General features: G+C 41.6%; 2 protein-coding genes across 4 annotated transcripts; one reads left to right on the top strand and one right to left on the bottom strand.

Moving 5' to 3' along the window:
• Positions 1-6,571: 6,571 nt before the first annotated feature.
• CNDP2 (carnosine dipeptidase 2) lies at positions 6,572-40,870 on the bottom strand. Of its 2 annotated transcripts, none has more exons than XM_060774980.2 (12): positions 40,738-40,870; positions 32,944-33,036; positions 30,557-30,700; positions 24,074-24,236; positions 19,777-19,865; positions 17,485-17,685; positions 17,108-17,192; positions 13,508-13,668; positions 12,317-12,481; positions 9,606-9,747; positions 8,993-9,140; positions 6,572-7,419 (listed from the first exon to the last, which is right to left on the bottom strand). In XM_060774980.2, exons 2-12 carry the CDS (start codon positions 33,004-33,006, stop codon positions 7,350-7,352), a joined length of 1,431 nt encoding a protein of 476 aa, XP_060630963.2. In that variant the 5' UTR covers positions 33,007-33,036; positions 40,738-40,870; the 3' UTR covers positions 6,572-7,349. The 2 variants fall into 2 exon arrangements, with proteins under 2 accessions (XP_060630963.2, XP_060630962.2); XM_060774979.2 differs by lacking the exon at positions 40,738-40,870 and adding an exon at positions 40,379-40,486.
• Positions 40,871-55,575: 14,705 nt separating this feature from the next.
• Positions 55,576-91,704, top strand: DIPK1C (divergent protein kinase domain 1C). 2 transcript variants are annotated; one of them, XM_060774982.2, is made up of 5 exons: positions 56,046-56,134; positions 77,465-77,565; positions 80,170-80,847; positions 87,236-87,400; positions 89,929-91,704. In XM_060774982.2, exons 2-5 carry the CDS (start codon positions 77,527-77,529, stop codon positions 90,193-90,195), a joined length of 1,149 nt encoding a protein of 382 aa, XP_060630965.2. In that variant the 5' UTR covers positions 56,046-56,134; positions 77,465-77,526; the 3' UTR covers positions 90,196-91,704. The 2 variants fall into 2 exon arrangements, with proteins under 2 accessions (XP_060630964.2, XP_060630965.2); XM_060774981.2 differs by lacking the exon at positions 77,465-77,565 and having other exon boundaries at positions 55,576-56,134.
• Positions 91,705-124,612: the final 32,908 nt, after the last annotated feature.

Here is a 124,612-nt window from a genome sequence, read left to right as displayed (position 1 = left end):
TTCAACCATCCACAGTTTGAAAATAGATTAATTTTTTTTAAAGCAAACTGATTTTGCCATTGTATGTAAAGGACACCATTTTACTATGCCATTGTATAAAAAAGGACTTGAGTATCCATGGATTCTGGCATCCACAAAGGATACTGGAACATTTAGCATGACAGATGTTACTACCATGGCAACACATAACACTGTTATCAAAGTAGCTACTGAGTAGTTGCAATTCCTCTTTAACTTCGCCTATTGTACATAGTCTGAGAACTGATTTAAAGCCTTCTAGAACATGGCCACATAGTCCAAAAAACCTACAACAACCCAGTGATTCCAGCCATGAAAGCCTTTGACAATACATAGATTTAAAGTCTATAATTTTATTAATTGGCAAGAGGTGACTTAAGAGGTAATTGCTCTTAAAACATCAGCAGTTTTACATTAAGTAATTTATTGCATTTTAATTGAAAGCATTCCATTAATAGAATTAAAGAAACTTGGAAGACATTACATGTGTATAGTCAAATAGCTGACAATCTGGTAGATGTTGTTATTGTCTTTCTTTTTCTTCGTCGTCTTCTTCTTCCTTCTCCTTCACCCAAAGGAACTTTTAGTAAGTCATTAGAGAAGGTTTAATCTAAATTATATACTAAAGTACCATATACAGTATACTTTGAACATTGTAGCCGGTGGGTACATACAATTGCATCCTTCAACAGCATTTCCAGAACTCCCAAATAGATTCTCTGTCCCAAGCATCTTAAACACTACCTCTGAAATCCTTACTAGACAAATGCAATTTGATCACTGTCATGTTTCATAACATCTTGTCTAGACTAATGTACTCTGTTCTGGGTCAGCCCTTCAATAATTTCTGGAAACTTCATAAGATGTATTAGTAACATCACTAACAAGGCCCAATAAAACGGAATACATATCACCAGTGGCTTGACCTTGAAGGAGCTGGGAATGGTGACGGCTGGAGGGAGCTCCAGTGTGGGCTGTTCCATGAGGTCACGAAGAGTCTGAAGCGACGGAATGAATAAACAACAACAACATATCACCAGTCTCAAAACAACTAAATCCAGTTACTAGCAAAGAGCTTGTCTTGATGTTCCAAGCATCATAGAATTCTGAAATCTGAAGGACCGTGCTATTCCAGATAAATCTGCCCATGATCAGTATCTTCAGCAGATACCATTGGTGATGGGTACTCAGGAAATTGTATTTACTTTTGTGCCTGCACTATTTTGGAACACTTTACTTCAAGATCTTTGTCTACTATCACCCTTATTATCCCAACAGCACTTTCTGAAATCTTATGTACAACAACATTTTATTATAGTCCAAAGTCCCTTATTGCTCCTTCAGTGTACAAAATATGCAAGGTTAATAAGATTAACAACAGCTGACCGATTTAACACACATTGGGATGAAATTAGCAACAGTTTAAACTGGTTAAAATACGGGATTAAAACTGATTGAAGCCATACAAGATGGTTATGAGCATAGGTAAAAGACTACAAAAGGTACCAGACATGTTTCAGCCTGTGTCTAAAATAGAGATCCTGGTTGCCTCGGAAAGAAACTTAGCAACAGCCAGGGTCACATGGGCATGATCATCACGAAGTAAAAACTTCACATAAAATTTCACTGGACTGGCCAGTATGTTTCTCAATAGGGGATTAATTATGTGTGCTCAAGCTTGTTCATAGAAATTGCATGACAGTAGAATATGATAGATGCATTCTACTTCCTGTTTGTTACATGGGCCGAATCTTTCATTATATGGGATTTCCTCAAATCTTCCACGCAGCAGTTCAGGCAGGAACAGCTTGCCTTGGAAAATAAGCAACAGTATTTGGCCACAATCAAGTTCTTTAGATAATTTGCTGCATGGAAAGGCCCAACATAATGTATGGACAGGGCACTTGGGGGGCAAGATACATATGAATTAGAGCACAGCTCACAAAAAGCAATATCCCAGTGTCTCTGTTTGGAAATCTTATTTAATGATTTGAAGTCTATATGTTTTATATTGAAGGGATGTTTGTGTGTCCCCTTTTTCAGAAACTGTGCTGTTGCTGTCCAACTCCATCCAGTCTTACCTATTCTATCCAAGAGGTATCAGACCATATTATATAATCTATGTGGGGGAATATCTTGAGTCATGGGAGGTATTTTCTTTGGATTCGTTGCTCCTAAACCCCAATGCCAACTCTGATGGTGAGAAGTTGCAGGGGTTCCTTTCGAAGGAGTCTTGTGACTTATTTGTGTTGGATATGTGCTTCATAGCTCAGTGGCAAAACACATACTAAAGTATCAAAATTAAATCTCCAAGTAAGACTGGAAAATAGAGTTTGAGACCCTGGAGAGCTGCTGGCAGCCAATGTTAAGATATTACTGAGCTAGGGAAAACCATGGTCTGACTCAACAAAATGTGGCTCTCATTCTTGTCTATTATAAAGTCTCAGGAATTGAAGTGAGTCTTTGTATAGTAAGAAGAAACATCTTTGAATGTTACATCTCTGCAAGTTAACTTTCTGAAATGTTGAACCATGACAGAAATCTTATTTGACTCATGGCAAAGGTCCCATCCAGCCTACAAGCTCCTGCCCTTGTCCAAGACAGAAATAGATTACTCTGCATAGAACTTAGTAGAGCATTTTAAGAAAGTCACTGCCTGGCATTCAGGTGGACTTTACTCTGCAGGCTTATTGCAGCGGGACTTAATTCTGAGTAATTCCACAGAAAACTAAACTGTGCTTCTTATGCGTTGTGGCGAAATAGATTTGCCACCACTGATTTCTCTCTCCTATTTTCTTCTTGGCTCCATTCTGTGCCCACAACCCTACCCGTCCCTTGAATGAATCACAAATTGAAATTCAAGTCTCATGGCCCAAACATCATCTCAAAGTCTATCTTGAGATTACATTCATAAGAATCTGTCCTACATTTTCCTAGCATTAGTAATAGCATAAAAAGAAAACAAATCTCCATTGCAGATGTCAGAAAGCAGGATTAAGAGGAAACATATACTTAGACGGCGTTGGTCTACAGTTCCTATTAACCTTCAGCATTGGCTATAGTGAGCCAGCAAGATATAGCGTTTTGAGTTTTGGATAAGGATTCTGAAGGGACCAGGGTTCGAATCTCCTTTCAGTCATGGAAAATGATTGTGAGACCTTGGGAAGTTACTTTCTCAGCTCAAAAATAATGCAGTTTTGAATAAATTTTGCCAGGAAAATGTCATGATACATTTGCTCTAGTGTCATCTTAGGTCAGAAATGACTTGAAAACGCACAACAACACCTTTGACAATACTGGTTAAAGCTTATGGAAGTTGCAGTCCTACAAGAACTGGTGGGCATAGCTTATCCAACCTTGGACTTCTTTTTCACAGCTCTTTTGCACTGCTAGCAGAGATAGAGTTGTAACTATAGAGGTGAACAAAAATATTTTTATTGAATCGTGTGGAGAGCAGATCAAGAATAGGGTGAAAATAGAAAGCAAAGAGAAGAAAGATTCAGGTACAAAAAGACCAGAAATGTTGTAAATGTAAACACACAAATATATTTAATTCTTTTTACTAGTAAAATATCAGCTATAACCCTTTCCCTCTAAATAATTAACATTCAGCTGTGATCATAAATGTCTTGGACATCAATTCCCATCAGCCTCAGAATAACCAATTTTCAGAGATAATGTTCAACAGAATTTGAGATCACCAGACCATTTTAAATACACTAACAGAGTCTCATTTCATTTCAAAAAAGGCAAAGACTGTTCAGGAGCTGTATGGGAGTTTTCTGAATATAAATAGGACAGGAATATGCTTGGAACTCAAGAGAATCACTGCCAGCCAGAATTGACAGTTCTGAGCCATGTGAACCAATAGTTTAATTTAGCAACAGGCTGCTTCCCATGAGTTTACACTGACCATTCAATGCAATTTCAAACTGGTATTGAAGAAAGTGATTTCGCTGTTCAGATCATAACGTAAGAAATCCTGGGACCAGTTTTGAGACCTGGATGGTGATAACACAAACCACACAACACTGATGCATATTAAGGGTTTTCTTTTGCAAACTTTTGTGGGAGTTTGTTGTCTGGCTGCAACAGTTTGAAGCTAGCTTCGAACTGCATTAAATGGCTAGTGTAGATGGGAACCTATGTACCAGTTTACATAAAGCTGGAATAAAACCTGATCAACAACAGTTTCTTTCCTTTTCTTCCTCCAGGACCAGGGGCAGATCAAAAGCTTTAGTTGACATGTTTAAGATAGCATGTTGTTTTGTCTAAATCAATAAGCTGTGGTGAAACTCAATTCTAGCTGGTCTGAAAAAAGCCAGCTTCAAATCCTGGGCTATGAAACTAGTTTGTCTGAATAAAGCATAGTTACGTTAATCAGAGCAAGGGCTCAAGTGCAATAGGTAAAGGTTTCCCCTTCACATTAAGTCTAGTTGAGTCCGACTCTCGGGGGGGTGGTGCTCATCTCCATTTCTAAGACGAAGAACCGGCATTGTTCATAGATACCTCTGAGGTCATGTGGCCAGCATGACTGCATGGAGTGCCGTTGACCTCCCACTGGAGTGATACCTATTGATCTATTCAAATTTTCATGTTTTCGAATTGCTAGGTTGGCAGAAGCTGGGGCTAATAGCGGAAGCTCATGCCGCTCCCAGATTCAAACCACCAACCTTTCGGTCTGCAAGTTCGGCAGCTTGGCAGTTTAACCAGCGGTGCCACTGGGGGTATCTAAGAAACCAGTAATTTAATTTGAAAAGTTATACCTTTCAAACTTCTTAAAATGTATTGGAAAAGAGGAGAGGATGCAATGCACAAATTCAAGATTTTTAGTTTCTTCTGGTCAAATTAAAACATGTCTAAACATAGACACCATCTCTCTTCCCTCAAACTTTGACCTTCTAAGTGCTTTGGACCAAATTGTACAAGTACCAACCAATGTGGCCTATAATCAGGTATACTGGGAGTCAAAAGTCTTAAACAGAAGGAAAACCAAAGGTTGAAAACTATTGCTTTAGAGTGGGGGTCCCCAAACTAAGGTCTGCAGGCCAGTTACAACCCTCCAAGATAATTTACCCATCATCCGCCCTAAGCTTTAGACTTAGGATTGCTCTGAGATTGAAACAACATGAAGGCACACAACAATAGTCCTAATTAACTTGACTCTCTCAGCCAAAAGCAGGCCCACGTTTCCCATTGAGACACTGGTAAGTTTTTGTTGGTAAAAATTGTACTTCATTTTAAATATTGCATTGTTCTTCCATGGTTTGTGGCACTACAAATAAGGTATGTGCAGTGTGCATAGGAATTCATTCATGTTTTTTTTTCAAACTATAGTCTGAGGAACTGTGAACTCACCCTTCTGTTTAAAATGGATAGATACCTACATAAAAACTCCAACCATTACCCAAGCCAAAAAAGAAGCAAAATAAAAGTCCTGGCAGACTGTGCAAAAAGAATCTGTGAACCCCACCTCCTCCAAGGTGAACTGAACCACCTAAACTGGGCTCTACAGGCCAATTGATACTCCACCACAGACATAAGAAGAGCTGCAAGACCAAGAATAATCCATGAGAGTCAAGACAAAGATTCACCCAGACAAAAAATGTTCTTACCATAAATCAAGGGAACCACTGAGTACATAGGTAAGCTGATGAAGAGACACAAACAATAAAATATCTACAGACGCACTAAGAAAATCCAACAAATGCTACATTCAGCAAAGGCTAAGAGAGATCCTTTTACCTCTGCAGGAGTCTACCGTATACCATGCAGCTGTGGATAAGTCTATATAGGGACCACCAAACACAGCGCCCAAACACGAATCAAGGAACATGAAAGGCACTGCAGACTACTTCAACCAGGGAAGTCAGACATAGCAGAGAATCCGAAGAACCAACCTGGACACAGCATATTATTTGAGAACACAGAAATGCTGGACAACTCTTAACAACCACCATGTCAGACTACACAGAGAAGCCACTGAAATCCACAAGCATTTGGACCATTTCTACAGAAAGGAGAAAACCATGAAATAAACAAAATTTGGCTACCAGTATTAAAACACTCTAAAATCAGGACAGCAACTAAGGAGCAACACTGAAAAAACAGGGGAATTCCAGACAGCAAACAATCAGAGCCAGCTAACACCTCCTAACAAAGGATTCCCTGGGCAGTAATCACCCAAGCTTCGAAGCTGCAAGGCCATTCAATGCTAATTGAGGTGGCCAATTGCAACTTTCGCACTTGCCTCAAACAGACAGGAGTTCTCTCTCCCACCCTGGACATTCCAGATATATAAACCTCACTTGCCTAGTTTCCAACAGACTTTACACCCTCTGAGGATGTCTGCCATAGTTGTGGGCAAGACGTCAGGAGAGAATGCTACTGGAACACGGCCATACAGCCCAGAACACACACAGCAACTCAGTTTGAGGACCCTTGCTGGAGAGCCATTGCTTCCTGAAGGATTTTGCAATGTTCTATATCTAACTGCGATGTACCAACCATCTACCCAAACCCCCTCCCTTAGTGATAGTTACCACCAGATCGATTGAGCCAGAGTTATATTTATTTAGCAGCTTTCCACATGAAATACAAAGAGCAGTTAGAAAAAAAAATCAGTTTGTTTTTTAAGAAACAAAGATATGCAATATCGAGCATGGTCTCTGGAGGTTGCTCAACAGATGAGAGAAGCCTGAAGTCAGAAAACAAATTGTCAAGGTGAAAATGGAAGGAGAAAATGGAAGGCATAGGCTACCATAACGACTAGTTACTTCCAGTTCATTTTAAACTTTTGAAGAGGATTGTGTTGCTTTATCCAAATGTGTGACAAGAATGCACTTTTCCCCACAAGCAAAAGATTTGGATGCTGGCCTCCGATTCTGTCTTGGTGCAGCTTAATGTGAGAAATTGAAGATGGCTAAACAAAAAACAGGAGCATAAGAAGGAGACTCGCGTTGACATTTGCTACCATGTACATGAGATTATGAAGAAAAAAAATATTAGACTTCTGTCCCGTCTCTCACTCCCTTCTAACCAGAATAACTGGCAATGAATTAAAGATTAGGGAGTTAACAGTACTGTAGCAGTGCTTGCAAGTGAGCACACTAGTTCCTTTTATTTTATTTTCAAAATATAAAAAATCAGGGATCTGTTCACATAAAGTGCTCATTAGAGAGTTCAAAAGTATTTTGCCAAGCATTTCAGTGTAAATTTGTCTGACAGAAGAGGGAGCGAGAATAGTGCACTTCTAAAAAGGTGCAAGGAAGGACTCCAAGGAACTTCCACGTCCCCAAAGCAACTTCATTTGCAAAAGGGAAGGTTCGGATTCAGTGCTTCAACAAAGCAACTTCGTGGAGGTATGCGCCCAACAGTTTGACACCTTGAATGTAGTTGTACCTGGAAAAGAAAAATGTGGGATTAATGTGGGCAAACAAAGTTAACCATTAGATTAAATGAGGATTGCAAACTCAGTGGGTATACATTGCTGTTATCCCTAAACTGGTCCTGGGTAACCACACTATACTTGAGCGTAAAGGTGGAAGATTCAGCATTATTTACTTAGTACTATAGGTGAACATCCCTTGTACAAAATGCTGGGAACCCAAAGTGTTTTGATGTGTTGTTGAAGGCTTTCATAGCCGGAATCACTAGGTTGCTGTGAGTTTTCTGGGCTTTATGGCCATGCTCCAGAAGCATTCTCTCCTGACATTTCACCCATATCTATGGCAGACATCCTCAGAGGTTGTGAGCTCTGTTGGAAACTAGGCAAGTGAGGTTTATCTATGTGTGGAATGTCCAGGGTGGGAGAAAGAACTCTTGTCTGTTTGAGGCAGGTGTGAATGTTGCAATTGGCGACCGTGATTCTTATCTGTAATTCCCTTGTTTTCTTAGTGTTTTTCTCCATTTACTGCCCTGATTTTAGAGGTTTTTTTTTAAAAAAAAATACTGGTAGCCAGATTTTGTTCATTTTCATGGTTTCACATCAGGAAAAAATGCTTCTGGAACATGGCAGTACAGCCTGGAAAAATGTTTTGTATTTTTGCATTTTCTGACTTGCATAAAGAGATATCTTGGAGATGTCCCCAAGCCTGAACATGAAAGTTGCTGAGGTTTCACATATATCCTATACACTGAAGGTAAATTTATGCAAAACGTTTTAAATAATATTGCTCATGAAAACATAGGTTGGGTACTTTGAACTATCAGAAAGCAAAGGTGTTATTATCTCAGCCACCCATGCAGACAATTTTGGATTTAGAAGTATTTCATATTTTGGAATTCTGGATAAGGGATCCTCAACCTGTAATAACAGGTGTTGCTACGGCTCCCTTTCACACTACATAATTAAAGCACTTTGACAACACTTTAATTGCCATGTCTGCATCCCGTAAAACTGTTGGGACATGTAGTTTAGTAAGACACTAGAGCTGTTTGGTAAAAAATTCTTTTAAAACTGCAAACGCCAGAAGCTTTCACAAACCAAAACACTATAATCGTGTAAGATGAGTCAGGTTTAAGTAGGAGTTCAAGGTGAATGTGAAAGGATAAAAAATGAATGATGATTTACATGTGAAAGAGGTTAGCTGGGGCATAAAAGAAAAAAGAGTTGAATAATAGCTGAAAATAACTTGCTATGAAACAAATGAGAGATAGAATTAGGGAATTGTGCTGGAGAGTCAGAATTAGAGAGTGGCAAAAAGGGAACAAAAGGTGAAAGTAACTAATGAATAAGGGCATATATGTCTGTGCAACCGTCAGGGCTTGGAAAGGTTGCCCTTTTGGGATGATAGCTTTCAGAATGCCAGCTGGACAATGCTGTGAGTCATCATCCAAAAACTAACTTTTTCAAACTTTGAGGACATGAGGACAGAGACAGGATTATTCCACACATCCTCCCTTAGGAATGGAAAGATGCATTTACAGATTCCCAGCAGTTCATGCTTCTTTCTCTCTATGCAATGTGCCTTACCTGTTGAGTTTCTCATTCTGGGAATGGGCTCCATCATCTGCAGAGCCAACAGGCAGAAGCATCACATTTTTGCCAGTTGCTTCCTGGAAGGTCAGGGTGACTGGGATGCTCCCTCCTTCTCTTGTCAAGTCTGGCTCCACACCAAATACTTCAGGGGAAGAACATAAACACTATTTTCACCTTCTGTAACTTATACTTCTATAACACAGTAAAATAAAGGTAAAGGTTTGCCCTGACATTAAGTTTAGTTGTGTCTGACTCGGGGGGGGGGGGCGTGGAGCTCATCTCCATTTCTAAGCCGAAGAGCTGGCATTGTCTGTAGACATCTCCTAGGTCATATGGCCAGCATGGCTACATGGAACGCCGTTACCTTCTTGCAGATACGGTACCTATTGATCTACTCACATTTGCATGTTTTCAATGCTAGGTTGGCAGAAGCTGGGGCTAACAGCAGGAGTTCACCCTGCTCCCCAGATTCGAACCGCCCACTGTTCAGTCAGCAAGTTCAGCAGCTAGCAATTTAACCCACTGTGCCACTGAATTTTAACAACTGAAGCACCTTCCTTTAGGGCATTTCTATCAAGGGATTGAGATCTCAAGAAAGACAACTGACCTGTTTTCATGGCTCTTCTGCCGGCCATATAGTGAGGATGATTGAAATCTGACACCCAAGGCTTCCCACCATGGCCGAGGTACACTTTGAATTTATTGGGGCTCTGCAGTTCAGCAAACTTTTTGGACAAGTAATCTTGAACCTGTAACAAAAAAATAAGTAAATGGAAGATGAAGATGATAATCACCACAGACTCCATAATGTCTGTCCCCACTGTACTTCCCCCTGCCTGTTTGAAGGTCTGTCTCCATTACTCCGTTTTCCAATGAGTTTTTCCTTCACAAATATTTTCGTTTTATTTCTATCTCATCCTGAGTTTTTATCATTTTACCGTGTACATGTGGCCCGCTCACTGTGATTGCGATTTATCTATTACTGTATTTTGCATTATTTTATTGTATTCTTATGTTTTGTTTATTTTATTGCAATGTTTCTTTTGTGTTTTGGTTTTATTTTGTTGTAATGTATTTCCGGGCTTGGCCTCATGTAAGCCACCCCTAGTCCCCTTTGGGGAGATGGTGGCAGGATATAAATAAAGATAATTATTATTATTACCACCACCACCATCATTATTATTAATAGACATTGGCCTGGTAACCGTTTCAGCTGTTTAATTTGTGTTTTCATACAATTTGCTTCATTCAGATGGCACGCAATGGTACCCATCCCCCGCCCCCCCTCCGGTACAGAAATATCAGTGAAACAAAAGGAAATTGGGAACAGTAACCGTTTGGTTGTTTGGTTTTTGGCACTTGGCTGCAGGCCCTGGCAGGCATGGACACTTTGGGCCTGCAAACCACACACACACACTCTTTGGACAGAGGGTGCATGTGCGGTGTGCAGGCCCAGGAAGCACCCACAACTGCCAGTGTCTAAAACTAAGAGGAAGGTGAGCATGGGGAGTCTGCCCATTGCTGCCAATGGGACAGAAATATTCATTTTTTTGGACCTGGGCTGAAAAAGCTTATTCAGAAAGGCGCCCTTTTTGGGAGAGGCACTTGAAAACGAAAACGGGGCCTTATGAATGAAACAAACAGAAACGGATAGTGATTCTATACAAATGCACAAGACTACCAGTTAAGGCTTTCAGGAAGAGGCAAACCTTGAACGGAATGAGAGTTGCCCCCCCCCCACCTCCAATAATTCAACTCTAAATAGCAAACTCTAAACTGTCCATCAGTTGTGAAGCTCACCTCTTTTTCAGAGCATAGGCAAACCTAGAATTATGCATACACAAATATTTTATTTGCCAATTACATTAATCACGTAGTTTGAAGGAACAGCTTCGCCCATAATGGCCTGTCTCTACAGCAATGGCAGCAACCCCCACTTTGCAAGTCAGTATCCATGTAGGATATTCAGGGTTGATCTACAGCTCTGTCACTGGACTGCTCTCTTATATGTCAAGAAAAGATAATAAGATCAGTTAAAACTAGAGTGGGCCACATTTAATCAAGCTTGTAGTCTTCTCTTTGCCCCATACATATTTTCACAGTCCTGAGATTCCCCCAAATCTTCTACCTCACGAACAAAAAAAGTTTTCATGCATCTTAGAAACCTCTAAGACAGGCTAAACAGGGTTGCTGTCTGTCTACCATCTCTTCACAATTCCTTTAAAAATACTTCTCATGCCCTGTAAGGATGTGTGGAGAACAGCCTCTAGAGAATCCTCCTTCTTGCCAAATTATTTTATATGCAAGAGAGAATCTTTTTCCAGATCCGAAGTAGCTTATGGTCACTTGCAGTTTTGAAAAAAAAGAACCACATCTCCCATGGAAGAACAGCTTGGGAGTGAATAAGTGAGAACAGAAACTGGCACAAGAGCCCTTTCTCAGTTAAAGAAAACCCTGCCAAAATTAGCAAGGAGGAGCTGCGTGTGAGTGTGTGTTGTCTCTGTGTGTCTGTTTGGGGGGGTGGGGGGGGGTGGAGGGAGTTAAAGTCCAATGGAGTCTTCTGGCAACACAATCAAGAAAAGATTACAGAAAACAGATCAATCTTCTAGGCTATCTTGCAATTTACAACAATGGAGTTTACTCTGCAACATATTCTAGAAGTATGAGGCAAGTGTGACATATTCATTCTACAGCTCTCCAGGTGACCCATGGTTCCTTGTGCACCACTGTTCCAGGAAGTAACGTGTACTTCAATTTATGCTCTAACACTTCCTTTGCACCCTGTTCTTTATAAAGCGCATATTAAATAAAACCCGGAAGAAAACAGAAATAATAAAACGTTCATACACTTCACATTGTGTACAGAGTAGGCACTGCAGCTCCATTGTACAAAATGTGAAGTGGTTCTAAGATTGCACTCCCCACGCAGCTGCTCTGTAGTTTCCCAAAAGTTAGAAGGTTAGACTACCAATGATTTTGGAGGCCTTTACCTATGAGTCCAAGGTTGTTGACAATCAGAGTGGATAGTACTGCACTAGATGCAGGACCCAATGTATGGCCATTTTAGAGCCAACTAGTATATCTGCTATATAAAACCCATTTTCATTTTAGAAGACTATACAAATTCTCCTTCCTTTTCTCCTCCTTCCCATTTTTGTCTTTCGCTTATATTTAAAAATGTGTTTTTAAAAATAGTTGTGCCCCTGGTTTGATTAATCCTAGACCAGCCTAAAACTTAGGTTCTGTCTCTGCAGGAGATTACCAACTTTTTGAATCCTGCTGAGCTGAATGAGCTTTTTCACCATCTGTGACACATACCTGCTGGGTTACAGTTTCTGGAGTCATGTCTGGCACCAATCTGATAGAAAATTTTCCAATCACTTTCCGAGGAATCACGGTTTTTGCACCCGATCCGGAGAAAGCGCCTTCTATCCCATGGAGCGATAGGGAGGGGTATCGCCACCTATGCATTAGGATATCTTTCTATAAAGTAAATTAAAATAAGATATGTAAATTCCTTCTCATAGCCAGAATGAATGTATATCAAATTGTACATATATTGGAATGTGTCCAATGGTTTCATCCCATCAGGAGGGATGGAAAGGCTTCGTGGAGTCCATCCTACTACAAAAATCTTATTTCAAAAATCTCTTGGGTTAACTCAACACAAGTTCATCGGGTTTCATATTGTTTGTTCTGAGTGGATTTTTTGTTATTACAGGTTGAACATCACTTACCCAGAACTACAAAATACTCAAAATTGTCCACATGTGTGGTTAAGGTACTGACACCTATGTCTTCTGATAGTTCAATGTACAAAGACATTGCTTTTTTTTAGAAAAGGGAGGATGGCACTGGTTTCAGAAATTATTCAAATTATTGGAAATACAATATCACTGACCAAATTAATGTTGTTGTCCAATTCAATCCCCTGAACAACACAAATATCACAATACTTGACAGAAGGTAACCAGAATGCCAAAACAAATATAAGTTAAGTATTTCTTATCCAAAACACTTGGGATTTGAAGTCTTCCATATTTTGGAACATTTGCATGTACATAATGAGATATCTTGGAGATGGGACCAAGGACAAAACATGAAATTAATTTATGTTCCATATACATCATTCATACACAGGCAAAAGGTTACACACAATATTTTTGTGCATGAACAAAGTTTGTTTTTATATCAAACCACGAGGAAGCAAAGGTGTCAGTATTTCAGTCACCCATGTGGAAAATTTTGGATTTTGAAATTCCAGATAAGGGGTATCCAACCTGTATTGTTTTACTTCTGTGTCCATATAGAGCACTGGTTCCCAAACTTTGGTGCTCCAGGTGTTTTAGACTACAACTTCTAGAAGCTCCAGCCAATTTGACTCACAACCAAGAATTCTGGGATTCGAACCCCAAAGCATCTCAACATTTGGGAATCATTGGTACAGAAGAAGTGCACTTCTAAAGGACCAAGTCCAAGTCTCCCAAGACAGAAGAAGAGGCATCACACCTTTGTCTCATGCAGAAGCCGTGTTGCTCCAACATCCTTTGCATACTCTGCCAAATCGAAGTCAATTTTGTCATAAAGTTCATGCTCGTCGTCTGTGACAGCAGTCACTGCATTGTAAATACCAGGAATGAGGATCTTTCCTTTCTTATCCACTAAGGATGCTGCATGAAGAAGTAAGGCATTATTAAGAGGCAGACAGAATAGCCAGAAACATTCAAATGCATGTTGCTGGTACTCCTACACATCTCAGTTTTGTGAAACACTCCATGTATTTCAATGGTAACTCAAGTGGTAATGGTGGGAAGGTGATGATGAATTTAGAAAAAGTGGTGCACTACCATCTGCATATCAACTGGACACGGATCAAGAGCCAACGTTCTTTTTTTCAGGCTGTTTTAATACCTTAAGCAAATTTAAAATAAACAGTCACTGAACACTCTTCTGTCAATAGCAAGCACTGTAGGACCTTTATGTTGCAAGGAACATTTGCATGTACGTAATGTACACCTTTTACTTTAACTGCTTGCTTAAGAGATTATTCTGTCTACATTACTTCCAAGGAAGTTGGACCAACCACATTTTGACCAAAAAAGATGAATGATTACCTCTCCTGCAAGCTTTCAGATGTGGCAATTCACCTTTTAAATACACAGCAGCTTTCAACACGATTTGCCATTTTAAACAACACATACCTGGGCCCTTTCATAAAATAAAGTTATATCACGTTAACTGCACAGGTTCTACTCTATGAAATCCTGGAACTTATAGTTTGGGGGAGATGCAAGAATGGTTGAAAATTCAAAATGTCCCTTTGCAAACTTTCAAGCCCAGGACTCCACAGGATGGAATCATGGCTGTTAAAGTGGAATCATTGGATGCATCTACACTGTAGAATTAATGCAGTTTCACACCACTTAAATTGTCACGGCTCAATTCTACAGAATTTTGAGAGTTGTAGTTTTACAAGGTTTTCAGCTTTCTCTGCCAAAGAATGCTGGTGACTCGCTAAATCACAGATCCCATTCTTCCATAGCTTTGAGCCATGGTAGTTAAAGTAAAATCAAACTGCATGAATTCTACAGTGTAGATACATCCATAATGTAGTGTAATAGTGTAGTGTGAGAGAGCTCCTGGTTTCAAAACTAAATTGGACTTCTGGTCATTTTTTTCAAATGTATTTTTAAGCATTTTGTCAGCCCTTTTGGTCCCTGGAAGATCCCCAGGGCAGAAAATTGGCAAGCAAGCAGAGTTGCCTACTTTGTTCTATTTGTACCTTGTATGCTGCACACTCATCTATGGTATCAGTGGGAGAATAACAACCCTGACTCTCCTTCCCCAATTTAAAAAACTCTTTCACACCACAACTTGCCCCAGGTTCAAAGGTAATGATCACCCACACACCTTTTACTTTAACTGCTTGCTCAAGAGATTAATCTGTCTACATTACTTCCAAGGAATTGCTTGGTGTTGCTCAACCACATGTTTCTAGTTATTAATTTCTAGAAGATGATGATTTACTGCTGCTAGAATAGTCTAAAGTTTCCTTCTCACACACAATTGTCTGGGTGTACATGATTTTAGAGATTTAAGTAACAGTGACCTTTCTTTTTTCTTTTTCAGAGCCAAGAAAGATTTGGTGAAACTGTAAACCACATCGTTTTTCTTACAGGCAAGATTAAGGAGTGATCCAAATGGCTAAAAGGATGACATAGTGACTCCCCAATGTACAAGGTCCATGGAAGGGTGCTTCCTTAATGCTATTGCTGAAACCAAGGCTCCCCTTGAACTTAATAAAGGAAAGGGGTCCCAGGAATGGAAAGGGGAACCTTGTCAGTTCCCCATTGCTGCCAATGGGTCAGATCTAGCCGTATTTTTCAACTACAGGCCGAAAATGGCTATCAGGCTATGCACCCACTTTTGGGTGGCACACGAAAACGATTGTGAGGGTCTATTGGAATCTAGCCAACAGAAACAGATCAAGGTTCAGCCGAAATACACAAGGCTACTTCATATATACCTTTTAGGCATAGTCTGTAGAAAGGCTTTGAACAGATAAATAAACTTAAAGAAATTATAACATAGTCTAGACCACTGCTTTTTAAACTGTGGGTCTTGATCCCTCAGCTCAATGTTGGGGGTCACAAAAATGGGCAGTAATAAAAGATTTCTGAATGACACCCATTTGCAAAAATCTGTTAGCAATGACATGCCATGTTTACAGTGCCATGTTAACAGTGGATTTGACAGAAAATGCACAAACTGTACTCCACAAAAAGTTTAGCAAGCCTTGCAAATAGGTAGAAAAAGTTCAAGAAGTCAGGACCAACTCAGCAGGTGAAATGAAAAAGAGGACAAAAGCCCACAACCCAAGAACTCAGATTCAAGTTATGGCTCCTGGGCTTCAAAAGCTCAGCTGAAGAAATGTCAAAGGGAGACGTGAGTCCAAGGGGAGGCATGCTTTTAGTATCACTACAGAGTAGTGTAAGGAAGATATAACTACAGTGATAAACTGAGACAAAAGAAGCTTACCAGGCCAAGTTAAGGATGTAAGTGCACCATCCCTTTTTACATGTGCAAGCCTGACTTCTTTTCTGAACACTTGTTTACTGTTGTTTTTGTTTATTGTTTATATTGTTTTCTGTATTTATGAATTGTTGTAAGCCGCTCCAAGTTCCTTCGGGGAGAGGGGGTGGGATATTATTATTATTATTATTATTATTATTATTATTATTAATAGTGCAGTTTTCTGGCATTGTATATTTCAGATGCTTCTGTGATTGTTCATTTGTATTTTGATCCTGTAGCCCACTTGTTGATGGATATCCAGAATCAGCAGCATCCACCGCGGTCCTTTTTACCCTGGGCATCGACCGAGCCAGTATAGACTTTGATTTGGTTTGTTTCTCCATAGTGCTAATGGGTTAGGTGCTCTTGGTTCCACTCCTCAGTTGAGATCTTGGTTGGACCTGCTGGTATTTACACTACCGCCAGCACAGCTCTCAGCATCCTCGGAGCAGTTAAGCCCCCCATCACGACAAGGTGGCACCCATGATAAACACTGACAAAATCACAATCTGTCAACTGCAAAAGGCCACCTTACTTGGATCTGCATGCATCATTCAAAAATACATCACAAATCCAAGACACTTGGGAAGTGTTCGACTTGTGATTTTGTGATACGAAATCCAGCATATAGGTCTCGTTTGCTGTGACATACTGTGTTTTTGTGTCAGTAAAATAATAATAATAATGCAGCTAGTGAGATCTGAGGAGCAACCTGGGGGCCACACAGTGAGTGCAAACCGAGCCAACATTCAGCATAAACCTAAGCAGAATTAGATGAAACCTTTTCACTGTGCCTTGTGCATGTCGTCTAGATGCAGAAGAGATTCGATAAACTCTGCCCAACACACAGATCTTTGCCCTCTCATTAAGATTCTAGCTGGTCTGTCAATTGTTAACCTTGTTATTATCCTAGGTTTTCAGCTTGAGTGTGGGAACTCAACACCTTTGAACTAAGTATATATTACTGCTTCTGTCCCAGGATCTTGAAGATTCCCATTCCCATTTGAAACCAGAACTAGAAAACATAGGCCTTACCCATCAAAGAAATGAGATCTGTCATAGCCTCATGCACGGAGCCACCATACACTCCAGAATGAAGGTCTTTGTCACTGCATTCCACCTTTAAGCAAACAAAAACACATTTCATGAATAGTCAGAAACCATGCCTTCTACTGACTTATTCTTTCAGAACACTTTCAGTGTCAAAGTTAAGTAGTTGGTACAAATCTCTGTAGATGGATCTGTTTTTTTTTTTTTTGTTTCAGAAAATCTACTTATTATTTCCTATTTTCCCTTGCTCAAAAATGACCTGACCTTTTATGGAAAAGAGATTCTTATGTAAAGTTGCAAGTACTGTCCCAGTTCTTGTCCTGGCTTCTCCAACAGTAGTGCTTTGTTTTTTGGTGAGTTACCTCTATGAAGTAATAGCAGATGCCCCTGAGACCGTAGGTGATGCAGGGTTTCTTCTTCCCTAGCCAGTAATTATCAGAGATGCAAATGTAGTCCACATCTTTGAAGAAAGCATCCTTTTGTGCAAAGATCAAGTCATCCAGGCCTTCAGAGCCAGACTCCTCCATACCTTCTAGGCAAAACTTGACATTAACTGGAATTTCCTGCAGGAACAGAAAACAATTATCACAGGAGTATAAGTGTTTTTCCCGTTCATAAGGTATGTCATGTCTCAAATCTGAACCTTTCAGTGACTATTCCCCTTGTCAAGATACATTCAGGTAGACTGGTACCTATATTTGCTTGTTTTATTCATCGCTCCCCTTATTCTTCTACTTCTGTGTCTTGAATTTTAGGATGGAAACATGTTAAGTAGAATACATCATGCTCTTTGTAAACTGTTGTACTATGATGACAAAATTTTAGATACTTCTGATAAATAGTAAAAGATAACATAGGTGCCCACCTGAAACTTGACATTCGTGCTAAGGCATCCTTAGGAATGTATTATTTATTTATTTAAAACATTTATATTCCACTTTTCTCGCTCCATAGAGGACTCAGGGCGGAGCACAACATATATACGGCAAACATTCAATGCCGAGACATAAAACCATAAATAATAATAATAAGAATAATAAGAATAATAACAATAATAACAATAACAACAACACTTTATTTATATTCCACCCTTCTCACCCCAAAGGCGACTCAGGGTGAATCACAGTACACATACATGGCAAACATTCAATGCCGCTTTGAATAGACAATACACAGACAGAACAGAAGGAGGTGGTTTGTTTCAACTCAGTGTCCAGCTGTTTTTGGTGCCATGGAAGGTTGGGCTCGAGTCCAGGGGTGCTGTTGCTCTATCATCTATGATGAAGAGCTGTCAGGACTTCCTCCTTCCTTTTGGTCACCCAGCATTTTCTGATCTTCTTTCTTTATGGCATCGTAAAACACCCCTCGCCCCTACTTTTAGTGGTACCTAATTTCTCTAATCACAACTAAAGCTCTTTTTGAATTGCTTAGGTAAACAATGAGCTAGGCTGACAGTCAGCAGCTCATGCACACCCAGGGCTTCGAACTTGTAACCTTCTGGTTGATACATCTTATAATTGCTGATGATTTACCAGCTGTGGTAAACACAAAAATATGCAGCATTATTTGGCTTTAGTTAATAGGCTTGTGGATTTTGGCTGAACATTGATCCATTTCTGCTGGCCAGATTCCAGTAGAACCCTGTATCTGTTTTTGCGCACCTCCCGAAAATGGGCAGGTAGCCGGATAACCGTTTTTGGTCTGCAGCCAAAAAAATGCAGCTAGATCCGGCCTATTGGTGGCAATGTGGAATTTACAAGATTCCCCTTTCCATTTATGGGACCCTTTCCTTTTTTCCCTTCAAGGGAGCCTGGGTTTCAGCAATGCGGTTAAGGAAGCAGACATAGCTTGTGTAAGTCATGCCACAAAGTTCTTCAGTTGCGACTGGCCCAACAGGCAGAGCTCACAGGGAAACCCAGTGCAAGAAGTATGCGGCAGCCTTTTTTCATGTCTTGTGATGTCAAATAGGGGAGGAGGAGCCACGATTGGCTGCCACATGGTCCCATTATGGATGGGAAAACGTGATGGATGGGTCCTTGCCATTACGACCATCCGACCAAGCCGGATTGGCCAAAAGGAACTGACCACCCCAAATCCATGCACAAGTCTATTAGTTAATATAACTCTGTAGACTGCAATATCATTTGATGCCACTAGGTTGCAGATTTCCCTAACCAAAGAAAATTGGATCTTTTCTTTGCATGAAAACCTTTAAAAAACTAAATGAGAAAAAGCCCTTCCATCAGCATGTAAAAAGGGACTAAATGAATGAACATTGTGACAGAAGGAATAGAATAGAAAGAGGAAAATAGAAGAAACAACACAGGATGGTGTAGAAAGTGCACAGTTTCTAAAAAAATAATTAATAATGCCAAACAATTAATATAAGAACAGAGAGACGTGCATTCAGGTTATTTGTTTTAATAGTGTACTCTTGAATCCATAGAGTATAAAAGATAAAAGCAAATCATGATTAAAAAACCACAAAACCTGACCTTCAGCATGCAAGCAAACTATATCAGCTCTCTTTGGTCTTATTTCGAATTCAGCAGGTTTAATTTTTATCTTTACCGATAACCATAGTAGCTTGATACAAAGGCCAAGAGTTTAATTTTTTACCAGCAAAGCAAGTTTAATGGAATGCACTACGATACCTGATTAGTTTTTTGATAAGCTTCAATGGCGTTCAGCCAAGCAAGTACTGGGCCTTTGTCATCTGTAGACCCCCGGCCATAGAGCTTACCTAAAAGAACAAATAACCGAGTAAGAGAAGCATGATACCTCTATCCTGCGATCCAAAGCTATTGTTCTTTCATGATTGTTGCATCTTAACAGATTTACCATAGTTTTATTTTAAAGACAGATAATTCTCTGAAATCCCAATAAGAACAATGCCCCAAATCATGTGTGAAAGAGTGACTGCAGACGAGAGTTTTTATATCCCTCTCAAACACAATATCTGCCAATGAAGTTATCTCACATATCCAGCTGTCACTCACAAAACATCCATGCAATCCGGTTATGAATACACCTTACAAAGCTACCCCTTGAACAACTCAAATGTAGCATCTAATATGGCAGAGCTAGCAAAGTAGCAGGCCTCGGGGACCCTCTTTCATCCTACAGAATTACAGCACTATGTTTCCACTATAACTGTTCTGGCTCCATCCTACAGAATCCTTGAATTTGCAGTTTAAGAGGGGATATTTTAATTCATTGCTGGAGGAAAATTTAGCTCTGACCAAACTAAAGACCCAGGTGTTCACAAGATGTAGTCAAGGCAGATGAGTGGAATCATAGTGCTATAGTTGGGTTGCTTAGAGTTTTCCAGACGGTATGGCGATATTCCAGAAGCATTCTCTCCTGATGTTTCACCTACATCTATGACATCCATCCTCAGAGGTTGCGAGTTTTGTTGAAAACAAGGCAAGTGAGGTTTATCTATCTGTGGAATGTCCAGGGTGGGAGAAAGAATTGTTGTCTGTTTGAGGCAAGTGTGAATGTTGCAATTGATCACGTTGATTAACTGAATAGCCTTACAGCTTCAAGGCTTGGCTGCGTCCTGCATGGGGGAATCCTTTGTTGGGAGGTGATTAGCTGGCCCTGATTGTTTCTTGTCTGGAATTCCCTCTTTATTTACTTTCCTGATTTTAGAGTTAAAATTATGTGGTGTTGTTGGGTCCCATCACCCACCTGCCATAACCAGAACTGCTAATAATGAGGTCTGATGGGAGTAGTAGTTCCTCAACAACAGAAGGGCCAAAGGAAGACCTTTTAAGGATTCTGATACTTTGCTTAAATTCTATACAGTCTCTACCATATCTTCTTAGTGTTTTCTCAACATTAATTTATACAGTTTGCAGGGCAGCCACAGACTACTTATAAGCCACATGACTGACCTCTGGCTGCATTCCCAAGCCCACTGTAGAGGAAAGGCTGTTCACATCCTGTGGTTGAGATGTGTATTACATTTGATTTGCCTTTAAAGAGCAGCTATGAAAGACTCCAGAGCCCTCAGTGCTGTAGTGGGTTAAAGCACTGAGCTGCTGAAGTTGTTGACTGAACGGTCACAGGTTCGAATCCAGGGAGCGGCATGAGCTCCCGCTGTTAGCCCCAGCTTCTGCCAACCTAGCAGTTTGAAAACATGCAAATGTGAGTAGATCAATAGGTACCGCTCCAGCGGGAAGGTAATGGTGCTCCATGCAGTCATGCCGGCCACATGACCTTAGAGATGTCTACGGACAACGCCTTAGAAATGGAGATAAGCACCAACCCACGAGTCGGACATGACTGGACTTAATGTCAGGGGAAACCTTTACCTTTACCACTCCCACCCCATAAAAGAAAGGATCCCTGTGCTGCAACTCCAAAAAACAAAACACGGTTATTTGTCCCAGAGGGCATACTGCTATTGATACCAGAGTCCAACAGCCAAGGTTAGAAGAACTGCATCTTACACCACCACTGCTCAGACAGTAGTGAAGAAAAAGAAGTTAAATTCAAATTCTCCTTCCTCCTTGCATTCTCCATCCTGATTTGTTCACTCACAACTGCTGTTCTTAACAAGAAAACACTTGCATGTTGAATGCAATTTCACATTAGGCACAAAATACATCCCCTGTTGGATCACTCTACTATTGCTCTTGCTTTGGAGCATGACTAGCTGGTGTCTGGACATGTCCCAAACCAGAAGCATTTTTTGATCTCAAGGCCAGTTTAAACATGATGTGCAGCACGCACTGAGAACTTATTCCTGTAGTATGGCACAAGCCAAGCGGAATAAGTTATCTCTGCTGCACATTCTGGTATAACAGGATAATGGTACACAGCCTCATGTTGAAATATTTCACAAGTTACAAATCAAGGCTCAGTTTAGCATTTTCCCAGTGGCATTTTAACAGGCCTGGGCTCTTGATCCCCATCCTCCCAACTCAGTTTGCACAGGTGAGCACACCCAAGTTACACTGGCAGTCCAATGTCATGTTTAGAATGAGCAACAGATCAGCATCTACCTTTGAAATTAGACAAGGATAAAGGTTCTGAATTTGTTAGGGAAGGAATTTGTAGCTCAAAGGCTTCACGGCTCACTTTTAATCCTCAACGCCTTGTCTGAATCTTCTCACCGGCAAACTGTTTTCATTGTGTAAAGAACTTTGGCTTGCAAGCCATAGGATACTACAGTAGCCACAATGACTGTTTACATTAGTTTAGTCATCAGTTTCTGAATCAAAATCACAAGCTTATCTATTACTATAATGGATAAAGTACAAAGTAATTTCCATTGTGGGACTGGCTGAGGCAGCATAAAAATGCAAGGGTATTTTCAGCACTTTGCCTTTGCCGAAGGATGCACTGTCATTAAAAAAATGACCATAAAACAGATTGTGGCCCTGCACCTTTCCTTTGTGAAGTGCAGCCACCATGAGTAGTGAGCAGTATAAGTGAGAAACATTGGTGTCATATCCTATTCTTCCTAAACCCATGCTCATATATCTCTAAAACAAATACAGACACACATCAATTTTTACATTGGCCCTAGAGCTGATATTAGATTTTCCTCCCCATGATCTTCCAAGGGTATGGAAGATAGCAGTAAAACAGTTCTAACATGAACGGCTTCAACCATGTTGTTACACAGTACATTGTTTCACTCTGTCAGAAATATTAAAAAAATAACTACGTATTTTTAATTACAAAAATGTGAGTCAAGCACTGAAAGGGTTAAATGGATACAATGGCTCAGCAAAAGCTGCAGTTCAATATACGTAGGTGTGCCCGTAGCTTAGTATGCCTCAGTGTTAGTTTGCCTCAGAATGAGAACTCCTCAATATTAGTTGAGGTGTTCTCATACTGTCAGTATGAAGAGGCCTCAGTATAAGGTAAACCTCAGTGTGAGATAGGCCTCAGAGATAGTAGGCCTTAGTGTGTGAGACACCTGGTGTGAGAAGGCTTCAGTGAGAGAAGCCCCAGGTTGAAGGTCTCGTGTGTACAGCTCGTGTGTACAGTGTGAAGGCTGCTGTGTGTAAAAGGCTACTGTGTAAAGCTCCAGTGTAAGTTTAGTGTGAGAAGAGTCTCCGTGAGAACGGAGCTTTTATCTGCACAAGAAAGAAGTCCAGTGTGGAAGCAAAGAAGGAAGTGGAAAGAACTTTATTTGTGTTATGGAAACCTTGTTCTTGTAAATAGTGCAAACATATTATTTTGCTATAAAGAAAAGTCTCCTAAGGAAGAGATAACATCTGTCTGTGTCTTTTTGTTCTAATTACCACTTTTGGCTACTTGTACTGGGTTACGCTTCTGCTGCTAAGTTACTCTACTATACATTTATGAGGAGGGACTTTTGTTAATAAGCCCACTCGCCCAACACCCTCAACACTTAATCACAACACATTGCCACCATTAGATAAACTGAATGTAGCCAGAGTGACATGATCACATGTAACCCTCAACTCACTTTTGAATCCTCCGTGGGGTTTAAAAGAAAATCCCTAAAAATGCCCTTCACCCCATTGGGCATGATGTTGGATATTGATTTCTCGATCTCTTGGGAGATAGAGGAGTATGAATAGAAGACACACATTGCTTGATACAATTATTTTGGATGTGTAAATTCCTAAAGCATATTTGCAAAGGACTGAGCCCCGACTGAGCGCACTGTGAGACTTATATCCAAATGAACACATGTTGGACTGTACCATTGCTTTGCTTACATTCAAGTATTCTGGCATCATCAATTTGTTCACCACAAATACTGTTTACCATTGTGGGTTGTGGTGCAAACCAAAGCAGAAGCAGTTATTTTACTCTCACAGAGAATAAACTATAAACTTAAAACAGTCCCAAGAGTTGTTGATTAATTAAAAGAGAAGCAACGTCTCTTAGACAGCCGTGAATAGTTTAGGCATTCTGTCTCTCATACTGGAAATTTCAAAGCCAAGAATCTAAATAACTTACCATCTCTTTCAACCAAAGTGAAAGGTTCGCTGTCCCAGCCATCTTCTAGCGCTGCAGGTTGGACATCCAAGTGCCCATAGACACAAACTGTTTTCTTGCGAGGATCTGATCCAAGTTTGCCCAGAATTATTGGAGGCAGAGGAATCTTGGAACCATCAGGCAACTGGAATTTAACATAGTAAACATCAATGGCGGATACAATCAATTTTATTACAAAATCTAATCCAAAGATCTACAAGATGAAGGAAAAGACAAACCATCCTGGACTACACAAAAAATCTGTTTAGTGCAGTTTTGTTCACATTATGGCCAACCAGATGCCTATGAAAAATCTCCAGCAGGAAAGCCAGCAACACACTCCTGCTCATGTTCCCCGGCAACTGGAATATAATTGCATATTGCTTCTCAAAAATATCAATACTGACAGTTTTTATCCTCCAGGGGAAGAGAAACTTTAAAAAAACAAACACGATGGATGTCTTCAAATATCTGAACATCTGCCATACAGGAAATGGGGCAGACAAATCCTCTGCAGTTCCAAAGGACAGGACTAAAACAGGGGAAAATTACAGAAAAACAGATTTCAGTTTAACATTTTGGAAAATATCTTATAGGTAACCATAAGACTGATTTGAGAAAGGACCATTCTACCCAAGGAAGCAAGTAGGGTCTTCCCTAGGGGCCTTTAAAGCAAAGGATAGACAGCCTACAGGTGGCAATACTGTCATTGCATCATGCATTAGACATCTTTAATCCTAAATATATTTGCTTCCTTTTCTTTGGATGTGCCTTCAATTTCACAATCCTACATGTTTTCCTGCTAGAAGTTGTTTAACTTGTTTGGTTCTTGGACTGAGGAGCTCCTTTCCTAGGCTGACACAATATAAATGCTTTCTGGCAAAATCCTATTTTGCGGTCAAAGGAAGCATGGTAAGTGCAAATACACACCGAACACAACATATAGACTGGCCCTGAATACTAACTTCAGACTTTGGACATTGCTACTACAGCTCAACCTGGAGAAATCAAAATAAAGTAAAACGTATTTTGACAAATGAGAACAGACCCTTCTTTCATCAAGGTCAAATATTTCATTTTTTTCAGATTTATTATCCTTCATTAGCATCAGATATTTTATGCAACACATGATTCAATAGTTTTCAATAATCCATAACCAGATTAAGTTCATGACTTTGTAAAATTACTTCTTTACTGGTTGAAGGATTCTGAGAGTTAAAAATAAGTTGTAAGAACCTAGGTAGTCAAAAATATTGCTCTATCTAGACTAGGTTTGTCCAACCTGCACCTCCCTCATGGGCCACATGTGGCCCAGAATATCTGTGAATGTATCCCAACACAAAATCATAAACTTATTTAAAACATTATAAGGTTTTTATGTAACTCAGACTGCATGGTTTTCAAGTGCAAAAACAAACATCGAACTGGAATAATCTGAGTATGTTACGTCTACAAATATTGGAGTATTATCTATAATCTGTGTTGTTATAATTGCCAATAGTTCAGCCAGAAGACCTGTTCAATAATTTTAAAAAGTCTTTAAAATATGGTAGCACATAATTAGGATTATTATGCAAGGACCTTTTTGCTTATCTGTGGTGGTGGATATAATGGGAAAAATGTTCATTGGTTAATTATAGTCTTCATACATTTTATGTGTGGCACAAGACAATTATTCTTCTTCTAAAAGTCTGACATCCCAATCTAGATTAATACTGAAAGGGGGGGGGGGGGTGTTAACCCTTTAAGTCTAATAAAAGGAGTGCAAAGTCCATTCCACACAGCCATATAACCCAGAATATCAAGGCAGATAATCCACAATATCTGCTTTGAACTGCGTTATCTGAGTCCACACTGCCATATAATCCAGTGCAATGTGGATTTTATACAGCTGTTTGGAAAGAGCCTAAATTTATCAAAAAAGCAGTTTAGATCAATGTAACATCAAGCAGAGTCTGGGAGGCATGATTAAAACTGACTTGCTATCAGGCAGTTAGATCAATCTACTAACAAACTGAATAAACCTTCAAGAGTTATTTTTTACCTATATAATTGTCAACTTTATCTACCAGCAACTCTTAATAGTTGTAGGCAGGATTCTTTCCTAGTCCTAGTTAGAAACTGTTGACCTTTTCCCACCCAAGTACTATCCAGGTTAATTTCGTTCACAAAATCACGTAAGATTTGTCAGAAATATTAAAAATTAACTAGGTATTTTTAATTACAAAAATGTGAGTCAAGCACTGAAAAGGTTAAATGAATACAACGACTCAGCAAAAGCTGCAGTTTAATATAAGCAGGTGTGCCTATAGCCCTCAGTGTGAGAGGTTTCTTTGGGAGAAGGGCCTCAGTGTGTTAGTAGGCCTCAGTATAAGAAGGCCTCAGTGTAAGTTCACCTCAGTGTGAGATAGGCCTCAGTGTGAGGTAGGCCTCAGTGTGAGTAGGTCTCGGTGTGTGAGAAACTTTGGTGAGAGAAGCCATGGTGTGTGAAGGCTGCTGTGTATAAAGCTGCTGTGTGAAGCTCCCCTGTAACTTTGGTGTAAGAAGAAGCTCTGTGAGACTGAAGATGTTTACCTGCATGGGAAAGAAGCCCAGCGTGGAAGTAAAGTAGTGTAAAGAACTTTGTGTTATGGAAATCTTGTTCTTTAAATAGTGCAACCATATTATTTTGCTATAAAGAAAAGCCTCCTATGGAAAAGATAGCATTGCTCTGTGTCTTTTTGTTCCTTTTATCACTTTGGGGTACTGGGTCATGCTGCTGCTGCTAAGTTACTCTGCTATACATTTATGAGGAGGGTCTTTTGTTAATAAGCCCACTCACTCAACAAGATTTTGTGTTCAATACGGCATAATGCCTCACTCCAAACTGAGTGACTGTGGTAAAGGCAAATCTCGGTTGGCTGCAAGGAAACAAAGACTAAGCCTACCCTTGCAGCATAAACACACAACCCACAAAGCAGAAGAGGCTTTACTTGATACCAATTACTTAGAAGATGGGGATAGGAAGACAAAGGATGAATTTTAAAAGACAGAATGCCTAGAAAGCAAATTCTCACAAAGTAGAATGATTTTAATTCTTAGATGCATTGACAGCAGCAACAACTAGAGCAGTGCTATTCAAAGGGCCTTTGATAGTCTGCAAGCCATTGGCTGCCAGCCATGGCAAGTTTCCAGAAAAGCCAGAAACAGTCATAGGCAATGGGCACAAATATAATGCTAGTCTCTGGCACATTGAAGGGAAAATCCTACTGGTCCCCAACACCAAACACACAGAAGTACTCACTTAGGCAACATTGTGCAATATGTGACGAGACAAACTTTTTGCCATCAAAGCCACATATCAATGAGTGACAAACTGATAATCATATGATGGTAGTGAGTGTGAACAAAACTGGTATTCCTCCTTGCACCTTATCCACCTATCCCCACTTATAGTTTCCTTATTTCTCCACTCTCTACACACAGTTACACAGCTTCCCTTCTTTCTCCTCACAAGGAAAGAAAGGAGCACCTCCCGCCCTATTCAAACAGTGGCACACAACCCAGGTCAGGAGGGGAGAAGAACAAGGCTATTAATTTCCATCTCTCTCCTCTGTATGCTGTAATCCTATTTGCATTCTTGTTCCCCACTGCCCACAGGAAAAGCATTTTACCAGAGCTCAATGAGCTGGGAAAGCATATTTAAATGAAAATAATGATGCATAACTTCTCCATTGAACCCCACATATACCTGACGAAACAAGTGTTTAGCAGACTAAGGACACATGACTTGCAAGAAGATGCAAATGATTATTTCTATAGGCCTCCTCCTTTTGACATTTCCATGCCCTGCCCAGTAAATAGCTGAATTGCTGGCTCGTGGAATTTGGGGGCTTGGGCACCCATAGCAAGCTACAATCAAGGTGTCCAGGGGCCAAATGTGTCCTGGAGGCAAAGAGTTGCTGCTGTGTGCTAAACAATGGTATAATCCAAAACCTTCTGGATAGCGGTTGTACACAGGAGTGTTACATTTGAGGATAATGTTCTTGTGACTTGTTCCATTGAGAACCCTACCAAAATGCACCCTGGTGTCCATCTACTGCCTGTGTAACAGTGCACATTTATGTAGCAAAAATCATAATAAATCTGGATCCTGATTATACATGGTGGGATTCTTAAGGTCACACACATTCAGTCTCTTCAATATCTCCTGTCTTTTATTTAAATGCCACATTTCTAGATGACAGTTCCCCAAACTCCCTAAGTGATGTGGTCATGTTGTCTGGGGGATCTTGAAAGTTATACTCCTAACAGCGCTGTTTGTAAATTCTACATATTATACAGAGGAAATGTAGAATGGATCTCCAGGACGATGTGTTGTCGAAGGCTTTGAGGTCTGTTGGAAACTAGGCAAGTAGAGTTTATATATCTGTCGAAGGTCCAGGGTGGAAGAAAGAACTCTTATCTGTTGGAGGCAAGTGTGAATTTTGCAATTGGCCAGCTTGATTAGCACTGAATAGCCTTACAGTTTCAAAGCCTAGCTGCTTCCTGCCTGGGGGAATCCTTCCTTAGGAGGTGTTGTGGATTTCAGTGGCTTCTCTGTGTAGTCTGACATGGCTGCTGCAAGATCAAGAACAAGCCATGAGAGTGAAGACCCACTCAGATAAACACCACTTGCCTACTTTCCCACAGACCTCACAAGCTCTGAGGATGCCTGCCATAGATGTAGGCAAAACATCAGGAGAGAATGCTTTTGGAGCATGGCCATACAGTCTAGAAAACTCACAGCAACTCAGATCTCCAGGACCATTTCACAATGTCTTTAATATAGTATGGTTTGCTGGGTACCCCTGAGTACAGGACATCTAACCTTCTCCTACAAGAAAGTCCAAATATGTGTCAAAAATGAAACATTTGAGAAACATCAATTGGGTTAGAAGACACCAATCCATCAAGTAGTAGCTCACTTTGAGCTGGAAGAAAGATGAAAGCACATCCACCCGATCCTGAATATGGTCTCCAGTTCCCTTTGCTCAATCAATGGCAGAAGCACATCTCAATGAAAATTGTGTCCAAGCAGGAACAAATGAAAAGAAACAAGAAAGCTTCCTTGTTGGCTTGCCAGTAATCAAAGGCAGCTAAATCCTGACTGTTGTAAAATGTTGCAAGAATGTTAAGAGAATAATATGGGAGTGTTCAGGGGCATTCCTAAGAAAAAACTTAAAGGCTTGATTAAAATATAGTGCACTTCCTTCTATTCTCCTACAAGTGATATCTTTTCTTTTCTTTCTTTTTGGAACCTGAGGAGAACATCCAGTAACAATAGTTACTTGCTTAAAATCAAAGGGATAGTGGCCCTATGTTCAAGAAGGCACAGAAGTAAGCTTGAAATTTCTACAAAGGAGGATGAGAGAAAGCTATTTATGTATCCACCAGCTACTGGGAGACCTGGGAGAAGTCTGTAGTCCAAAATTTTTGGTAAGGCCACAGTCACCAGACCAGAAATTGTCCCTGCACTTTAGATAGGTAGGTAGATAAAGACAGATGAATGGATTGATGGAAAGAAGAAAGGAATGAGTTATTTTAACTTGGAACATCAGGTCTCTTTGATCTTACACCCAGTTTATTTATTTATTTAGGACATTTATATCCTGCCCTTCTCATCCCCGAAGGGGGACTTAGAGCGACTTACCATTGGCACTCATTAGATGCTACACAATCAATACTAATAAAATCACAATTAAAACATTAACGAAACAATAAATTAAAAAATTCAAATTAAAAACCTAACAAATCCAAATCCATATCCAAAGTCATAATCCAAGGTCTGTCCATTTTCAATCAGGAAATAGTATACATTATTATGCTGTGCCTGCTGCTCAAATGGCTGGTCCCATAGCAATGATTTAAGGGTTTTTTTTCTAAAGCACAACCTGATTTCTGCAAGGAGTGTGTTCCACAGATGGGGGCCACCACAGAGAAGGCCCTGTCTCTCGTCCCCACCAGTTGCGCTTCCAAGGGTGGTGGGATCAAGAGCAGGGCCTCTCTCAATGATCTTAAGCTCCGAGGTGGATCATAGAGGGACATACGTTCAGACAAGTAAACTGGGCTGGAATTGTATAGGGCTTTATAGGCCAAAGCCAGCACTTTGAATTGTTCCCGGTAGCAGACTGGCAGCCAGTGGAGCTGACGTAACGGGGAGGGGGGGGGGGGTGATAACATCTTTAACCAGTAATGAGTAATATCATTCTTCAAAAGTTATTTGACTGAAATTGCCATAATCCACACTATTTGTGTTATGGGCATAGCTAATGGTTGGTAGCTGCAATCTGATAGCTGGACTGCCTTTAACAGTGACTGTACTGGGATTGTTGTTCATCTTCCCATCGTTTTGTTGCCATTTAAAAAGTTTGAATTCCCAAATTTACACAAGAAGAGCAACTGTTTTGGCCAAATGAGTGCAACTGAAAATGCACGTTTCCCTACCGTCTGTTGTCCAATGTCCATCAGCTCCGTTGTACCACCCAGCCGTGCAATGTCCTTGGCAGCCACTTCCATCATTCGTCTGATTTCTCCTCTCTTCTCTGGCCATGCTGAGACACTCTGGATTGCCACCCAGTCTGAAAGCCGCTATACATTTAAGGAGGAAAGGCAAAGGTAGGAGTGAGGAAGTGAAACAATACAACATATACTCGGATGCTTCAAAGCAATCGTTATAATTTTATGTTCTGTACAAGCTGGAATTTTCATCTCTTCAGAGACTTTTCACTATATTTAGGCCCGCTTCATTCAACATGGTTTGGAAGTTGCATTAAAAGTTACTCCTATACTGTTTTATTGTTGACAAACTTAGTTACTTTCAAAAAACTAGAAGTTACAAAGAATGTAGTGCTCACTATTTAAATTGTGCCCTAAGGCTACGTCCTAGATATATAAAGGTAAAGGTTTCCTCTTGTCATTAAGTCTAGTCGTGTCCAATTCTGGGGGGTGGCACTCATCTCCATTTCTAAGCCAAAGAGCCAGTGTTGTCCATAGACGCCTCCAAGGTCATGTGGCCGGCATGACTACATGAAGCACTATTGCCTTCCTGCCGGAGCGGTATCTATTCATCTACTCACATTTGCATTATTTCAAACTGCTTGGCTGGCTAAAGCTGGGACTAACAGCAGGAGCTCAGCCCGCTCCCTGGATCCGAACCGCAGCACAATGGATCAGCAGCACAATGGTTTCACCCACTGCACCATCTGGGGCTCCCCCTAGATATATAGAGCGTTTCAAAAAGATGGAGCCAATTTGACATTATATGGGCTATATCAATGCACCCAAAAACCACCCATGAATGAAACCCTTACAACTTGAAAGGCTGAAGCATAGAGCTTCAAATGATTACCATGAGATGCTTCACCCAGCACACAACAGACCCTACCCCCAGTCATTTGCAAGATGGCAACCCCACAACGTAAGGCCTAATGAGATATTCTCCATTTGTGGAGCTATTTTTGAGATTTGTTCCTGGTTCAAAACGGTTAGTAAAAGTGGATAACTCATTATACCATCTGTAACTTTTTGTGTAATTATATCTTGTTGCTATTGTGAAATATACTGCTTTGAAATTGGGTTCATTGTTACAAAGCACACTGTAGCTAGTTTCTGTTCCTCCTGGACAAGAGATTTCCTAACTAAGGAAATACCACTTTCAAATACATTTCTTTTCAGGGATGAAACTACAAAACGAAAACCAAGGATTACAAATGCGACCTGTCTCCTTTGCCAACAGCGATGAGAAATGTGGAAGGTGATTAGCGACACAGGACAACCCTTTTCTCCAGTGTATTCTCAATCTTCATCTTTTCCCAGCTTCAAAATGCCATGTAAATACCTAATACAAAACCACCAATACAAACTGGCCTTTTCTATACAACGGGCAGATGTTAAATTTTAGCCAAGATGTAAACAAGGCCTCTAAAATTGATCTACCCGGTGTCAGAGAACCAACTCACCACAATCGCAAAGAGGTGGAAATTGTACAACCTGCTCCTGGTTCTTTTACCTAGAAACTGGACTGTTACAGGCAGTCCCTGAGTTACAAACACCCATCTTACAAATACCTCATAGTTAAGTATGGTGGTGAGAGAACAGGAAGTGTGAGAAATCTACCCCTCAGAAGGAAAATTCACTCCTAAAAGAGTTATCATGGGGAAGTTTTATCACCAATCCTTGTTTCCACAACAAACAGAATTTTTCAAAATCCAATTATTAAAGGGACAAAAAATGAGGTTAAATCTTCTGACCAGGAGCACAGAGAGCAAAACAAACACCACAGGGATGTTAACCCTTCCCTATGCTATATATGAGTTACTCTTAAAAATGTACCTGTTACAACTTACATACAAATCCAACTTAAGAACAAACTTACAGAACCCATCTTTTTTGTATCTTGGAGACTGCCTGTATATACCAGGCCTGTGATTCAGAGAACTAGAGCTTAGTGAAAATGTGATTCTCCAAATAAAGGGCTGGCAAGAATATTATCTGTCTCTTCTATGGGGTTAGAACAGGGAAAACAAGACCCCTTAACAACCAAATAACCATTCAACAGAGGAATATACTGCCTTGGAGGTTGTGAACCTCCTTTTCTTTGAAAGTCTTTAAACCGAAGTTGGATGGTCATCTCTCAGGAGTGCTGTAGTTGTGTGTTCCTATATGGCAGGAGGCTGGATAGGTTGGCCCTTGTGACATCTTCCAATTCTGATTTTATGATTCTACAAACTGCTTTCTAACAGTTGGTTTTGCAACAGTGCATACATATCTAGGCTTTGCTGTCATTAAATGAGGTGCTGGCTTTTTAATCCTCTTCAGAAGAGTTTGCTTACCTTAACATATAGGTCCTGGTGTTTATCAACATACTCAAAAAGGGTTTCAAGCACAGATGACATTTTCTGGTTTGAACAGTGTGGCTGAAAAACCTGAAATGTAAAAAAGGAAATAGTTAGGCTTCAGAGCTTTCAAAGATCACAGTCTCAGCTAACAAGGCTATTCAATTATGCAAAAAGGACAAAATGATCCGGACAGATTCTGAATCTGGAAGTGAATCTGTCTGATTCAAAGAAGGGCTCCTCCAAAAGAAGAACCAATTTGGGTCCTGCATCTGATGATTTTTTAGCAATGTGAATTTGAGGAGCTGCAGATGTTTGACTAGAAAAAATGGCCCATTTCCCTCATTATAGTACATTCCACATAAGGAAAACATTACAAGGGGGAAGAGACAAAATGAAAGATGATGTATTTTTGTGACTGATAGCTCTGTATTGTAGCCACTGCAAGATTTTAGCAGAGCTCTCTGAGTACAGTGCTGCATGGAAAAATACTGAAAAATAATATACAGTAGAACTCAGTTCTTGTGGGTTTTTTCGGGCTATATGGCCATGTTCTAGAGGCATTTCTCCTGACGTTTCGCCTGCATCTATGGCAAGCATCCTCAGAGGGTGAGGTCTGCTGGAGCTGGGAAAAGAGGGGTTTATATATCTGTGGAATGACCAGGGTGAGACAAAAGGCTTTTGTAAGTGGGCTAGGTGTGAATCTTTTCAATTAACCACCTAGATTAGCATACAATGGGCTGACTGTGCCTGGAGCAAACTCTTCTTGAAAGTTGATTAGATGTCCCTGCCTGTTTTTCTCTCTGCTGTTTTAATTTTAGAATTTTTTAATACTGGCAGCCAGACTTTGTTCATTTTCATGGTTTCTTCCTTTCTGTTGAAATTGTCCACATGTTTGTGGATTTCAATGGCTTCTCTGTGTAGTCTGACATGGTGGTTGTGAGAGTGGTCCAGCATTTTTGTGTTCTCAAATAAAATGCTGTGTCCAGGTTGGTTCAGCATTTTATTTGAGAACACAAAAATGCTGGACCACTCTCACAACCACCATGTCAGACTACACAGAGAAGCCATTGAAATCCACAAACATGTGGACAATTTCAACAGAAAGGAAGAAACCATGAAAATGAACAAAGTCTGGCTGCCAGTATTAAAAAATTCTAAAATTAAAACAGCAGAGAGAAAAACAGGCAGGGACATCTAATCACCTTTCAAGAAGAGTTTGCTCCAGGCACAGTCAGCCCATTGTATGCTAATCTAGGTGGTTAATTGAAAAGATTCACACCTAGCCCACTTACAAAACCCTTTTGTCTCACCCTGGTCATTCCACAGATATATAAACCCCTCTTTTCCCAGCTCCAGCAGACCTCACCCTCTGAGGATGCTTGCCATAGATGCAGGCGAAACGTCAGGAGAAATGCCTCTAGAACATGGCCATATAGCCCGAAAAAACCCACAAGAACTGAGTGATTCCAGCCATGAAAGCCTTCGACAATATACAGTAGAACTGTTTTATTGCTAAGCAATCTTTGCTTTCTCTCCTAATAGCAGAAATATTTCTGCATATATTAAAAATATGTTTTGTTGAGATCTGCAGAACCTCGGAAAACACGTAAAAACTGGGGGATAATAGCATCTTTTGGGAGGAGTGTGCTGGTACGGCTGTACCAGGAGCTCCAACTTCATTTTCTTTCTATTAAATATCTGCATGCATTCCATGGTTTCAGGCATTCTGCAAAGGTGACTTCCCTTGGTTTGCAATTATAGGGCCAATGACCCATCAATCATTGTTAAGTTTTGGTTCTGCCCTTTTCCCCAGGGCCCTGGGAGGAGAGGGAGCCATTTTTAGTTCAGTCTTACAGAAGGAAATTAAGCTACAGGACGTGGACCAGCTCCACCTGCAGAAAAGCTTCATTTCCTACAGCTTCCGGGGAGAAATAGTCCCAAAGCTCTGGCTGGGAACTTACAGCCTCTCAGCCTTACAGCATCCAGGGGAAAATAGTTTTACAGACCCAAAGAACTCCAGCTGGAGAATCTACAAAGCCTTGACTGGTAGATCTACTCGGGACCCAAGACGTAGTTTGGAACCAGTAGTAGGACCCACATCAGCAAAGCCTAGATAGTAGATTGCCTGGGAGAGGTTAAAAAAGGGTTTTCCTTTTCCTTTCAAAAGAAAAGAAACAGTTCTCAAAGCCAGTTGCCTGTCCCTTGTAGACAGGATAAAGAAAGCCACCAGTCATTTGTATGATTGTCGTTGAAGATTGAAGAAGTATTTGTTTAATTTGTTCAATAATAAAGGAATTTGTTAAACCTTTTCAAGCCTCTAAAGACTCTTCCAGGGGAAAATCCTTAGGGCCTCTCTATCAAGGCACCCTGGCTTCCCGCTGGGCACAAAGTGTACATCCTGTTCAAAAGACAATTATTACAGGCCCAGCACGTGACAGCACAAGGAGGATAGTACCCTCAGTCTTCTAGAAGGTCTTGGTCTACAACAGTGGTTCTCAACCTGTGGGTCCCCAGTTGTTTTGGCCTTCAACTCCCAGAAATCCTAACAGCTGGTAAACTGGCTGGGATTTCTGAGAGTTGTAGACCAAAACAACTGGGGACCCACAGGTTGAGAATCTACAAGATTATTTATTTTCAACTGTTCTAGCTAGGGATATACTCCAGGAAATAATGGCCGACTGCTCACTGGAGGGAAGGATATTAGAAGCCACATGAGAAGACAGGAAAGCTTGGAGAAGATAATGATGCTGGGGGGGAAAGAAGGAAAAAGGAAGAGGGGCCAGCCAAGGGCAAGATGGATGGATGGTATCTTTGAAGTGACTGGCTTGACCTTGAAGGAGTTGGGGGTGGCAATGGACCCCAGGGATCTCTGGTGTGGGCTGCTCCACGAAGTCACGAAGAGTCAGAAGCAACTGAATGAATAAACGACAACAAAGCTAGGGATGCTGGGAGTTGCAGTATTACAGCACCTGGAGGGATGTCATTTGCCCACCACTGATATAAAGACTGCTCCTACATCTCTCCGTTATTTGGTAGGGACAACCATCACTGAAGTTTTCATCAAGAGATGAAAACTTTACAGCAAGAAATATGCAGAATCAGAAGGGGGGAAACTGTCTGAAATTTGGCAAGATAATCTCATCACAAATTAGGTACTATCCGAACAGATTCCCAAAGTCAGTCTTGTGATGCACACTTCCACTTTTAATTCATTCTGTTTCCTCTACTAAAAACTGTAGAGAAGCAGCTTAAAGTCATGAGGGCTTGTTAAGTCGGACGCTTCCATATGATGCATTTCACAGATCACATGATAAGAGTAAGCAGAATATGGAAGGCTGTGTCAGCTGTTCCAACATTTAAATGCTTACTGCTCTGTAGTTTAACGGAAGTTATGCTTGTGACAGGCACTAAAGGATACAGAATTCAAATATAGGGCATTTTACTTTCCCAGACTGCAGATATGATTGATGTCACAATTTTCCTCTTGTGCTTGAAGTAAGTTATACAAAGACCCTGACAAGAAAATCCAAAGCCTATATGCACACCACAGCAAATGGTGTCATTTAACAAAAATCAGAAGCAGATTTCACCACAGGTATTGTGTATGCAAAAAAAGACCACTCAACACACACTTAACAGTTGCATGAACTAGGATGGCCAGTGAACACTGGAGCTGACTCCATTATTCTTGAGCAGTGATGCAGAACAAGAAATCACAGGAGGTGCTGTTTATTTCCTGTCTCTGTTACAAGTGAAATCGCTTGACATTTCCTCTTCTACACAAACATTAAAGGTACAGGAATGAATTCAAGTTTTCAGTCTATCAACTCTTGTATAAACCGACTTGAGACATTCTTAATTGCTTTGGAACATGTGGACTCCAGGGCAGCACAAAAAGATTTAATTTTGTCCTAAAATGCTTCCAAACATCCCATAGGAGGGCATGTTTTCCCACTATCGCCACAACTGTAGCCCGGGAGACACCTTTTTTAAAAATGAAGCAAATAGAAAAATCGCTCATGGGTCACTTCTTTTTGAGCTCAAAGGCATCTCCTGGACCGAAACTTTCCCCAGGATATAGTCAAAATGCCACCTTCTTCATAGACAGTGTATGGGGGGACATTTGGGGGCATCATTTTTGTATATGCAGGGAATGCAACTCCCCAAAGATTCCAGGGAGGCACCAGTGTGCTCATGTACTCCCAACACAGTTATCCCCCCAAGATATTTTCCACTACTACTACTATTACTACTACTACTACAATAATAATAATAATAATAATAATAATAATAATAATAATTTTTCATATCAGGAGCGACTTGAGAATCTGCAAGTCACTTCTGGTGTGAAAGAATTGGCTGTCTGCAAGGACGTTATCCAGGGGACGTCCATCCTGTAGGAGGCTTATCTCATGTCCCTGAATGAGAAGCTGGAACTGACAGATAGGAGCTCACCCTGCTCCCCAACTCTTTAAGTAGCTCCTCATAAGGCTTCTTCTCCAGACCCTTGATCATTTTAGTCACCCTCCTCTGAACACATTCCAGCTTGTCAACATCTCCCTTCAATTGCGGTGCCCAGAATTCAAGAAAAGCCTATCTGGGGCCCAAAATGTAGCAAATCTGACCAGCCTCCAGGGATGTTTTGAATCAGAAAAAAAATGGTGGGCAAAATTGGGGGATTACATGTAGGCCACAAGCTCACCGCCATGTTGTATTCATACTTCTTGGGGGGTTTTTTCCACAAAATTCAGAGGCTCTCATGAGTTTACAGAGAATTTTACAGTCCCAGTAAAATTTTACATTCCAGTTATTCAGGAATCCTGAAAACAAATCTCACATTTCAGGTTTAAACTACTAGTTACTCCAGCCCAAAATTTCCATCAGTAGCACTCGGCAGAGTTTTAAACAGAGATGATATCATTATTACAATGCCAAGACTTCCTGACCATGGGTCCTGCTGGCTGGGACTTCTGGAAATTGAGGTCCGGAACATATGGAAGACCAAAATGTGAAGAGCAGCAAGCGAGGGAACAAACTTTTATACAAGAAAACTATTATCTGACCACATGCCACCAGCACTGGCAATGCCAGCCAAACACTAAACATCTGTTCTATTCAAGGAGGAAAGAAATCAAATGGGGAAGGGGGTGGGATCGCAACACAAGAAAGAAAGAGAACCAGAGCTGGAAACAGGCAGAAGGAATGGAAAGTTACAAGAAAAAAGGTTGGCATAGGAATCTCAAGTACTTACTGCTGTGAATCCCCAAATGCAAAAGGTCAGTGCCCAAATACAAAGGACAGCAACAGTCCAGATAAAAAAAAAAATGAACTGACCAGGGATAAGTGCTCCTGAAGCAGTGGGTTTCTGCCTTTAGTAAATACCCATTTTCTTTCCCCTTTAACTTATTTATTGCATGTACATCCTGCCTCTCCTCCAAAGCACTCAAGGTAACATGCACTACCTGCCCTTCTCAGAGACATAGACCAAACTGAGAGAGAGAAAGCAAAAGTGATAGAGAAAAACAACAACACAGGTCTCCTAAATTACTGAACTGAAACCAAAACCTTCTTGTATGCTCTACAGTAGAGTCTCGCTTATCCAACCTTCGCTCAGCCAATGTTCTGTATTATCCAATGCAACCTGACTCCTGCCCAGATCCTCAGGTGTTTCAATACATTAGGAAACCAGAGTCCTCTCCTTGGATGCCAGGACCTTTTCTTGTGAGATTAGAATCCTCTCTTTGGACAAAGTGGGTACTCTCCTTGGATAGCAGATTTTTTTCTTCGGATACCAGAGTCCTCTCCTTGGATGCCAGGATCTTCTCTCTAGATGACCATGACTTTCTCCTTGGAGATCTGCCTGACTTCTTTGGACAAAGAAGGTCCTCCCATTGGTAACCAGGATCTTCTCTCGGGAAATCAGGGTCCTCTCTTTAGACAATAAGGGTGCTCTTCTTGGAGACCCTCTCATTGGACACTGGGTCCTTCTCCTTGAATGACCAGAATCTTCTCTTGGGAGACCTGGATCATCTCATTGGATGCTAGTATCTTCTCTCTGGACAACCAGGATCTTCTCTTGGGAGACCAGGGCCCTATCATTGGACACTGGGCCCCTCTCCTTGGATGCTAGGATTTTCTCTTGGGAGACCAGGACCCTATTATTGAACACTGGGCCCCTCTCCTTGGATGCTAGGATTTTCTCTTGGGAGACCAGGATCCTCTCATTAGACACTGGGCCTCTCTCCTTGGATAACCAGGATGTTCTCTTGGGAGACCAGGACCCTATCATTGGACACTGGGCCCCTCTCCTTGGATGCTAGGATTTTCTCTTGGGAGACCAGGATCTTCTCTTGGGAGACCAGGACCCTATCATTGAACACTGGGCCCCTCTCCTTGGGTGCTAGGATTTTCTCTTGGGAGACCAGGATCTTCTCTTGGGAGACCAGGACCTTATCATTGAACACTGGGCCCCTCTCCTTGGGTGCTAGGATTTTCTCTTGGGAGACCAGGATCTTCTCTTGGGAGTCCAGGACCCTATCATTGAACACTGGGCCCCTCTCCTTGGATGCTAGGATTTTCTCTTGGGAGTCCCTCTTCTTGGATGACCAGGATCTTCTTTTGGGAGACCCATGACTCTGTCATTGGCCACTGGGTCCCTCTTCTTGGATGACCAGGATCTTTTCTCGGGAGGCCAGTACCCTCTCATTGGACACTGTATCCCTCTCCTTGGATGACCAGGATCTTCTCTTGGGAGACCCAGGTCTCTCTCATTAAACCCCAGGTCCCTCTCCTTGGATGACCAGGATCTTCTCTCGGGAGGCCAGGACCCTCTCATTGGACACTGAGCCCCTCCCCTTGGATGACTAGGATCTTCTCTCGGGAGACCAGGACCCTCTCATTAGACACTGGGCCCCTCTCCTTGGATGACCAGGATCTTTTCTTGGAAGACCAGGACCCCCTCATTGGACATTGGGCCCTTCTCCTTGGATGACCAGAATCTTCTCTTGGGAGACCAGGCCTCCCTCATTAGACACTGTGTCCTCCTTGGATGACCAGGATCTTCTCTTGGGAGACTTAGTACTCTCTCCTTAGACACTGGGCCCCTCTCCTTGAATAACCAGGATCTTCTGCAGAATTCTGGGGTTTGTAGTTTAGTGAGGCTGTTAAAGGCTCCTCCCTAAACTACAAACCCCAAAATTCTGCAGGAGGCAGCAACCGGATTTGAAGTGGATTCATTCTAGAGTGATGAGGTCCTTATTGGACACTGGGGCCTTCTCCTTGGATGACCAAGATCTTCTCTTTAGGTCTCCAGTTCACCTCTCTTGTGAAATCTGGGTCTTCCCTCCCACCCGCTCCTCCGGAGACCTCCAACCCTCTCCCACCCCATTGGTGGCCCTTCTCCAGGTCGGCCCCGCCTTGCCCTGCTCACCGTGCGGACGGGGGCGGCTCTCCATCTCCGTCCGCGGAGGCTGTGCCGCAGGAAAGCCCGGCAGCCCCGGGAGAGGATGAGCGCCGCGGCCATGGCCGGAGAGGGAAGGAGGGAGGGCGAGAGAGAGAGAGAGGGCGCGTGGGCAGACCCACCGGGGGGGAAAGGGAGGGAAGAGACGCGCAAATCCCCCGCGGCTCCTCCTCGCCATCTGTCCACGGGAGAAGAGAGCCACGAGGGGACTGCCCGGGCAAACTTTGCCAAGTTGGCCAAAGGGAGGAGGGAACCTCATCCTAAGAAGGGAAACCTCCCTGTCTCTACAAAATCTCGCTTTGGCAAAGGGAAGCTGCTGCTCTACTCACCCAAGGCAAAGCAAGGCAAGGCTAAGGCTTCCTCCCACCCGAGAGCAATTCCTGCAAACGCCAACTGAGCGCCGCTGCTGCTGCCAGCCTTGCTTTGGGCCTCTCCTCTTTCTTGCTCTTCCTCCTCCTCCTCCTCTTTTCGGAGGCCAATCCGGGACGACTGGGCTCGATCTCATTGGTCGCCAGGCAGGAAGGGCCGCAAGCCAGAAGGGAAGGGGCTGGGAGAACGGGAAGGGCGTGTGTGATGCACGCTCTCCAGGCGTAAGGAGCGTCTACACTAGGAGAAGGAATGCGCTCTGACACCGCTTCTCCTGGCATGGGACTCAACGCTAGGGAATCCTGGGATGTATGTGTGTGTACACACACACTAGCTGTACCCGCCACGCGTTGCTGTGACCAACCTTCCCTCTTTCTCTCCTCCTTTCACTCCTTCCTTCACTCCCTCTTTCCTTCCTTCCTTCCTTCCTTCCTTCCTTCCTTCCTTCCTTCCTTCCTTCCTTCCTTCCTTCCTTCCTTCCTTCCTTCCTTCCTTCCTTCCTTCCTTCTCTTCTTCCTTCCTTCTCTATCTCTTTCCTTCTTTCCCCCTTTTCTTTCTCTTCTGCTGTCTCTCTTTTCTTCCTTCTCTTTCCTTCCCTCCCTCTTTCTCTACATCTTCCCCCCTTCCTTCACTCTCCCTCTTTCCTTTCCTTCTTTCTCTTTTTTCTTTCCTTCTCTCCTTCCTTCCCTTTTCTTTCCCTCCCTCTTTCTCTCTTCCTTCTCTACCTCTTTCCTTCCTTCTCTCTTTGCTTCCATGCTTCCTTTTCCCCTTCCTTCTTTCTTTCCCTCCCTCCCTCTTTCTTTTCTTTCTTTCTTTCCTTTTTTTCTCCCCTTCCCTCCCCCTTTCTTCCTTTTTTCTGTATTGTCATTTAGCTTTTCATCTTTTAGTCCCTTCTGCTGTGTTTTTCAGTGTTTTAAATGAGTGAAGGACATGCATTGGGTTGTTAGGTGTATTGTGTCCAAATTTGGTGTCAATTCCCCCAGTGGTTTTTGAGTTCCGTTAATCCCACAAACGAACATTACATTTTTATTTATATAGATACACACACACACACCCCTCTATCTATCTATGGATATATCTATCTGTGGAATAATATCCAGGTTGGGAGAAAGAATTCTTATCTGCTTGAGGCAGGTGTGACTGCTGCAGTTGGCCACCTTCATTAGCATTTAATGGCCTTGCAGCTTCAAAGCCTGACTGGTTGCTCCTGGGGGAAATCCTTTGTTGGGAAGTGTTAGCTGACTCAGATTAATTCTTGTCTGGAATTCCCCTTGACAAGATTGACAAGAATAAATTGCAATTCCAATTGCAACATTTACACTTGCCTCCAGCAGACAAGTGTTCTTGCTCCCACCCTGGACATTATTCCACAGATATATAAACCTCACTTGTCTAGTTTCCAACAGACCTCACAACCTGTGAGGATGCAAAAAAGAGCAATGGGATTTTGGCCTGCATGAATAGGAGCATAGTGTCTAGATCCAGGGAAGTCATGCTACCCCTCTCTACTGCCTTGGTTAGAGCACACATGGGATATTGTGTCTAGTCCTGGGCACCATAATTGAAGAGAGATGTTGACAAGCTGGAATGTGTCCAGAGGAGGGCGACTAAAATCATCAAGGGTCTGGAGAACAAGCCCTATGAGGAGCGGCTGAAAGAGCTGGGCATGTTTAGCCTGAAGAAGAGAAGGCTGAGAGGAGATATGATAGCCATGTATAAATATGTGAGGGGAAGTCACAGGGATGAGGGAGCAAGCTTGTTTTCTGCTTCTCTGGAGACTAGGACACGGAACAATGGCTTCAAACTACAAGAAAGGAGATTCCATCTGAATATTAAGAAGAACTTCCTGACTGTGAGAGCCGTTCAGCAGTAGAACTCTCTGCCCCAGAGTGTGGTGGAGGCTCCTCCTTTGGAAGTTTTTAAAAAGGCTGGATGGCTATCTGTTGGTGTGCTTTGAATGCAATATTCCTGCTTCTTGGCAGGGGATTAGACTGGATGGCCCATGAGGTCTCTTCCAACTCTATGATTCTATTATGCCTGCCATAGATGTGAGTGAAATGTTAGGAGAGAATGCTTCTAGAACATGGCCAGACAGCCTGGAAAACTCACAGTAATCCAGTCATTCCAGCCATGAAAGCCTTCGACAACTCTTGAGAATGGCTAGGGCAGATTCAATAGACATTTTTAGGCTTGGAAGGTGGAGAAGGTTTGGGTAGTCTTTTATCAAAACAGAACAGTCATAATATAAGAGGATTGGGTTGTTGTGAGTTTTTCCTGTCTGTATGGCCATGTTCCAGAAGCATTCTCTCCTGACGTTTTGCCCACATCTATGGCAGGCATCCTCAAAAGTAGTAAGGTCTGTTGGAAACTAGGCAAGTGGGGTTTATATATCTGTGGAATAATGTCCAGAATGGGAGAAAGAACTCTTGCCTGCTTGAGGGAAGTGTGAATGTTGCAATTAGTCACCTTGATTGGCATTGAATGGCCTTGCAGTTTCAAAGCCTGGCTGGTTGCTGCCTGGGGGAAATTTTTGCTTGGGAGGTGTTAGCTGGCCCACATTGATTCTATTCAAGAGTTGAAGGAATGAGAACATTGTGTTAGTTCTCTTGAGGAATTGTAAAGAGTTGTATATATACATACTTTGTATATATACATAGATATCTGTGCATTATTTGCATATTGGCCACATTGATTCTTCTCTTGAATTCCCCTTGACAAGATTGACAAGAATCAATCAGGGCTAGCTAGCACCCCCCCCCCCCAACAAAGCAACCAGCCAGGCTTTGAAGCTGCAAGGTCATTCAGTACTAATCGAGCTGGCCAATTGCAACATTCACACTTGCTTCAATTAGACAGGAGTTCTTTCTTCCACCCTTGACATTCCACAGATCACAGGTCACAGGTTCGAATCTGGGTAGCAGCGTGAGCTCCCGCTCTTAGCCCCAGCTTCTGCCAACTTAGCAGTTTGAAAACATGCAAATGTGAGTAGATCAATAGGTACCGCTCCGGTGGGAAGGTAACGGCACTCCATGCAGTCATGCCGGCTACATGACCTTGGAGATGTCTACGGACAATGTCAGCTCTTCAGCTTAGAAATGGAGATGAGCACCAACCCCTAGAATCGGACACGACTGGACTTAATGTCAGGGGAAACCTTTACCTTTGCCTACACCCTGCTTTTTCTTTTCACAAAACACTCTCAAACCTAAAACACACAGAGACCTAAAAACCACAGCACCTGTGGTAGATGAGGCCATCTGTCAACTGACCTGCCCTGGAAATTAAGGGAGAAGGTATTCCCCAAACTGAAGCAGTGGTTAAGAATGGATGATATTAGATTACATCTTTACAAATCTTGGTAGCTAATTGTCAAGCTGAAAGCAGCAATCAATTGCAATATTTACAAAGCAGACCTCTATATAAGCATCTTGTCAAGTATTTGCTTTTAAAAAAAATCTGCATCTTGTAGTAATAAGAACTATCCACAAGGTGACGTCTCTTGCCTGCAATGAAAATTGAACCCAAACTCATTCTGATTTACAATCTCCTCTTTGAGTTAAGAGGCAGAAATTCACTCACTATGTAGATAAGCCTTTAAAAAAGAAAATATATAGGTATAGACTTCTAATAGAAAGGCGAGATGTGTGCATATTCTAGTCTACATGATTTTATAATAAGTTATTAACATTTTAAGTTTCATCTTGAACTCTGTTGGCAAGCTATTGCTGCTGATAAAATCAAACTGTTGTTGAAGGCTTTCATGGCCGGAATCCACAAGCATGTGGACAATTTCAACAAAAAGGAGGAAACCATGAAAATGAACAAAATCTGGCTACCAGTATTTTTTAAAAACTCTAAAATTAGGACAGTAAAGAAAGAACAACACTCAGAAAACAGAGGAATTACAGACAGGAAACAATCGGGGCCAGATAACACCTCCCAACAAAGGATTCCCCCAGGCAGGAAACAGCCAAGCCTTGAATCGGCAAGGCTATTCCACAGATATATAAATCCCACTTGCCTTGTTTCCAACAGACCTTACAACCTCTGAGGATACCTGCCATAGGTGTGGGCAAAATGTCAGGAGAGAATGCTTCTGGAAGATGGCCATACAGCCCGGAAAACTCACAGTAACCCAAAATCAAATTGGTTTACAGAAGTATAAAGGCCTTATTTTTGAATCAGTCCTACCACACTAGTTTTTCCTCCCTCCAAGAGTCCAATCCTGGAATTTTGGGTTATAAACTGATAAAAAAAATCAATGATGTAATGGATTACTGGAATGGATGAAAGAATTGATGGATTGCAATTATTTATAACAGTGCCTTTTCTGATATTGCATTCTGATGAGGAAAAATATAGAAGCTACTTTTTTGGACTACCTCTGCCAGAATACTATTAATCCTGCCACATTTTTCCTAAGCTCTGATTCTGACATGTGTCAATCAATCCAGAACATATGAATGAATTTGATGGATGAAATCGATAACATTAGCATATTTTATCTACAAGCTGACAGAATAGTGTAATACACACTCAAGTGACACAGATTATTTATTTGGGAGTCTAGAATCTAGTCTCCAAATAATAAAAGAGACCTACAAGGATGGATATTTGGAAAACCCGAATGCTTAGAAGGCCACATCTGTTGCCTGGAGTAACGCCCTTCACCGTTCACTACTCAGCATTCAACCCATTATTTACTCTCTCCTTACTCTTTTGCATATTTCTTCTTTAGCTTGTCCATGTCGTTCTAATCTTCTACATGAACTTGTTTGCCATCAGCTTGTATATCACTACCTACTTGTCCATTGTTCAAAAGCCATAGGAGATGTGAGTGATTATATTACTCATTGTCTGTCTGTTTATCTATCTACTTTCAGCTGTTTTGTTTCTTCAGTGTCCAGAAATGTGTGTGTTTTGCTTCATACAGTATAGTTAAAAATGCATTGGGTTAGTATATAGTTCACTGAATCCAAGAATTGGGAGGGGTATTTATTTATTTACGAGATTTATATGCCACCCCTCTCATCCCGAAGGGAACTCAGAGCGGCTTACTAATAATATAATATATTCATACAATATATTATGTTATTAGCATAGCACAATATCAGCCTTAAATATTGCTATATTGTACTATACCAATTATATTGTAATATTATTAGTAATATTACATGTAATTTCGGGACACAGACGCCTTAAAGGGCCAGACTCAGAATTAGTTCCAAAGGAAAGCTTATTAAGTAAAGAAAAAGGGCTTAGAGACACTTAATTCAGTGTCTCTAGCCAAACTCAAAAGCAGAAACCAGTCCTGGTTCAAAAGAGTTAACTGAAGCAATAATCCGGATTATCCGGAGAAAAGAACCGGATTAAAACAAAGTGCTCCGCAAGTCCCCCAAAATAGCACAGCAGGTAATGAAACAATCTGTTCAGTTAACAAACACAAGAGCCACAGGGAAGAAAGCGTAGTCAAATGAAGTCCGAAGGTCGAAGCAAGCCGAATTCAAAGTAGCGAAGTCCCAAAGTTCACGTAGTCAGCGTCGTAGTCAAACCGGTCTGAAGTCAAGGAAGGGAGAAGTCAGCACTCATGGGAATCCAAGCCGAGTCGAAAACACGAACAGAAGCAGTAACCTGTAGATCCAGGACCCAATGCCAACATGAAATAGGCAGCGACAAGAAACCAATTGCTCGAACCAACACCTTGCCTTCTGCAAAGATTCCCCATTACAGAGCCTACTTTTATCTTACACCTCATCATCAGAAGATGAGCTGACCTCCGCCCTGACATTATCTCTTGCAGCTGTTCCTGATTCCACACGCAAATTCCTACTGCCATCCCTCCAACTTCTCCATCTTCTGTCAAAACTTAGGTCCCCCCAAGACTCAGCCATATTCCCCGATTGCCAATCCTCATTATCAGAGAACCCCACAAATGTATCACTGGATGTTGGCTCCGCACATACAGCTTGTACCTCTTTTACCTTAGTCCAGTCCAATGTGTCATCTTCATCACTCTCGAACCCAGCACTCCCAGAGAAACCCAAGAATGACTCCTCATCTGTAGGCCCATTAAGTATATCCCGGATCCTCTTCCTTTGTTGCTCCTCATCAGACTCCTGCTCCCGAGTAGTCCTTTTCCTTCCCTTAGACCAATCCATGATGTTTCCTTCCGCCTCCTCACTTGTTGACCCATCGTCCCCAGAGAAGCCCAAGAATTATTCCTCATCTGTGAGAGCATTAAATATATCCCGGATCCTCTTCCTTTGCTGCTCCTCATCAGACTCCTGCTCCCAAACAACCCATTTTCCTCTTTCTAGTGTCCAAATTACTGCTAGCATCATTAATTGCAGGCTCTACTACAACATATAATATAAATATATAATTATAATATCAAATTATTATTATATTGCGTTACATTATAATATTATAAATATTATATTATATTATTAGAATAGCATAGGAGACAAGGTGGAATACTTACATATGTTTCTGTTGAATGAAACTTTATGGGTTAATTGCCAACAGACATTATTTTTAAAACATGGACCTGACATAATGAGAAAGAAGTTAGAACCTTTGATATGGGACTGAGGATGTGATGCATAATTTTAATTCATTTCACCTTCTTATTCAGGCAGTTACTGAATGAAAGCAGACTAGTTTTTTCTTCTCTCCAGAAATGCATTTTTGTTTTGCACATTATTTATTTGCCTCTCTCCCTCTGCTTTCTTAATGAAACAATCTGTTCATTAAAATGCAGCACAGCTTTCCTAACAGCTCACAAAAATGTTATTTCTCAATAGGGGCTTTAATGAGGAAGATACATTTGGTCTTTTAATGGTTCGTTCATATTTTTAAAAAAAGGATTTCGCTGCTCAACCGACACGTTCAAACATCTGCCGAACCTTGTGATGTTTCCACTTGGCTTCTAGATATCAGAAAGAAATATTTATATGCTAAATCATGTTTTTGAAAACTGCCTCCCAGTTGGTTTTTGAAATTTTTATGTACTTTCTACATAAACAAGCGACCCATTTGTTCCGAATGCAAATACGAGGGGAGAGAGACCACAGTTTCAAAGACCATCTCTGTAGCTTTATGACTAATGAGACTTAAAGCAGAGTAAGTGACAAGATCAATAGACCAATGCAGTTGCTCATAGTAGGTTGAGAGAACATATCCCTTAGTTCCTAAGCTCATGCTGTTGCTTTATCCTTAGCTTGAAAAGACCTTTAGAGCCCGGAAACCCAATGAGACTGCATAATACTGAAAATTTCATGGGATGAGTCAAAAGAACATCTTAACAACTCAGCTGACCTAGAACAAAGCAACCTCGCACTTGAAAACAGAGTGGGACAGGATGAAAAGGTATTCTTCAGTATTACATTTTTGAAAGGAGTCAGATGAATATATATCACATATATTACCACTCCACTTTCATTTATTGTTTTAGTTATTGTTGGATGGTCCTTTGACTGTGTCCATCTAAATCACAAAAAGAGGACCAAGTTCTTTAATCAAATTACAGACTTCAGACACTTTAGATGAAGTATTGGTGGAACACTAGACATTTGCATGGAAGAGTGGGAAAGACGATCTCTTCATTGCTAGATGAAAGAAGTTGGTGTATTGAGCAGCTGTGGAATATCTGTAAAGTGGGGTAGATACTATTTGACTGTGGCTCCCGTTAGGTTTAGCCCGCAAAGCCAATACTGAAAGACCAGAGTAGTTATCCTACAACATTAGGAAGTTCCTGCTTCCCACCTCTATCTCATAGAACAGTCTCCTCTGACCTGTTAGATCAGTGGTTCCCAACCTGGGGTCCCCAGATGTTTTTGCCCTTCAACTCCCAGAAATCCTAACAGCTGCTAAACTGGCAGGGATTTCTGGGAATTGTAGGCAAAAAAAAAACATCTGGGGACCCCAGGTTGAGAACCACTGTGTTAGATGTTCTGATGCAGTGGTTCTCAACCTCTGGATCCCTAAGTGTTTTGGCCTACAACTCCCAGAAATCCCAGCTGTTAGGATTTCTGGGAGTTGAAGGTCAAAATACCTGGGGACCCACAGGTTGATAACCACTGTTCTAATGAGATGGTAGTTCATTCCAATTTCCCTCAAGTTCTTTCTTCAGAGCAATGACAGATAGGATGAATCACTGGTTAACATTTCCAGATATGAGAGTCCAACTATGGAGATTCAGAGAAGAGGGGAAGGTGCTTGTTTCCTCCAGGCAGCCTGCTCTTTGAGCTTTCTTCGACCTCTGATTTATTAATGCAAGTCTGTTGAAGCAGTAGTCTATGTTTGCCTAGTTTTGTGAAAATGTATCTGTCACAGTTGGTGTCCAAATGGCATAGTGATTTGAAAGCTATATTAGAACTTTGGACAGCAAAGGTTGATTCCTCACTCATCTATGGATGTCCACTGGGTAGGTAAACTTGGGCAGTCCCACTTTCTCAGCATCCAAGGATAACAAAGGTCGTCTCCATCTGAAAAAAAATCATAGAATCATAGAGTTGGAAGAGACCTCATGAGCTATCTCCTTTTCCTGTAGTTTGAAGCAATTGTTCCGCATCCTAGTCTCCAGGGCAGCAGAAAACAAGCCTACTCCCTCCTCCCTATGACTCCCTTTCACATATTTATACATGGCCATCATGTCTCCTCTCAGCCTTCTCTTCTTCAGCCTAAACATACCCAGCTCTTTAAGCCGCTCCTCATAGGGCTTGCTCTTCATATCCTTGATTATTTTAGTCACCCTCCTCTGGACACATTCCACCTTGTCAACATCTCCCTTCAATTGTGGTGCCCAGAATTGGACACAATATTCCAGGTGTGGTCTGACAAAAGCAGAATAGAGGAGTAGCATGACTTCCCTGGCTCGAGACACTATACTTCTATTTATGCAGGCCAAAATCCCATTGGCTTTTTTAGCTGCCACATCACATTGTTGGCTCATGTTTAGCTTATTGTTCACGAGGACTCCCAAGATCGTATTCTCCCCTACGTACCATCAAGATTACTAAGATCATCTGGAGAGGCCCTGCTCTCGGTCCCACCGGCCTCACAAGCACGCCTGGTGGGGATGAGGGACAGGGCCTTCTCGGTGGTGGCCCCGTGACTCTGGAACTCTCTCCCACCGGAGGTCAGAACCGCCCCGTCTATCCTGACATTCAGGAAACGGGTGAAGACGTGGTTGTGGAGACAGGCTTTCGATGAATGAGACAGCACCCTAGGATTGTGGATGGAAGATGAGGTATACTTGTTTTTAATATGACGACTGGCCACCGTAGTTTTAAATATAGTTGTTATTTTAAATGTGTTATTGTAATTATGAACTATGATATTTTACTGATTGTATGTTTTTATGGTTGTAAACCGGGCTGAGTCCCTCTAAGAGAAGCTCGGTACAGAAAACTTTGAAATAAATAAATAAAATAATTTTTTCACACGTACAGTTGTTGAGTCAGTCATCCCCTATTCTGTATTTTTGCATTTCATTTTTTCTGCCTAAGTGGAGTATTTTGCATTTGTCAATATATCTAACCAATAAAACTCCATGACTAGAAATAACTTGAGGACACACAACAACAATGTGTCACAAAGAGAGAAGAGTTTGTGAGTCTCTTTTCTCCAGTTCTGAGAGTCCTTGCAGTTTTGAACTATTATAATAGAAGGCATGGATTAAGTAGAGAGAACCCATGAATGTCCATAGCCAGAAGCATCTGTTTTGTTTGCCTGTGAATAATAACACCAGCTGAAAGGAAGCAAAAGAGTCCCGGGATAATTTGGGGCTTGGAACTGACATCTTACTAGTTTCTTCAAAACAGATGAATCTCTATTGTGCAGGGGATTGGAATGAAGCGTGAGTGTAGGCCTAAGGGTTGTTGAGACAGTGAGCAAAAGTGTGTTCAAGGTATGGGATGGTGACTTTATGTCCTCCAAGAATAGTTTTTGCCCTTTCAAAGTATGATGAGGCATATCATTACTAAATATTTGCTGCCATTACGACATGCCCATCAGCTTTCCCAATTTGGCAAGGACAGTGCTGCTCAATCTTGTGCTGTCCCACTTTTCCAGCTGCATTTCCAGATGTTTTAAGTCCTATGCACTACTTACAGGATTCTTTTTTGATCTTCTAAAATTAACTACCAATACTTTCCATGCTTTCTCATTTCAGTGGTCTTACCATCCTTACAAGGAGAAACATAGCAAGAATATGCAGTACAACTCCTGCATTCACTTACCATGGAAACAGGAAACCATGGATGATACTGAATACTATCAAATGAATGGCCTCTGCTCAGGCCCGTAGCCAGGATTTCGATTCGGGGGGGGGGGGGCTGAGTTTTTTTCAGGGGGGGTTTCAGGGGGGCTGAGTTTCGGGGAGGGGGGGGCTGAGTCTGAGTGAAAGAGGGTCTACCCTAGCAAACCTTTTGTATCATTACCCCAATACTCCCATACATATGGGATATATTGAGTATGGTGATCAGATCATGATATGAATAAACATAACAGTTTAAATAATGCACCAGTAAGGCCTTTTCGTGAAGGAAAGAAATGCAGAAGTTCAGCAACATTGATCCATAGAATCATAGAGTTGGAAGAGACCACAAGGGCCAACCGGTCCAAACCTCTGCCAAGCAGGAATACAAAAAGCACTCCTGGCATATGAGCACTCAGCCTCTGTTTAAACACCCCCAGAGAAGGAGAAACCACCACACTCTAGGCTAACATATTCATAGAATCACAGAATCATAGAATTAGAAGAGACCACATGGGTCATCTAGTCCAGTCCTCTGCCATGCAGGAAAAGTACAATCCAAGTATCCCTGACAGATGGCCATCCAGTCTCTGTTTAACAATTTCCAAGGAAGGAGCTTCCACCAGACTCGGAGGCAGAGAGTTCCACTGTTGAACAGCTCATATGGTCAGGAAGTTCTTCCTAATGTTCAGGTGGAATCTCCTTTCCTGTAATTTGAACCACTGCTCCTAGTCCTAGTTTCAAGCGTAGCAGAAAACAAGTCTGCTCCCTCTTCCTTATGACACCTTTTCATAGATTTATACTTGATTATCCTGTCGCCTCTCAATGTTTTCTTCTGCAGACTAAACATCCCCAGCTCTTTAAGATGCTCTTAATAGGGATTCATGGTCTCCAGGCCTTTGATCATTTTACTTGCCCTCCTGTGGACACCTTCCAGCTTGTCAATATCTCTTTTGAACTGTGGGGTCCAGAACTGGACACAGTATTCCAGGTGATGTCTAATCAGAGTAGAATACGAAGGCACCATGACTTTCCTTGATCTAGATCAGCAGTTCCCAACCTTTTTTGGCCAGGGACCACTTTGGCCAAGGACTAATTGACCAGGGACCACTTTGACCAGGGACTGCTTTCCAACATTAGTACCAAAAGGATTACGAATCCATTTTTGGTCAACTGTAGATTTGGTTTGGGGTGTTGATTCAAAAAATTGAATTGAATAGACCACATCAGCTCTAGTTTCTGATAGAGCACATATGCCATGGTCAGCGATAGGTTAAGAGGGGCAAGAGGCATGAAAGGAGCAGAAATAAATAAAAATAACATAAAATAAAGAAGAAGGAGGCTCATGGACCAGATTTTCATCCTCATGGCCCACACATTCAGAACTACTGATTTAGACACTATACCCCTTTTGGTGCAGCTCAAAATCCCACTGGATTTTTTTAGCTGCTGCATCACACTATTGGTTCATGTTCAACTTGTTGTCCACAAAGACTCCAAGATCTTTGTCGAGCCAGGCACCACCCATTCTGTATCTTTGCATTTCATTTTTTTCTGCCTAAGTATAGTATCTTACATTTGTCCTTGTTGAGATTTATTTTGTTAGCCAAATAACTATTACTATCAGGAAATTCCTCCCAATGTTTAGATGGATTCTTTTTTCCTCCATGTCCTGCTCCATCTCCTGATAACCAAATGTAGCAATTTTAGAGTTCACCCTATGTGTCAAAAAGTCTAGATTCTTTTTACACCTCCCCACTCATTCCTGTTTTCATACAGTATCATGCCTTTTAAAAGCCAGCGTGAAATCCCTCCAGCTTCTGTATCCCTGGTTAAGGCTAGAGTGCTTGAGAACATAATGTTGATTCTAGTCTCTTTCATCCTTGTAAGCAAAGGACTTTTGATGCCAGTGTAAAAAAGAAAGAGGAGATAATCAGTATTGATCTAAGCCTATCTTTTTCATGGAAAAAGGGGTCATTTTACTGAATGGCTAAATGTGAACTGACTTGCAGTTATTATTCATCTCCAGTCCTTGTTTTTCTATTCAGGTATAGATTTAGAAATTCTCCTATAATCCCTGCAATAATGCACATGGAGAAAGGCACAGAAAAGAAGAGAAATTTCTCATTTTCACAAGTGGAAGAAATTCTGTCAGTGGATTAACAGCTATTGAACCCTATCCAATATTGGCTACTAATCATCTAAGGATCACTGTGGCTGCATTTGTAAATTAGAGACGGAAAAAGTGATCAGAGAGGGAAAGCTCACAGCTCTTTGTTAGTGAGATTGGTGGATCAACTCTGGGTTTTAGTCTATCATTGGATAGCTCTTTTCAACTCATTTCTTCATCACACTAGAGAAAAAATCTACTTAAAATCTGGTTTCTGCTCCTGCAGAATTCTGGAGTTTGTAGTTTCGGGAGGAGCCTTTAACAGCCTCACTAAACTACAAATCCCAGAATTCTGCAGGAGGCAGGAACTGGATTTTAAGTGGATTTTTTCTCTAATGTGATGAAGTGGTCAGGGTGAAACCATCCCCACTAACATGGAAGCCACTAGTTGGTGGTGATGGTGGTGAAAATCACATCCAGACCTGAGTAGCATGACATTTTTTACAATTATCCACCCCTATTATTATATTATATATTATTTATTATATCATATGTATTATATGGGCCCCTTGATGGCACCGCGGGTTAAACCACTTAGCTGCTGAACTTGCTGACCGAAAGTTTGGAGGTTTGAATCCAAGGAGCGGTGTGAGCTCCCACTGTTAGACTCAGCATCTGCCAACCTAGCAGTTTGAAAACATGCAAATATGAGTAGATCAATAGGTACTGCTTCTGCAGGAAGGTAGCAGCACTCCATGCAGTCATGCTGGCCACATGACCTTGCAGGTGTCTACGGAAAACTCCAGTTCTTTGGCTTAGAAATTGAGATGAGCACCACCTGCCGAGTCGGACATGACTAGACTTAATGTCAGAATAAACTTTACCTTTACCTTATGTATTATACACACACTCTGAGATATATTTGCTGTAATGTTATGATGTTATATATTCTGTGCCCCAGACTTGTGACAACCCTATTTTAGGGTTTTCTTGACAAGACGTATTCAGATGAGGTTTGCTATGGCTTCCTCTAAGAGTATGTCTTGTCCAAGGTCACCCAGTGTGTTTCCAGGGCTGAGAAGAAATTCACATTCTCATCTTCTATAATCCCATTCTCAGGCTATGGCACCATGCTGTCTCACATTATTTTTTATATATATATAAAGGGTGTCCGCCAAAGATGCATACCCTTTAATAGCTAATAATAGCTATGATGATGATTTGAAGGCTAAGCTAATACATGTATATTAAAGAATAAATGTCATAATAATGATTTAATCAGAGTCACAAATTCCACCTTGAATTGCAATTTTATGGGAAGTACTCAGATTACCAATGGTCATCCCTGTGCAACAATGCACAGCTCACATGGTCAAAGCACAGAGTTGCAAACCTCACCCAAAGTTTCTCTTATAAATTTGTGGCCCTTTTGTACTGTTGGAATCCTTAATCTTATTAAGGAAGTATATTATTTGAGTCCACAGTGTTCTCTGGATGTAGGTGAACTACAGCTCCAAAACTCAAGGTCAATGCCCACCAAACCCTTCTAGTGTTTTCTGTTGGTCAGGGGAGTCCTGTGTGCCAAGTTGGTTCAATTCCATTGTTGGTGGAGTTCAGAATGTTCTTTGATTATAGGTGAACTATAAATCCCAGCAACTACAACTCCCAAATGACAAAATCATGATGGTCACTCCTTGTGTAGTGAGACATTTTGTTGCCAAATTTGGTGTGATTTCGTTCACTGGTTCTTTTGCTTTTAAGGTACTCATTATGCACAGAGCATTTTTATATAGATAGATGATGAAGGGGTCATAGCAAAGTTAACAAGCACTTTTTGGGGGGTGTCAGGAGCGACTTGGGAAACCGCTTCTGGTGTGAGAATTGGCCGTCTGCAAGGGTGTTGCCCAGAGGACGCCTGGATCTTTTAATGTTTTACCATCCTTATGGGAGGCTTCTCTCATGTCGGCACATAGCAGAGAGCTGGAGCTGACAGAGGGTGCTCGTCCACACTCTTCAATGGCTGAGGGGGAAAGGAAAGGGCCTGAGGCTGTTAGGAATGGTAGGAGATGGAGTCCAAAACACCTGGAGGGCCCAAGTTTGCCCATGCTTGGCTGTAGACGCACCCATGGCACCAGTCTTTGGATAGAGCTCAAGATGTGCCTTTCCTGCAGGAGTTACATTTGCCCATGCCTTGTGTGGACGCACTCATGACACGGGTCTTTGGATAGAGCTCAAGATGTGCCTTTCCTGCAGGAGTTACATTTGCCCATGCCTTGTGTGGACGCACTCATGACACGGGTCTTTGGACAGAGCTCAAGATGTGCCTTTCCTGCAGGAGTTGCAAGGGGGCGTGGGGGGGGTCATTGGGGAGCGGCCTCTTTAAAAGTGTCAAGCGGTCCTCTAGATCCTGGAGAGACAGATGAGAGAGGAGAAGAGAGAGGGCGGGGAGGGAGAGAGGGAGGGAGGGAAGCAGCCGAGGCATCCCTTGCTCTCTTCCTCTCGCTCTCCCCGCAGGAGAAAGTTCTCCGGGGCAAAGCTTGGAGAGAGAGCCGCGTGGGAGCTTTTCTTTCGGGGAGCGACGGACCAAAGGAGGCGGGAGGAGGCGGCTTTGCTCTGGGCAAGGCAGAAAGCCCCTTCAAGTCCGCTTCTCATCCGCGCGCTTCCAGGCAAGAAGCAGCAGGAGCGGCATTCCTTCCTTTCCTCTCCGAAGATGCGCTCAGGCTAGACGGAGCCTTCCTTCCTCCTGGCTCGGACTGACTGAGTGACTGATTGACAGGCTGGGGGCTCCTGCGGGATGCCCGCCTGGCAGCGCCTCCGGAGAGGGAGGCTCCGGCTGGTTCTGAGGCGCTGCTCGCTGGCCGCCTGCCTCTTCCTTTGCGCCTGCTGGGCGGCAGGGGGCGCCTTCGTGCTCGCCTTCCTGGCCCGCGGAGGGCTCTTCTTCTTCTCCGGCCGGTGCACTGATGCACACAGCCAACGCATCCTGGCCAGGCTGGTAGGTGAAGCCCTGGGAAGGGGAAGGAGAGGGGCACCCCTGGGAGGCGGAGGGAGGGAACCCCCTTGAACCCCCCTTTTGGAGCCTGAGGGTCTGGTGCAGCATCTGGGAGGGTCTCAAGTTGGCTTTGGTCTGATCTCTTGATCAAGTTGGCTCTGGCTCTGGGGTGTAAGCTGAAAAAGTTATTTTTTTTTTATTTATATCTACTCACTTTTTGGAACCCTCATGGCACAGTGGTTTATAGCATTCAGGGCTGAGCTGCTGAACTTGCTGACCGAACGGTTGCAGGTTCCAATCCAGGAAGTGGCATGAGCTCACACTGTTAGCCCCAGCTTCTGCCAACCTAGCAGTTCGAAAACATGCAAATGTGAGTAGATCAATAGGTACTGCTCAGGTGGGAAGGTAATGATGCTCCATGCAGTCATGCTGGCAACATGACCTAGGAAATGTCTACGGACAATGCCAGCTCTTTGGCTTAGAAATGGAGATGAGCACCAACCCCCAGAATTGGACACAACTATGCCCGCCACATGACCTTTCTTTCTTTCTTTCTTTCTTTCAAACATTTCTACCCCACCCTTCTCAACCCCTGGAGGGACTCAGGGCGGCTTCCAATTGGCAATAATTCAATGCCACATCATAAAATATAGAATAACAAATATAGCAATTAAACATGAACATTAATAAATAAAGATTAAAACAGTATACTTACACTCTGATTAGCTATTGCCAGTCTGGCGGCTGTTTAGCTAGCCATCTACTAATGATTACTCCGCTTAACTTATCCAAATCCTCTTCCATGCCATAGTCAAACATTATCAATTGCCCTTTAACCTGATTGCCCGAAGGCCTGGTCCCACAGCCATGTTTTAACCTTTTTTCTAAAGGTGAGGAGGGATGACAATGACCTAATTTCTCCGGGGAGCAAATTCCACAGGTGGGGGGCCACCACCTACAAGGCCCTGTCCCTCGTCCCCACCAAGTGTGTTTGAGACAAAAGTGGGGAAAAGAGCAGGGGCTCCCCAGAAGATCTTATGCTCCGAGGTGGGACATAGAAGGAGATACGTTTGGACAGGTACGCTGGACCGGAGCTGTATAGGGTTTTATAGGTCAAGACCAGCACTTTGAAGTGTCTACGGACAATGCTGGCTCTTTGGCTTAGAAATGGAGATGGGCACAAACCTCCAGAGTCGGACATGACTGGCCTTAATGTCAGGGAAAAACCTTTACCTCTTACCTTTCTGTGAGTTTCTGTGATAAGCAGTCCCTGAGTTACAAACACCCAACTTACAAATGACTCACAGTTAAGAACGAGGGTGAGACAACAGGAAGTGAGAGAAATCCACCCCTCGGAAGGGAAATTTACTCCTGGAAGAGTGATCATGGGGAAAAGGTGTCTCCACTGAAACTTTATGGGAGCCCCCAGTGGCACAATGGGTTAAACCCTTGTGCCAGCAGGACTGTAGACCGAAAGATCAGAGGTTCATAGAATTATAGAATCAAAGAGTTGGAAGAGTCCTCATGGGCCATCCAGTCCAACCCCCTGCCAAGAAGCAGGAATATTGCATTCAAATCACCCCTGACAGATGGCCAAATGGGGAGAGATCATCCAAATTTATTTATTTATTATTTATTTTATTTACTTTACTTGTATATTGCAGTTTCTCAGCCCAACAGGCGACTCAACGCAGTTTACAACAAGGATAAGAATCAATCAACGATATACAATTTAAAACCATAAAAGCATAATATACAATATTGACATAACAATAGACAACACAATGCATCTCATAACTAGAGTCGTGATCCAATCCGTCGTCCAAATTTCCATTCCTGTAATCATCACATTCATTGCACTGTTTAACCGAATGCCCGTTCAAACATCCAAGTTTTTAATCTTCTTCGGAACACCATTAGCGAGGGGGCTGATCTTACCTCCATAGGAGGGGTGCTCCACAGCCGGGGGGCCACCACAGAAAAGGTGGTGAGAGCGTGGATGAGCTCCCTCTGTCAGCTCCAGTGCCCTATGTGGGGACATGAGAGAAGCCTCCCAGAAGGATGGTAAAACATCAAAACAACTGGGCATCCCCTGGGCAACATCCTTGCAGACAGCAAATTCTCTCACACCAGAAACAATTTGCAGTTTCTCAAATTGCTCCTGACACACACACACAAACTGAAGCGTTATCATCAATTCTTGTTTCTACTACAAGCTGCATTTTTTCAAAATCCAATTATACTAGGCAACAAAATTTGAAGAAAAAAATCTGTTTCTGGTTTCAAAGTGTTATTTGCTGTTTAATTGTGCCGTCCTTACTTTGAAAGTAGTTGCTTATACTCCAGAATCTTTGTTTTTGTTTGCTAGTAAAACCAAATTGTTGTATCGCGAAATGATGCATGTTTAAAAAATGTGTCACCAAGATGAAAAGTCTGGAAAGCTCTGCATTAGAGTTTCCTCCTTGACTTGCTTCTAGATAATTGACTCCTGGTCTCAAAGGTGGCAGAAGTGAAGGTGGCACCCCTCCACTCTTCCCAGTGTACAAGGGTTGATTGTGTAGAGTTGGTTAGGACATTATCTACCATCTGAAAGTAACTGTTAATTGGAAATAGGGGGCTATGTCCTCACCTACCTTGGGTCTATCACTTCACTATGTAACACATTTTTGTTCTTGAGTTTTAAACATCATTTCCCAATTGGTTCCACCATAAAAACATGAAAAGAAATTATTAAACTCCAAAACCTTTGTTTTTGAAGACATCCTGCAGGACATTTTGCTATGTCTCCTGTGCTATGCTAATGACATAACATAACATAATATAATATATTGTATATACATATAATATTTATAATATTATTATGTAATACAATATAATACTACTACTAATAATTATGCAATATTATAATTATATATTTTATATTACATGTAATATTACTAATAATATTACAATATAATGGTATAGTACAATATAGTAATATATAATACTGATATTGTACTATGCTAATAATATAATATATTGTATGTATACATATCTTGTAAGCCCCTCTGAGTCCCCTTCGGGGTGAGAAGGGTGGCATATAAATGTCATAAATAAATATAGTTATTCAATGAATACCTCATATAGTCTCAACAGATTCAATATAGTTTGTGGCAATGACAAAAACAAAGTTTTTGGAATATAACAACTACTTTCAAAGTGAATAGGTAAAGGTAAAGGTAGTCCCCTGACATTAAGTCCAGTCATCTCCATTTCTAAGCCGAAAAGCCAGCGTTGTCCGTAGACACCTCCAAGGTCATATGGCCGGCATGACTGCATTGAGCGCCTTTACCTTCCCACCGGAGCGGTACCTATTTATCTACTCACATTTGCATGTTTTTGAACTGCTCGGTTGGCAGAAGCTAGGGCTGACAGCGGAAGCTCACGCCGCTCCCCGGAATCAAACCTGCGACCTTTCGATCAACAAGCTCAGCAGCTCAGTGCTTTAACCCACTGCGCCACTGGGGGCTCAAAGTAAATACCACACAATTAAACAGTAAATAACACTTTTAAACCAGAAACAGAAAAAAAAATCAAATTTCATTTCATAGTGCAATCTTAGTTTCTCTGGTGACAGGGCTCTACTTTTCATGGATCCAGTCCTACCTGTGGATGAATGAGCCATCCACTACCACAGTCAAGTCAGTTAGAATGTCACATCATTAGATATTTCAGTGGATGCTGTTATTGTTTCACTCTTCGGGAATGGAAGAAGCACTTATGCCGTTTTTGGTCTCCAAGACCAAAATAGGTGTCCCAGGCTTGTCTTACAGACCTTGATAGCAGGGAGATTTGAACCACTTACTGCTCCACTTGAGTAAGCAGGTGGTCGGTTCCTTATATGATGTGTTTGTTCACATTTCTCTTTTTCATCTTTACTGCAAGGAATATGAGGCTGTCCATCTTATCATTTCACCAAGCTTGTGGGGTCCATTGGGCTCAGAGTCCATGACTGCTCCCAGTAGATTCATATACTTCATCACACTAGAGAAAAAAGCATCTTAAAATCCAGTTTCTGCCTTCTGCAGAAATTGGATTTTTGGGGTTTGTAGTTTAGAGAGGAGCCTTTGACAGCCTGGGTAAACTACAAACCTCAGAATTCTGCAGGAGGCAGAAACCAGATTTTCAGTGGATTTTTTTTCTCTAGTGTGATGAAGTAATGGTGAAGGAAGAATTTAAACTGGAGTTCTGTGGTGTTTCATGTATCTGAGGTGGTGAATTTGCCCTTGAGTTTTAATGCAGGCTTTAAAAAGCTTTCCAGAGTGCTGAACTCTAGCTCCAAAATAAGATTGGCACCTTGGAGAGGACTTTTCTAAGTTAGACTTAGGGTTCATCTACAGTGTAGATTTAATGCAGTTTGACACCTCTTTAACCACCGTGGCTCAATGCTATGGGATTCTGGGGTTCATAGTGTGGTGAGGCACCAACAATCTTTGGCAGAGAATTTTAATTACTTTGCAAAACTACAGCTCCTATGACTGCATAGCTTCAAGCCATGGCAGTTAAAGTGGTGTCATACTGCATTCATTTTAAAGTGTAAGTGCACCCTAATTTTGGGAGCATTTTGCTGCCCTCTGACCTGGCAGGTACTAATCAATACTGATGCGCTTTATCCAATCTCAGTTTGACATGCTAACCACAAAACCTACATTCGTTTTCTGCTGCTTCTAGTCATTGTAGTCCAACAGAAAATACTGAAGTTTTATAGTCTCCGAATTAAACCAGCAGCTCAATCCTGGGCATGTTTACTTGAGAGGAAATCCCTTCTGGGTCCAGGTTGTGGTTTGTTCTGCCATAAGCATGCATAGGGTTGCAGTTCCAGCATTATGCTGTGTAACTGCTAAATGAGTTCTTGTGGGAGTAAGCTATACTTTCACGCATAGTTACTTGAGAATAAAGGTCACTGAGTATATTACAATGATTATTGAATGTGCATGCATAGCAGCAAGCTGGAAGTGTCAATCTTAGTGGAGAGGAAGGAAGAGCAAGGAGGAAATGCAGATATATGAAAAATCTGCAGGAGGATGAACCTCATTTAAAGACAAATAGGAAGTAATGTTCTTGCAATAATTTTGATCACATGATTTGTGTCACTAAGGAGAATATTTCAGTGTTAAGTCTGAAAAACAAGAGCTGTTTGAAGTTTCCCCATATTTTTGCATTCTAGATATTGGGGGTTAAATACATTAGCAGAGATGACTGAAAAGGCATCTGTACATGTTCTGAGAAGTTTAGAAACTGGGTTGCACATAAGGGCATACTACAAAGACTGCCCAATAGGAATGCAAATGTCTTTGTGTCCACTTATGATATTCCCATGAATTTCATAGGCTACCCCCACCCCCCAAATATAGCTTATTGTACCATTGCCAGCCTACTATCCAAGTACTAACCAGGGATGGTCATGCTTAGCTTCCAAGATCAGACAAAATCTGATACCTTTAGAGTATTTAGGCAGGAGCAGGAACACAAAACTATCACAGTCTGAATAAAGAAACACTAAGGTATTTAAATCTAATGAATGCAGCTAATAAAATATTAAAATACTAGCAGTAATTTCTTAGGTTATGTTCCCTTGGAAGTAAGTGGCACTTAATAACTGAATTTAGTGGTACTTCCTCCCAATTAAGTGTCCATAGATTTGCCAACTTAGACTACAATCCTATATTAATGTATCTGGAAGTAAGCCCTATTAGATACAAAAGAATTTAATTCTGAGTAGATATGTATAGTAGTGCTCTTTGTGTTCATCTTATTGTTGACATTCACCAGTACATACTAAAAACGATCAACTTAGGGCCCCTCCATAAACCATATAACTCAGAATATCAAGGCAGATAATCCACAATATCTGCTTTGATTATCTGGATTATCTGAGTCCACACTGCCATATAATTCAGTTCAAAACAGATAATGTGCGATTTTATACAGCTGTGTGGATGGGGTTTAAGTATTGAGCACTTGAGGAAAAACTCAGTGAGAAGAGGAGAAGCTTATGGTTACCAGAAGAAACATTGCTAGGATATTGCAGTACAGCTGGTAGTGTTCTTGGAAGAAGGGCAGTGAATCTGCTCTGGCTTAAATTATGAACTTTAAAGAAGCCATTTAAGGTCCTGCAACCTAGCCACCAAATTGTTCAGCTAGCTCTTTTAAGGTTCAGATTCTGAGCCCTTCCACACAGCCCTATGTCCCAGAATATCAAGGCAGAAAATTCCACAATATCTGCTTTGAACTGGGTTATCTGAGTACATACTCAGATAATGTGGGATTTTCTGCCTTGATATTCTGGGATACAGGGCTGTATGGAAGGGCCCTAAATCCCAGTAGGATGTACTACCTCAATAACATTGGAAATACTAGCCACTATTGGAGTACTGCCCAGTATCTCTCAAAGTTAATATGTTGAGCACATCTTCCAAAGGAGGTAGAAATTTTGGTGGAGAGAGCTATTGCCATGGCTCATGAGACTTTTAGTTTTACAAGGCCTTCTTTGCCAAATAGTGCTGGTACCTCTCCAAACTACAACTCCTATATTTCCAAAGCATTGAGCCATGGCAGTTAAAGTATTGTCATACTGCATTAATTCTATATAGATTCACCTTATGACTCTCGAAACCCTAGTTTGAATCCCAGCTCAGCCATGGGTGACCTTGGGTAAGTCATATTCTCTCAGCCTCAGAGAAAGGTAAAGGCAAGCCCTCTTTGAACAAAGTTGCCAAGAAGCCTGTAATGGGTTGGCCTTAAGGCAGGCTGAAGCCCCTCAAGCGCCCCCCCCCCCAAATTCTCATGGCGGTTTGCGAAAAGGCCTTACTGGTGCATTATTTAAACTGTTATGTTTATTCATATCATGATCTGATCACCATACTCAATATATCCCATATGCATGGGGGTATTGGGGTAATGATACAAAAGGTTTGCTAGGCTAGACCCTCTTTCACTCAGACTCAGCCCCCCCCCCCGAAACTCAGCCCCCCCCCCAAACCCCCCCCTGAAAAAAATTCACCCCCCCCCCCAAAATGAAATCCTGGCTACGGGCCTGCCTTAAGGTCACCATAAGATGGAAAGGACTTCGAGGAACACAATAATAATTGTCCACTTTTTAAAAAAAGCACTGAAGGTTACTTTGTTAGTTAGTTAGATGATTCAAGTATTTTATTTATTTATTCTAAGATTGATTTTTAAACATATATAGCTTACGGTTCTATTTGGAAGTAACCTTGAATATTTATTTGTGTATTTTTACAAGAACTCAGGATTTACTAAGTAAACAAATATATTGCAACTCATGGTCACACAATGAATTTGATTGATGGCAGATTCAGGGTGGAGAAAAAGGAGTATTTGTTCCCATGACTGAAATATGGCATTCATTACTACAAGATGTGACACAGGTTAGGGGAGAATGAGCACAAACTAAGAAGATGGATCTATCGGCAGTTCTTGGCTCTGATAACTAAATGTAATAGATGTAGCTCCTGAAAAATGAGGCAAATGAGGGCTGTCTTCATAGTAGAATCTTAAGACACAAAAGTCTTGTTCTGTTCTGAATCAAATTGTAGTTGGAGTTCTGGGTATCACTTTGTAGGAAGGACATTGACAAATTCTGGTACATCCAGAGAACAGAATTCAGGATGGCAAAGAGTTGAAAACCAAGTTCTTGGAAAGGTCATCAGTTTGTAGTGTAGAGATTAGGAGGAATTTGTTTTGGATTTTGATTTTTTTCCAAATTTTGGAATACCTTGTATTTGCATGTACATAAAAAGGTAAAGGCTTTCCTTTGACATTAAGTATTGTTGTGTCTGACTCTTGGGGGTGGTGGTAGTGGTGGTGCTCATTTCCATTTCTAAGCCGAAGAGCTGGCATTGTCCGAAGACACCTTCAAGGTCATGTGGCCGGCATTACTGAATGGAGCACGATTACCTTCCCTCTGGAGTGGTACCTATTAATCTACTCACATTTGCATGCTTTCAAACTGCTAGGTTGACAGAAGCTAGGGCTAACAGTGGGAGCTCACCCTGCTCCCCGGATTTGAACTGCCAACCTTTCAGTCGGCAAGTTCAGCAGCTCAGCAGTTTAACCTGCTGCACCACCGGGGGCATGTACATACCTAATGAAGCAGGAATTAAGTCCTTGATATTAGATCGCGGCATGGAGGGGGGGAGGTGTTCCACTAGCCGAGGGGCCCCCATAGAGGTCGTGGTGGGAAGGAGGAGATGCGGAAGAAGGAGACCTCTAATTCGGCCTAATTTGGACCGCTTATCTAAATTAACAATTCCCAACCGGTCTCCTAAGGTAAATTGGTGTAACCAGGTGAGCGGGCCCTCGGGATTGAAGGTGGTGCTGCTGAACGCCAGATTTGTCAACGGAAAAACGACCTGGATTCAGGACCTAATCCTGGAGGAGCGGGCAGATCTGGCGTGCATTACGGAGACCTGGTTGGATGAAGCTGGAGGTGTAAATCTGACCCAGCTTTGCCCTCCAGGCTTCTCCGTACAGCACCAACCGAGATCCGGAGGACGGGGAGGCGGGGTCGCAGTGATCTATAGAGATTCCATCCATCTGACCAGGAGCCCCATCCCGCAGACCACAAATTTTGAATGCGTCCACCTGAGGGTGGGTGACCGGGACAGAATAGGGATTCTGTTAGTGTACCGTCCACCTCGCTGCACTACAGTCTCCCTACCTGAGCTAGCGGGGGTGGTCTCGAGCCTGGCGTTGGAGTCCCAACGGCTTCTTGTGCTGGGGGACTTCAACATCCATGCCGAGGCGACCCTCACAGGAGCGGCTCAGGACTTCATGTCCGCCATGGCAACCATGGGGCTGTCCCAACAAATAACTGGCCCCACCCACTGTGCTGGACATACATTGGACTTGGTTTTCTGCCAGGGATGGGAGCAGGGTGGCGGTGTGGAGGAGTTGTCCATCTCTCCGTTGCCGTGGACTGACCACTTCCTGATCAGATTTAGACTCACTGCGCCCCCTAACCTCCGCAAAGGTGGAGGACCCATTAAGATGGTCCGCCCCAGGAGGCTTATGGATCCGAATGGATTCCTGACGGCTCTTGGGGACTTCCCCGCCACCTCGGCAGGTGACCATGTCGAGGCCTTGGTCGCTCTCTGGAATGGGGAGATGGCCAGGGCAATTGACATGATCGCTCCGGAACGTCCCCTCTCAAGTAACCGAGCTAAACCATCTCCTTGGTTCACTGAGGAGTTGGCAGCGATGAAGCGAAGGAAGAGGGAACTAGAGAGCGTGTGGCGCTCAGACCCAAGCGAGCCAAATCGAGCACGGTTTGTGTCCTTTTTAAGGGCATACGCCGCGGCAATAAAAGCCGCAAAGAAAACTTTCTTTGCGGCCACTATTGCGTCTGCAAAAAAACGTCCGGCGGAGTTGTTTCGGATTGTCAGAGGTCTTTTGACTCCCACCACCTCAGGTGGGAGCCCTGACAATTCGGCCACGCGCTGTGAAGCATTTGCTCGGTTCTTTGCAGACAAAGTCGCTTTGATCCGTTCTGGGCTGGACACCACATTAAATGCAGTCTCTGTGGATGTGACACGAGCGCCTGCTTGTCCTATTTTGATGGATTCTTTTCAGTTTGTGAAGCCCGAGGATGTGGACAAGATACTTGGAGGAATGAGGCCCACCACGTCCATCCTAGACCCCTGCCCATCCTGGCTTCTGAGGGAGGCCAGAGGGGGATTGGCTGAGTGGGTAACGGTGGTGGTTAATGCCTCCCTTCGGGAAGGCAAGATTCCAGCGAGCCTAAAACAGGCTATTATAAAGCCGCTGTTGAAGAAACCATCACTGGACCCCACTAAATTTGACAACTTTCGGCCTGTTTCCAATCTTCCCTTTTTGGGCAAAGTCATGGAAAGCGTGGTAGCTTCACAACTCCAGGTACTCTTGAGAGACACGGATTATCTGGATCCGGCACAGTCTGGTTTCAGACCGGGACATGGTACCGAGACGGTCTTGGTCGCCTTAGTGGATGATCTGCGCCGGGAGCTAGACAGGGGGAGTGTGTCCCTGTTGGTGCTCCTGGACCTCTCAGCGGCCTTCGATACCGTCGACCACGGTATCCTTCTGGGGCGCCTTGCGGGAGTGGGTCTTGGGGGCACTGCTCTGCAGTGGCTCCAGTCATTCCTGGAGGGACGGACCCAGAAGGTGTTATTGGGGGACTCCTGTTCAACTCCACAGCCTTTGACCTGTGGGGTTCCTCAGGGTTCTATCCTGTCCCCCATGCTGTTTAATATCTACATGAAGCCGCTGGGTGAGATCATCCGGAGTTTCGGGGTGCGGTGTCATCTGTACGCAGATGATGTCCAGCTCTGTCACTCCTTCCCACCTGCTACTAAGGAGGCTGTCGAAGTCCTGAACCGGTGCCTGGCCGCTGTAATGGTCTGGATGAGGGCGAACAAACTGAAATTAAATCCAGACAAGACAGAGGTACTCCTGGTCAGTCGCAAGGCAGAGCAGGGTATAGGGTTACAGCCTGTGCTGGATGGGGTCGCACTCCCCTTGAAGGCGCAGGTTCGCAGCTTGGGTGTAACCCTGGACTCATCGTTGAGCCTGGACCCCCAGGTTTCAGCGGTGACCAGGGGAGCATTTGCACAGCTTCGGCTTGTGCGCCAGCTGCGCCCGTACCTTGGGAAGTCTGACTTGGCCACGGTGGTACATGCTCTGGTCACATCCCGCCTTGACTACTGCAACGCTCTCTACGTGGGGCTGCCCTTGAAGACGGCCCGGAAGCTGCAGCTAGTCCAGCGCGCGGCAGCCATGTTGTTAACAGGAGCAGGACGCAGGGAGCATACAACGCCCTTGTTGTCCCAGCTCCACTGGCTGCCGATTTGCTACCGGGCCCAATTTAAGGTGCTGGTGTTATCCTACAAAGCCCTAAAAGGTTCCGGCCCAAAATACCTTGTGGACCGCATCTCGGCCTACGAGCCCACGAGGACCTTGAGATCATCTGGGGAGGCCCTTCTCTCGATCCCGCCTGCCTCACAGGCACGTCTGGCGGGGACGAGAGAGAGGGCCTTCTCGGTGGTGGTCCCCCGGCTGTGGAACTCCCTCCCTGCTAACATCAGACAGGCCCCCTCCCTCATGGCCTTTCGTAAGGGCCTGAAGACTTGGCTCTTCGAGCAGGCTTTCAACTAAATGCTACGTTACGGGTAATGACAACCGGATTGAACTATGACTACGAGATTGACTATGATTCCATAAATATGACGGAGCGGATTTTTAGTGTAAGTTAGATGTTATGTATTAGTGATGTTAATTGTTGTTCTGATTCCTTTGTAAAGTGTCCTTTTTGTACTGTACACCGCCGCGAGTCGCCCTAGGGCTGAGAGCGGCGGTTAACAAATGCAAGAAATAAAATAAAATAATAAATAATGAAATAGAATCCAATTCTTGAGATAACGTTCATCTCTGTTTCTTATACAGTACTCCTTATATTATACACATAGCCTGAGGTTATGTACACAATATTTTAAATAATTTTATTCATGAAACAAAGTTTGTGTATATTGAACCTTAGAATATGAACGTGTCATTATTTCAACCACCCATGTGCACAATTGTAGACTTGGAGTATTTTAGATTTTGGAAATCCAGATATAGGATTCTCATTCTGTGCCTTTTGAAATATTAGATGGGCTTTCACTGAAAGCATGTGTGAACATGCTGAGTATGGACACTGGATAGGACTCCAGATTTGTGCTCCATTGCTCCAAAGGGCAGAACAAACAGCAACAGATGCAAGGCTTAAGGAAGCAGATTTCGGGTTGTATATTAGGTGAATAATCCTAATTGTGAGAAAAGTTGAGCCAAAAAAAAAACCTGCCTCAAGAGATGGTAAGATCTTCTTCACATGTGGCATTTTAGAAGAAGCTGAATGACCACCTGCCAGAGATGCTGTGGTTGCACCTTGTAGTGGAAAGATTGCATTCCAAGAGGATTAGACTAGATGATCTCTAGGAAACTTTCCAACTCAGTCATTCTAACTGCATAGAAAATGCCCACAATATGTCAGTAGCTTAAAGGAGACAAGAACAAGGAAGGGCCATTGCCTTTTGTCTTGCTTGTGGATTTCTCACAGGAATGAAAATCCATCTTCCTTTTCCAAAGCAATGCAGAGCAAGAGCCCATCCACTTCAGGGCGTTGAAGTGGATGGGTTTTTGCTCTGATCCAGTTAGACTATTCTTAGTCAGACCTTTTGCAGCAATATCCTTTTTCCAATCAAAAAGAGATATTTTTGTACACTTACCAGAAAGCCTCATAACAAGAGGTCTCATGGGAGGGATAAAAAGCTTGTGCCAGCAGGCCAAATGTGGACAAATTATTTATTTAACAGCCTTTGCTAGTAATTTTAAACCACTATTTTAAGAGCAGAGAAACCCAAAACGCAACATAGGTCATCATGGTGTAGTGTTCAGTATGTCCAATTAGGATTGGGAGACCTGGGTTGAAATCTGTATTCTGATGTAGATCTTGCTGAGCAACCATGAGCCTAAACTACTTCTCAGCCTAATCTGCCTCATGGGATGATGTGAGGAGAGAAGGGAGAGTAGAAAGAGTCATGCCTCCATTTTATGTTCCTTGGAGAAACCACAGAGTTGCAATGCAATCAGGTTAACATCAAGTTGTAATCATTGAGGGTTTTGCTCAGTCTCCTCTTTAGAGGGTATAAGGATTATGACTATGGAATGTACAGTATAGGATTAACCCTTTGTCCATGGTGAATTCCCAGTATGATTGGGATTGTAAAATATCTCATGCTATGACCCAATTATGAGACCCGACCTTGAACACAGGCCAGAAATTCCAACTAGTTGAACAGATCATGTGTTCAGACCAAAACTATGCAGTTCAAGACCACAGCAGGATTCAAATACTAGAGGTGTGCAATTTGGCCAAAGGCATGTCATTTTGGGATCCATTGTTGACTGATCCCTCATTCAGTTTACCAGGAAGATAGTCAAATCGGAAGGGATGTTGCTGTTTTCATTCGGCAAGGATTCGGCTCACTGGCTACAATGGGAAACTTAAAATCCCCAATCCTCAGTTATTTTAAAGCCTATCTGCATGAAACCTACCTCGGTTTTATTTATTTATTTATTTATTTATTTATTTATACGCTTGTATACCGCTAATATCTCAGCCTAAGTCGGCGACTCATTGCGGTTTACAACATTTAAAAAACAGTATTCAATTTAAAAGCATAAAACAACATATACAGTACAAATTATTGGGCCACCAATAAAAATCCTACGCATCTCGTAACTGAAATCGCAATCCAAGATTCGTCGTCCATGATTACCAATCCTTAGTCATCAAAATTCGTTGCAACGGATTAACCGAATGCTTGTTTAAACATCCATGTCTTCAATCTCTTCCGAAACATCATCAGCGAAGAAGCTGATAGTACCTCTATGGGGAGGGTGTTCCAAAGCCGAGGGGCCACCACAGAAAAGGCCCTGTCTCTCGTTCCCGCCAGCCGCACTTGTGAAGCCGGCGGGATAGAGAGCAGGGACTCCCCAGAAGATCTTAGGGTCCTGGTGGGCTGATAGGCTGAGATACGTTCGGATAGATAAGTTGGGCCAGAACCGTTTAGGGCTTTAAAGGCCAACGCCAGCATTTTGAATTGAGCCCGGTAGCAGATCGGCAGCCAGTGGAGCTGGTGCAGCAGAGGAGTTGTATGCTCCCTGCGCCCCGCTCCAGTTAGTATCATGGCTGCCGCCCGTTGGACTAATTGGAGCTTCCGGGCTGTCTTCAAAGGCAACCCCACGTAGAGAGCGTTGCAGTAGTCAAGACGGGATGTAACCAGAGTGTGGACTACCGTGGCCAAGTCAGACTTCCCAAGGTACGGTCGCAGTTGGCGCACAAGTTTTAACTGTGCGAATGCTCCCCTGGTCACCGCCGAAACCTGGGGTTTCAGGCTCAGCGATGAGTCCAGGATCACACCCAAACTGCGAACCTGCGTCTTCAGGGGGAGTGCGACCCCGTCCAACACAGGCTGTAACCCTATACCCTGTTTGGCCTTGCGACTAACCAGGAGTACCTCTGTCTTGTCTGGATTCAATTTCAATTTGTTCGCCCCCATCCAGACCGTCACAGCGGCCAAGCACCGGTTCAGGACCTCGACAGCCTCCTTAGTAGCAGGTGGGAAGGAGTGACAGAGTTGGACATCATCTGCGTACAGATGACATCGCACTCCGAAACTCCGGATGATCTCGCCCAGCGGCTTCATGTAGATGTTAAACAACATGGGAGACAGGGTTTTAGACCCCATTTACAACTGCAGGCCTGACAAGTTTCAAAACAATTCACCAATCTACTGATTTTTTAGAATTATTTTAAGTTTTAACTGTAACATTTTTAAAAATAAGACCAATTGCAAGAGAGGGTTCTGGGAATTGTAGTCACCGGTTGTGTCCATTCACAGCCAATCAAAGCATGGACACAACCAGGCCTTTTATTGGCTGAGAAACACACACAGAGAGAAACTTCAATTCCCATCATGCTCCGAGAGGACTTTTCATTGCCCACCCTATGCAAGTGTTGCTGGGAAAGTGCATTCCCAGCAGGGGGGATGCTTCTTCTGAAGAGAGAAAAGGTAAGGCAGATCCCTGCCTCAGGTATATTGCAGGCTTAACTTCTCCAGGAACCAACAAAATCTGGCTCCCTTAATTGGTTTTGCCAGGCTTTGCAGCTCCCTCCTCCCCATTCTGTTTTCGGCTATTACTGTACATAAAACGGACCCCCAAATAATTTTCGTTCAAAGTGATTCAGGCCCAAGTATATTAAATACTACTACTACTACTACTACATTTACTGAATTCACAAGTTCAGGTATTATAACCAGTAATGGCTACTATAGCTCCCTTGGCGAGCAGTCTAGGTTTTATTGCAAACTTCAGAGGAGTTAACCAAGGCGCTATACCTAATTTGAGCCTAGTGTTCAAAACCTTGGAAAGTTCCTCTACAACTCAAAGGTTTACTGTCCTGTTGACATGGAAGCCATAAGCTTCCCCCTGGCTGTAGCAAGTAATTTAGACCAAAGCTTTAAATTTTTTACTGAACATATTCTATGTTTCGACTGGATTATCCCTCTTTTTGGGTTGGCTATAGATAATGATAATGCCTTACCCCTGCACAATGGATGGAAGATAATCCATCATTTGTGAGACAACCTTGCTCTAGCAAATAGCTGCAACCCATATTCCTGGCTTCTTTTTTTAAAAAAAAAATCAGGAGAGATATGTGCTTCAGCCCTGGGATATATCAATACTACACAATTATAGCACTTTGAAACTGCTTTAATCATGGTTCCATCCTATTTGGAATCCCGGGATGTTAAGTTTTGTGAGTTAGTTAGAATTCCGTGCTGCAATTTGGGTGAAGACATAAGAGCTGCACAGGAGAGAATTCTAAGTGTTTCATCAGACTGCAGAAATCTCTAGAATGGAGCCAGGATCATTAAAATGGTATCAAAGGGATGCAATTATGTAGTGTGGTCACATTCTGACAGAACGGGGTAGGAATGCACTGCCTTGGGAAAGGAAGATGGATTTTCATTGCTTGCTGCTTGAATGCAACAGAAAACAGTTCCTTAATGTTCAGCCAGCAACAGGCATGGCAACACATGAATCCCATTTTTGACATGTGCCTTTCTTTGTCATTTGTCTTGTTCCACTGCTGTGTTGTTGTTGTTCTGTTGTGTGTCTTTAGGTTGCTTCTGACTTATCACAACTATCATAGAGTTTTCTGGGCAAGATTTGTCCACAGAGGGTTTGGACCCTTCCATACAGCCATATAACCCAGAATATCAAGGCAGAAAATCCCATAATATCTGCTTTTAACTTGGTTATCTGATTCCACACGACCATATATTCCAGTTCAAAGCAGAAAATGTGTGGTTTTATTTAGCTGTGTGGAAGGGGCCTCAGTCTTTGCCTTTCTCTAAGGCTGAGAGAGAGAGACTTCGGGCCAACCATGGTTGAGTGGAGATTAAAACTCTGGTCTCCAGAGCCATTGTCCAATGTTCAGCCCACTATAACATCTTGGCTTCTTCCATGCTGAATTGTAACCAATACATGATAAGCAACCAGTCTTTTGATTGGAACCTTATGAGAGCCATAAATGTCTGAGATTGAGAATGGGAAGGATGTGAATGTTTTGAGATGGAAGGCGCTGGGAGACAGGCTTTCCACACTGATGCTTGAGGTGTGGGTAAAAGAACAAAAGAAGTCAAACTGCTGATTAAGGGAAATAATATGCTGCTTGCAAAGCATTTGCCACCGTGACTGCGTTTTATACCTTTTAGGCAGCAGTTACTGTCAATTATATAAGACAGAGCATCCTGCAGCTGAGTGTGGGAGATAAAATATTTTAGAGGCAGATGGCAATGAAGACTTTTGGTTTCCCAGTGGACAGAGATGTTAGACTGGTCAGCTAGAACTCCTGTAATCCATATCCAACTCCACTGATCTAAGAAAAAAGATGAGTTACTATTTTAGATTAGTCAGTAAAAGATGTTGGAGCATGTAAAATCAGTTGGTGAATGTGTTAACTTAAAAATGCAAAACCCAAATCTGATTGGTTGGGCCATGCCCGAGAGGCTAGCTGAGCCTGGGAGTTTTGGCAACAGTTACATTTTTAGGTTTTCTGTGCAGGGAGCTTACCAAGTCAGTTTTGTATTTCTGCTTCTGGGCTGCTGGAAGAAGGTCCTTCACATGGACACCTAAGGACCATTTGAATCTCTCTTAAAAGGACATTGTGTGAGTCAATCTAACTGTTCACATGACTATATATATGTTGCTCTGCATTATTTACTGATCATATCTTTTCTCTAGCAAGACAGTGTATGGATTGGTAAAGACATGAGTTACGCGTGATTTTCATTCCATCACAAAAAAGTTCTTCTTTATTAATTGTGATGCACTGAAATATAACACATGTCATTGTACTTTTAAACACAGAATCTCATTTTGAAATAAATTTATGATCTGTTAGGAGTGCTTGATTGTGATTTTCTGCATGGTAGGGGGCTGGACTGGATGGCCCTTGTGGTCTCTTCCAGTTCTATAATTCTGTGATTCTAAGGGCCCTTCCACATATCCATATAACCCAGAACATCAAGGCAGAAAATCACACAATATCTGCTTTGAACTGGATTATCTGAGTCCACACTGCCATATATTCCAGGTCAAAGCAGATAATGTGGGATTTTATTCAGCTGTGTGGAAGGGGCCTAAGATAAACCAACATTTTTATTTCAATATTTTCTATTACACACAAATATATAAAAAACAGAAGCATAATATTAATAAATAGTAGTGTCTTTCTAGCGATCCTTCATTGCACAATGTTCCTTTGGGTCAAAAGGCATAGAGCATGTATTTGGTATACATAAAAATTAAAAATGGAATATCTGAATGATATGGTTGTCATTTGAGATATGACTTATGGGCATTTCTGTGTTTCATAATGGTGAGATTGACTGTAACCTGAGATATATATTTTTTTACTTTCTAGAGGAAATAGAAAGGGTTAAAATAACAAGCTGAATTCTTTTCTTTTTTAAATAGCTTTTGTTAAATGGGAAAGGGAGCTTAATGGAAATTAAATAATCTATTACTGCAGCAAGCTATTGATGACTATAAATTTCCCTGCGTTCTGCATAATAAACGAAGACAAATTATGTGCAGCAGTGTAGCAGCCTTGCCAACTTCTTGGAAAGCGTAAGGGGACTGAATTCTTTTCTTCTGACAGGCAGCTGTGAAGCTTGGATACCTCAGAAATAGGGAATATTTTCCGCTTCCTCCAGAGCAAAGCTGGAAGTCCAGAATAATTCTGATGTATCTGACGTAACTTTGAGAATCACACCCGCATTATTTTCTTTGGCTCATATCCTAACTTGAATCCCAGAAGTGGAAAAGCTGTTTACAGCTTTGTCCATAAACCAGATAAGCCAGAGTACTTTTTCATTTAAGCCAGTTCAGTCCTATAAGAATTAAACAGCCTTTGCTTCAAAGAGACTAGTTGGAGGGGTTTGGGATGAATCCATGGCAGAATTATACAGGGTGTTTGCAGGTCTGTTCCATAAATTGTTAAGCAAATTAAATGCTTTGAGTCTGATTTTTTTTCCAAAAAGAACACTGTAGTCATTTGTAACTTCAGCCTGGTCCTTTTGCTCGATAGTTGATTGCTTGTTTTTTAGCCTAACAGAAGTATTCGCTGCTTTTTAAATTTACGTCAAAGAAGTGCTGGGTGGTTAAAAAATACAAAGAGAATGTAAACAATTATAACAATGGATAATGACTTGCTTTTGGAATTGGGTCTAAAACAGATGTTCAGGCATTTACTCAAATATATATTTACTCAAATGCTTCACGCTGGGCTACTTGCATCAGTGAACAGCTTCAGGCAAAACCACTGCTATTATTATGATCCAGTTTTTGTGTGTCTACACACAGAGTTTTGCAGAGGCATAACTAGAAAAGGCTTTTACAATTTTATGCATTCTATTGTTCATGTTCTTTGGTTTAGCCGTAGGCATTCATGACCTTAGGAGACTCTGAGGACTCTAGAGATTGGTAGGGTATGCAAATTAATTCCAGGGGAAAATATATATTTGGAACCATGTTTCATAATTGGGAACATTTGGGTAACATTTGACATTCTTTATCTTTGATTGATATATATAGACTGTGACATGGTCAGAGCTTCCCAAGACAGGAACTCTGAAAAACTCATGTCCTCAATATTTGTCCATTGTCATCACATCAGATTTGACTTGTGGCAATCCTATGAAAGAATGGGGAAATTGTTTGAGTGTGGGGCTAGGACTCTGGAAAACTAGGGGTTAAATACCTCTTTGCTATTAAAAAGTGGCCAACAAACATCGGAGTGGTATCAAGTGGATGAGATGTATTAATGAGGAAGTAAAAACAAGCTAGGAATGTCCACAGCACTTTGCTTTGGCCTGCACCTCCAGGGACAAGTCATTGGATACTCCACCACAGACATCAGAAGAGCTGCAAGACCAACAACAAGCCATGAGAGTAAAGACAAAGATCCACACAGAGGAAAAGTGTTCTTGCCATACATCATAGAATCATAGAATCAAAGAGTTGGAAGAGACCTCATGGGCCATCCAGTCCAACCCCCTGCCAAGAAGCAGGAATATTGCATTCAAATCATCAAGGGAACTACTGACCGCATAGGGAAGCTGATGAGGAAACACAACATACAAACTATCGACAAACCCACTAAGAAAATCCAACAAACACTTCGTTCAGCAAAGGACAAGAGGGATCCTCTCAGCTCTGCAGGAGTCTACTGTATACCATGCAGCTGTGGACAAGTCTACATAGGGACTACCAAATGCAGCACCCAAACACAAATCAAGGAACATGAAAGGTACTCTAGACTATCTCAACCAGAGAGGTCAGCCATAGCAGACCACTTGATGAACTAACCTGGATGCATCATATAATTTGAGAACACAGAAATGCTGGGCCACTGTCAGAATACACAGAAAAGCCATTGAAATCCACAAGCATGTGGACAATTTCAAGAGAAAGGAGGAAATTATGAAAATGAACAAGGTCTGGCTACCAGTATTTTAAAAATGCCAAAATCAGGAAAGTAAATAAAGAGCAACACTCAAAAAGCAGGGAAATTCCAGACAAGAATCATTCAGGACCAGCTAACACCTCCCAACAAAGGACCCTCCCAGGCAGCAACCAGCCAAGCTTTGAAGCTGCAAGGCCATTAAATGCTAATCAAGGTGGTCATTTGCAACATCCACACATGCCTCAAGCAGACAAGAGTTCTTTCTTCCACCCTGGACATTCCACAGATATATAAACCTCACTCGTCTACTTTCCAACAGACCTCACAACCTCTGAGGATGCCTGCCATAGATGTGGATGAAACGTCAGGAGATAATGCTTCTGGAACATGGCCATACAGCCTGGAAAACTCACAGCAACCTAAAGACAAGATTCTCTACTCAGCTGCTGAGTTTACTTTAAACTCCATTTGTAGCAACTGAAGTAAGGAGGATGAAGGGAAAGTGGTACAAGAAAAAAGAAACTAGAACATTTTAAAGGCAGCTGAAAAAGTGACAGTGAAATAACTGGGAATATTTTTTGCCAAATCAAGGCAGTTGGAGGCTATAAGACCCCATCTTGTAATGTGTAGGTGATGATGATAGGCTTCTAAAGATATTGCCCACTGGCTTATCAGCTATCCTGAAGTACTTCCTAATGGTTGAAAAACCATCTCCCCTGGTCTTTCTGGTCATTTCTAAAGCCTAGGGACAAGGAAGCAATCTGAAGACAATGGTAAAAGTTTCTCTCAGGAGAAGTTCAGATTTGCTGGTGGCTCTTGAACAAATGCTTCTCAAGACAGAAGACTCCTTCCACGCTCCTAATGAGAATGCTCCTTTGCAGAGGAGCAACAATATGATACCTAATTATGGTTGCCAGAGACATTATGATGAATAATAATGTTTTAAATGTATTTTAATCTAATGTTTTATTTTTTGTATAATGCTGTTTGTAATGTGTTTTTGTATGTTGTTGGCATCGAATTGCTGCCATTGTAAGCCGCCCTGAGTCCCACTTCGGGGGTTGAGAAGGACGGGGTAGAAATGTTGGAAGTAAATAAATAAATAAATCCTTCCAACTATCCTGTTTTGACAGGGACTGTTTTAATTTATCTTCTGTAATGACACTTTCTCAGCTGTTTCTTAAATGTCCCAGTTACTCTCTCCTTCCACTTTCACCCATTGACATTACCCTACTCCAGTGACTCCAAACTGAAAATTCAAAATGTATAAATATCGCAGTTTGTCCTCAAGTAACTCAGTTGGATAAGAGGGGCAGAGTAGGTGAAATCCTATCCTACATATGGATTTATACCAGCGGTCCTCAACCTGTGAGTCCCTAGATATTTTGGCCTTCAAATCCCAGAAATCCTAACAGCTGATAAACAAAGTTGAGTTTTGAAGCAGAATTTGGGGGGGGGGGGGTGTTTGAGAAAGGAATCAACATTGGGAGGTCTAGAGCAGTGGTTCTCAACCTTTGGGTCCCAAGATGTTTTGTCCTTCAACTCTCAGAAATCCTAACAGCTGGTAAACTGGCTGGGATTTCTGGGAGTTGTAGGCCAAACACCTGGGGACACACAGGTTGAGTAGCACTGATTTAGACAAAAGAAACCTGCTGCAGCCTCTCCTAGCTTGTGTATTATTCCTCATTAATCTTTTTGCTTCTAATGTCCCTCAGTTACATATCCCAGTTTTCTCTGTGAAATGGTGGAGGATCTGTAGAGATGATCCAAGACACTGATGCCCGGAGCAGAACATCCATACCTCCACACTTTGGTGGTAAAAACTTTAATATGGCATTCATAGCAGGGCAAATGGAAACTGATGCAATTTCATTCTCTTCATTCTTCCCATGGAGAGCCTTTTGGCAAGCGATGGCAAAGGCCTGGGAATGGGTAAGCAGCCTGGAGAGGTATGCAAGGGACCCACGGGGCTTGTACTTTCTGGTGTCCAGTATTTCTCAAGGAGCCCAGTGTGGGAAATCATTAGCTGGAATAAAGTGGGGGGGGGGGGGGGGAAGCTGGGAGAACTGAAGCGAATGTTGTTACCAGGCCAACATATCTGTCTGTGGAGTTTTCTGCATCTCCCAGCCTTGTTCCCTGTCCGCGATCATCATCCTCTCCAGAGATCTGCCCAGAATACACTTCACAGCTGCACTTCTGGAAGGTCTGAATGTGAGCAGTTATGCAGACTGCCTACACGCCCAGAAATGGAGGGATGGAAACAATTATGGGTGGAGGAAGGGATTGACGAGGGAAATCCTGTATCTTGCTTTCATGCATTTGAGATGACCACATAACTACAGTGTACCAATCTCATTTTTAGGTTTCCCAGTTTGAATCGCACAATGCACAAGCCATCTAGAAATATTCATGCATATCTGATGTGTACTTTGAATACTTTTTGTTCAAGGATGTCAGATGATTGAACAACACAATGAAGAGAACATCTATCATTGCAGAAAAGCATGTGTTTGTTGTTCTTTTTCTTCATTTCAAAATGCTGCACAGTTTCAGCATGATAGAAAACAAATGATCTACTGCCGCTTCCTCTTAGAATGAACAAAGAGGCAGACTAGGTCTCATTTATTTTTATTTTTTTTGCAAAACTTCTGCCATGAATTAGTTAAACCCACAGGAGTTTGTCCTCTGACCACAAATTTCTTTTTTAGTTGGTGGAACAGAGTGGTTTAGCTATTATTTTCCTAGCTAACTGGGCTGTCACTAACCCCACACTCCCATTTGCAATGTTTATCTTTCCCACTGCTTTTCAACAGAGTTTTGGGTTTTATCTCTTCTGCTGGATAGTTTTATGAGTGCCAAAGAAATAAAGAGGGCCAGTTTATGCTTTAACAGAAATTTGGAAATGCTTTTTTCTCAGGGCAAAATAGGATGCAGATGTGCATGTATGTATGTATAATATAAAATTGAGAAATAATTATGAGAAATCCAAAATATCTTGCCATTATGTAAAAGACTGCAGTCAGGTGATCTGCGACCATGCTCAGCCTAATCTTCATGAACCAGCTGTGTATGGACAACTTCAAGCCCACTGCTGCTCTCTCTTCCCATGGTTCTTTTATTTTAACCTGGACTTTGACCCAACAATTGTTCAAAATAGAGAAATGCTAGGCCATTGGTTGCCAGGCCATGGAGAGCTTATAGAAAAGAAGGCAATGGGCAAAAATGTGAATCCCTGGCACATTGAGGTCAGGGAAATGTCAATACTCTGCTTCAGGTAGCCCAAAAAGTACTGAAACAAAGAATACTGCCAAATAGGATGGACTTCTGTTAAACAGAACAGATAGGTATCCGATAAAGGGCATATTTGTTTTTAAAACTTGAGGTTTCGTTTGCTGATTGAATGTTGATTTGAAACCTGAAATGGTGATGAGCATCTTGTCACCAATGCTAGCCATCAACATCCCCTGAAAACCCCTGAAAACCAAACATTTTTATACTACTTTCCCATGAACAGCTATATAGCGGGTGGTGGAGAACATGGACATCTTGCCCACAGCCTGGGTCACAATGTTGTGGTATCCTATAGGACCCCTCAAGCTTTCATTGGACATTCTGGAGGATGATGCCATTGTTGTGCATCTGACTGTGGTCACATACGCAGACTTCTCAGTGAGCTTCTACTCTAACACTGACCACTATATGTCTGTGTAGAAGAGAGAAAACCAATGGGTGGAGAGAGGAGACTCTAGAGATGACACCGTTCTGCTTTGTGGAACTTAATGCTCCGTCTTCTTGCTGAAAGATCTGGAGAATGCATATTGCTCTAGAGCAGTGGTTCTCAACTTGGGGTCCCCAGATGTTTTTGGCCTACAACTCCCAGAAATCCCAGCCACTTCACCAGCTGTTAGGATTTCTGGGAGTTCGAGGCCAAAAACATTTGGGGACCCCAGGTTGAGAACCACTGCTCTAGAGCAAAAAGCACAAGGCCTTTACCCTTCTGGGCAAATCTTGACATGTCCCCAACCTCTGGTCTGAGGGCCCTTCCACACAGCAATAAAATCTAGAAGATCAAGGTAGGAAATCCCACAATAACGGCTTTGAACTGGGATATCTGAGTCCACACTGCCATATATCCCAGTTCTAAGCAGATAATTTGGGATTTTATTCAGATGTGTGGAAGGGGCCTGAGTCACAGTTTATTGGACTCTTACAACTTATCACTTCTGTAGGAAATAAAAATAGTTACTTAAGCTTTCTCATTTTGGACCTGACCTTTTTTCTTTTGTATGAATCAGAGAGAGATGAAAAATCTGTTTTTAGATATAAAAGGTCCTAAAATGATTCTTCCTCTCCCCAGTTCTCAGAGTGGTGGGAAATAGTTCCTTTCTGTTATCAATTGTTTCTTCTCACATTTCTCCAGTGTCTCGACTACAGGAAAGGAGCCTTGACAGGAGATCTTTGTGAAGACCTGTGTGTGGCACAGAAATTGATATATACACGTTGCCTTTATTATGAAAGAGGTAAGAAAGTCATCCAGGCTGACTGGAGAGGCCGTCCGGTGATTCTGAAATCCAAAAATGAAATATTCTCGAGCTACCACCACCTTGGCTTTCTGGAGGAGCTGGAATCACAAGGTGTTCCAGAGGCTGAATTGCTTCTGATGGTTGCTTTGGAAATCAAGAACGTTCTAGGCTTAGACCTTCCTAATAACACAATGGGACCTTTGTGGACTAAGAGGAGAGGTCCACACTGGAAAGCACAGCTAGCAAGTATGTGGTCCTTACTCCAACAAGAAGAATATATTTACTTTAGTGTATTGCAAGATTTCAGTAAACATGTCCTAAGGGTCATTGGCTCTTGCGGCCACTTCTATGCTGTGGAATATCTGACTGCAGGACACGCCTGGCACAAAACATTGTTTTCAGTTGAAGATGCTCTTGGTGCCTCCTTCTCTGGGATTGGAAATAAGGCTAAGGCCATCACTGAAATAGCAATAAGCTTTTTGGATATGGTGAAACACTTTGACAATGATTTCTCTCACCGGCTTCATCTCTGTGACATCAAACCTGAAAATTTTGCCATCCGAAATGACCTGACGGTAAGTAAGGACTACGGTCTTGATGACTAAATTTATCATTAATTTGTATTCATATAAATAAAGTTGAGAGTACAACTGAAATTCTAAGAGGTCTTCTTCTTCTTCATTGATAACACATGTGCAAAGTGCTGTATGCCCAATGTGTTTCAAATTGGCCTGATGTGGAAATTTAATCCTAGCATACTTTATGATCCAGATCGCTCATCTCAAAGTCTATTTTCTTTTTCAGCATCACACTATGATTGCAGCAAAATATTTTGTAAACATTCAAGCAACATGCCAAACTCAATTAAAGTTATTCTGAACAAGTGAATCCTGCAACAACTTACTATAAAGTGCTCCTGTTGAGGATTTCATCCAACCACCATGTCCTTTTCTAGGATAGTTCACTCCATTTCATCCCCCCCCCCCCAGTTGTTTATTCTAGCTCCCCAATAGAGCCTTCTTAGGGTTACTCAATATGTTAATTTACAATTCTCCTTTCACGTTTTCACCTTTCTTCCTTTAAATATTATTTTGTGTGCTATATCTTGACATTCCTCCAAGCCTAGATACCTCTTTCACTTGGATAGTGTTTTTTGACCATGTAATAATTGACATCCAGAACTGAGTTGGAAATTGGAATATAAAAGACTTCCAATGAGTTATTGAAAAGTGGAATAGGCCTGTTGATACCATGGTTAGTAAGCATTCTGTAGCTATAGAGCAGGCTTGGGGTGGATCTAGACAGCCCCTTTATTGCAGAAACTTCCGCAATAAAAGGGGGCTGTCCAGACAATATTCTGGGCAATCCTGAATTAACTCAGCACAAACCAGGAAAACCCTGGTTTGTGGTGAATTAATTTGATAAGGGGTTTATTCCGCACCTTCTTGGAAGGCGCGGATAAACCCACTACTTGTGGTGTCTGGACAACTGTGGGAACTCCAACCCTCTACCCAAAAGCCCTAACCCCCTTTAAAAAAAATAAAAGTACTTACCCAGTCTCCATTGGAGAGCTGTGGTAGCTCTCCTGGTGAATAGAAATGGCATGCCAGGGAGGATCATGGGGGGGGGGGGGGATCGCACCAGGAGAGTTGCCACAGCTCTGCAATAGAGGTTGGGTAAGTACTTTCTTTTTAAAAAAGTGGTTTTAGAGCTTTTGGGGAGGGGGGTAGAGTCTCCAGGTGTTCTCCCGGGCCAGTGCCAGAAGAACATCTGGACACCCACCCCAGAAAACACATGCTTTTTGGCTGTGTATGGACAGGGCCCCAGGAACAGTCGTGTTTTTGAAATGCGGATGCTTCTGGGATAAAGCCCTGTCTGGAGAGGCCCTCAGTCTGTGTTGTACTGTTTTCCTATTTTAGGGTTTTCCCTATTTTTTTCTGAGAACTATAGGTTATCTATAAGCCCACTGACATCTTCTCTTATGTAGCAGTGATGTTAAATTGTTAAATTGTTAAGTTCCAAGAGTTATCTTTTCTCCAGAAGTAAATTTCCAAAGTTCTGTGTCCCTTTTCAAACTACACGGTTATAGCACTATGGTTGCCTTGGTAAGATTTTCTGAAATTCTGGGTTTTGCAGTTTAGGGAAGTGTATTTAGAATTACCAACCAGAGAATACCAGTGCCTTAGAGGCCTATAAATCCCATGACTCTATAAGATGGAATGATGGCCATTGAATTGGGATTACAAAGCTGTAATTGGGTTGCATGAAAGGGCCCCTAATTTTGGTCAACATACACAATAGCACTAGCCGCTCAGCAGTGAAAATGGAGTTTGTGTTGGTAATAGTGGTGGTGAGAATGATGATTCACAGATCTGTATTCCTTTGAGAACATAAATAACAGGCCTGGGTGCAGTACTTAAGCTTATCTTTTGTTAAAGATAGTATGGCTTTTATTGTTGTTGAATTTCAAGATAAGGTAAGAGAGGAATATAGTCTTGAAAGTAAGTTACGTTTTCAGGAATGTTGCTATTCATTCCACACCTGTTGAGTCTTTGAAGTTCAGGAAGAATAGAAATCCAACTCAATGTAGATCTCAGCTGGAGTTTTGGTAAGAAAAGACTTCTATAGAAGGGTCTTCAAATCATATTTTCAGTTTAACTTAGAGCAAATTAATTTCTTCCTGCAGAGGAAAAGCAGAATCCATTCATTAGTGAGGCTGCCAACAGTCTCAGTATTTATTAAGTATGCACAAAGAACTTCTGACTTGAAAGTGCTCTGCAAAGTTTAAGCATGTAGTCACTTAAAGGCGTAGGCTTATTTTTACTCCCCAATTTATTTTTATATTTATTCAGGTGGATAATTAGAACTAAGGGAATGGATGGGAAAGAGAGAGAGAAAAAATCACCCGAAGATTTGACTTATTAACTGGAGGAGAATTTTCCTGCATCTGCTTTGCTTCACATATGTTGAGTCAGATCTAATAGGGTTGCTACAGAGCAACTTTCGCCACATTTGAATGCACTTTTTCCCAATAAAACAAAAGAATCCTGCATTTGTAAGGCAGTACCATGGCTGTCATCCACAATCTAAAGACTGGATGTTTGACTAGACAATCTCCCAGATAGCTTTGCCCCAATTAGTATCCAAAATCTTGTCCTCGCCCTTTACTATTGCTCTATATCCAAAGTTATAATGCTCTATCTTATACTGCCCTCTATCCCTATTGCTGCCATATGACCTATCCACTTTATCCATCAGCCCTATCCTCACAATTGTTTTTGCACCAGTCTGCCTACTTATGCCCAGGAGATGATTATTATCATGAAGCTAATTGGTTATTGGTTTTATGTTTTGTTTTTATATTTTGTTATAATGTTGTGTTTTCTATTTTCTGTTGTTTAGATATTTTAATATGTTATATTTTAACCATGTTGATTGGGCTCATCCTCATGTAAGCTGCCCTGAGTCCCTTTGGAGGTGGGGTACAAAAATAAAGTTGTTATTATTATTATTATTATTATTATTATTATTATTATTATTATTATTATTATTATGGCTTCATGGTTCTCATAGGCTCAATCTATACTGCCATATAAAATCCAGACTACCTGGTTTGAACTGGATTATATAGCAGTGTAGATCCAGCCATAGAAATGTACATGTATCTCATTGTGCTTCATCTGAGCAAGACATGTTGATGGTTTGTGGTTGAAGCAACCCCTGAGCTGCTCGACTGGGAAGAAACACACAGAACGCTCAAGCGTGTCATTGACTTTAAAAATACATTATTAGAATACATGGGCAGCATTCTGATGAAACCGATAGCAGTGAGATTAATCCTGAAGGGCAACATTTTTCAATTTATCTGATGCGTGGAACCAGCATTTTTCTTTCTTTCAATTGATACCATATTTTGACCATTGGCTAAAATGTCCAGGAAACTCTCTGTGGTCCAACAGCCAATGACTCAAAGATTGGCACCAGTCCACCAATTTCAGTAGAATTTATGCAGAGGGTTTAGAACTGCTAAAAAAGAGAAGTGATTCATTTTGCTACCAAACCCAAAGACATACTAACCCTAAACTCTTTTTTTCAGTTTTTACTCAGCTACTTCATAGTGTTGGCACAAACTGGGAAATACATCTATCACATGAATGCATTTGTCTCATCCTTTGTATTAATTAAATTTCAATTGGTGGGCAAACGGATCGAGGTCATTCCTAATTTGTGGATGCTCATACTGGAACTAATGCAAAACTACTGAGGAACTCATTGTTTATTATTATTATTTGAACATAATTTGCCCCTAAGATCATCCCACATTGGGCCATATATACCAATTATTTTTCTTCAGTGTGTGAACTAATGAAATAGCCAGGACATGATAGAATTCTTCTAATTCTATTTACTTTTTGTTTTTCTTGAATTTCCTGGGAAATCATGGGTGCAGCATTTCACATACAGATCACAACAGTTGGGACACAATTAAAATCTGACCCACTTGCGTGCATTCTTGTCAGACTTAACAACAGCATCCGATAGCAGGATTATTTTTCCTCAGTTGCACCTCTCTTAAGAAAACACACTCTTAAGAAGTCACAGTGCATGGCAGATATATTTCTGATACAGCCTGCAAGAACTTGTGGAAGGCCTTAGGGCATGTCAACTTTTCAAGAAGAAATCCACGGAGTGATAGACTTCTTTAGACATATTGCTGTGGTGTGCAAACTGCCTTCCCCCCAGTTTTGTTATTTTTCAAGTGAAATGTGTGGTCGCAAAAGAAAAGGTTGTCCTGACAGGCGAGAGACTAGAATTCTCAGCTCATACATCTCAGAGTGAACATGAATTTGGCAGGACAATATCATTGACAGAAGCTGCAACTTCCTTTGTGTAGTGGTAGGGAGTCAGTACTCTTAGGGAAAGTCAACATTAACAGAAAAACCAAGACTCGCCTCAAATCCATTACTGTCTGCCTCAAGATGCATAGGGACTTCAATATCCCCCCCCCCCCCTTAATCCAACTTTGCTACCACTTTAGGAAAAGTCTGGGGATACTGCAGGGCATCCCAGGACTTTGTGGCAGTTAAAATGGTTGGATTGGGTTTGATTCAACCCAATCCACTGTCTAGATCGATGGTTCCCAACCCTTGACCCTCCAGTTGTTTTGGACTTCAACTTCTAGAAATCCTAGCAACCTTACCAGCCATTAGGAAATGTGGGAGCTGAAGCCCAGAACATTTGGAGGACGAAAGATTGGGAACCACTGGTCCATATTGACATCATGCCATCACTCTTTCCCCATGCTAATCAGCACAGGGAAGAAAAGGCGATGTCTTCCTGCTGGACATGGAGCTCTATGCAAGTACCTAGCAGATGTAATCTCATCTACTGATGTCAGAATGTGGTGCCTTTGTAACCAGAAAGAAGGATAGAAGTGGTGTGTGTGTGCGCGTGTGTGCGAGCTCTCTTCAGTTCTGGCACTCACAAGAAATCCTTGGGCTCAGAAAGCTTTTATTAATAGTGTCTGTAATCTGTGTCAGGCTTTGATTGCTGTATCTCTGTGCCATAGCTTTTTGGAAAAGCGTATTCCTCACACCTCAAGTCTTTCTGCCCCTGGGATATAGGACAAGGCAGAAACTCAACTGTTTTGGTGGAATGCCAGTAGTGCTTTTATCATGATATATAAAGCAGCAGAGCACCTCAAATATACTTGAGGAACATAGGAATCAAACACCTGGAGCAAGATCAGCACCTGATAGGGCAGCAAAAAGAGGGATGAAAAATAAAACCAGTGTGGAATTAAATCATTAATGCTTGCACATCAATTGCTTAGTGTGTTACAGAGTTAGTGGTCAGATGAAACTACCAGGACGTAGGGGCTAGAGGAAGAAGGAGCAGGTACCAAGTGTCCGGCTTCAGACAAAATGAGTTGCAACCTGGCAATTGTATTTGACAACTATCTAGTGAAGTTCCAGCCACTACTGTTGGGCTGGAACTTCACCAGATACCAGAAAGAAGGAGACATTGCTTAAAATACACAGTCTGTAATGAACCTCTGCCAAAATACATATGTCAGGTTCCTAGTCTTGCCCAGTGTTCAACATCAACAACAGACAACTTTTAAACCTTCAGATGTTGATGAACTACTACTTCTATTATCCCGCAGCACTGACCAACCTTGTTTGGGTCCAATAATATGGAGATTCCAGCCTTGCTTTGCAGTCTTTTATCCAAAATGAACTGTGGATTATGTTCTGTTCTGATTTTAAGTGCCGCTCTGAACATCAGAGCACATTTGGTCAGATTCAGAGGGTTGGAAACCAACATTTGTCAAAGTAGGCCAAGCATAGTGAACCTCAGCTTGCATTGATTCACAGACGGTAGTTTTGTAAGGTCTTTGGTCTTGTCTGCCAAAAAATGCAGATGCCTCACCAAACTACAACTCCCAAAATTCCACAGCATTGCACCATGGCAGTTAAAGCCGTGTCAAACTGAATTAATTTGGCAGTTTAGATGCATTCTGAGTCTAGAGATTTTTGCTCTGCCATGAAGCAATAGCAAGTGATAATTTGTGAGTCTACTGCTATGTCCTTGAGTTTTGGAGATATGCTTAAACATAAATCCGATTAGAATAAAAGAATCAAAATTCATACCATCACTGGAAGCTTTCTCCTTGTCAAGGAGAAAAGACATTTTTTTCTCAACCATCTCCCACACAATATTGCTCTTTGCTGTCATACAACTATCAACCATAATACTTTCTATTTGATTTCCAGCTCTGGAGTTGTAGAGCTCATCAGCAAAAGCTCTTCCGCTTGTAATTTCTAATTTTCTCTTGCATTTATCAAGGAATGCTTGGATCAGCAGTCACAGGATTCAGCAACAAAGAGAAGAGAAAGTGGCAATTTGTGTGATGGTTTGTCTCAAGTATGTGTAACCTTGAATGTCTTATTGTGGTTGCAGGTGGTTGCTATTGATGTAGATATGGCTTTTTTTGAACCCAAAATGAGAGACATCCTTGAACAGAACTGTACCGGAGACCAAGACTGTAATTTTTTTGATTGCTTTTCGAAGTGCGACCTGAGGAGCAAAAAATGCGGAGCAGAGAGAGCCAATAATAACCTTCAAGTGAGTGACCGAGGGATTATTTCTCTATTACTCAGTGCATGCCTCTCCTTTAAAATACTCATTATTGCACAGATGAGAATAAATGGACCTGTGACGGTCATTAAGGGCTTCTTCACATCTTCTTGCACGTCACTCGATGTGGCAGCTTTCCTGTATGAATAAGCTCCCACAAATCTAATGGTTAGACAGAATTTCAAATCAGGCAAAATGCTTTTCTGTGAAGACGAGCAGAATCTGAAGAGGTGGCTCCATGGTAATTCTCAGCAGTGAGATAATGTTAACAAGTATCTCCCTATCCAGACACACATGATGAGATTTGTTCCTAGCTGTAGCATCGAGTAAAGTTCATGTAGTCTCAGGGTTTTGTTATATTACTCAGATGTTCCTGTGGTAATCAGTGTTGCTGAAAAGAAAGTACGAAATGTCTTCATGCAATGAGATTGCATTCCTTAGCAAGTATGTATGGGTCAGATCAGGCCCGTACCCAGGATTTCGTTTCGGGGGGGGGGGATATTTTCAGGAGGGGGTTCAGGGGGGCTGAGTTTTGGGGGGGGGGCTGAGTCTGAGTGAAAGAGAGTCTAGCCTAGCAAACCTTTTGTATCATTACCCCAATACCCCCATGCATATGGGATATATTGAGTATGGTGATCAGATCATGATATGAATAAACATAACAGTTTAAATAATGCACCAGTAAGGCCTTTTCGCGAACCACCATGAGAATTTCGGGGGGGGGGGGGGGCTGAAGCCCCTCAAGCCCCCCCCCCCCCCCCCGGCTACATGCCTGGGTCAGATGTAATAATCTGTGGACTTCCAGATATTGTTGAATGAAAACTTATATCATTCTTCACCATCAACTATGGCAGCTAAATACAACTTTGTAGTTCAATAACAGCTGGATGGGTATAAAGTGTCTACCAGACAGTATGTATTGTTATGTGCCTTCAAGTCATCTCTGACGTATAGTGACCCTATTATAGGCTTGCCATTGGCTTCCTCTTAGTCCAAGAATATGACTTTTTAAGTTCACCCTATGGGAGACCTGTACAACCTGTGGCCCTTCAGGTGTTTTGGACTTTAGCTAGCATTGGACAAGCTAGCTAGGACTTCTTAGAGTTGGCATTCCAAACACCTGGAAGGTCACGGATTGTTCAGGACAGCCGTACAGGTTTCCCTAGCTGAGTGGGGAAGTAACTCTGGTCTTTCACAATTCTAGACCAACACACAAACTGGGAGTTGGCATAGCCAAGGTTCTCTTTTTATGATATGTGGCATTTCTACAGCAGATACAATATGGAGACCAGCTGTGAGTCAAGGATTGAGAAGTGTGAATGCAATCATTGTCCTTCAGCTAAGCATCCTGTTTGTTGTCAATGTCAGCTAGCATTTATACTTTTAGATTTAAATCCAAGAGTAGGCCCATTGAATCAACAGCTTATTTTCCAGTTGATCCCAATTGGCAGGAACAATCTGGAATAATCTCATGTTTTCTGCTTCTTTTAAAATGTCCCAGATTCTCTTCCTCCCCCTCCCCTTCCCCTAGCTTATATCATTTGCTACAAATTGAGTTCAAAATGCCAAAGTATTTCTCACTCAGTTAACTCAGCAGAGAAGAGAGGAGGGCAGGGGTGTGGAGATTTGTAAAAACAAAACCATGATGTAATAGGTTGACTGGAAAGAGATGTGTCGGCAGCTGACTGGCTGAACATGTCAGGAGCCAGAATTCTGATTGGCTACTGTCTCTAGCTTGCTGCTGAGAGAAACGGTTTTAACTGCCACTTTCACCTTGGAGAGTGAAGAGAGCACTGACTGGAAACAGCCAGGGAGAAAATGGCTGCCAACTCTCTGAAGCCTGATCATTTCTAAGGCATTAAGCATATTTTAAAGACTGTTTAAAAGGACTGCTTATTTCCTCTGTTTTCTGTAAGAATTCAGAGAGACAGTTGTATATATTGTTGCTATATTTGACCTTTTGAACTGAAGTAAAGTTACTGTTAGCCATTACACAAATCTGAGTGACACATTATTATATAGCAGGGTATATTTGGTTCAGAAACAGTGGTAAAGCTTCTATTTATTTACATCTACAACTTCCCACAAGGGGTCTTCATTATAGACTGAAGCAAAAATAAAATGTTGTAGCCTCTCAAAGTTTGTAATTTTTTCCTTGTTAATAACTTTTGTTATCTCACTCATCCTCTGATGTTCCTCAGCCAGAGTTTTCATCTGTGTAAAGTTGTAAGGTATGTGATGTACCAAGTTGCTATTGATTCAATGGGTCTATTCCAATTTGAACTCATAATAGATTTAGGACATAATCCGCTAATAGAAATGCATCCAGGGTCTTCTTTTGGTCACATCACAGAGAAACAAAGCATGTTGTCATTGTCTCTTCTTGCTCTCTTGGAAGATTCTGTCTTCTGTTCTACTCTGATGTGTTGGAGCTGGAAGTGTTGGAGCTGGAAGTGTGCATATGCAGACCATTGCTTCCTAAAGATATTTTTCTCCCCACCTCTTTATTTCCACAGGTTATCTGCGATAAAATATTTCGGCCCTGGTTCTCACTGAACTTCGGGGGGTCTGCCCTCTCCTTCCCTTTGCAGCTACAGTTACAGAAAGCAGTGAATGAATGTGCCAAATCAAGAACTATGGACATTGAGCATCTCCAGAGCCAGTCTCCAGATTCCCTTTCCCGGTTATACCAGTTGCTTCAAGCCAGCCAAAAGGAACTTCAGGAAGCTGACAACCCCTTCATAAAATCCACCCAGGACTTACAGTTACTCAGTGAAAAATAACCTTCACTATTATTTCCTTTTAATTCAGTTAATTTCTGCTTATTGGCTTTTTACCGGGTTTTGGAAGCCATGAAAGAAAATGCAGTGTGTTTATAATTTATACTTCCTGAAATGTGAAATCGTTTTCCTTGGACTCTATTTTTGCTTTGCTCCCAAACACACGCTGTTTCTCCTGTTGATATTTTGCATTATATTGTTCATCCAGCAGGCAGCAGGAGAACCTGCTTAAATTAATACTTGACCCAAGGATGGAAAAACATTAAAATTTCAAATGTGCTTTGGAGGAGAGGGGAAAAAATGCTTTGAGGATTAATTCTAGCTTTGAAGTAAGGGCATGAGGTGAGCAACTAAATGGATATTGTTCATAGGAGGTTGTGTAGAATAATTCACTAACAAGAAAGTGACACCCCATCTACACTGCCATATAATCTAGTTTAAAGCAAATAATCTGCATTCAGAAAATGGATTATATGGTCAGTGTATGTTCTGTCACGCGCTGGGCCCGTTAAAAGGTCTGTAGACAGGACGTGTTCTGTATGCCCAACGGGACGCCGGGGGTGCCTCGGATTAGAGGCCCTATAGATTTCCCTAAACAAAGTCTTTAGAAACTTGGAAAGTTTAACAAAGTTCTTTATTAGTGCTTCAAGGCTGAATCAACTCATGGCTTTCTTAATCTTGTCTACAAGGGACAGGTAACTATCTTCATGAACTGTTTCTTTACAATCAGGGAAATCCTTGACCTTTACCTAGGCAATCTGTATTAGGCTCTGTTGGCATGGGCCCCTACAGCCGGTCCAAATTGCATTATGGCTGCCACGAGTGGTCCTTACAGAACAGAGTCTTTTTGTAGATTTCCAAGAGGAAAGAAGGTCTTCAATTCCCAGCGAAGGCTGGCTGTAAAGCTGTGGGACTGGATCCCCCCAGCAAAAAGCTATGCTTCTCTGTAGAGCTGTGGGTCTGAATTCCCCCAGCAAAAAGCTGTAGTTCTCTGTAGAGCTGTGGGACTGAATTCCTCCAGCAAAAGCTATAAAAGACGAAGCTTTCTACAGGTGGAACTGATTCACATCCTGTACGAAAGGCTTCTCTTTGTGAACTGAACTAGAGGTCCATTTTTCCCCTCCTAAACTCAGAAAAAGGGGTGGAACTAAAGAACCTAATGATGATTGATGGGTCATTGGCCCTATACTTGCAAACCAAGGGAAGCCACCTTATTGCAAAATGCATGGAACCTTGGAATGCATGCAAACACTCAAAGAAAGAAAAAGAAGCTGGAGCTCCTGGTACAGCTGTACCAGAACAGTGTAGATGGGGCCTAAGTTGATATTTGAATGAAGGACAATTTGCCAAGAAGTTTGTCCATGTTATTTTATCTTTGCTGGCTCTCTGTATAACTACAAATCAAAAGGCTTAGGCCAAGCCTCTTTTAGTACCACATTCAGTGGTGAATCATTGAATAGGTCATGAGATCTGTTTTTTAATGTTCCATAGAGATTGTGGAATTTTTTTTTACTGCAGCTCTTGGACTTTCCTAGCTAGCGTAGCCATTGTGGAAGTTATAGCTTGCAAAATAACATTTCCAGACTCTGGCTTTAATGATGCTGCAACACTGTATTGCAACAAGAGTGGGAATCCACTCTTGTAGAAGGACCTGGAATTCAGGACCAAGGGGTATCTTAGACTTGACTTGTGGTTTTGTACTGATTGTGTTTGTTTTATCACCTTACAAAGGGCATGTCCTGGGGAAGGGGTGTGTGTGTGTGTGTGGGGGGGGGGGTGTCAGTAGAGTGAATCATCTGTTACTTTGGTTCGCATTTTTAAAAAAACCAAATCCAAACAAATATTTTGTTGTTTCTGATTACTTTCTTGAGATTCCTGGCACCAGGTACAACATTTTATTCCTCAAAACCCTGAGGGTACTAGATCCTACCTAAGTCTGGAAGTGCTTAGATTGTGTGTGTGTGTGTGGAGCAACTTGAGAAACTGCAAGTCACTTCTGGTGTGAGAGAATTGGCCGTCTGCAAGGATGTTGCCCAGGGGATGCCAGGATGTTTTTAGATGTTTTTACCATCTTTATGGGAGGCTTCCCTCATGTCCGCGCATGGAGCTGGAGCTGATAGAGGGAACTCATCCACACTTTCCCCAGGTTGGATTCAAACCGGCAACCTTCAGGTCAGCAACCCAACCTTCAAGTCATCAGCCCTGCTGGCACAAGGGTTTAACCCACTGTGCCATCGGGGGCTCACTGTTGGAGTGCTTGGATGAGAGACCAGGTCCTGTGAGCTATATTTCAGAGGAACAAATTGGCGAAACCATATCTGGATATAACTTGTCTTAAAACCTATTAAATTTATGGAGTCATCATAAGTAGACAGTTGACTTAAAGGCACATACATTACACATCTTCTCTCTCAGTAAAAAGTTAGCTCTTTAAACAGAATCACAGTAAGAGAATAGATAACAACAACAGAACACATATCAAAGATTTCATATCCCTACCATAGATACTTAGTTGGAGTTATCTATATAATATTACACATGGTAAGCAGAGGAAACTCTTGTCTTAGATCTGAATGTGGAATTGTCAAATAATAATAATAATAATAACAGCAACAACAACAACAACAACAACAATGCTATTTTTGTATCCTGCCACCATCTCCCTGAAGGGACTTGGGGCAGCTTACATGGGGATGAGCCCGGTCAAACATAGTTAAAATATAGCACAATAAAATTTATAAAACAGCATCATAAGACAACAACAACATAAAACAACTATTGAACGAACAACCAATAGCCTGACATGGTAAAAAATAGGCTTGGAAATGTGGGCTATTGCTCCCAAAGTTCCTTGGTCAATTTGACTGTTCATCATGTTGGCTGGAGGGTTTAAGGAGCGGTCATACTAACAACAACAACAACAACAACAATACCATCATCGTCAAGGCCGTAGCCAGAAATTTTTTTCGGGGGGGGGTTGAACCCCTACCCCCCCCCCTCGGCTACAGGCCTGATCGTCATCATTTATATCTTGTACCCATCTCCCCGAAAGGACTCAGGGTGGCTCATAACATAAGTAAATACAATAAATAATATATGCAAAATAATAAATGATAAATTAATTAAAGAGGAAGCAAAATAAAACAAAATAGACAAATTAAACAATGTTAATGTAGTTCCCCTAAAAGTAACATTTGTGAGCTTTGCAGGTAGAAGAGTGATTTCAGTATGTTTCATATTTAAAATTTGCCCTTGCTCAACCTACAAAAGCACAATTCTAAGCATATTTGAAGTAAATGTTGATGTTTATTAACAATTGAATGTAAATATAATTGGACACTGGATCATAGTGTAAAAAGTTACATTTCAATATACTGTAGCCTAAAAAAGGTACTGTTGTAGTTTTTATTGTTATTGTCTGAAAAGATGTACTAAAGCAATTAAAAAAGAAATGCAAGAGCCTTAAGGGCTTGGTGTAAATTTTTCGTTCCTTATGAGATCACCTGGTCTTGACAAGGCTTGATAGATAAAACTGGCAAAAGTGTTCAGTATCCTGAAATTGTAAGCGACTGCTTCTTCACAAGATGGTGGACTAAAAAATCCACACACCAATTTTTTAAAAGCTAACGTTTTATGCAATTACCTGCAGAGATGTTGTGTACTGTGTGTTCCTTCTATCCCAGCCCTTACCTTCTGGTCACAAAAATGGCCCTGGCTCCTTTGAAAATTCACAACAGCCACAAAGCAAATTAATTATGTGCATGTACCTGAAAGAACAGATTGGAATTCCCTGGTAATGGACTTGGATATGCTTCACCTTGTTGACAGATAGACACAGGAGACCCTAGGAAAGCTCTGTGGCTATATATAGCTCCAAGGCCAATAAGATCTGGTTAGAGAAGAAACATGCTGAGATCAGGTAAAAACTGCATGCTAAATTGAATGCATTTTATCATTTAGCGAGGCTGTTTTAAACCACAATTGTGTATGTGCATGAGCGTCTCCAGTCAGAATCACAGCTATCTAAGTGGGAAATGGAGTCCCGTTTCATTCTCCGCCCCCAACATGTTTCTGCTTCTTCAAAATTAGGGCAGTGGCACAGATCAGGATCAGCAAAGTGCGGGTCACATGCACCCTTTTATTGGAACTCCCCAGGACATGTCCTAAGACTCCAGACCACCCATAGTTTTGCACACACAAATGCAGGCAATATTCTTCCATCACACCTTTTGTCACAATAGCTCAGCTGAGTTGTCTAAGACCTAGGTAAAGTTCTCCCCTTGTGTTACCATTACTCTCCTTATCTGGAAGACAAGTTTCTGAAGACGGACTGAATCAGATGTTGGAATAAGGTGATTGGGGCATTGTGTGATCTGAGGTGTTGTGTGGTTTGCGGACTGTATGGCCATAATCTTGCATCATAATGATCCTCTGAAGATGTCAGGTACAGGTGGAAGCAAAACTTTAGGAAAAAATGCTGCTAGAACACAGCCATACAGCCCAGAAACCATGCCAACACCCAAGTGATTCCAGCCACCTTTGACAATACATTCTGCGATCTATTCGTTCTTGGAGAAGTTTGATCTGGTCATGGTGGTATATGTCTTATTGCATCCAATTGGACTACTCTAATGCGACTTATGTGTGGCTCAGAAACTTCAGTTGGTTCAAAGAGCAGCACCAGACTGCTAACTGGGGCTGGCTACATAGAGCACACAACTCTGCTGTTGCAACAGCTTGTTCCACTGGCTGGCAACATATTTCCAGGCACAATTCAAAGTACTGGTTTTGACCTATAAAGCCCTATACAGCTCTGTTCCAGGTTATCTGAAGGACTGTACCTCTTTCTATGAACCTGGTAGACATCTGCGATGAACCAAGGAGGACCTTCTCTCTGTCCCACCATCCGTTCAGGCATGTTTGGTGGGAACACAGGAGAGGATTTGTTTGGTAGCAGCTCCCAGACTGTGGAACTCCCTCCAAAGAGAGATCAGGATGGTGTTCTGCGTGTCAAGACCTTTATCTGCCAGCAGGCATTTGGAGAAGGATAAGATTAATGCTGTTGGGGAGCTTGTGGGTGGGATTCTGAGGGGGATTGTGAGTTTTAAAATGCATTTTAATTGTATTTATTAACTTGTAACTTAGAAACTGACAAATGTTGCAGCATGGAATGGCTCCATTCAGTCATGGCTCCCTCCAAAATCTCCTGTTCCATTCCATTCCTGCTTTTCACTATATCCCAGTTTTTGATGTTTCGATCCCCCTCTCTACCAAACTATAACATTTATGTTCTGTGCCTATTAAGCATCTTCAATGTCTTTTAGATATCCTACTTTAGGATTTTCCCCTTAATTCTTTTGGGAAGGGATGCATGTGAATAACCTGGGTTCTCTCAAGCCTGTTGGTACTTCCTTTTTGTAGGAGGTTGTGCTATTTTGCCCATTTTGGGACTGCGATTCAGAGAACAGAGAGTGTCATATTTCCGCCTTTGCTTTCTGGCCCACTGAAGACAAATCCATCCAAGGTAGTCATATGTATTGACCCAGCCTGCTTTTAATGTAAAATTCTAGGCTTATGTTAGAGTTTAAACCTGAGCCGCAAAGCAGTCTTTGGGGTCAAAAATGAAAAGCTTTCATAAAAAAACCCAGGTGAAGTCTTCTGCTTTCAAATTTTATGGATATTTTTTTAAAGCCGTACACACTTCGGTTTTTGAAAAAGTGGTCTTTACAATCCTAGAACTTCTGGTTCAGAAAGCCTATATGAGATCTGATGGAAAATATAGCAAGTAACTTCAGGCAGCTGTGGGGAAGACTTGACTGGTGCCTCTCATCAAGTGTTTGTCACACTTTCCACCAGACAAGGGATTGTTTCTTGCAACTGATTAGTTTCTCTGGCACAGCACACATCTAGGAGCAAAGGAAGCCTTTAATAGCTGCCAAAATTTGGCAGGACCCAGATGTGGGCTCAAAAGGGGCATGAAATTAAGGTTGCCTGCCTTACCCCAAGCAAAAAAAGTAATGGTATTTGGAGAAGGATGAACTGCTTTATCCTCATCTACTGGCTGTTTTCCACCCTTGGAAACATAAATGCATGACATTCCATCTTATGCGGAAAAGCTACACCACTGCATTTTTGAAAACACAGAAAGCCTCAAGATCTGAAAATGTCCATGACTCTGTAAGTTTTAAGGGACACAAAGCAATATGTTGTCCCAGCTCCACTGGCTGCCGATTTGCTACCGGACCCAATTCAAGGTGCTGGTCTTGGCTTACAAAGCCCTAAACGGTTCCGGCCCAAAATACCTTTCTGACCGCATCTTGGCCTACGAGCCCACGAGGACCTTGAGATCGTCTGGGGAGGCCCTTCTCTCGATCCCGCCTGCATCACAGGCACGGCTGGCGGGGACGAGGGAGAGGGCCTTCTCGGTGGTGGCCCCCCGGCTGTGGAACACTCTCCTGGCACACATCAGACAGGCGCCCTCCCTCATGTCCTTTCGAAAAAGCCTTAAGACCTGGCTGTTCGAGAGAGCATTTAATTAAGTGCTAAGCAACAACATTACGGTAATGAGAACTGGAATGGTATAAGGAAGATGAGACTGGCTATGATTCTACTAAGAGACGAAGCGGATTTTTATGTAGTTTGTATTTGTTGTATAGTCATATGTTGTTGATACTGGTCTCTGTAACTGTCTTTTTATGTGTACTGTACACCGCCATGAGTCGCCCGTAAGGGCTGAGAATGGCGGTCAATAAGTGCATCTAATAAATAAATAAATAAATATGTCATTGAAGAGAACTCAGTTAAAACGTATATGCTGCTTTCCAAGAAAAAGCCTTCCAAACATGTGTATGCTGATTCCCAAGACAAAGCTTTCCATACATGTGTCTGTCAGATAAAGTAATAAAATGTAAAATATGGTGCACAAAAATCTGGAGACCAAGATTTGAATTCCTGCTTGGTCAATAGATACCCACTGGGCACTTCCAGACTGGGCACACACCCATGATGAAGTGGGTTTAAGAAACTAGCTTTGTCATGGGTTTAAGTCCCCACGCCTTACCAAAAAACCCGGGATATCTTCGTTGGATGTCCCCATGCCATCCTACTAACTTCTGGGATGACATGAGGCTACCCCCCCCCCATAAGCCGCGAGAAAAGTCTTGAAAGTAAAAGAAAACTTACCAGGCCACCACGAAACCTTTCTGGCAGGCCTCCTAGTGCATGCCAGGATGTGGGGGGAGGGGGAAAGAAGCAATTCATTTCTACACGCCAGGAGACCTGCTGGAGAGGTGGCATGGCAGCCTGGTAAGTTTTCTTTTAAGGGCTTTGGGAATAGGGTTGGGAGGATAGGTGCCCTCCTTGGTTCTTTGGGCTTTTGGAAGCCTGAAGAACCGAGATGGGCTGTGGGGACTGATCCCTGGGACTGTAAAAGTAATCCCATGGGTCAGTCCCCACAGGCCCCATACTCCATTAGACCTGGGTCTTTCAGGAAGGCCCAGGTCTAATGGATATCAAATTAATTTAGGACAAAGCAGAATTTACCTGCTGTGTCCCTGATAAATTCTCTTTTACCGGTGTTGTTGTTTAGAGTCTAACAGGGCCTGCATTTTGGACTCTGCCTGGAAGCAATGACCTTGAGCAAGTCATGCTCTCTCTCAAACTCTGTGGAAGGCAAATCTCCTTTGAACAAATCTTGCAAAGAAAACCTTGTAATCTTAGGGTTCCCATAAGCTGGAAATGATTGAAAGATGCACAACAAACCGCAAAAGGAAAAATGAGACCCTAATGCATTAAATAAAGGCTGAAATACATTCATTTAAAACCAGACTGGTATGTAAGCTCTTCTACGAAGGAAGCATATTCTGTACTGTATAAGGGTGGGAACACCATGGTGGGAACACCATGGAAAAGGTGCAGACAATCTTACCCACCCTACTGAAGGCTTTAGAGGCAGTTATCATAACTTTAAGTTGAGCAAAGGAACACAGTAACAATAAACAGGAAATCAGAGCTTTATGCTCACATCACCTAGCCTCTGTAAGCAACCAGGTGACTGCATTCTGCACTAGCTAAAGTTTCCAAATTGTAGGTTGCTGTGAGTTTGAAGCTGCTTTGAAGCTGCCATTTAATGCTAATCAAACTGGCCAATTGCAGCATTCACACTTGCCTCGAACAGACAAGAGTCCTTTCTCCCACGCTGGAGATTCCACAGATATATAAACCCCACTTGCCTAGTTTCCAACAGACCTCACAACCTCCGAGGGTGCCTGCCACAGATGTGGGTGAAATGCCAGGAGAGAATGCTTCTGGGATATGGCCATACAGCCCGGAAAACTCACAGCAACCCAGTGATTCCGGCCATGAAAGCCTTTGACAACACATTTCCAGATTGTGTTTACAGGCTCCCCATAAACAGAATAGCAACCTTGCACTACACACATTTCACTGGATACCATTGCATAATATAGAACTACAGAGTGCACAACATTACTGTATGTGCAACTCCACTTTTGCCTGCTGTAAGCAGAATATAGGCTATTACATTATGGTGAATAATTCAGCCTGTATGCATAGGAGTGATAGGATAGAAAAATGGGGAGAAGAATCTGTAGACACTCTTATTTCTTAGGAGTTTCTCATTCGTATACATTCAGAGGTTAATGTGAGCTTTAAATGTCACACTGAAACTATCTTTAAACAAGCAATAGCCATGCAACAAATATAAGAGCTTGTCTGAGGCCACTCAATTAGTTTGTAGCTGATACAAGACTTGAGATAGAATTTCCTGACTTAGCAATTCTTTCCTTTAACCTCAGCATACCTTTGAATTGGTTAAATTCATTTAGCTTACTCAACTGGCCTTGTTACAAAATACCATCAGCATTACTTTGATAGTTACAGTGAAACACAACTCTTGTCTTTTTCTTTCTCTCAAATCAATGCACACAGAGAGACAAAATCCCTTGTGTTTCTGGTTCTTAGTGAGCAGCAGTAAAACCAACTGAGCCAATTTTCTTTAGAGTAACCAGTGACCATTGCCACAACTAAAGAAGAGAACCATTAAAAATTCACAATGTTTATATATAAAATGTGTGCCCTGTAGAGCAAGCTTCCTAGAAAGATATTTTTGAACAGTAGCCGAGGTCAAATATGAAACCTGTCCAAAGGATGGTTGCAAGACTCTTGTTTACTTCCACATTGGATTAATCATAACCTATGTTGCTTCTTTTTCAGACAGCTGTATAAAATGCAGCATGCATTCTTCCTAAATTTAGTATCCTCTCAAGTGGCTTTTCATTTCTATTTGAAAGAGGAGCTATATATGGTAAATTCACAAGTTCTTTTGTTGGGAGACTCTTAATGTGATCTAATAAGTAAATATATACTGGTTGGCTGGTATGAGTGGTGGTTAGGATTGCTTCCATAGTTACCAGCCAGGTGGGGACCAAAGATATCATGGCACACATGGTAGACAAGTTGGCGCAGTGCTATTGTAGTGCCTGCATTGCTCACTGGTAAAAAAGCTAGGAGGGAAACTTAGTAGAGTTGGAGGCATTATGGTGAAGGATCAGAAGCAATTGGAAAGTTGTACTTGTGGAGAACCAAGCAAGTCATAATGGCATGATATTCCTATATTTATCTTTCCCTACATGCTAAGAAAAGATCTAGGATAGAAGAGAAAGTAAGGACAAGTACCTTGTAAAATGGACTAGTTCCCGGGGTATAAATACCCTGATTGGGGCCATCCAATGCTGTGGTCAGTTTCCATCAGTTGACTGGGAGCAGTCCACCTTTCTTGGCCATGGACTTGTTTTAAGGGGTGCATCCAGACAGCCCTTTAACCCGGGAGCATTTGTGTTTCAAAAGCGCGAATGTTCCCGGGTCCTCATCCACACATGCCCCAGAAAACACGTGCTTTCTGGGGCGGGTTCCAAATGTGTTCCTGGAACTTTCCAGGAGAACACCTGGACACTCTAACCCTCTCCCCTAAACCCCCAACCCCCTTTTTAAAATAAAATAACTTACCCAGCCTCCATTAACATGGTGCTGGAGCTCTCTTGGCATGTCGGAATGATGCATCAGGAGAAAGGGGGAGGTAGGAGTGATTTTCCTCCTCCCACTTTCTCCTATCTAATTTGGCATGGAAAACCACAGGACTACTGTGTGGAACTTTTGTGGGAGCAATCCAAATAGTGGAAGAAGTGGGTTTATCCCACACCTTCCAAGAAGGCACCTTCTTGCACCTTCCAATAAACCCACTAATAATTAAATTTGTGACAAACCAAGGTTTTCCAGGTTTGTTGTGAATGAATTTGTGTTTCTCTGGGACATCATTTGGACAGCCCCCTTTTAATTGTGGAAACTCCCATGGTAAAGGGGCTGCCTGGATGTGTCCAAGGTCACATTTCAGTTTGAGAAGTTGCCTGTCACTTTACAATTCCTACAAGGATTTTAAAAAGGGAGAATTGAAGATGATGGGCAGTTTGCAGCCAGTTACTACAGATTTACGGCTTCCTCCTGTAATCACTAAACTACTGATATGTGATGATGTTAGAAGTTTCCTTGTCAAGTGTCTTCAGACCTGAAAGATATATTGGCTGAAAATGGTGGATTATTTTTTCAAAGCTTCTGCCATTTTCTTATCAAAATCACAGTCTAGATTGCTCTGGTAAGAGAGAAAGAAAAGAAACTAATGAGCAATGCAATTAATCATTTAAGACCCCTCTCCCCAACACACATGCCATAATACTTAAAGACAAAAAAAATCTTTCATTTAAAAAAAATCTTCATTCTTTATTCTGCATGAACAGAAAAGATCAATGTTCATGAAGAAGGATCTGATGTGAAAAAGGGACTGTATAAAATGTATAGCATATATTTATGTATGCAGTTCCACCTATCAGTGCAATAAATTTTAACAGTAGAATATTTGTATGACCTTCTTCAAAGGCTGTTAAAAGACAAGAGTGGAGGCAATACATGTGCATTAATAATTATCAGCAAGGCATGACTGAAGAGCTCTGTGAGTTTATGTAGAGTGTAATTTTATATGCATGGTTCAATATGAAGATACGAGACAAGATCCTCAAGTGTAAGCATATATCACTGAATACTAAAGTAAGGATTGTCCACACCATGTATTTTTAATCTTCATGTAGTTGTAAAAACTAGACAGTGAAGAATAGTAGATAGGAAGAAAATTAACTCATATAAAATACTGGACTGGAGAAGAGTTCTGCAGATATTATGGACTGCTGTCTGAATTTCTCCTAGGAGAGCAGTCCAGAGTATCGAGCAACTATAGCTCCCAAATGTCAAGGTCTACACAACTTCCAAATGTCAAGTTTGTAACTGAGACTTGCGAACTTTGACCATAGTATGAAAAGACATGAGCCACTAGAAAAGACAATAATATTTGGTAAGGTAGAAGGAAGTAAGAAAAGAAGAAGACTATTACAAATGGAAAGACTCAATCAAGGAAGCCACGATTCTGAGTTTGCAAGACTTGAATGGATATACTTGGAGGTCTCTCATTCATAGCAATGTTATTTCTTAATGTTTGTATTTTTGTGTAATTATGCACACAAACAACCTTATGACACAATGCGCTGCAAGTGCAACACAGCTGATCGACAGAGTCCCACATCATCCATCACACAACACAGGCTGACTTCTGGTTGGGCTCCATCTGTGAACTTTTACCATACCCTGAGTTCTTTTGAGGTAGGACAGAATACACACACACACACACACACACACACACACAATCCATAACAAGAAATAGAATTTCAACCAACTCTGCAAGGAAACCTGGCTTTCCAGCATCAATATTTAAAGCCCAGCCATTGAGCAGAGATATAATAGTTATTACTGATATATCTGGCTATTTGCAGAGCTCAGTGGAAAAAATGGATTACAGTACTGAGGAATCCTGGCCACATTGGTCAAGGTAATTCTACAACTAATACTCCAAAAACGAAATAACTTTTCTAAAGTCTGGTTTATCCAATCAACTCGGATAAAAACAAATATGGCACAAATGAAATGCGGCTTATTCAGAGCTACAAAATAATATTGTTTAAAAGTGGCTCTTTAAAATTGCTGTTCCAATAAAAAAACATTAAAAAGTATTTACATTTTGTGCCTGAAAACCAGCAGACAGGCAGATAGATAAAACACCTAGAGCCACCAGGTGCTGTTAAAAATAAATAAAGTGCTAACAGGCAATGCCTGAAGGCTGACAGTTTGATCAAAGGCAAAGATGAATTAGAGATTAAAGGGAAAGAGGGTCAATCCAGAAAAGCCAGGATGAAAATCAATGTCTTCAGAAGTCCCTTGCATATTTTAATGATAGAAGAGAGCAGATTTTCAGTTAAAGGTAAAATTTCCTAGCATTATGGTGGCAGAAAAAGAATGTGGAAAAGTGCCATTAGAAATAATTTTATAGTGATGTGCTCAGAAGAAATGTTGTGTTGATCATTCCCAAAATATCTGGAGTAGGAATGGACAACTTACATTAAGAGCAGAGCTTGGAAATCCTGTGTGAGTAAAGAACAGTGGGCAACTCACAGCTACTTGAGTTTGATTCCAGGATCCTTGTAGATACATAAATCCATAAACACTCATGTCCTATTATATACAGTGGTGTAGCAAAATAGTGAGTCTTATATACAATGGCAAATCAAGGTTGACTTTTTGGATTTTGTCAAATGTTTTTAAACTGTGGATGGTGGAATCCATAATCCATGGATTCAGAAGACTGACTGTACACTTAATGAAGTAGCCCTTTTCAGCCCAAACTTCCCAAACTGGGTGGAAATCCCATTCAGCGGTAGTTTGGTAGGAGCAGGGGTAGAGTTGTGATCTTGGCAATAGTGTTACAAGTAGCAGTCTTGAATACAGAACAGATGTCCATTCTGTTAGTGACTCCAGAATAATATTTTCATCAGGGTTGTAGAGGTCAGGAGAGGTTAAGCATACTAAGAAGTTGCTGTATCAGCTACTTAGAAATGAATATATGATTCCAGACATTAAGTTTTTGGACTTCACAATTCCCCAGTTAATATAATCTTGGGATTCTATGAGTTGTTAAAAAAGGGAATTTCCCCAGTTTTTCATCAAGAGCTACATGATGTGCCAGTGTAAGCTAAAGGACGGTGAGAAAGAAAAGAGCTTAACTGGGTGTCAGGCAGACTATAGCTCAGTGGCAGAGTTCATGTTTTGCATGTAGAAGCTTTCCAGCATGTCCCATTTCAAAGAGTTTAAAAGGCAGCTAAGTTGGGAAACTTGTGTGTGCAATGATTTCTGAGATGACTTCTGAACTAAGAACTCTTTCACAGGCAGATGTGAGGCTTGATCTCTTTCTTGAAAGTAATGTCTGCAAATAATGGAACTATCTGAATTCTCATATAGGAAAGAGGTGGATGTATAAAAATGTTTCCAAATTGTTGTAAGTATTATTACTGTAATGGAAACAAAACCAAAAAGTTAGAGATTAGTGGTTAATGCAGATTCATAGCAAAAATGTGTGCATGGGATGTTTGAAATGGACCAGCATTCAATCAGCGCAGTGGTGCATAATGAAATTGTGATTAGGCAATAAAGATGTTGAAGCAGCGAAAAACGGGCTGTACTTCGGGACTCCTCCATCCCCCTCCCAATCTGGTATTGGATTGAAAAGAAGTTTCAGAACAGGCTGTATCTTAGATACAGAAAGCTGGCAAACTCTGTGGAGTTCTGAAAGGCAGAACACACTAAATGCAAGAATGCGGGATTACTGTGAACACAAAAAGCAGCATGGATGGTGGTGAATGACAAAGGAGGTGATGGCAGACTTCTAAGAGAGAAAATGCGGTTTTTACTACATGGTATTTTCACTAGAATATTCATCATCTTGTGTCAGATGATGAGCAATGCCAAAAACCCCAAACAATCATCTCTTTGTCGTAGGCTTGTTTGAATATTTATTGATTACAGTTGGGGAGGCAGCGAGTAGCTACTTAGCAAAATGAGGACATTTTCCCAAATAATTATTTTTCTCCTCCAGCCTCCAAATTTCTTCCAATGCAGAAAACCCATATCCTCAAGACTCCCTCTAAGGATACTGCTGGTGCACTATTGGGACGGAGCTGGAAGGAAGTAGCCCTTCATCATATGATGGCCTCCATCAGACTCCGGCCCAGCAGCATGCTGGCAGTGCACTAGGACAGGGAAAAAACCTATTTGATGAGGTGGTGTTTTTTTTTTGTTTTGTTTTGTTTTTTGTTGTGTCAGGACCAACCGCTCCTGTTGTGAGAGAATTGGCCGTCTGCAAGGACGTTGCCCAGGGGACGCCTGGATGATTTTTGATGTTTTATCATCCTTGGGGGAGGCTTCTCTCATGTCCCTGCATGAGGAGCTGGAGCTAATAGAGGGAGCTCATCCGCCTCTCCCCGGATTCGAACATGCGACCTGTTGGTCTTCAGTCCTGTCGGCACAGTGCTTTAACCCACTGCGCCACCGGGGGCTCCATGATGAGGTGGTAAAACTCATCACATTGAGGTCCTCAAGCCAGGGGACAGTGGAGGCTTTCATGGGGTAGCAGGGAAAATCCAGCAAGCTGTGGGAGGACACCACTGTCCTGCACCCCATATCACCCCCTTCCCCATCCCACAGGGGAAAGCATTTCCACCCAGCTTCCCCCACATTGTTCCCATTATATGCAATGAGAACATGGGAAGCCTCACATGTTCTCAGGGCTCTGTCCTAAGATGCTTCCAGGATGGAGCCCCAAAGAAGTAGCCCTGCATTATGTGATGGGCTGTGACAGGCTCCATCCTGGCTCCATCCTAGGACAGAACTGAAGCCTAATGGGATGGGGGTCCTAAGTGAATGTGACTTGCCCAAGGTCACACAGTGGGTTGTTGTGACTGAAAAAATATTCAAACCCTGGTCTCTGAATGTTCTAGAGCAAAGTTGTTCAACTTGTGGTCCTCCAGATGTTTCAGACTCCAACTCCCAGAAGCTCTACCCAGCTTGTCTAGGTAAAGGTAAAGGTTGTCCCCTGACATTAAGTCCAGTCATGTTTGACTCTGGGGTGTGGTGCTCATCTCCATTTCTAAGCCGAAGAGCCAGTGTTGTCCATAGACACCTCCAAGGTCATGTGGCCAGCATGACCGCATGGAGTGCCGTTACCTTCCTGCCAGAGCGGTACCTATTGATCTACTCACATTTGCATGTTTTCAAACTGCTAGGTTGGCAGAAGCTAGGGCTGACAGTGGAAGCTCACGCAGCTCCTTGGAATTGAACCTGCAACCTTTTGGTCAACAAGCTCAGCAGCTCAGTGCTTTAACCCACTGCGCCACCGGGGGGGGGGGGGCACCCAGCTTGTCTAATGGCCAGGAATTCTGACGTTTAAAAACCTGATGGGTGACACCACTGTTCTAGAGCAACACTCAAACTATTGCACAACACTGCCAAGTTGTTTCTTAAAATCCCTGGAATTCCAGACATAGCACTCCGGAGCAACAACCAGGGAAAGGGAATGTATTTCTTTGAAAACAAAAGCTTTGGGGCACAACAGGAAAAGAAAGTGTCAAAATCTATCTTTGTGTCTACTGTGGTCCTAACAATAACTTACATCCCTCTCTCGGCTACCGCCACAACTGAGTCTGGCATTTGCTCCCCCCCCCCCGCCTCCATGTGAAGTGCAAAGATACATTTAATGCTACTTAACTCAGCCTTTACAAAAGAGTTAAACTAAAGCTGGCAAGATTATGTTCCTGGTACCTTACAGCTTTTGCTCTAAAGAGACCCTACACATGATGAATAGATCACATCATACTAAGTTGTTCAAGAGACACACTCTAAATATAGCACCAGCTTCAGTTGTAGGAGTGGCTTTTTATCTTGAACGTTTCCTTCCCTCTTACCACTGTTGGCAGCTTCCAAACTGAATTCCTGCACAATACAAATGCACACTTGTATAGAGGGAAACAGAGTGGTAAATTTTATAATAAAACTGGCTAAGTATGAGACAGCTTTATGTGTTGATGTCAAGAGACTGCAATGCTGACCAGGAACTTATAAAACCTCCCCATCTGTATTATTATTTGTCTTGCTCAAGTTGTTTTAAAATGCTTCTCTTAGAAGACCTGAATCTAGAAGAATGGAATTTAATTTTAAGGGGATGTTCAAAAATTTCCAGTGAGACTTGTGTGACCATTACACACTGCAGCACCCTAACTGCAACACTACATGGTAGATTCTGGCCCAATCTTCCAAAACCCTACAACAAGCAGTCATAGGGATTGACAGGGATCTATTCCCCTGTTAATCAAGAAGTGGCTGCCTGTCATTCACAGATATAAAGCATATTTATATCCAAAGCCTTAATCCCTCACTGAACTACAACTGAAAAAGCAGGTTTACAGCTATGGGGCCTTTCAGATATGACTAAATCCCAGAAGGAACTGGGATATTCCTCCTGGGTTTTTGCCCCCACACCCACCCCAAATCCTGGGCTTTCCCTGGGGGGTGGCTACATGAGAGCCCCAAGCCCCCCATTTACCTCCTAAATGTACCTGAGGAACCTGGCTGCATGCTCAGGCCTCTCCATCAAAAGCTCCAGGTGTGTCAAAATTTCCCTCCCCCTCCACCCAACCTAGCATGTCATTTTGACGTATCTAGAGCTTTTGATGAAGGGGCCTGAGCATGTAGCCAGGCATCTCAGATATGTTTAGGGGGTAAATTGGGGGGGGGGGGGAGCTGGAAGGGGAGTCTGGAAGCACCATCCCATTCCTTCGGGCTCCAGGAGCCTGAAGAGCCACTGTGGGGATTGATCCCCACGATCAGGGGAATCAATCCCCACAGGGCCCACACTTGGAAAGATCTCAAAGTCTGGATTTTTCCAGGTTTTTAATTAATCCAATGTAAACTGAGAAAACTCAGTTTACTCCAGATTAATTTGGATTTACCTGAGGCGTCATTTGGACTCCTCAGTTAAAACCATGTCAGGTTGCGGGTTAAAGGCCTGTCTGGAAGGGTCCTATGAAAATTCTTGCAAAAATAAACATTAGTTAATCTTATAGGTGTTTACATGTTCCTATTATTGCTCCTTTCCTTTCTCTTCCTCCATTTTATACTCCAAGAAGCAACCTTGGCTACTTCTTTGAAAACTATACAGTCAGCCCTCCGCATTTACTGGGGTTAAGGGGACATAATCCCCATGAAAGTAAAAAAAACCTTATTGATCAAATAATTCTTTTTTTTTTTTTACCAGAGAGAACCATTCTTTAGAAATCTCTAGATCTTCTAGGATGACTCTGTGATCAACTCTAGCCAGAAGTTGATTATAAATTCACACTGGAAAACCTAGAGATTCCTAGAGAGAAGATTTTTGATCATATCGGTGAATAATCAAATCTGCAAAAGTTAAATCTGCAAATATGGAAGGCTGACTATAGATGGATATGATAAAAATGATTAACACGGTTACCATGCTTCCAAATATTTTATGCATAAATCATTTTACGTTTATTAGCCAGTTGTCAATATAATATTATTGCAGCTCATTCTAGTGTTTACACAACAAAAAGTGTTGCTGAGTTCAGCAAGGCTTATTCCCAGGTAAGTGCCTATAGACTTGCAGATACAGTTGTTTAGATGCACATCCAAGTGTAATTAATCTTTTTATATGACATACTTACAGTATTGTAAATCCATTTTAATTGCCATTGTTCCATCCTATGCAATCCTGGGATTTGCAGTTTAAGGAAGAATATTTAGAATTATCTGCCAGAGAGCTCTGCTATCTCAGCAAACTACAAACCCAGAATTTCACAGGATGCAGCTATGGCAGTTAAAACAGTATTGTATGAAGGGACTCTATCTTTACTTCCACAGCAGTGGAGAACTGATACTATGCAGTGATGTATTTTCTTGGTCTAAATATGTTACAGTTGGTCTAAATATGTTACAGGGAAAAGAGCCAGAGGTGTCCTTGAACCAAACCCAGTGGATATCGAAGGTCCTCTGTGATGCCATTAAAATCAATCAGATGTTTTTGCATAAACATATGCTTCGGACTGATGAGTTGTAATTAAAAGTCCAACTAAATATATTATCATACCAGGGATTTAAAGCAGGCAGCACCGCATTTCTGCCAGCTGCAGAATTCTGGGAAATGTAGTTTGGAAAGGCGAGGATCTCTGTAGCTGAGAATTCTAAAGGCTCTGCCCTAAACTACACGGGTTATCCGGAAAGTAAGGTTACAAGATTTTTTTAAAAAATACAAAGAATGAATATATTTTAATTAAACTTACATGGATTGTACCATAGGTATTACATTATTTTTCCACATAATCACAATTTTGTCATTTGTGAGACGCGCTTTTGATGCCTGTGTCAAAGTCGTTACGATCTGCCTTTTTCAGCCAGTTTGTCACTTCGATCTTCACCTTGTTGTCATAGGAAAAGTGTTTTTCACCAAGGTGTTCCTTCGGTTTAGTGAATAGATTATAGTCACTGGGCGCGAGATTGGGGCTGTGAGAGGGGTGGCTTAAAACATCCCAACCAAATGAAATCAACAACTCTTGTGTTGCATGAGCAGTGTGTGGATTCGCATTGTCATGAAGGAGACAGACTCCCATCGTCAGCATCCCATGACGTTTGTTTTGGATAGCTCTGCAAAGATTCTTCATGGTCTCACAATATATTCCCTACCCATTTTGTCACATACTGTCTTGACATTACATTCTCTCCATAAACTGAAATTTCATGATGAATCACAGCAACTTTCATGCCCTTAGCATTTAGGTAGTGTATTATGGTTCTGACCCAACTTACATGTCCAAACGCATCTCCCCTTATGAACCATCTAGGACCTTAAGATCATCTGGGGAGGCTCTACTCTCGTTACCGCCTTTGTCACAAGTATGTTTGGCGGAACCGAGAACAGGGCCTTTTTGGTGGTGGCCCCTCAACTGTGGAACGCCCTCCCTATAGATATTAGATCAGCCACTTCCCTTTTAAAATTCTGGAAAAAAAGGTCAAGACATGGCTTTTTGAACAAACGTTTGCAAATGCAGAATAACTGACACAGGAAAATGGAACAACTGGACAATGTGTCCGGACAACGTTTTTAAGAAGGAGACACTATGAATTTATATTTTATTGATTGGTTTAGTTTTTATTATATGTTATGTTTTAAATTGTATTTAACACCTTGTAAGCATTGAATTTTGCCCTGTTAACCGCCTTGAGTTGCCTGCAGGCTGAGAAAGGCGGTATACAAATACAGTAAATAAATAAATAAATAAATAAATAAATAAATAAATAAATAAACATTACAGCACTAACTTCACACTTGGAGGGAAACGGAGTTAGGATGCTCATGTCTAACCTTCACCGTAACGCCAGTTGATGAGCTACTGACGACTGGCATTGCTTGTTCACTTCTGCTGACTACACAGCAGTGGTACCAACTTCCCCTGAGAAAATTCCCCGTAAAAACTACATGACTTGTAACCTTACTTTCTGGATAACTCTCGTACATTTCCCAGAATTCTGCAGGCAACGGAAATGCGGGGCTGCTTGCTTTAAAGCCCTGGTGTGACAGTGTCATAAGGCTCCTTCTACACTGCCATATAATGCAGTTCAAAGCAGATACTTTGGGTTTTATATGGCAGTGTAGAACGGTTCTAAGAATAATTAAATCCAATTAAAATGATTTTGTTTAATTCAGCAGGATTTAGGTTATACCTTAGCAAATGTTGACACTGATGATGATAGGAATGTCAGTAGCTTTACAAATCTTTTCTTCAATAACATCATTAAAGAAGGTCTCCTTCTGTCAGAAAGATGGTCAAATAATAATAACGTTAAAATGAAAAAAGAGCTGCTCCTTGTCTTCTAAATGAGAAAAGTATTGATGTTGTTTTAAGAAATGCTTTGAGTCTTTTTTTAAAAAAATAGTATTTGGTTGTATAGAAACAACTGTATAACACAAGCATTCATCCTCACAGTAAATGTGTGAGTTGGGTTAAACTGAGAAAGAGAAAAAGAGAGAGGGAGGGGAGGAAGGGGAGACAGAGTTCAAGGCCACCCAAGCAAGCTTTACAGCTAAGCAGGGATTTGGATGTAATGGAATTTCTTTTTGTGGGAAACCACAAGAATTTCAACAACCTCTGCTTCTGTGTGGGTGTGGATGTCAGAGTTACAAGGTCGAATTGGTGTTGTTAATCACAAGCTTGAAACGTACCTCAAGGCAAGAGCATATTGGACACATTAATTCCTCTTCCCAGATGTGAAAGTGCAAATCTGCCAATGAGTGGTTCCTAAGGCATTGCATCTATTAAGGTGCAATCACATACCCAACTAACTCATTTCCTTCTATAAATGGCAGCATATTTGTGGAGGCCTATGTCTCTCAATCACATTTATCAACCCTTTGAATGAAAGGAAACAAAAATGATTTTTTAAAAGTTCTTATTGTACTGCATTCGGAACACTTTCGTCAAGATGATGCCCTTCTCAACTGTGTTTTGACCTTGTGATTTGCTGAGTTGGACCCATATCGTCATAGCGTTGACGGAAGGTATCTAGTAGGAACATTTGTTCTCACTGGGATTCCCAGTTTCTCCAGCAACATTCTTGTTGTATTCCATATCTTCAAACTACCCTGTGTTGACAAGGACAGTACAGATTAATCCTCTGTCTCCCCACTTTTTAGGTTCATTTCAAGGGACACACTCTTTCTCTCCCACTTCATTCTAACTTCATTCAATTGCTCCAAACAGATGTATTTATTTATTTATTTATTTGTTTGTTTGTTTACAGTATTTATATCCTGCCCTTCTCACCCCACAGGGTGGATTACAATGCACATATACATGGCAAACACTCAATGCCAATTAGACATACAACATATAGAGACAGACACAGAGGCAATTTAACATTCCAGCTTTCTGGCCACTGGGGGAGCTGCTGCTTCACTATTCATTTGTGATACCAAGCGCTTTGATGGAGTACTTCCTCATTCTTCTGCACACTGCTGGAAGGTTTCATGGCATCATAAATTAGTTAAATTAGCCTCCCCGCATAAACCGGTATCTACATTTCCTACTTGACAGATACAACTGTCTTTTGGGCTGCAAAGGTCGACAGCAAGCTAGACTAATGGTAAGAAGCTCACTCCGACCTGGGCTGGCTTGAACTCATGACCTCTCGGTCAGTGGTGATTTAATGCAGCTGGTTATCAGATAGCTACGCCACAACTAGCTGATAAGTTAAACTGTATCTACACTGCCAAATAATGCAGTGTGAACTGCATTAAATGGTCAGTGCAGACCCAATTAATACAGTTCAGTGCAGTTCAAATTGCATTATATGGATCTACACTAACCATATAATGCAGTTCAAATTCCATTATTTGGCAATGTACTGTAGATACAACCTCATTGGAGAGGAAGGGGAGTGGATAGCATTTTTGCCCTTCATCATTAATAACTTTTGCCATCTTGATCACATTCTACTGTTGTTTGACAACATGCTGTGCTTATCTCGTGAGACTGTTTATTTTTCTGCACTGAAATTTGTGCAGGCTTTCATGTACTATCTTGTTATGTCCATATTTTTGTATGACTTGGTTATTTGCATTGACTTCTCAAGTGCAAACATGTTTAATTAGTCACATTTTGGAAATATGCATATATCTTTGTGCAGAATTGATTTTTCCAAACAGCATTGCAAACCTTGCAAATATACAGATCTCCAAGACAAGATGAGTTGCACTTTGCTGGCAGTCTTATTGGAGAGAAATGAGGGCTTGTATTCTGAAATGCAAATCCAACAAATTATTTTTCTATTGCTATGAACAAAGTCCAACAACCTACCAGCTGCAGACAATTTGAAGTTAAGAGTACCAGTAACAGATTGGTTGGCCAAACTGTATTGGAAAAACTCCTGTATGGGAGATCCCAAAACCTCTCTAGGTAATTGGTTTCATTTCTAAACTATTTTTATCATACAGATCTTCCAATTCTCATTTGAAATTTGTCCTAAGTTAGGGAACACCTACCTATATACACACACATACTTTATCTTTGGCAATCACTTCTACTTTCCATGCTTCTTAGTTCTGGATATATTCAAGTTTGGATAGACCTCTTCACACTGAAGAGATAAAAGACTGAAAAAATAAAGGACATCTTCACATGGCCCAAAATTGCCAGGAAATGGCAATCACTGGAAAAAGGGAAGGTGTATGGAGCAGCTTGTGGTGCCCCATGCACCTTTCCTCCATCCTGCATCACATGGTGGGGAAGAAACAGGGTCCGTTGGTACCCTGTCCCCAACAGATGGGGAAAAGGGCAGTAACGCATGGCAACGTGCATTGCCCACTGCCCTTTCCCCCATCATATAGGGAAAAGGGAAGCTACCGATGGAGCTACCCAAACTACACTTTCCTCCCCACTTTGGGAGGAATGTGGGTGAAGTCTGCCATGTGTTATGGGCTAATGTACGGCAGGCCCCGCCTTTGCTATGCAACAAAGCTGCAAAATGGGGCAAAAATGTCCGATGTGAAGAGGTGGAAGGTCTTGTGGTTGTTTTTCCTGATACATCATAATTAAAGAGATATTTTGAAAGAGTTATCTGGATTTGAAACACAGTATAGAGCAGTGGTTGTCATATCCCCAGGGCAGGGCAAGAGTAAAATAATGCTTTATACCAGTGGTTCTCAACCTGTGGGTCCCCAGATGTTTTAGACTTCAACTCCCAGAAATCTTAATAGCTGATAAACTGGCTGGGATTTCTGGGAGTTGTAGGCCAGAACACCTGGGGACCACAGGTTGAGAACCACTGGTATAAAGCATTATTTTACTCTTGCCCTGCCCTGGGGATATGACAACATATAGCTAAATGACTTGTTCTCAATAAGACTCAATACAACTCAGTACAACTTGTGATGACTTAGCGAAACCCTATGCCATTTCTCAACTGCAGCATGAGAACAAGACAAAGGCCTAAACTCTACAAGCATAGTACAGTCAGAGCTCCATATTCAAAATTTCTGTATCCATGGTTCTTGAATTGAGTATCCATCCACAGCTTCCTCACATTGATTCTAACAGCAACACAGGAAGCCTCCCATGTTGCTGTGGTGGTGACATGCACTGCCTCCACCCTACTTCATTCACGGAGCCCCACTGGCATCGTTTGATGGGAGCCGGCGGGCTCTGTAGGTGACCTGTGCTAAATTGGAGCATGCCACCAATTTTAATCCTTTGTGATGAGGTCTAGTCTATTTAAGGGGGCAAGAACCATAGAGGAAAATTATCCTGGGACTCAAAAATATGGGTGACCTAGTCATACACGAAGAAGCACTGCTGCACTGACACCAACTTGTTTATTATGGGAGCCTACCAACACCAGTTCCAACTACTGGGCAGGTCCCTGAAATGAACATTTTGTTCAGGCTTCTTGTCAGAGTTATGAAAAGACCTGGAAACAGTGTACAGTTGAGAGTTATTATTTATTTACTTCATTATTTACTTGATTTTTCCATCAGGTTGACTAACATCTGGCGATCAAAGAATGAGAGATCTGAGTCTTCAGCTGCCCTGCTCAGGTCTTGAAAGTACAGTTACCGATTCCTTGACTGAACTCTGCGAGCGCAGTCTTCTCTTTCCCCCACTTCCTTCCACTTTACCAAGCATTATAGTCTTTTACAATGAATCACATTATCTCTTGTATTCTAGGAAGACTTCAAACATGATTCATCCAAGAACACATGCATATATCAATTTAGCAGTCCACAGTCAAACTGGCCACCAAATTTCAAATGAGTTTATTCTGTTTGTGTACAGTCTGACTTTCACTTCCTTACATATAAATTTGAAACGTTTGAGACATTATAGTTTGGGTGATTTGTCAAGTTGTAATGACAATTTCCACAAACTACAACAAATGAAGTTCACCAAGTAGAATGGTGGCATCTCAACAATGTGGAAGCCACTAGGAACATATGCTATATTAACTTGATTCTAGTGCTCACCTTTTTTGACTAAATTACCTTCCCAAAATCAGGGTGCGCATTAGATTTGTATAATATGGTAAAAAGATTTTTGGGTTTCAGGGTTTTGAAATTTGAGGTACGCATTAGATTTGATGATGCGTTAGACTACAGTAGATACTGTATTAGCCCCTCTGACATCAGGGACTAGAAAAGCTTGTTTACTTTGGAATAAGCTTACTGTGAGCATTGATAAGTAGTTTACAGACTCATCTAAACTATCAGTAAAAACACCAGTTAATAGATAGGATAATGAGGCATCTGTTTCACTCTCTGCCCATGTTAATAATGCCAATCAGTTCTATAATAGATAAGATTCTTCATGACATGAATGTTTCCCTTTGTATGATGTATCTGCCATCTTCAATGTACCCAATAATACTGTTGCTTTAATAAATTTCCTTGTTCCAGAGATTGGTGTACATCGGTTACCTTTTCACTCCAGGAGGTAAAATCCCACAAAACCTTCATTGGTAGAGTTTGCTTGTGTTGGTCTGCAAGATGTAATATAAAACAGATATTGATTTTACCATGGTGTCTCTCGCTATAAAATACTTGCTGAAGGGTGTTACAGTTTATTAAGAAAAATAAATAGAAATCCCGATTCTACTATAAAATACTGTTGCTAAGGTTGTTATTCATTGTGATATCAGTAGTTTTCACTGCAATGTGATTACTATGCAATAAAGCACAACGACAACATTAAACACCAATATGAAAGAAGTGTTGAACTTTTTTGAAGCTATAAATCTCAAGAAACCTGCTCTGGTTTCTTTTCATTGTTTTCCTTGGCTCCTTTCCATATCTTTGACTAATATACTTTGACAACTCCCACGCTAGCTTCCTTTTAAAGTTTTCCTCTATTGAATTTCAAATCTCCCACTCTGTGCTACTCAGGTATCATATCTGGTACCTCTTAATAGAATCAATATGGGATTCCTTGATGAAAATGTGGAAAGAAAGAAGAGAATTACAACATGATTTGAAAAAGAAAAAAAGAATTTTCATTAATTTTGTTCTTCAGTTTTTGTTCAATAAAAGATAAGTTCACCTGTGAAGTGCAACAGGACTCATGTCCCCAAAATCTGCATCAGCTAAGCTCTACTCGAGACAGAGATGTTTCTGCTACTTAGCAGCAGGAAAATTGGTGCTATTAGGGTGAAAAATATAGATTTAACATGGGACCACTTCAAGGATATTGACATAAGAAACAGTTATTCATATTGTACAAAGTAATTTCTGTTTCTTCTGATGTATACTTATTCTGAATTATATTTCAGAACATAACAGTAATATCTACACTTATATACATTTATATGGAGCGGACACCTCCCCCCCCCCCCCCGGTTAAAATAGCTCTACTGGCTGTCAATAAGTTTCCAGTCCCAATTCCAGGTGCAGGTTATTACCTACAAAGCCCTAAACGGTTCTGGTCTAGCCTACCTCCGCAATCACATCTTTCCCTATGAACCTGTGTGAGCTCTAAGATCTACTGGGGAGGCCCTTCTCTCGCTCCCACTGTTACAAGCACAGTTGGTGGGGATGAGGGAGAGGGCCTTCTCATTGGTGCCCCCTCCCCCCGGCTCTGGAACTCTCTTCCCAGGGATATTAGATCAGCGTCCAACTTGTCCACCTTCTGTAAAGACCAAGTACAGGATTATCTGATTGATGAAAACGAGGCAACAACCTATCTAACTTGTAAAAAGCCTATTAAAGAAAAAGCCATGATATAAGAATTGTTCGCACAAATGTGAAGATTCTAGTCAATACAGACAAAAAACTCTCACTACTTTGCAAGTGAACAGCAAAAAATGCTTTGTGACTCTTGCACACAGTTTACATCCCTAAAGTGAACCAACTGACCAATGACAAAATAGATTATTGATCTATTTGATGTTGATGTGTTGATAAATCTATGTTGATGTGTTGATGAATTAGGTGTCTCCATCATTTCTTTGCAATCAACAGCTTGTATGTGTTCTTTGTTCAACTGAGGATGTTCTCTCACTAAAAGAAAAGAGTGTTTTCATGTACAATGAAATTCACTGCATACCTTTACTACTGTTCTGTACCAAAAACTATAATGCTCCATTTTACATTACCCCTATCTCTACTATGGCTATTTCACTTTGCAGTTAATCCATCAGCCCTATCCTCACAATTGATTTGCACTAGTCCATTGCCCACCCGTGCCCAGAAATTAATTATTATTGCAGGTTTATTGGTTGTTGGTTCAATGGTGCTTTCATAGTCTGTTATAATGTTACTGTTTTACTTTGTTTTATGCTGTTGTTATTTATTTTCCATTTTAGTGCCTTTTATTTTAAATATGTTGATTGGGCTTGTCTCCATGTAAGTCATCCCGAGTCCCTCCGGGGAGATGGAGGTGGGGTAAAGAAATAAAGGTATTATTATTATTATTATTATTATTATTATTATTATTATTACCTTAAACTCCTGCTTGTTTGCATTTCTGTCTCATTATTTCCATAAGCCTCAAACTCTGGAATCTTAAACAGAAAAGCACACTATCAACACAATCTCTTCCAATACCATAAATATCTGTACATACAGACTCAAAGTTAGAGTGAGTCGGACCTGTCTTTAGTTACACCTAGAGAACAAGTAGACCTTGGGTTAGTAATAACTAATGGAAAGTCTCACTAATTTTAGTTGATCTTTTTTTTATTAAACTGTGATCCATTACTATATTTTTAATTTGCTGACAGTCCTAATAACTATATGAAGTATACTCAGAAATAATATATTTGGCCCATGCGTATACTTACTTCAGCTTCTTTTAAGTAATAAATTTATCATCTAGTTTGCTTTCTGGCTTCCCAGAATATAGGACTGGAGGGAAATATACTAGGAGTAAATCAGGTTCATTATGTGTTTTTTTTGCTGTATCATGTTTTTCAATGTGTCATTTATGGAATGAAAAAGCAAACATTGGGATCAAAAGTGTTCTGAGGGAAGATAAGTCTCAGGTTGGATCTACACTACCATATAATCCAGTTTTAGAATGCAGATTGTACATTGAACTGGATTATAAAAGTCAGCACTGCCAAAGAAACCAGTCCAATGCAGTTAATTCAGAAATTAGGTTATATGGCAGTGTAGACCCAGCCTCAGATAAATTTGATACTTTAATAGTATTGTGTTTCATTTCTCTGCTTTCATTGTGTTGTAACAACTACCACCATAATCATCATCTTCAATTTTGATTTGCAATCCAGATCCCCCTTCTTAATTCAGGATTGGGAAAATTGAGGTAATTCTGCATAATGCTCTGGAGTCAATGAAAGGCACTATTGGCAAAGGTCTCCCCAGGAACAGGCTCTGAATAGGAGTGCTCACAATTACTTAGTCTTTTAATGCAGAGGACATATGAAAGGCACAAGAGATATCTTGCACTGACAACTAAAACTATCCACTGAAGGAGTGGGCTGAGAATCCGGTGCCCAGTGAGCCCTGCTACCTTGAAGACCAGGTTGACACGCAAACTGAGTTTGAAGGCAACAGGAACAGAGGTTTATTGCTTCCAGGCCTCAAAGGATGTGTGATACAGAGCCTGTGCACAAAAGGATAGGATAAAAAGCATGCAATACAATACAAGACATTTTATTCTCTTTGACAGCCATGGAAAACACAGTACCCTCCCCTGATTGGTGAGAAGTTGGCCCGGTTTCAATCCAGGTTCCTGTTTGCTGGGGATTCATCATGATATCAAAAGTGGATGGAGTCTCCTGCATAGCAGGAAAAAATAAACAGTTGTAATTTGAAGCCAGAGTTATTTGGAAGGTCCATCCTGGAATGGTGAGTGGATAGACAAAATGTGTTGAGGCAATATGTAAAACAGTCCATAATGAAGTTACTGCCCAGGTCTGGTTTGCAGAAAAGGTGAGCCTCAGAGAACACAATGGGTTGTTATGCAGATATGAACAGTTCAATGTACAGCATGCAGATTTATTCTATATGCTGCTGATGTTTGGCAGCAGCTCATCTCTGGATTCCCTTGGGAAAACTCTAGTTGATAAAATTAACTTTTCTGGCTAGCATTGTCTCTTCCTAATGGAACCTGTGGTGGAGGCTTTTTCTTTGGAGGTTTTTAAACAGAGGCTGGGTGGCCATCTGTTGGGGATGCTTTGTATGTGATTTTCCTGCTTCTTAGCAGGGGGTTGGATTGGATGGCCTATGAAGTCGCTTCCAACTCTATGATTCTATGATGCTATGACCCACCTCATAGTAGGTGGGGAGTTGGAAAAGCCCAACAGGGACACACAAGCATGATATATTATTTAGGTCTTCCCAAAATGCTCTTGGAAATGCAGTGTAACAGATAAACACAGTACGATGAAATAACAAACACGGAATGGTTTAGACGATGCAAATGGATTGGGAGTTGATCTGGAAGACATTGATGTTTATAGTTTTAATGGTTTTATATGGATTTTTATTATGTTATATTAAATGTTTTTAATTGATATGCATGTATGTATGCTGTGGCATCAAATTGTTGCCAATCTGTATGCTGCCTTGAGTCGCCTTCAGGCTGAGAAAAGCAGGACAAAAATGCTGCAAATAAATATTAATAAAAGCAATCGACTGCATAAGCGCAGATATGATCCCCGCTCCAGCGCATCTTAGTTATTTTTAAATATATAACATATATGTGGAGATTCCCAAAGGGTTATAACCATGTAAGTGTTATAGATGATTTTTAAGAAAACAGATATATAGTTCTGAGGCACAGAGCAAAACTCCCTTTGTTCCAAAATTGCAGATGAGCTTTTAGTCTGGGATTAGTTTCTTGGTCGGACTACTGGAAATGAAGCAGGAGAGATGCTATTGTTTTGATATTTTGATATTTGAGCACTCGACTCCCATGTTTAAGGAGCTCCACTGGCTGCCATTTATTTTCCGGTCCCAATTCAAGGTACAGATCATCACCTACAAAGCCCTAAATGGTTTGGGACCCGCCTACCTTCATGACCGCATCTCTCTCCATGTACCAATCCGGGCCTTTCGATCTTCGGGGGAGGTCCTCCTTTCACCTTTATCAATCTCACAAGCCCGTCTTGTGGGTACAAGGGAGAGAGCCTTGTTCTCTGTGGCTCCCCGACTTTGGAACTCTTTACCTGGAGAGATCAGGAAAGCCCCTTCACTAGAAACATTTAAAAAGAATCTTAAAACATGGCTCTTCTGCTGCGCCTTTGGTGAGTAGGTGGACACCATGACATTTTGCACCCCTCAACGTTTTTCTGCTACTGGAGCTCGCGCCCCCCAAATGGGAAGTTTAGCCTCACAACTCTATGTGTTTTATGAGTTTCCCGTAAATGTCCTGCTCCTATTTTATCTCATTACAGTCTTTTAATTGTTTTATCCTGTACATGTGGCCCGCTCATTGTTATCGTTATTGTGATTGTGTTTATTGGAATGTTATTTTATGACTGTTTTTAAAAAAATGTATTTTGATAATGTTGTTGTTGTTTGTTGTTTATACTTTGATTTTATTGCTGTAATATGTTGTCCGGGCTTGGCCCCATGTAAGCCGCTCCGAATCCCCACTGGGGAGATGGTGGCGGGGTATAAAGATGATGATGATGATGATTATTATTATTATTATTATTTTTATATTGCAAAACTTCATAAAGTGTAAAAAATATATAATAAAATTAATATACGATTTCGTAATCCGTGTTCAGTCTATCTTTTGGGAGGGAGGTGGATTTTTCAAGAACACTGGCAATCCTAACCAGGAAGTAACACCATGTGTTTTGTCTTTTATGGTTGCAAGTGCTTGTGAACTCCTCCCCCCACACTATCATTTTAACTTTATTATAAGTAGTAATGTCAGCATTGTTTCAGTAATAAAGTCAGCAGAATTCAGCAAGTCTTATAAAATTTTGTTAGCTTTTGCGACTGACTTCTAAGAGATTAAATCAAATGTGCCCTGGTTTAAGAAGGTTTATCAGTCCACATAAATGGACTGTCCCATTGAGAAATGCTAATGCTTGCTAATGTAGTAGTGCACATTACCATCTGACCTTTATGCCATAATTTGGTGTCTCAACCCCTTTCTTCCCTTTAGCCAATTGCTTTCCCCCTAACATTTGTATTGCTTCTGAATATTAGAATGCAGCCCCTACTAACTGCACAAACCAATTACTATCTCCAAATCGCTTTTTATTTCAAGAGCTGGTTTCTCTGGCATGTCGACTTTTTGAGCAGTGCAGGAAAGCTGACATACTTACTCTTCATAAATAATTATACCTCAAAGCAACTATCATCTTTTCATCCCTCCCCTTCCTTGAAATATAATTAAAAATGAATATATTGCACCATCTAACTATTGTATTTGATATAGAAATTCATTTGTGAAGCATGATTGAAACAAGAACCTCTGTGATAATAATATGTACAGAAATGTAAGCGGGGCTGCTATTAAAAATATTTAATGCTGGTAAGAATATATGAATATTAACAGAGATATAATCAGACTACCCTTTATATCTTCTACAAATAATAGAAAGGCATACTTACCATTCATCACCTGTATGTGTACCAAATTTGCATTAAGGCAATCTACACTGCAATCTAATCCAGTGAGAGCAACACGAATCTTTCTCTAAGGGCCCTTTTACCCTGTCATATAATCCAGAGTACCAAGGCAGATAATCCAGATTATCTGCTTTGAACTGGATTATATGATTCTACATTGCTATATAATCCAGATTGCAGTTCAAAGCAGATAATCTGGATTTATATGCCAGTGTAGAGAAGGCCTTAGTGTGTCTAGGATAGTGCTATATGTCAGTATTACTTAAACTTTTTTCACTCATAACTCCTTTGCATCCCAGAAATTTTTACGTCCTCCCAGATATATAGGTATTTAAAACTGGATTAACTGGAACCATTCTTTTCCTGTCAAAACCTCTCTTCTTCTTACTACTCAAGCTAGAAGTCCGATACCAACTAGCTCCTCTCCTATAAAGTCTAGTAAGATCCTGACCAGTTCTTTTGGGGCAAACTTTCAGAATTTCGTCTACCTATTCCCTCTTTTATGTGTTTGAAAGTGTATGTGTTTTAAGGTTTCTTCACAGCTGTAGAAAATCCAGGTTATCTACTTTGAACAGGATTATATGGCAGTTTAGACTCAGATAATCCAGTTCAAAGTGGCCATCTTACAACAAAGCATAAAGTCTGCACAAGGGAGGCAGAAATCCCGGGACCAACAGGTCTGTATATGGATCTCTTCTGAAATCCCGGGATTATTTGCCCCTGTTTAAAACCCATGATTTAGTTCTGTCTGGAAGTGCCCTCTGTAAGGGAAGATTCCAGAGTGCCTGCTTCTTGTCCAGGGAGAGGGCCTCCTGCATTTTCAGCTCTCCCAGTATTTTTATCTCCCGGTGCAGAAGAATCTGAGTTGTGAACCTGTGTGTATATGCCTCCAAGTCACTGTTGACTCATGACATCTGCAAAAAATTCATGGTGTTTTTAAATGCAGGAATATACAGAAGTGATTTTGCCAGTTCCTTCCTCGAAATATCGTCTATATCATTTGGAACTCATTGGTGGTTTTCCATCTTACCAAGCTACACAGCTTCTAATATCATGTGGGAGCTGGTACTTTTAGGGTATTTACACCTACAGTAGCTCATACCAGGTATTGGATAAACTGCTAGAGCAAGGATTCAGAATCTCCTGCTACCTAATTGTTGTCTACTATATTAGCACATGGTAATATAGCTTAACTACTCTAAAGGCAACAGGTCCTATGTGATCTTGGCAACTCAAAGGGTCAGTCCTAGTTAATACTTAGATGAAAGACCGCCAATAGGTGCCAAATGCTATAGGTCAGTGGTTTTCAACCTGGGGGTCCCCAGATGTTTTGGCTTTCAACTCCCAGAAATCCTAATAGCTGGTAAACTGGCTTGGATTTCTTGAAGTTGTAGGCCAAAACACCTGGGGACCCACAGGTTGAGAACCACTGCTATAGGTTATATTTCAGAGGAAGATACTGTGGAAACCACTTCTGCATATTGCTTGACCAAAAAAGCCTATGAATATCGCTTGCCAACACCCCCCCCCCCCCCGCCTCCAAAATAACCAGAAAAACTAACACTCTGATCCAGAACTCCTCAATCAACTTTGTCATACGCCAACAACTATGCAAATCGGAAGCCTTCCCACCTAGGCTTCATGGACTCCCAAAAATCCACAAGGACTCCACCCCACTCAGACCTATTGTGAGTGCCATTGGATCCCCCACATTTTTAGTTGCACAGTTACAAAACTATATTGGGCTCACTACACACTACATCAAGGACTCAGCCCACTTCATAGAGAAAAAAAACCCAGCAACCTCAATCTAAATACCAATGACAAACAGATCAGCATTGATGTGGTGTCTCTATTTTCCATGGTCCCAGTAGCAAACACCATCACAGTAATAAACCAGAAGTTCCCAGAAGACATCACAGCTCTGTTTCACCATTGCCTCACCACAAGCTATTTTCAGTGGGATAATGAATTCTATGAACAGAAAGATGGAGTAGCTATCGGGAGCCCTCTCAGCCCAGTCATAGCAAATTTCTACATGGAACACTTTGAAAAACAAGCCCTGGAAACAGCAACAAAAAAGCCCACTATATGGTTCAAATATGTGGATGACACCTTCACCATTTGGAGCCATGGAGAAGAAGAACTAAACAGATTCCTGGACCACCGTAACAGCATCCACCCAAACATCCAATTCACAATGGAAAAAGAAAATGAAGGAAAACTGCATTTTCTAGATTTCCTAGTCATCTGCAAACCAGATCAACAATTGGGTCACACAGTCTACAGAAAACCTACACATACAGATAGATACCTACATGAAAACTCCAACCATCACCCAAGTCAAAAAAGAAGCACCATTAAAGCCTTGGCAGACTGTACAAAAAGAATCTGCGAACCTCACCTCATCCAAGATGAACCGAACCACCTAAACTGGGCTTTACAAGCCAATGGATCCTCCACCTCAGACATCAGAAGAGCTGCAAGACCAACAACAAGCCACGAGTGTAAAGACAAAGATCCACACAGAGGGAAAGTCATCAAGGAAACCACTGACCGCATAGGGAAGCTGATGAGGAAACACAACATACAAACTATCTACTGATCCACTAAAAAAATCCAACAAATGCTTCATTCAGCAAAGAACAAGAGGGATCCTCTCACTTCTGCAGGAGTCTACCGTATACCATGTAGCTGTGGGAAAGTCTACATAGGGACCACCAAATGCAGTGCCAAACACGAATCAAGGAACATGAAAGGCAGTGCAGATTAATTCAGCCACAGCAGAGCACCTGATGAACCAACCTAGACACTGCATATTATTTGAAAACACAGAAATGCTGGACCACTCTAACAACCACCACATCAGACTACACAGAGAAACCAATGAAATCCATAAGTATGTGGGCAATTTCAACAGAAAGAAAGAAACCATGAAAATGAATAAAATCTGGCTACCAGTATTAAAACAACTCTAAAATTATAATAGAAAAACAACACTCAAACACAGGGGAACTCCAGAGGGGAAACAATCATGGACAGCTAATCACCTCTCAACAAAAGATTCCCTCAGGCACTAACAAGCCACACCTAAAAAGTGCCAGGCCATCAAACGCTAATCAATGTGGCCAATTGAAACATTCACACCTAGCTTCAACAGACAAGAGTTCTTTCTCCCACTCTGAACTTTCCACAGATATATAAACTTAATTTTCCTAGTTTCCAACAGACCTCACAACCTCTGAGGATGCCTGCCATAGATGCAGGCGAAATGTCAGGAGAGAATGCTTCTATAACATGGCCATATAGCCCGAAAAATCTACAACAACCCAGAAAACCCTATGAAATTTGTGAGGTAGCCCTTTGAAGGCATACGTACATGCACACAATACAGCTGCAACATTTGGGAATAAGAAGTTACGGTTTAGACAAGAAGTGAAACAGAAGCTTCCATAGCTGCCTCTCCTCTCTCTTCTTCATAAGAGTTAGAAAGAGAAGGCACCATGTCTAGGTTAAGATCTGGTAATCCTTAGTGAATATTAAGGGGGAAACCCACCCATATTTTAAAGAGTCAAAGGGAGGAAAGTCATTTGTATGCTAAGGAACTGTATTTTTTTTGAGACTCCACTTGCTCATTGGCATGATTATCTTGGATAATAAAATTAGCTCTTTAGAGCCTATGCAAATACATGCTGACCCTACTTTCACTTCTTTTCACAGAAAGCTGGCTCCATTAATTACTTCTGACAGCAGATTTCTCCTGTGTACATGATGCAGGGAAGATTCAGAGAGGGAGGTAAAACA

The sequence above is a fragment of the Anolis sagrei genome, chromosome 4 (assembly GCF_037176765.1).
Source record: "Anolis sagrei isolate rAnoSag1 chromosome 4, rAnoSag1.mat, whole genome shotgun sequence".
Classification (NCBI taxonomy): Eukaryota; Metazoa; Chordata; class Lepidosauria; order Squamata; family Dactyloidae; genus Anolis; species Anolis sagrei.
The sequence above is the reverse complement of the archived record's forward strand: the minus strand, read 5'-3'. Positions and strand labels throughout refer to the sequence as shown.

Excerpts from the sequence above, each read along its gene's own strand:
- CNDP2 (XM_060774979.2), bottom strand. The coding sequence starts at position 40,471 with ATGGCCGCGGCGCTCATCCTCTCCCGGGGCTGCCGGGCTTTCCTGCGG. Across the intron at positions 33,037-40,378 it reads GAGCCGCCCCCGTCCGCACG|GTTTTTCAGCCACACTGTTC; the intron begins GTGAGCAGGGCA and ends TTTACATTTCAG. Across the intron at positions 30,701-32,943 it reads ACCAGGACCTATATGTTAAG|CGGCTTTCAGACTGGGTGGC; the intron begins GTAAGCAAACTC and ends TTAAATGTATAG.
- DIPK1C (XM_060774981.2), top strand. The coding sequence starts at position 55,937 with ATGCCCGCCTGGCAGCGCCTCCGGAGAGGGAGGCTCCGGCTGGTTCTG. Across the intron at positions 56,135-80,169 it reads AACGCATCCTGGCCAGGCTG|TGTCTCGACTACAGGAAAGG; the intron begins GTAGGTGAAGCC and ends ACATTTCTCCAG. Across the intron at positions 87,401-89,928 it reads GAGCCAATAATAACCTTCAA|GTTATCTGCGATAAAATATT; the intron begins GTGAGTGACCGA and ends TTATTTCCACAG.